The following is a 121,896-nucleotide window of genomic DNA, read 5'->3' on the forward strand; positions in this document are numbered from 1 at the left end:
TCCTGTATATTTTTTTTCCATTACCTTTCAGTAATCTTAGACTCCAGCCTTACTAATCAAACCTCTAATGTCCTGAAGTTAGGCTTTATGGCTCTATGTAAGATTTGTTCTTTATATAACCTCCTATATTTCTCTATTTTGCGCACACTCACTCATGGTCTTTTAATTTCATAGATAGACTACTACAATTTGGTATATTTATTTAATTTGTTTTCTATACCATTTTCCCCCCAAACTCAGAATGGGTTACAGGTTAAACATACATAATATACAGTTAACAGGTTAAGATTTGCATTGGATTTGCCATAATTTCAGAACAAGTTTACAATACAAGTTTTTATCTTAACTTGACACATACTAGGGGGTCCCACCATCAGCTTCTCTTGTGGCAGAAGCTCCAGTCCAGGGTTTCTGTACCATATGTGAGAGAACCCTGCATATTCACAAAAACGACACACATAAACCACTTTAGAAGGTGCAACAAAATGTTTTATTGAGACATCTACCTGAGCCTATTCCCTCATAGGCTCAGGAAAGGCAAAGATATACTTTTAACTTTTATATCTCATGGCCAATGCATGTACACTTTAGGCAGTTAGCCAAATCACATTCAATCCAGCAACCTCAGCTTTTGGGTCAATTTCCACAGTTCTCTCAGGTTTAAAGCACCATAAGTCTGGTTCCTACTAGAGAGCTGCACGGGAACGGGGACGACGGGAATCTTCGGGTCACGTGGGGACATCCCCTAGGGTTGCGGGGATCCCGTGGGGACGCCCCCTTGGGTCGCGGGGTTCCTGCGGGGTTGGATGCACTCGAGCCGCGAGGCCCGTCTTCTTTTCCCTACCTGCCCTGCCGCAGCACACAACTGACCAGAAGTCTTCCACGATGTCAGTGCTGACGTCGGAGGGAGGGCTTAAGCAAGACTAACAAGACTTAACAAGACTAACAATATTATAATGCCTCCATATAGCTCCATGGTGCAATCTCACCTTGAGTATTGTGTCCATTTCTGGTCTCCTTATCTCAAGAAAGATGTAGAGGAACTAGAAAAGTTCAAAGAAGAACGACTAAGATGATAAATGGGATGGAACAGGAACTCCACTCATATGAGGAAAGACTATAAAGTTAGGGCTCTTTGGCTTGGAAAAGAGACATCTGAGGGAAGATATGATTGAAGACTACAAAATCCTGAGTGCTGTATAATGGATACCAGTGGATCAATTTTGTACTCTGTCAAAAATTACAATGACTAGGGGACACTCAATTAATTTATAGGAAAATACTTTTAAAACCAATAGGGGGAGATATTTTTTCACTCAGAGAATAGTTAAGCTCTGGAACATACTGCCAAAGGTTGTGGTAAGATTGGTTAACATAGCTGGCTTTAAGAAAGGTTTGGACAATTTCCTGGAGGAAAGTCCATAGTCTGTTATTGAGAAAAACATGGGGGAAGCTACTGCTTGCCCTAGATCAGTAGCATGGAATGTTGATACTATTCTGGTTTTTGCCAGGTACTAGTATCCTGGATTGTTCACCGTAAGGTAGGGAAAGGGATTGGAACTTGTATACTGCCTTTTTGTAGTTTTATAACCACATTCAAAGTGCTTTACATATAGGTACTTCAGGCATTTCCCCTTTCTGTTCCGGTGGGCTCACAGTCTGTTTAATGTTCCTGGAGCAGTGGAGGATTAAGTGGCTTGCCCAGGGTGACAGGGAGCAGTGAAGGGTTTGAACCCACAAACTCAGGGGTACCACACTCTCCATGTGGGCTATTGAGCTAGATGGACCATAGGTCTGACCCAGTAAGGCTATTCTTATGTTCTTATTCTAATTCTAAAAGTGACACTATTAAGTTAATTATTTTAATTGGCTACAAATGGCATGGTAATTGACTGTGCTGTTAAAAAACAAATTAGAAAAAAAAGTAAGTGCCATGAGGCATCTATAAAACACAATGCCAGAATCGAGTCTATGCAGATGTTTAGCTGCATCGAACATCAAAAGAGACATGGTTATAGGTGGGGTTGATGTTCGATGCCCCTAAGCATGATTCTGTGTCAAATTATAGTGCGTAAATTTAGGCTTGTAACACCTTGGCCTATATTTCCGATGCCTACCTTCAATGCAGGCCACAATTCTGAAAATGGCACCATAATCTGAGTAACATGTGACCAGCGCCATTTTTTCAGGTGCCTGCCAATTATGGTGCCGCTTTCAGAATCCGGACCGTACTGCCCCAGGAACAAAAATCCTGTTGCATAGTGAAATCGATCAGGGTCTAACACACCTCTAGTCCTATTTTCTTTTGTCTTCTGCAATCCTGATCCTAGCACTTCAGCTGTGAACACAGACCAGAAATATTTGTTAAGCAATTCAGCCTTATCTTTATTAGCTTCTACATATTCCTCCCTTTCATCTTTGAGTCTCACAGTGCCTCTTTTGCACTTCCTCCTATCACTAATATATCTAACAAATGTCTTGTCCCTCTGTTTTACCATGTTTGCTATTTTTTCTTCCATTTGCATCTTTGCTTTCCTGACTATATGACTAGCCTCTCTTAACTTTTCCAGATATTTTTGCCTGTCTTTCTCTTTCTGCGATTTTTTTGTAGTTTATGAAAACTAACCTATTTTTACCTTCTCAACTACTACTTTTGAGAACTGAAGTGGTTTTCTTTTCCTTCTTTTATTTACTTTCATTACAAAATTGTTTGTTGCCCTTACAATAGTGCCTTTTAGTTTTGCCCATTGCTTTCCTACTTCTTCCAGATGTTCCCATCCAGACAATTCCTTGACATAATCCCACATCTGAACAAAGTTAGTTTTTTTTTTAAAGTCTAGAACCTTCACTTTGAACAAGCCTTCTCTACAACTTTCTTAATATTAAACCACACCACATGGTGGTCATTGGATGCCCAATGATCATCTACTTTAACATCAGAAACATGATTATTGCAGAAAAATGTCCAAATGCCCTAGTCCAGGGATCTCAAAGTCCCTCCTTGAGGGCCGCAATCCAGTCAGGTTTTCAGGATTTCCCCAATGAATATGCATTGAAAGCAGTGCATGCACATAGATCTCATGCATATTCATTGCGGAAATCCTGAAAACCCAACTAGATTGCGGCCCTGAAGGAGGGACTTTGAGACCCCTACCCTAGTCCTACCCAAACCATGCCTCTAACAAGCCCCCCTGAGATTTAGATGCACTGTGAACAACCACTATAAAAATCCATTTACAAAATGGGTTTCAAAAATAGTGAATTTGAAAGGTTTGACGAGAAAAACATCCATCTGGTCTTTTATGCCACGTTTTGGACTTTATTCTTTTTTGAAAATGAGCTTCATATTTGTTATTAGGGCATGTATATTTGAGCTTTCATGAATGTTTTTATGTAAACTGTTTTGTTCAATCATTAATTTGTATTGTATAGCAGTATATAAGAATCTTATTAAATATAAAGTTAACTATAAGATAAAAGATGCACTCGTTTAGATTTTCCTCGGAACTTGTGATTAAGACTAGCCATTGTCAAGGACAGGATGCTGGGCTTGATTGACCTTGGTTGGACTCAGCTTGGCTTTTCCTAAATTCTTTTGATCTTTTGGGTGCATTTAGTCCAGGGAGTAAAATGTATTTATTTATTTATTTTTCTACATTGTTCTCAGAATGATTTATGTGCATTTATTCAGGCATTCAAGTATTTTTCCCCTGTGTGTCCTGGTGGGCTCACAATCTATCTAGTGTGCATAGGGGATTGGGTGATTTGCCTAGGGTCACATGAAGCAATGTGGGTTTGAGCCCACAACCTCAGGGTGCTGAGGCTGTAGCTTTGACTACTGTGCCACACTGTCCTCCCAGATGAAATATAGAAACATAGAAACATAGAAGATGACGGCAGAAAAGGGCTACAGCCCATCAAGTCTGCCCACTCTGCTTACCCACCCCCTGTCTATGCCCTAATGACCCAATTTCCTTATCTTGACCCTCGTAGGGATCCCACATGGGTATCCCATTTATTCTTAAAGTCTGGCACGCTGTCTGCCTCGATCACCTGCAATGGAAGCTTGTTCCAATGATCAACCACTCTCTCTGTGAAGAAATACTTTCTGGTGTTGCCATGAAATTTTCCGCCCCTGAGTTTGAGCGGGTGCCCTCTTATGGCCGAGGGTCCCTTGAGAAACAAAATATCATCTTCCACTTCGACACGTCCCTTGAGGTACTTAAATGTTTCGATCATGTCTCCCCTCTCCCTACGTTCCTCAAGAGTGTAGAGCTGCAATTTGTTCAGTCTCTCTTCGTACGAGAGACCCTTGAGCCCCGAGATCATCCTGGTGGCCGTCCATTGAACCGATTCAATTCTGCGCACATCTTTACTGTAATGTGGCCTCCAGAATTGCACACAGTACTCCAGATGAGGTCTCACCATGGCCCTGTACAACGGCATTATGACTTCAGGCTTTTGGCTGACGAAACTTCTATTGATACAACCCAATATCTGCCTTGCCTTAGATGAAGCCTTCTCCACTTGATTGGCAGTTTTCATGTCTGCACTGATGATTACTCCTAAATCTCGTTCTGCTGAAGTCCTAGTTAAAGTTTCTCCGTTCAAGAAGTACGTCCTGCATGGATTTCCGCTTCCGAGGTGCATGACCTTACATTTCTTAGCATTGAAGCCTAGCTGCCAGGTTGAGGACCAACTTTCCAATGTAAGCAGGTCCTGCGCCATATAATTCTGTAAACTGCATTCACTTACTATATTACATAGTTTGGCGTCATCGGCGAATAGTGTTATTTTACCTTGAAGCCCTTGAGTCAGATCCCCTATGAATATGTTGAAAAGGAGTGGACCCAGGACCGAGCCCTGCGGCACTCCACTGGTCACCTCCGATGTTTTAGAGAGGGTACCATTAACCACCACCCTCTGAAGTCTGCCACTTAGCCAATCATTGACCCATGCAGTTAGTGTCTCTCCTAACCCCATCGATTCCATCTTGCTTAGCAGCCTGCGGTGTGGGACACTGTCAAAAGCTTTACTGAAGTCCAGGTACACGACGTCCAAAGACTCTCCCAAATCCAACTTTCTTGTTACCCAGTCAAAGCTGATGAGATTGGATTGGCAGGACCTACCCTTGGTGAATCCATGTTGACTGGGATCCCGAAGATTCCCTTCATTCAAGATCGTGTCCAATTTGCTTTTAATTAGTGTTTCCATGAGTTTGCACACTATTGATGTGAGACTCACCGGTCTATAATTCGCAGCCTCTGCCCTGCAACCCTTTTTATGCAGAGGAACGACATTAGCTAATGTAAAAAAAAAAAAAAAAAATACCAGCATAAACATTCTTAAAGGGAAAGAATACCTGTACTTTCCCTTAGAAATTTGGTGCAAAGCTAGTTAAGTATATAAAGGCCAGTTTTCCTGAAAATTTTCCTCCTTAGAGCTGTTAAAAATTGTGTGCAAGGTTTTTAATAAATGTTTAAGTTAAGGGAAGATAAAATAGTTGGTGTCTTCTATAATGCACATTTTCATCCTTTCCCCAGTCTGCATGCAGAAATAGCTGGTGCAAAGCCCACAGTGAGTTTTAACATAAGTGTTATGTGTTTGTAAATTTTCAAAGATGAAGGATACCCATTACAATGCATTGAGAATAGCAACCAAGAAGACTAATGGGATCATTGCATTTTGTTGTTACCTGCCATATAAATAATACGAGTCTCCTTTGTTGTGGTCTGGGATTAGAGTTGAAAACAACTAATATTTTTCTAACAATGTGCAAACTTGTAGCTAATTTCAGCATTATTGTGAAGTTTTATGCAAAGCAATTGTGCAACAGCATAATTTATCTTCTGCCGCTTGTAATTTAATTGTTTTGCCATATTATTAAAGATCTGACTGGTTGTCCGGGAGTTTCTGTCTGATTGATCTTCTGATCTTTCACAGTTGATGATTACATAATCTACTTTACATCCACTTTTGCTGCTTTGTTGTGCCTTTGATGAGATATTTTAGCTTATCAGTTCTATTTGAGCTTCTGCTCAGCACTGATATTTCTTTTTTTTCTGTGACCTTTCTGGAACCTGCAATGTTTTCTGATTTGAAAGCTGGTGTGCTGTCTGGAGTTGCCTTGAAAAGGAATTGCCGTCTCATCCCAATTTAAAATGTCCTCGGGCTAATATTCTGACAGGATAGGCAAGACATTCTTTACCTACATCTTTGCTGAAGCTTTGTCATTATCATTTTTTTCATTGTGATACTGCAGAAAAAAAACCAGATGTTCTTTTTTTTTAATCTGCAGTAGCCCCCATTTATATGTTCATAGAAATTCTTTGCCTACAATTATGTCTAATGCTTTTGTTTTACTCATTTGGTTCAGTGGTAAAGGCATCTACTTTTAGTACTGCAGTGAAACCATCTTTCCAGGGTGGATGTTTTAACCTAGCTATTTCCCAATTATTTTAGTTTGACATACGAGGGGGTGCTGAGAAGTCCTCAGCCCCACCAAGAAGAGAATGACATGGATATGGTTCAATCAATGATCTGAAATAATGTCAAAACACAGAATTTTGTTTCTGCATATTAGCACTTAATGAAATAAGATAACACTCTTTCCAGCTACACCGGCAAAATCACACTCAGAATTTAGGAAGCTGGTTGGTTGGGCTGAGAACTTTTCAGTACCCCCTTGTATGGAAGAGAAGATGATAGCATTTTTCCACATATGGGCGGGGGGGAGGGGGAGGATTCTATAAATGGCACACAAAATTCAGTGCTGGAAAACATCTTCACACTAAGCTCAATTCTATAAAGGCCACACCTTTTATAGAATCATACTTAGTGTCAATTCCCTTGCCTAATTTAGTGTCAATTCCCTTGCCAGCGTTTACGCCTGGTATAAATGCTGGCACCCAGGTTAGGTGCACTAAGGCTATGTTCTATAACTATGCAAATGTTTTGGAATGCCCCTGATGTGCCCTTTTGAGTTATATGCTAGTAGAGTTAGGCACCATGACTTATAGAATAGCATGCAGCCAGATGCATGAGCAGATCTTAATGAGTACCAATTAACATTAATAATTGGTTATTAGCACCCAATTATTGATCATTAAAGCTTCATTATTCAATTAATATGTGTACACATCTTGGGCACACGCTCAGATTTAGGCGTGCAGATCTGGAGGTCATATGTGGAGGGGCATTTTCCATATGACATCCAAATCCAAGTTTGAACATTATATGGAAAATGCACAAAAATCCAGTAGTGAACATGTCCATTTTGAATCAGCAAAATGACTTTTTGTTTCGAAAAATTATCATTTCTCAGATGTGCTTTGTCTTCAGTGGCCTGGATCGAGCAGAAGCAACTCCATTTGGAGATCGTACAGGACTTGCTGGAGACTGTGAACCGTGAGCCCAACTTCCTCAGCACAGTGATCGCTGGTGATGAGTCCTGGGTTTATTAGTATGACCCTGAAAGGGACCAGATTTCAGTCAAGAGAAGACATCATGCAGAATCCAACGGACCATTTGCGAGCAATCTCAAAATAGGCTGCATACGACAGTGGAAAAATTCTTGGAAGAAGTGTGTGGCAGTCCAAGGGGACTACACTTCTCCTCAGCAATCACGGTTTTGATTATTTGCGGGTTTTAGCTTGCTGGCTCCTCCCCCCAAATTACATCAGCTTGCATAGAGAAATCGCTGATTCCAAGCGTTTACAGAAAAAATCACTGATTCCCAGCACTTTCTTCACCATGTTTTGCCTCTTCTTCAGGAACAGGCTAGGCCTCCCACCATGTTATTCACAGTTTCACCATATTCACGATGGTTTTTAATAGAAAACAGCGAATAACACATGAAAAAGTTATTCGCGGTTTTTCTGTATTCGTGGACCTCTTAATCCCCTATTACAGCGAATACGGAGGGAAAAGTGTATTTTGAAGGAGATTAGTATAAGATTGTTGTATCTGAATACGAGTATTTTTTTATGAATAAAGGTCTGATACTTTTTGTACAGCCCTCATATTATGCATCATCTCCAGGCAAGCGAGCTGGGATTACCATACTTATTTGTAAGGGGTTGCCCTGTGAGGTCCAAATACAAGGTCAAGACCCACCCCCCCAAGGGAGATTTCTGTTGGCCATGGTAGCAGTACAGGGGAAGGCTTTTTGGTTCCTGGTGATTTATGACCCTGACACCTACTCTCACACCTATTTTCAGAATCTGGTCAATATGTACATCTTGGCCCATCTTGGCCCAAATCTTGATAGATCTAATCCTAGTGGGGTAACACTGCTGATGCAGACCAAGGGTATCCCATATTTATGCCACTCCTTAGGATTGGTGGACCCTTGGTGGCTTTTACACCCAACAGATCATGATTACACTCACATCGGACATTTTTGAGAATTGACTATATTTTAACTTTGGAATCCTTGTTTCCACATGTAGAGGAGGCACAAATTGGACCTTTAGAGGTGTCAGACCATAACATGATTTGGCGGGATCTTAGGGTGGGTGAGCGATCGGGCATAGGGTCTAAATGGAGATTTCCTGCATATCTACATGGAGACACACACTTTTCTAAATACTTACAGGCTAAGTGGGAATAATACCTGCAATTTAATTCACCACATCTTACAGACCCTGCCTTATTTTGGGAGGCAGTGAAAGCTGTTATCTGAGGTGATATTATAATGTATGTCTCTGTCTGAGTGAAGCGTATAGCACAGGGCATTGTACGCCTTGAGCAGCAGTGTGCCCGATTAAAAGGTGAATTTTTACAGCATCCTACCAGTCCCAATCAGGAAGCATACTTGGTGGCGCAGACAGCCCTTAATGCCTTAATACACGAACGTATGAAAAAGTCCCTGTTTTATCGTAAATTTCATTATTATAAATACGGTAATAAGGCGGGGATATTGCTCACTTCTATTATAAAAATTGGCAAGGGTCGCGATATCGTATCTTGGCTTTGCGAGATTCAGGAGGCCAGACTAGGACTAGACCTATAGATATTGCTGATTGTTTTTACCAATATTTTCAAAATTTTAATGCGGTCCCATCTCCTTACACTGGTCCTGATATAGCGAACTATTTGGAAGATGCTGGTATGCCTACCTTAACGGCTGCTCAGATTGCTCTTTTGAATAGTCCTCTACGATTGCTAAAGGCAATAAAATCTCAGAAGCCTTGCACTGCGCCTGTGCCCGATGGATACTCACCTGAGTTTTATAAAATACTGTCTCTTTCCATCGGAGGCCCACTTTTGGCGTACTATGAGAGCATACAGACAAAGGGCACCTTACCGCGATATGCTAATGAAGCCTTAATAACCCTAATCCCAAAACCGACTAAGCTGAAAAATGAACTAGAGTCCTACCATCCAATATTGCTCCTAAATGTAGACATGGCAATCTTTGTTCGAGTATTGGCGGATCGCTTGGCCCCTATTTTGCCCACAATAGTGACTCCAAAACAGGTGGGCTTTGTGAGGACGTGTCACTCAGTCCTTAATGTCCCTAGAGTGCTCATGGCTTATTCCCGGGCTCAGAAGAGTAGACAACCTGATGGACTTAATGCCGCTAAAGCCTTCCAATTGCTGAACTATTTAGGGTTTCATGGGTGGTATTACAATTCCTTATGGGCTCTATACATGGTACCTATGGCCTCGGTATTAATCAATGGGGTGCCTACGGCTAAATTTCCCATTGGGCAGGGGCACAAGACAAGGGTGCCTGTTGTCACCGTTGTTGTTCATACTGTACCTGTATCCACTTCTTCGCACGTTAATGCGGGATGATGAGCATGAGAGCTCACTGGAGGGAAATTCCCAACTTCGTTTATTGGCCTTTGCTGACGATCTTCTTCTCACACTGGGGAGCCCTCAGCGCTCATTATTCAGGGCATTGGAAATCCTTGATGAATTTCACATTTATTCTGTTCTGACTTTGAATATGCAGAAATCTTTGGTGCTTCCCACAGACCCCCTCCATTCGGGATGGGTGGGTGGTGACATTTCCATTACAGTGGGCAACTCATCATCTGGTCTGTTTAGGGGTTAAAATACCACAGGATATGATACAACTGTATCAGCTGAATATACTTCCATTACTGGATAGGACAACCGCTAAGTTGCAGGCTTGGCGGGATTACCCGCTTTCTTTATTGGGACATATAGCTTTATATAATATGATGGTGGTGCCTCAGTGGCTATATTTATTACAGATGCTTCCCCTAATGCTGACTGCGTGCCATGTTGCACAACATGTAACTTCCCTGTCTTCATTCTTGTGGAAGGGTAAGCATGCTCGAATACCAATGTCTATCTTGATGTTACCTAAAGATCAGGGAGGTTTGGGTTTACTGAATATATCTAGGTTTAATGGAGCTTGTCAAATAAGACACATAAATGACTGGTTTTGTAATACTGTAGATTTTTCTGTGCCTGCGGTAGAATGTGTTCCCTACAGCCCTTATCATTTCAGCTATTTACTACATGCTAAGAAATTGTTGGACTTGCCTCAACTGCAGAATGACTTGTTCTTACCTGCTATGCGGTTGGCTTGGAGGAGGCTGTGCAAGCTTTTACATGTATCATCGTATGTCACTCCTTGTTTGCCTATAGTGGGAAATGGCAAATTTTGTCCCAGCTTACTTCAACCGACCTTTGCTACCTGGGCATGACATGGACTTCTTTATGTATCGCAAATGGTGTCCTCTGAGGGAGTCCCGCTTGGTTTTGAGAAGTTGCAGATGACCTATCAGATACTAGCTACTGATTGGTATGCTTACCGACAGCTACAGCATTACCTGATGGAATTATCACCTGCGGGTTTGAATGAAGAGATATAGGAGAAGATGTTGAAGGTGTTGTGTCTCATGGCTCAAGTTCCTATCCCGCTGAAATTTCACCATAAGTATTTACAGGAAATGGTGGGCAAATTGGATTATGCAGAACTTGCTCGGAAGTGGACATTAGATCTTCATGTCCCTACCACATCTGAAATGATTAAACAAGGCATTTGATTAGGTATTAAATATATTTTTCAAACCACAGGGAAGGAACGGAACTACAAATTTTTGTTGAGGGCTTACTGTGCACCGAACAGGGCTTACAAGATGAAAATTTGTGCCAGTGATCACTGCATTAAATGTCTCCAGGCTCATGCCACCCATAGACATATGTTTTGGACCTGTCCTTATGTTTCTCAGTTCTGGACGCAACTTTGATTTATGTAGAAGGCCTCTGAGATTGTGCTTGGTGCTTGCATCCTAGTTATCTATTTACAATGAATTTCGCGCTTACATCCCATAAGACCAGGCTGCAAAGCTTTCCTTCGAAAGACCATTATGCTGGGCCGGAAGAGCATCCTGGCTTGTTGGCTTTCCTCACATCCGCCTATGAAACCTCAATGGAGATCTTTAAAGATACAACAAGTATTATTAGAACGCCAAGATATTCCTAATTTAGACACTCGAGCAGGCAACCTTTTTGTACAATGCTGGACTCCCTTTTGTGTTACTTTGACGCCTTATATTAGAGGGAAAATTTGGTATTGATTTGCTTATGTTCTTGCTTTTTTGATTGTTAGTGATCTTGTTAGTACCTGATGCTGCTGTTCCCAGGGTGGGAGGAGAGGGGGAAGGGGGGATTTGGTGGGATGGAAGGGTTGGTTGATGCTATTTAACTGGAATTTTTTGCATATGTAAGATGTTTGTATGAGTTTATACTTTTTGTATTGTTGGAAAATCTCAATAAAAATGATTTAAATATAAAAATGTGCATCATGATTGGCTGGTTAGACATCTGTAGGACGCCTACAGCTGCCTACAATCGGGACACAGTTTACAGAATCTGGGCCTTGGTGTACAATAGATAGCACCTTATATTGTATCCTTTGCTATAATGGAAGCCAGTGTAACTGCTTTAAAAAACAGGTGTAATATGGACCATTCTTGAAGTACCAGTAATTAACCTGGATACTGAATTCATCAATTACTGCAGCACCTTATATTTTTTCTTAGCCAAACCAAGGTAAAGTATGTTGCAGGAATCCAATCTAGGCAGTATTAGTGCTTGAACAACTGATCTAAAATCGTAAGATGAAAGCATTGGTTTCAATCTGTAAAGAATATGCAATTGAGCATACCCTCCCCAGTCTTCAGAATTTGTTTTCCTATCGAAAGAGCAGAATCCAAACAAATTCCCAAGATCGTCATCTCTTTCCTAACCTTTAGTTTTATCTCCAACACATTGAAACTCACAGGATATTTCTCATGGTCTATACCACCCACAATCATGGTATCTGTTTTACTGACATTTAATTGCAACCCATGATCAGATATCCAAATATTCACCTCACTCATGTAATCATTGAAATCTGCCTCAACTCCTTGATACAGTTTCTTTATTGGACTCCCCCTCCAAATATCTGCATATGGTTGGTACTCAACCACTAAAGTTTGAAAAATCCTTCCCAATGTCACCATATAGATATTAAATAGCAACACAGAAAGCGCAGATCATTGAGGAGCACCTTTTTTTCACAAACCTTCTTTCAGATACCATGTGACCCTTTCATACACTGAAGGATTGTCCCAACAAATAAGAAGAAAATCAAGTTAACACCTCTCCACTGACACCTAGATTTGCTAACTTCAAAAGCAGTAATTCCAGGTTAATTGTTTCAAATGCTCCAGACACATCTAAAAAAATCATGCAATAAGATAGGTTACTGTCTAGTCCAGGGGTGCCCACACTATTTGGGCTTGCGAGCTACTTTTAAAATGACCAAGTCAAAATGATCTTCCAACAATAAAATTTAAAAAAAACACAACGCACACTGTACGCATAGAAAATGTTAATTATCATTCCTATTCCAGGGTTTTTCAAAGAGGTCAAAGCAGATGACTCTATGCACTATCACCTCAGTAACAACCATACAAAAATAGACAAATATACCCCCCTCCCTTTTTACTAAACCACGATAGCAGTTTTTAGAGCGCAGGGAGCTGCGCTGAATGCCCAGCGCTGCTCTCAACGCTCATAGGCTCCCTGCGCTAAAAAACTCTATTGCAGTTTAGTAAAAGGGGACCTTAGTGTAAAATATAGACAGCAGATATAAATTCAGACACATTTTGATCACTAAATTTAAAATAAAATAATTTTTCCTCCCTTGTCTGGTGATTTCATGAGTCTCTGGTTGCACTTTCTTCTTCTGACTGTGCATCCAATCTTTCTTCCCTTCTTTTAGCCTGTATGCTTCCTCTCCTCCAGACCTCGTTCCCTCCCCCAACTTTTCCTTCCTCTCTCCCTGCCCTTTCTTTCTCTCTGCCTCCCTTTCTTTTTTGCTGTTTCTCTTCTTTCCTTCTGTCTCCCTGCCTGCCCTTTTTCTTTCTTTCTCCCTGCCCTCCCCCAAGCCACTGCCACTGCCATTGCCATCGGGGACCAGGACCCAAACCGCCACCAATAACAGGCCCGAAAGCCGACCCGCCCCAAGCTCTCTCTGCTTCGGCCGACCAGCATTCCTCTCCCCGACATCAATTCTGCCGTCGGGGAGAGGAAGGCTGATTGGCCCAAGATCGCGATCGACCTATTGGGGGAAATGCTGCCGGGTCCTGCCTTCACGGAAACAGAAAGTAGGCAAGACCCGGCAGCAATAAGAGCAAATGCTTCACTAACCTGTCTCCCGCCTTAGCCCATAGCGAATGCTTGCTTCAGGGCTCTCAACATGTGCGTGCCGGCTTCCCTTCTCCCTCCCCCTCCCCCCAGACATAACTTCCGGTTTCGGAGGGAAGAGAAGGGAAGCCGGCACGCACATGTTAGAGCCACGGAGCATAAGTTCGCTACGGGCTGAAATCTCCAAGCCGGTTTTTTTTGTTTTTTTTTAATGTTCAGCAGCGGCGGCAGCAGCAGATGACAGCTGGGCGGACCGCCCTGCTAAAAGGCCCTAGAGAGAACACTGGAAAGGAAGGCTGATCAGCCCGGTAGATCAGGACGGCAACACGAGTCTATCACGGAGTCCGGGATGGGCTCCGCGATCGACTCGCGTTGCCTTCCTGACCTACTGGTCGATCGCGATCGACGTGTTGGGCACCCCTGGTCTAGTCTCTCCCTTAGGGTATCAACAACAGTATAGTATATCTTGTAGGAACTAAGAAAAACATCCTAAGAATGTGAATTATTCAGAACACAGCAATTAAACTTATATATAATCAAAGAAAGTATGGCCATGTAACTCCACTGTATCGAGAACTGCATTGGCGCGTATAAAGTCACTACTGGTCAAGCTCCACAATATTTGACCAATTCATTTGTCTTTTCAACTCAGAAAAATCCAAGAGAAACTCACGCTTTATTTGGTTTCTCTTCAGTTAGTGGATGCAATTACAAAAAATTTCATGAGCGACAACTTTCTTTTTAAGTTGTATTACATGATAGTGACTTTAAGAATCTGTTCCTAACCTCTTTCTCTTATCTTCAATTTAGAAAGTAGTTGAAAACTCATCTTTCCAAAAAATTCATATTTAACTATTTCATCCTGTACGTATTACTAATCTTTTGTAAACCACATTGAACTACCTGGTTATACGATCTAGAAATTAATTTATTGTATTGTATTAATGAATCTGGGAGAAGAAAAGTAGTAACTTCACATCAAAAATTCCCACCGACATATGATAAACATTCACAATAATATAAATGTAAATCATAATGCTTATCTTCATGTGCTCATAGATCAATTATTCACAGGGCAACCTTGCAGTAAACTTTTTTTTTTTTTTTTTTAAATCAATGGTGCACTTATTTGTTCTAATCACAGGATATTAGCTTCAAATACCTTGCTTGGTAATAGCACAAAAAAAACCCAGTCTTATATCTATATGCTCTAATTTGAAATCTGTGATTCCAAACATTTACCTTTTTCCAGATGACAAAAAATATTGACCCCAGCCTCGACATGAGCCATATTTTGCATACTATGACATGACATGAGTCGTGTTTTGCCCTGTGAACAATTGATTTATGAGCACACGAAGATAAGCATTCAAACAATATTATGATTTACATTTATATTATTGTGAATGTTGATCATATGTTGATGGGGATTTTTGATGTGACCCCTGAGGCAGGCAGCACCTCTGCTGAAACACAGCCCCTTGTCAGGTCTTTTTAAAGTTTGTGTTTCATTAATAAATTGTGTTTAAATGAGTTCCCAGTATCGCTTTGGAGGGACAAAATACACTGGTGGATTAAAGAGGCAACCTTCCCTAACCCCTTACACAGCTCCAACACCTTTATATAACCTACATGGGTGAAGGAGCAGGTGTACATCATACTGTTTATCTTGGGAGACATTCCCTTTCTGAAATGGGGAGCCTATGTATATTTTAGCTCTACCCTAGTCCCATTCAAAACACACCACCCAGAGTCATCCTCCTGCTATATACATTTATTTGTAACTTGGATGTGTATATCTCAGCTTTCTAATATTAGGACTGAGATTTGAGATGTGTATGCAACATATACAGTACATCTAAATGCTGATTAAATACATGAATAGCACTTCCAAAATAACCACCAAAATCTCTCTGACCTATTTGGAGTTTTTGGATTAACCTTTATAAAATAGATATAAAATAAGGCCAATTTGGGCTTTTGACATAGGAGCCTCCAAGAATGTATTTTTACAAGTTACTTGTGTGTACAACAGCACATCACCTACTTTTGTGGTATATAAGAGCATAAGAGTTGCCATACTGGGACAGATTGAAGGTCCATCAAGCCCAGCATCCTCTTCCCAACAATGGCCAAAGCCAGGTCACAAGTACCTGGCAAGATCTCAAAGAGTAAAACAGATTTTATGCTGCTTATCCTGGGAATTAGCAATTAATTTTCCCAAGCCCATTTTAATAATCTTTTAGGAAATTATCCAAGCCTTTTTTGAACACTGCTAAGGCAACTTCTTTCACTACATTCTCTGACAATGAATCACAGAGTTTAATTAAATGTTAAGTGAATAAATATTTTCTCCGGTTTGTTTTAGATCTACTACTTAGTAGCTTCATTGCATGCCCCCTAGTCCTAGTATTTTTGGAAAGAATAAGCAAGTGATTCACCTCTGCCATTCCTCTCCACTCAGTATTTTATACACCTCTGTCATATCTTCCCTGAGCCATCTCCTCTTCAGGCTGAAGAAACCTAACCGCATTAGCATTTCTTCATAGGGAATTCATCCCATCACCTTTATCATTTTTATTGCCCTTCTTTGTACCTTCTCTAATTCAGCTATACGAGATATCATTTTTGAAATGAAGCTACCAGAATTGCACACAGTATTCAATGAGCAGCTTCACCATGGAGTGAGACAAAAGCATTATAACAGTCTCATCTTTGTTTTTTTATTCCTTTCCTGATAACTCCTAACATTCAATTTGCTTTCATAGCTGCTGCTGCACACTGAGCTGAGAGTTTCCATGTATGAACAATGACACTTAGGGCTCCTTTTACTAAGGTGTGTTAGAGCATTAACGCGAGGAATAGCGTGAGCTGAATTGCCACGCACGCTAGACCTTAATGCCAGCGTTGAGCTGGCATTAGTTCTAGCCACGTAGCGCACAGTAATATCCTGCGTGCGCTAAAAACATTAGCACACCTTAGTAAAAGGAGCCCTTAGATCCTTTGCCTGAGCAGTGACTCCTAATGTGAAGTCCTGCATCACAAAGCTATAGTTTGGGTCCCTCTATCCTACATGCATCACTTTACACTTGCAAACATTAAACGCTATCTGCCATTTTGATGCCCAATCTCTCACTCTCGCAAGGTCCTCTTGCAATTTTTCACAATCCTCTTGCGATTTATCAACTTTGAACAACTTTGTGTCATTAGCAAATTTAATTAACTCACTAGTTATTCCTGTCTCTAGATATTGTTAAAAAGCAGGGGTTACAGCACCGACCCCTGGGGAACTCCACTATCTATAATACTACTCTCTGTTTTCTATCTTTTTAACCAGTCATTAGCCCATATAGGGCATTATGTCCTATCCCGTGACTTTCTAATTTCTTCAAAAGTCTTTCATGAGGTACAATACTTTGTCAAATGCCTTTTGAAAATCCAGATACATAATATTGACTGTTGCATCTGTGGTGCAGTGGTTAAAGTTACAGCCTCAGCACCCTGGTGTTGTAGGTTCAAACCCACACTGCTCCTTGTGACCCTGGGCAAGTCACTTAATCCCCCCACTGCCCCAGGTACATTAGACAGAATGTGAGCCTGCTGGGACAGACAGGGAAAAATGCTTAAGTACCTGAATAAATTCATGTAAACTGCTCTGCGCTCTCCTGGAACAACGGTATAGAAAAATGAATAAATACATTTTAAAAAATAAAATATTTATTCACCCTTTTGAAGAAATGTAGTAGATTGGTGAGGCAAGATTTCACTTGTCTAAATCCTTGTTGGCTTTGTCTCTTTACTCCATGCTTATGTATGTACTCTATAATTTTGTTTATTATAATAGTAATAGTCTCTACCATTTTGTCTGGCACCAACATTAGACTCACTGGTCTATAATTTCCTGGATCACCTCTAGAATGTTTTTTATTAATTGGTGCTACATTGGCCACCCTCCAGTCTTTCGTACTATGCTGGATTTTAAAAATAAATTACTAATTATTAACAATAGCTAAGCAAGTTCATTTATCAATTCTATTGGTACTCTGGGATGTATACTGTCTGGTCCAGATGATTTGCTACTCTTCAATTTGTCAAACTGCCCTATTACATATTTTAGATTTACAGAGATTTGTTTCACTTTCTCTGACTCATCAGCATAGAATAGTTTTTCTGGCACTGGTATCTCATCCACTTATTCCTTGGTGAAGACTGAACCAAAAAAATTCATTTCATTTCTCCACGAAGGCTTTGTCTTTCCTGAGTGCCCCTTTTACTCCTCGGTCATCTAGCGTTCCAACTTATTCCTTTACCAGCTTCTACTTCTAATATACCTAAAAAAAGATTTTACTTTGTGTTTTTGCCTCCAACACAATCTTCTTTTCAAGGTGGGGTAGAGTTTGTACATATGTAGAATAGTGTTGCAGCTTACATATGTACTTTATAAAAGAAATGCAGAGTTACATAAAAAGGTCAGCACAGCTGTAAATGCTTATGCCTACCTTCATGAGAGGAATTTTATAAAGGTGTACAGGTGCATATATCCCTAGATTCTATATATGTTACCCAGATTTATGTACCCCAATTTGTGCATGCACCCAAGATGCACATGCAAATTAATTGCTTAATGAATTCAATAGCTTCAATAACTGGATTCTAACAACCAATTGTTGATTTTAATTGGCACTCATTAATATATGTGGGTGTGCATCTGGTTGTATGCTATTCTATATAGCAATATACCTAACTCCCGTAGCACATATCTTGAAATAGAGTACAGCCATGGGAGGAGCATGGGTATGTCAGGGGCATTTCAAAAATTTGCACACATAGTTATAGAATTCCGGATCAGTGCACTTAACTTGGATGCCAGGGTTTACACCAGGTTTCAGCAGGCATAAGTCTGGCATTTAAAGTTACTCATAAGAGCAAGATCCTTAATTAAGCACTATAATATAAAGGGCACTTGTCCTATACAGAATAGTGCTTAGCAACAATTTTTCTGGCACCAAATATAGAATTCAGTCCATGGTACCTTTATAAAATCAGTGCAACATATATGCCTTTGTGTCTTCACAGCTTGACTTCCCTGTATTTAAATTACTCTCTGAGCTATGATAGTTATCAAAATATTTGAGATGTGCAAACATTCTGCAAGGATTTTTTAACTCTTATATTTTGTTCTTTATAAGACCTTCTATTCAATTGTCACCATTCTCTCTGCATCTTGTTTATGACTTTAATGATGTTGGAGATTGATGGATGAGGACTGCAGCCTTTCCAATGCAAGCCAGGAGTCTGCTTTGATTGATTCCACCACTCTGTGACCTGGCCTTAGGAAAGGACCTAGGGTTATATCATAAAGGGTAGTGTAGCAAGCAAAAGACACAGAAGCTTACTTTATGAGAAGCAATATTTTATCTCTAAGTGCAAACTATGATATAAAGAATATGAGAATGACATAAAGAGATGCCAAGAGTTGTTCATTGTTAGTTATACCTAGCACTAACTAAAGGAGTTAGTCAAGAGAGTTAATGAAGAGAACAGTAAAAAGATAATTAATATGGACACTGATTCTCTTACACAGAGTTAGCATTGGTTTACAATGCTCGCTTTACAAGTGAGACAAAAATTAAATGGTATGGTTCAGGAAGCTGAAACAGACAAGCAGCATGCAAATGAATTTTCTTATATTCAAATAACCAAAAGCAACACTATTAATTTGATGAAAAATAAATTTGTGGTTATGAAGGTCATATGAGCTTGGTGTTAGATTCTCACTTTATTTGTTTTTGTACCATGCAACATTAGAAGGGTAGATTGCTTTCAAAGCCATTTTTGTACAGTGTTTTACCTGTGCAAATAGGCCTTTACAAAACTGCCCAGGGTTTTACTGGAAGTTAGTTGCCTTTTTGGCGAGTATGACAATTTTTTTTTTCTGGCAATTTTGCTGGAATTATTGTGGCAATTTGTTGGGAAATGATTTGTGTGGGGTGGGGGGGGGGGTTACTATGAATTGATTTTTTAATTGATAAAGTTTTATTTATGGCTGTCTTTCCTTTGGGTGGTTTTGGGAAGGGGCTCTTCTAGGGATCTGAAATAAAATGTAAGTTATAAGAGGCCCTATGATCTATCATAAATATTATGATATATAAAATGTAAGTTATAAGAGGCCCTATGATCTATCATAAATATTATGATATATGGTACCTACCTTGTAGAGTTTATGTTATTTAGTGAGGTTTTAGGAATTAATTGAAATTCATATAAAAAAGTGATTCATAAATATTGCTTGCAAGTTCTTATGAGTGTTTTTTTATTTTGTCACGTTGAGTGACTTTTAATACAGTTAGACAGCTTGAACATACTATAATCTGCCCTTGTTGATATATTGAATTGCCTGCTAAAATAGTCAGTGGCACTCTAGTTAGCACTATCATGTTTGAAGTAGTATCTATGTAGATTCTTGACTTAAGCATTTGACCTGTCTCTCCAACATAGCATCCTTCCTCAAATTTTTTCCATTGAATAATATATAATATGCAATTAGAAGAAGAAAAAAGCTAATACATGTACTCACACACCATTAATAGTTTATTCAATCTATCTCACTTTTTACCATAAATATAATAAATATACCACCCCCTATCATTTATCACACACACCTTTTTAAAAAGACAACCCAGGCAAATGCCCTTGTTGCCCCAAAAACCTGGATGATCAGTTCCCCATAGTCCAATGTTTTTAAATTGTCCTTGCCGAACTTATGCTTCATGGACTAAACTCCTGAATTCTTGATAAAATTTTGTTTACTCTTGATAACAACTGATAAATGTTCTTCAGCCAGCCCAACACAATCTTGCGTTTCGCCACATGAAGCCGCTTCAGGTTTTCACTATTTTTATCTCTACAAAATAAACATCATTCCACTATCATACTGAACTTAATTTATACGTCAGATACCCTCACATACTTTTCAAAATTATATCAATATTGCACATACCTATAATCTTATTTGTTAATCATACAGCAACTGCAGCATAGGTTCAAAAACCACATCTCCCTTCCGGAAGGAATAAACCAAACTGAGAGGTAGGACTACCTACCCTGCCCTTATACTCCTTAATCCCTCCCCCCAATTCCTTATTAATCCAATCAACAATCTCACAGAGAGTGCCATATGGTACATTTGACTACTCCACAGAAAAAGCTAATTTTCTAGACACCACAGTCTCTATCGACAACAAACATCTATACACAAAAAGCAGCTGACAGATGCAGCTACCTCCTAACACACAGCCAAACCACAGCTCTGACCCAAGAGACAAAGATAAACACCTTAAAATCTTGACTGGATCCTTCAAACTACAAGGATACAACCCCTAAATAATCTCCAAGGAAAAAAAATGCCTCTTCCCTCAAAAACATCCAGGGAAAACCTATTGAAGATCAAAGAAAAGAAAGCCACAGAAAGAGTGACATTCAATCCAGAGCTGGAAAAACTGAGAAGAATCATAAAAGATCTAGAATCCTAAAAGATTTACAATCACTACTCCAGAAGGATAAATTATTAAAAGATATTCCTAGCTCCACTTATGTTGGTCTTCCAACAATCACCTAATTTGAAACAAAAATGAGTAAAAAGTGAGCGCTCAGGAGATACTGAAAAAGAGAATATCATATGTCCTTGCAATATACCAAGCTGCAAACTGTGCTAACACATATCACAGGACCTCACAATCACACACATGGTCTGATGCATAGAATTTGCTACTGCTGAGTGTTCAAAATAAAGTGAGTTTAAAAAATATATCCATGAAGTATTATAGAATCAAATAGTGTTTAAGCCCATTATATTAATGGGTGCTTTTAGCACAATGGGGCACTGAGGCCATTCTTTATTTCTTTGCTTCCTGCTCCCCCTGTCCAGCAGTACCCTTCTCCCTTCCTTTTACCTCCCCCCTGTGCAGCAGCACCACTTCCCTGCTCCCCCTATCCAGCAGTACCCTTCTCCCTTCCTTTTACCTCCCCCCTGTGCAGCAGCACCACTTCCCTGCTCCCCCTGTCCAGCAGTAGCCCTTTTCCCTTCCTTTTACCTCCCCCTTGTGCAGCAGCACCCCTTCCCTGCTTCCTCTGTCCAGCGCTGGCCCTTCTCCCTTCCTTTTATCTCCTCCCTGTCCAGCGGTAGCCCTTCTCCCTTCCTTTTACCTCCCCCCTGTGCAACAGCAGAATATCTCTTCCACCTCCCTCTTCCCTGGTCTTCCTTCTCCCTCTTTCACTCTGTCTCCCCAAAAGGGTGCTGCATTAGAATTCGCCCCACGGTCTCACACAGCCATCGGCAGCACAGCATTCACAACTCACTGCTCCTACTTGCTTCGGGCCTTCGTCACTGCTGGGTCCCACCTACTTTCTGTTTCCGCGAAGGCAGGACCCGGCAGCGAAGAAGGCCCAAAGCAAACAGGAGCAGCGAGTTGAAGCCTCCCTCCCTGCCCTATCTTCCACCAATGCTGCCCTAGCCAGGAAGCGACTTCGCCCATGCTCCGGGGGCTCTAACACTATGCTTGCCGGCTTCGCTTCTCTTCCCTCCTCTCTCTCCGGTTTCGGTGGAACAGGGTCGGGAAGCCGGCAAGCATAGCGTAGTCTGAAGTCAGCCGGCATCAGAGATCAGGAAATTAGCTGAGGCAGGCACTGCACACATGTGAGCACAGCACCACGGATCACAGACCCATCAAGTTTTAAGTGCGCATGCGCACTAAGGATTTTATTATTATTGATATTAATTTTTAATACCTACTGAACATGCAGGTCCAAGGCAGTTTCCAAAATTAGTGGTATGTATAAGTTTGAAATCTTTTGGTGGCCCTCAGAGCTTTCTGGTATTCACACTGTGGCCCTTTACATGAAAAAAGTTGAAGACTACTGGCATAAGGGGATCCTACATATGCTAATCTTCAAATGTAATATATATTATTCGATGCAAAAAATGTCAATGTAAACCAGTGTAACAGATTATTTAGTTTGGTTTCTACGAGGGGCCACTGAAAAGTTCTCAGTCCAACCAAGAAGAGAATGATGTAGAGCCATGAATAGGGTTACCATATGGCTCCAGAAGAAAGAGGATGGATTGAGACATCCCAGTTTTACTTCCATTGATAGCAATGGAAGTAACGAGGATAGACTAAGATGCCCAGGTTTTACTTCTATTGAAAGCAATGAAAGTTAAATCCAGCTGACTCAATTTGGATGTCCTCTTTTTTCTGGAATCGCTTGAAAAGTATTGCCCAGTTGTTAGTGTAAATATTTTCAGCATATATATGCAACACTAACTATTTCCTGTAATCTTCTCAAATCACTGTTCTTGTAAAGCAATACAATGTCCGCTCACATACCTGAAGAAGGATATAACACTACTGGAGAGGGTGCAGAGGAGAGCGACGAAGCTAGTAAAAGGTATGGAGAACTTGAGCTACAAAGATCGCCTCAGAAAACTGGGACTATTTACCCTTGAGAAGAGAAGACTGAGAGGGGATCTGATAGAGACTTTTAAATTGCTAAAAGGGATTGACATAATGGAGCAAGCTCACTCACCAGCAGGGGGAAAGGATGGTGAGCAAGAAACAGCGTTATTCACATTGGCAAATGTAACCCAGTCTCGGACCAGAGGTCATGGCCTGAAGCTGAGAGGGGACACGGCCAAGACAAACGTCAGAAAGTTCTGCTTCACACAGCGAGTGGTGAACGCCTGGAACTCTCTCCCGAAAGAGCTGGTGGAGGAAACCACCATTCTAGGATTTAAGGGAAAATTGGACGCACATCTTCTTGCAGAAGACATTGAGGGATACGAGTGACATTGTATTCGCCAGGGTGTGCCTGGCTGAGCCTCCGCGTGTGCGGAACGCCGGACTAGATGGACCCCAGGTCTGATCCGGTGCAGGCATTTCTTATGTTCTTATGTTCTTATATTACGGCATCATATACACAGATAAGAGAATACTTCTGTAAATCTAATCACAGACATTTTCTATTATGTATACGTTTGTGTATATACATTTTTCTTTGTTTCTTCTTTTCTTTTGTATGGACCTTCAGATAATAACTGGACCATAGATTGTGCCCAGCTATCTTATGTCTTCGTCAGTCCACTTTCTTGTTTATTTCTATCAAAACCATAAAATCCGCCTTTAGCTTCAGTAATTCATACTAATGTTACTTTCAATAGTTCCTACTAATATTGCTTTTTAAACTTCATATTTATTATCTTACTCTTCACTTATATTCAATTTATTTACATGTTTTTCTCCATATTTAATTAGCTACTTAGCTTTGAGGTTAGCTCTCAAAATTCATCAATGCTGTCAAAATGTGGAATGCCCTGGTAGGCTAATTGCGACTGTGTGTAATCTGGTTTCAATTTAAGAAGCAGTTGAAAACTCAGCTCTTTGTTACTGCATTTTTGTGATTTATTAGTTGACAATTGACGAGAAGAAATTGTTTTATTATGTAGATTTTATGATATGGCTTGTTTTTATGTTATGTATGTTTTAATTCAGTGGTCCCCAACCCTGTCCTGGAAGACCACCAGGCCAATTGGGTTTTCAGGCTAGCTCTAATGAATATGCATGAGAGAGATTTGCATATAATGGAAGTGACAGGCATGCAAATCTGCTCCATGCATATTCATTAGGGCTATCCAGAAAACCCGATTGGCCTGGTGGTCCTCCAGGACAGGGTTGGGGATCACTGTTTTAATTGATGTAAACTATTTAGTTTTTTGTAAGCAGTATAAAAAAGTTTTAAATATATGAATAAACGGAAATAAAAAATGTCAAGAAAAGTGTGGAATAACTTGTAAGTTGCATGGCGCCACATCATTCCCTTCTTGGTTGGGCTGTATTACCTCTCTGTTTTGTTCAGCATTAAAGAGCACAGTTATCAATGTATGCTACCATTAAATTGGGTTATTTTGCCACTGACTCATGCTATTTTAGTACAGGCCCCATTTCATGCATTGAGACCTAGTTACTAATAACTGGGGGGGGGGGGGTTTAACAGTAAAATTAGTCTAGAAAGAACCTTTGAGGTTGCACTCTTTGAATTATGATCTACGGGTCTATGCATTAGGGAGCATTGCTTCAGATTGGCCCCAGTTGATTTTTATAGCTTGCAATACTAAAAAAAATATTTCAGTGGTACTCAATAATTCTTTTGTTGAGGGCATTGGATTAGATCTAAATAGTAATAGATCATCTGTGGAAACTGCTACTTTGATTTCAAAACCTGACACTGAAATTCCACTAATGGAATTTTGTTATAGAGCTGTCAGCAAGGGTTCTTACTCTAAGTTAAATAAAAAGAGGGATATGGGACAGCCTGGCCGGCTCCTCTGTGCAGAAAAAAACCCAAAATCTGAAAATCCAAACCATTTGCAGGAGTGGTATATAATCTCTTAGCCATGTTGATAAAATCATGCTCACAGCCATCCTGTTCTAAAATTTTAAACAAGAAACCCCGTTCCACATAATCAAAAGGCTTCTTTGCATCTGAGACACAGCCAAACAGGCTCTGCCCTGTTTCTAGTAACCTGAGTCAAATTTAAAAGCAAACCAACCAGACGTCTGTTATCAGTATTATATCACCACTTAAGAAAGCCCACTTGGTCATGATGATTCAATTTCCCTATGAGTGTATCAAATCTGTACCATGTTAAGTAATGAGATTGACAATAATTTTGAACTAATAATAGAATCATTTGCTGGTTTTTATATTACAGTTGTGATAGATTTTGTAAAACTAGTGGTGGATTTCTTGGTATGAATGAAATTATTATGTAAGTGTTTTAGCTAAGGAGTCAAGATTGTAAAAAAAAAAAAAAATCCTTATAAAAGTCAGCTGTAAACCCATCAGGTCTTGGAGATTTAGACGTTTGGACAGGTTTAATGTGTATTTATTCAGTAGGAGCTCTCAGTATAAGGTAATATAGGATGCTGTAATGAAGTGAGAAAGTCATCAGTTGTAGAATCATCACTATTGAATTCTGAAAAATACAATTAAAGTTTGTAAATTGTTCATGAATTTGTGTATCTTGAAAAACCATGAGATTATCTCATGTTTTTTAATCATTGAAATTCCTGTTCTGTGTTTCAAGCCTTGAGGTAATTGGCTCATAATTTACCTGTCTTATTATTATCAGCATAATATCTAGCTTTTTGCCTGCCTATAGGCTTAGCAATTTATTATATTGGTACATTGATATTTAAAGCTGCTGCAATAAAGAATTATGCTTATGCTGAATGTGTCTCTTTTCTAGCTGCTCTCTCTCTGATCCTAATCTTATCATCTTTGTACTCCTTTTTAATTTTGTAAATATGTAACTGATGCTTTTTCTCCTAATGATAGCTTTAAGTGCTTCCCATTGGTGGTCTGATGAACATTAATTTTAAAATATTCTTCAACTTTAACTTTAATGTGGTCTAAATAGTCACTGTCTTGCAGTAACATAGACTTATATCTCCTTATTTTTTATTTATTTATTTTTTTTTAGAACACTGGAGCCCTTAATTTCTAGTGATATGGATACATTCTCTGGAATGGAGAGAATTATAGAAGCAAATTTGGAGGGCATGAATATATAGATTAGAAAATAGTCTATTCAAGAATAAGATTGATAGGGGAATGGATAGAAGTTGCTGTCTTTCCCTTCACGCCTGCCACCCTGTCTGCTTTTCAGCCACTTCTGCTATTGGGCCCACAAGAAATCTGAAAGCAACAGCAAGTTTAAAGTTCCTTTGATGCCATTGGCTGAACTGTCTGAAAGGCGGGCAATGGCAGAACTGAAGAACAAGCTCCCACTGCTCACAGAGGAAGAGTTACCAGGGATAGATCAGTGTATCGCAAACTGTGTGCCGACCGAGATTCCAGGTGTGTCGCGAGATGCCAGGGAAGAGGAGAGACGCTGGCTGTCTGCCTACAGGATGTGCCTCTGACAGTGAGAGGATATCCTGTAGGCAGTTAGTCAGCACCAGCACCTCTTCCCTTCCAGCACCCTACACTGGTGGCTCAGGGTCCCGTCTGGAGGGTCTTCACACATACGCAGATGTCAACATGATGACATCACACATGCGCATGATGTCACATCGATGTCCGCTTACTTCTGGATGCCTCAAGCCATGGCCACCACGTTTAGTGTGCTGTGGCTTCGCAAAGTTTGTGAGACACTGGGATATATAGTAGAATGAGGTTGAGGACTGGGGGCTGAAAGAATAGTCTGAAAAGGGGGATGATACAGGGGCTAGGAACGGGAGACGAGAGCTGACACTGGTAGATGTTTGTCTGGGGGAGTTCAAAGAAGTGTGGGATGAACACAGAGGATCTAGAATCAGAAAATAATAGTAAATATTGAAGAACTAAGGCCAGCACTGGGCAGACTTGCATGGTATGTGTCTGTATATGGCCTTTTGGTTGAGGATAGGATAGGAAACAGAGGGTAGGAGTGAAGGGCCACTACTCGGACTGGATGAGGGTCACGAGTGGTGTTCCGCAGGGCTCGGTGCTCGGGCCTCTGCTATTTAATATATTCATAAATGATCTAGAAACAGGGACGAAATGTGAGATAATAAAATTTGCGGACGATACAAAAATATTTAGTGGAGCTGGAACTAAAGAGGAATGCGAAGAATTGCAAAGGGACTTGAACAAACTGGGGGAATGGGCGGCGAGATGGCAGATGAAGTTCAACGTTGAGAAATGTAAAGTACTGCATGTGGGAAGCAGAAACCCAAGGTACAACTATACGATGGGAGGGATGTTATTGAATGAGAGTACCCAAGAAAGGGACTTGGGGGTAATGGTGGACATGACAATGAAGCCGACGGCACAGTGCGCAGCAGCCGCTAAGAAAGCAAATAGAATGCTAGGTATAATCAAGAAGGGTATTACAACCAGGACAAAGAAGTTATCCTGCCGTTGTATCGGGCGATGGTGCGCCCGCATCTGGAATACTGCGTCCAATATTGGTCGCCGTACCTTAAGAAGGATATGGCGTTACTCGAGAGGGTTCAGAGGAGAGCGACACGTCTGATAAAAGGGATGGAAAACCTTTCATACGCTGAGAGATTGGAGAAACTGGGTCTCTTTTCCCTGGAGAAGAGGAGACTTAGAGGGGATATGATAGAGACTTATAAGATCATGAAGGGCATAGAGAGAGTAGAGAGGGACAGATTCTTCAAACTTTCTAAAAATAAAAGAACAAGAGGGCACTCGGAAAAGTTGAAAGGGGACAGATTCAAAACGAATGCTAGGAAGTTCTTCTTTACCCAATGAGTGGTGGACTACTGGAATGCGCTTCCAGAGGGCGTAATAGGGCAGAGTACAGTACTGGGGTTTAAGAAAGGATTGGACAATTTCCTGCTGGAAAAGGGGATAGAAGGGTATAAATAGAGGATTACTGCACAGGTCCTGGACCTGTTGTGCCGCCGCGTGAGCGGACTTCTGGGCATGATGGACCTCAGGTCTGACCCAGGAGAGGCATTGCTTATGTTCTTATGTTCTTATAATAGGCTGGGGAGAGCTTCAATGGCTGGGAGGGTGTGGATGGGCTGGAGTGAGCTTTGATGGAGACTTCAGGAGTTGTAGCTCAAGCACAGTACCGGGTAGAGCTTTGGATTCTTGCCCAGAAATAGCTAAGAAGAAAAAAATTTAAATTGAATCAGATTGGGCAGACTGGATGGATCATTCGGGTCTTTATCTGCTGTCATCTACTATGTTATCTTACAGGACATATAATTAGACAATTTTCGAAAGTAAAAAAAAGTTGGACGTATCTTTCGAAAATGTGTCTTAGGCTCTTTTAACTTTGGATGACTTGCGAGATGGACGTAAACGGACTTAGACATCCCTTTCGATTATGCCCCTCCACATGTTCTGAAGCTGCTCCAATGTTCATTGAATTGCTATGAGCATCGGAGCAGCATCAGAGCAATTAGTGCTCCGGGCCATGGGAGAAACCTCTACCTCAACTTAGTGAAAGAGAGCCTTAATATTACGGCACATTAGGGATAGTACTGACATTCATATTGCTCTTTGTGTTTAAAGGCTGCCCTTGTCTAAAACATGCACCAAGGTGGTTTTTTTTTAATTTATTTATTTAATTTATTTATTTATCATTTTAATGCATCCTATACAAAATGTTTAAGAAATACAGAAATATATTGTTCTCTTAGTCATATTACATACCAAGAATTGAAATTTAAACATCCATATAAATCATATAATACAGTCCACAACTTGAGGAGAAGAGACAAGATGAAAGTAACACCCCTCGGGAAAGGGGAAATATACAAAGGAAACTGAAAACTTTAAGAAATGGAGCAGTCAGATCTTACCTATCCAAAATAAAATTAACCGCATTATTATTAACCTGTATCATTCGGACTGTATAGAGATACCTTTACCTTCAAGGAAAAAACCTAATTGGGCAGGTTCAAAGAAATTATATTTACTCCCCTGATAGGAGATAAAGCATTTACAAGGAAATCGCAACTGAAAACTTGCCCCCAAAGCAATCACCTTTGATCTATATAACAGAAATTCTTTCCTTCTGGATTGCATCCACCTCAAAACATCAGGAAATATATATACCCTTTCCCCCAAATAGGAAATCTGCTTTAAATTGAAATATAATTTCAGCAACATCTCTTTATCCTGAAGAAATACCAACGAGACCAATAAAGTTGCTCTTCCCTGAATTTCAATATCAGAAGACTGCAGAATAGCAGAAACATCTAATTGAACATTTTCATCCGCTGTAGCTTTTTCTTTCTGCACTTGTTTTATATAGTAAATTCTTTGTATCGGGGGAAGACTTACTTCAGGTACATTTAAAACATTCAACATAAAGTTCTTAAAGAGTTCTTGAGGAGACATAAACTTGGCAACCGGAAAATTAAGAATCCTCAAATTTAAGTTTTTCTGCTGATTTTCCAGGTTTTCAATCTTCCTCAAAATCATCATTTTTTCTGTTGTTTGTTTGGTAATCAAATTCTTAGTCTCTGTTGTTACTTTATCTAAATTTTTTAATTCCACTTGGTGTTGCTGGGTAATAGTCTCTAAGGAGCTTATCCTGGAGGTAGAATTCTGAGTCATAGTAACAAAGTTAGAACATACCAGGTGAAGATTCTCAATTGCAGACCAAATGGAGTCCAGGGTAATAGCCTGTGGTTTCACCAACGGTCCAAGGAGGGGGACATCAGCCGACCCAAGCACGGCTCCTGCTCCAGCGATGGAAATCTGGGCTCCTGCAACCTCCCCACCGCTGGTCACCAATGGCTCCTCTCCCCCAGAACGCTGCCTCTCCAACGTCGGGATCAGCGTGTCTGCTGCGTGTTCCACTTCCGGGTCAACTACGGAGAGAGAGCAAGCCTCACCCCACACTCCGGGGGAGCCCTCCCGCCAGCTCCGCTGCAACGAAGATTCTCCGGGAATGGGAGGGGTGTGCGGTCCTCGCGGGCTCAGCGAGAGCGACATCTCGCCGTCCAAGCTGTGGATTTCCCATTCCACAGCAGCGGAGATGCCCGATGTAGAGGTGGGGACTGTGTATGCTGTTATCACAGTCTGCCTTGGCGTCGAGAAGCCCGGGGTAGGTGGAGGGATACCCCTCGGTTTCCCTCTTCTTTTAGGCATAGAAATATCGTTATTAAAAAGTAAAATGAAGAAATTTTTTCCTTCAGGACCGGAGTGCTTCTCTCAGCGTCCTGCTCCTGACGCCATCTTGCCTCCGCACCAAGGTGGTTTATTCAGCTTTTGTGAGCTATCCAAATGATTTTGAGATTGTGGTTTATTTGTTTGAATTGAATAATTATTATTCAAATCCTAAGGGGCAGGAAACAAACTTATTGCCAGCAAATCTTTAAAGCGGCCGTTTGTGTCGTGATTTTTCAGCATTGTGGTCTGAGAAGTCTAGAAGTTTCTACACCCATTTACAGATAATGTAGTTCAGTTTTTGGCATGTTATATAGATTAAAACTGAATATATAAAGGCTCAATAAGATTGTCCGGTGGCATTTATTTATTTGAGAGACAAATAGAAAATACATTTGTATTATAGCCTCAGTCAGTAATATTTAGTTGCTCTTGCTAAGGAAAATTCTTATTAATAACAAGGAAAGAAACCCCAGCTTAACATAAACTGGTAGTAATGATAAATAAACAGTAGTATAAGCTAAACATCATAAGGAAGCAGATGGAAAACTTCCCTCCAGAGATCACTGCAGCCAGTGGTAGAGAATGAGTTTCTGGACGAGTACAGGGTGAACAGTTCAAGCCTGAATTACAATGAGTGCTGTCATGTTTTTTCATTAGAAATGCAGGGATTTCATGCCTTCCGTTTGGACAAAAAATACTGCCACTGCTGTTATGGCATTCATTTAGAAGGTAAAAACCTTGGTCTGCTGAAAGCAACGCTGCACTGCACAGATCAAACAGGTATGATAATATTTCATCTTGCTTGACTTTCACAGTGACACTAGAATGCCATCATCTGTCCAGAGTGGGAAGCATTGATCTGTGAATCGAAACAACAGGATCAAGTCAATTATGCAGCTTTATTAGTGCTTTCACAAAAAACGTTCATCAAAAAGATGGTCATTTTATACTCCTGCTTCTAGTGAATTTTGTGTGAATTGTATGTTTATAATTTTATCCTTCTTGTTTAAAAATCCAATCTTTTTTTTTTTCACGTCTCTGCTTCTAAGAATTAGCAGAAAAAGCAGTGTTGACTCAGAATTCAGGTTAAAATTTGGCAATCTGTTCATGATCATGTCTCAGATTTTTAATGCTTTGGAGACATGTGTCTCTTTATATGTTAGCAAAAATGAGTCCTTATTCACTTAGGGGCCCAATTAGTAAACCGCAGTAAGGCCAAAATAGGCCTTATCATTAAGATATCATTACCTTTCTGCCCTCTAAATTTAAGTGCCTGTTATGAAGCTATACTATGATGTTATAAAACAAGCAGGTCACTTAGATAGGCAGGTCAGATACGTGCCTATTTTGGTACTGTTTTATAAAAACAACATAGGTATCTTTGTGCCTTTACAGAATTGTTTCACAAAGCTTGCAGAAATCATGGCTAAAATGCAGTGACGAGGAGCAAGAAAACTGGTGATGATCAATGGGAAGAATGGCAGGCGAGTCTGAATTCTGAAGTCCCCCCAAGATGCAAAGATTTTATTGTGACATACAAACGTCTTTATTGTTTCCGCACAATCCACCTGTGTCAAAGGTCTACAACTTTGATCTGTCAAAATCTATACATTGATTGTGATTCTTGGATACTTCTAATGTTCCACCTTTTTCAGAAGAAATTTGTGTGGTGCTAGCAAAAGCTATTATCATATGATAGTTTGATAAATGGTACCATATATGTACATATGCTCAGAAGTAGGTATAAATTATGCTGGTTAAGAGTCATGCCCCCAAGAATGCCTATATTGTATGGGGGATGCATAAAAGTGCATGCCTTCTTCATACCACATCTACATGTTCATCTATCTTGGTGTAATTTTATAAAAGCTCTCTTTAGTGGATTAAAGCAGGATTTATTAAATTACCCTCTTAAAAATTCTTTAAAATTACAATTTTAAAAATTCAGAGGAAAAAGGATTTCATTTATTTATTATTTTTTTTGTAAATCATTTTTATTAAGGAGTCAACAAGGGAAACAAGTGAAATACATGGGTAAAATAACATAGCATCCATCGAGAATAATACAAGGTGCATAAACAAAAACACTAAGCGTAACAATAAAACACAGAGATATCCAAGAGCAAGAACAAGCTGTCTCCCAGAGTTCATTTATTTTGACAGAAGATCCACCACAGCTTTAATATATTTTTTTCCTCTCCTAAGTTCTCTCCACCTTGTCTTAACGGGAAATGCAGAGAGAGGCCCAAAGATGTGTCCAGATGTGCATTTTTCATTTTGTTCCTTTTCTTTTATACAATTGCTCAGTGGCCCTCTGGTGGTTTGTTGATAAATTGCAGAGAAAACTTACACTGGAACACAATGGAATCTGTGTCATAGTCCAGTAGATTTCTTTTATTTTAAAGGAACAATTTCTAAAAGGATTACAACAGATATAGCGGTCTATACCAGAAGCAAAGTATCATTTAAAAAGTGCCATTTCCCTCTATGCAGAGAATAGTCTGAGCCCTGACTTGTAGTACAGTGCAATGCCCATTACTAAAGTTACCTATTTCAAGAGCTGATTTCATTAAATTGAGGACTCATGCACTAGATCTTTATCATAACATAACCTTCCACATTAATTATTAAATGTCCCAAAGCCAAAGGTGAGGATATCTAATGGCAAGCATATGGTAATTATTTGTTAATGTCCACTGTCAAAGGCATTATCCCTATTCACATGCAGAATTAATTTTTTTAAAGTAACAAACACAGGTTCTAAGGTTTTAAATTAAGTTTTAAGCAGCTGCATTAAAAGCAGGATTAAGCAGCTTTCCATGATGTATCGAGGCCTACCGAATTTTTTCACTGACTGGTTATTGTTAACAGAAAACAGTATACACTGGCAAAAAGTGCAAATCTAGCAGTTCTGAGACTCTCATCATAACTGAGATTGGATATATATTTTTCATTTAGTGAAACTGGCTAAAGATTTTCATCTTTCCCCTGGGATTTGATGCAGACTGAGCTCTTAGCAATCAGAAGAACAGATCTGATGAACTTCCAGTCTTTTTTCATCCTAACCAGCTATGTATCTTTATTATAATTAAGATATCATTACTCCAACAATGCTTGAGTTTGAAAGAATCTTCTAAAGTTCTGTTGCATTTTCACTATGCAATAATTCAACAGTGCTTATTTTAGGAGTGCTATTTACATTTTAGGCATACACAAATTGGCATGTAGACATTAATATCAAATCTCTATGGGGAGCTTTTACTAAGCCACAGTAGAGGTTTCTACTGTGGCACAGAGCACTAAATACTCCAACGTTCAAAGAATTCCTAAGTGTGTCAGAGCATTTAGTGCTCTGGACCGTGATAGAAGCCTCTACCATGGGCCAAAGATGAAGTCAGCACTAACACATATTTACTACAGCATAAAAATGTCGTAGCACGGTGTGTGTTGAAATTGGGGGATGCTGATAACTGATAGAAATCCCTAGCTGACAACTCTCTGTTGACATTTACTGATTTTACCTTCTTTTTTTTTTATTACTGTTTATCTATGGTCTTAAGATTAAGTTTTGTTAACCGGTTCAAGTCCCTTTGAGAATGACCTGGTATATCAGACTAAAAGATTAGATTAGATTAGATTAGATTAGATAGGTGCGTGCTACCCACTTGATAAAAAATAAAATTTATTTTTCAATGCAGAAGACATTTGGGGCAGAGTAGGCATGTTCTGTGCTAATCAGTTCAGCAACATTGCTGAGCACTAGCCAATTAGTGCATGCTTAATGTTTAAGCCCTTACCACCTACATAATCCACATAAGGACACATTGGGCCTAATTTGCACCGATCAGCGTGCTTGTCAATCAACTGCTGGGCACCACTTATAGAATCACACTTAGCGGTACCTAGGCATGCCTATGTATCACTAGGCATCCTAGTGGTAGGTGCCGGTATATTAGGCCTAGCAACATCTAAGTCAACCACGCCTGTTCTCTGCTCCTAACTGCACCCAGGTTGGAGTTGCTGCTTGCACCAGCAAAGAGAAAGAGGTATGGTGGTGGGGGGGGGGATTGAAGGCACTTGCGCGGCGGGGGGAGAAGTGGGAAGGAGTGGAGGGGCAGAGGAGGGGTGTTGGTGCCCTCACCAAGATGATGCTCGGGACAGACTGCCCCCCCCCCCTTTCTACACCACTGCTTCGGACTCTGATGTTTCTTTAAAGCAGACAGCAAATCTTTTGGTTTTAGGGCAGGTAATTTTGTAGCAGATTGTGAGGAATACTGAACTTTTGTTTCTAAGCAAACAAAGGATTTTTTTTTCCAGCAAACTACGGGGCTAATTGTCTTTTGTTTCTGAAGAATTGTTTTGTGTTTAAAGTGGACAACAGACCATGAACTTTTGTTTTTAAGGTAGCTAACGTACCTGTGCATTTTTAGTTTGGATTTTAATTCTGTGCATTTAGAGATAACAGAGGGATATTTTTATGACAGTTTTTTATATGATTTGCAGTGGTGTACCTAGCATATGTGACACCCGGGGCCCATCATTTTTGGCACCCCCCCATCTATACGAAAAACATGATTTTTAGTAACAAGCCACACATGAGTACCTAGGAAAAGGCAGCATCTTACATACTGCAGTGAGTAGTACATCAATACACCCATTATAAAACTAAACAAGCCAAACTAGTACAGATCAATCCTACACCGTCAATCCTAACAGAAAACCATGTCTTTTGAACACACAGAACACAGAAAACACCTTCGCCTAGTATGAAATGTCATCACTAACTAACCCCTCCCCCTTTTACAAAACTGAAGTGTGGATTTTAGCCACGGTAGAAACAGCTCTGACGCTCATGGAATTCTGAGCATCAGAGCTGCTACCACTACAGCTGGCGTTAAAAAACGCTCCATAGTTTTGTAAAAGGGGGGATAAAATAGAAATACATAGACAAAGGTTAAATTGAACCAGCAAGAAGCTGGACTCTGCATACAATTCAACACCACAGAAACAGTGACACATGTCTCCTAAAGCAATAAATAAATAGAAAATTTTTGTTCTACCTTTGTCTTCTCTGGTTTCTGCTTTCCTCATCTTCTTGTTACTCTCTTCCTTCCATCCACTGTCTGTCATCTCTCTGCCCCTATATGGCATCTTCTCTCCTTCTATGCCCCTTCCAGAAACTGTATGCCTCCCCCTTCCATCTCTCCTTTCACCCCCATTGGTCTGGCATCTCTCTCCTCTCCTTCCCTCTCCCACACCTCTCTTCTGCAATCCCTTTCTTCCCTCATTTTCCTTTTCAATTTATTTTCTGCATCCATCTAGATTACGTTCTTACTACCCTCTCATCAATTTCCTTTTTTGCTGTCTACCTACAGCTCGCCACCTCTTTCCCTCAACCCTTCCAGTATCTAACTCTATCCTCTTCCCTCAATCCAGCATGTGCCCTTTTTTCTTTCTCCTCCCCACTTCCTTCCAGCGTATGCTCCCCCTCTCCCTCCACTTCCATTCAGTCTGCCCCCCTCTCCCACACACTTTCATTCAGTGTCTATCCCTCCTCTCACCCCATGTCCATTCAGTGTTTTTTTCTCCTCTCCTCCACACTTCCATTCAGCATCTGTCCCTCCTATCCCCCACACTTCCATTCAGCATCTGTCCCTCCTCTCCCCCACACTTCCATTCAGTGTCTGTCCCCCTCTCTCTACCCCTGCCATCTACTGTTCACCCTCTGTCTCGCCCCTTCCATTCTCTGCCCTTTCTGCCCTTTCCATCCAGTGTCCCTGCCCACTCTCTCTTCCATATGGTATCTTCCCTCTTTCTATGCTCCTTCCATAAACTGTCTCCTTTATACATGATTCATTTCAGCCTCACCCCCTCTCCATTTTTCTGTCTCCCTATGCTCTGGAATCTCTCTCTTCTCCTTTCCTTCCTTCCTACTCTACCCCATGGTCTGGTATCTCTTTCTCTCCATGCTCTGGCACCTCTTCTCCCTCTGGTCTGGCATTTGTTTCCTGACTCTCCCCCATGCCCTGGCATATTTCTCCTCTCCTTCCAACTCCCCCTCCCCCTCCATTATCTGGCATCTCTTCTCCTTCCTTTCTCTCCCTCCCTCCTTCCTTCCTTTCCCATGGTCTGGCATCTGTCTCCTTCCCCCCCTCCCATGCCCTGGCATCTCCCCCTCCCCCTCCATGGTCTGGTATTTCCTTTCCTTTCCTTCCCTCCCATGGACGGCATCTCTTGTTCCTCTCCCTTTTCCTTCTCCCTCCTTCTGTGTCAGCATGCCCCCTATCTACCTACTACTCCAATATCCAGAACCTCCTTTTTCTTCTTATTGCATCCACCCCGTGTCCAGCATCTTCCACCTGTCTTTCTACTCATATCATGTCTGGTTTTTTTCCCTTCACCCTACAACCTCATTGTCCAGCATCTTCCTGTGTTCCTTTTTTTCTTCCTTATCTGATTTAGCAGCTTTCTTCCCTTTCCTGAGCCAGCCAACCCACCATCTTCCCTCATCCCATTTCAGTCCTCCCCTCTTTTCCCCAACTTAATAGACCTGAATGGTATAGAAGTCCCTCAGAGTGTTCCAGTGCTGCTGCAAGACTTGAGGCGATTCTTAGTTGCCATCAGCCCTGCCTTCAGCTCCGCCAGTAACCGGCATTGGCTTCCCCTCCCGCGCTAAAGCCTGCCTCCCTCCTTCCCTCCCTAAAGCACCGAAATGGTCAAGGGGGCCGTCAGGTCCAGAATCACCCTCCCTATTCTCAGGGCCAGCATTAGGAGATGGCAAGGGGGCCCCGCGATCCAGGCAGCTCGCTCTGAGCTGCCATCAGCCCTACCTTCGGCTGCGCCGGTAAAGCAAAACTGGACGGTAAAAGCAAAGAGAGAAGCCGCAGAACTTTTTCACTTGCCTGCATTGCTCGAAGTTCTGCTGCTCTCGATCCCGCCCCCTCTGAAGTGACTTCCTGTTTTTGAGGGGTGGGATCGAGAGCGGCAGAACTTCGAGCAATGCAGGCAAGTGGAAAAGTCCCGCGGCTTCTCTCTTTGCTTTTACCGTCCAGTTTTGCTTTACCAGCACAGCTGAAGGCAGGGCTGATGGCAGCTAAGAGAGCTGCCTGGATCACAGGGCCCCCTTGCCATCCCCTAATGCCAGCCCTGAGAATAGGGAGGGTGATTCCGGACCTGATGGCCCCCCCCCCCCAACCATTGCAGCGCTGTAGGGAGGGAAGGAGGGAGGCAGGCTTTAGCAAGGGAGGGGAAACGATTGCCGATCCCTTGTTCCCTCGCACAGCTTCGGGATGCTGTCCCTGAAAATGGGACATTTCGGCATCCCAAAGTGGTGGGTCAGGACAACGGGTCGGTCGGTCACCTTAAGTAAGAAAGCGGCAGTAAGGAGGGAGGGAGCGCGATAGGGACTGGGCCGGCTGTGCACCCCCCCTAAGGCTGCACCCGGGGCAGCCTCCCCCGCCCCCCCTTGGTACGCCACTGATGATTTGCTCTCTTCTTAATTTATGTGGAAAGATATGTTTCTTGGCTGATGTAGTGCTTGTTTTTATTTTCAGGTGTTTTTTTAAGGATCTATACCAATGAGCTATTCTATGCTTTACGATTGTTCAGATACCTTTGTTTTTTCTATTTTTATTGATTTTTAGATATTTTTCATTAATTTATTGGTACTAGAAGGTGATTAAGGTTTGCAATTTTTTATAAAGTTGTGCATAATATATATTTTTTAATGCATACATTTTATGGGACACACCATACCTGAGAGCTTTTTAAATGTAGTCTTGTTGAATAAACACATTGAATACATAGAATGCACAATGTCATATTTGTTTTATGCTTGATTATCTATGGATTTTTAAAAAATTATTTATGGCATGATCCCTGACAGACAACACTCATATACCCAAATTTCTAATCTCATTTTATATTTGAGTCAATTTTTTTCCCTCCTTTTCGGGGGGAAATGGTTACTTCTGTTTATATTCGGATCGGTTAATAATTGAGTATATATGGTAATCGTAATTGCCCAGGAAGTGTATTCTAGAGTTTTACTCCAGCAACAGAAATCATTGAAGCCTTGATAGCAGCATAATGCAATCTTACCCCTCTGTTCATTGATATCAACATTCCATATTTTGATCTTCATGGCTGATACACCACCAATAACTGTTGAAAATATACTGGAGCAGTATGGCATACAGTCTGATAAATTTAAAAAATTAATTAATGTGCATATTTGGCACATACATTTGTGCCAAATATAGAATTGCTCCCTTAGTCGGCCTCACCCCCAAAATGTTCCTATGACAGCCGTTTTTCTGCATGATAAAACTGTATGTGCACCAGAGTGCATGCATGTTTATATGTGCACTGCAGTTGAAAATCCAGCACTTAGACATCCAGCACAGCACCATACATCTAAGTGCTGTTTGAAATTGATCTCAGTCTAACACAGAGAAGAAACATATTATATGTAGATATATAAATCACTATAGCTTTAATCTTCTTAGCTAAGGACCACTTTCAGACCACAGAGTTTGGGAAAGTAGGACTGTATCATTGTAGTGAATAGTTTATTGATGCTCTTTTATTGGAGAACTAATATTGTACATATGTTTCTTTTCCTCAAAAAATTAAACTCTAACAGCAAATCAAAAAAGATTTTTGTCACATTGCTAATTTTTACTGCAATAAAGCCATTAGCTATCTCTGAAAGGATTTACAAGAACTGGACATCTTTCCAACCTCTCAATAAATAGGTGGAGTGCATTGACAAAGGACTCATTAATGAACAGATGATTGAGATGGCGTATTCTGACTCATCCCATGATTCATTCAGGCTCTTACAGTGGGCTATATGATCTCTTTCAGAGTAGTTAAATTAGAGGTGAATAACATATGGGTAAGTACACATTTTCATTTCACTGCCTTCAGGTGCTCAGAGCTTTTGCCAATATACTAATATGCACAGTCTACTATTTTGACTAGTCATTTCCATTTTATTCATTCAATTTTCTATACCATTCTCCCAGGAGAGCTCAGAACGGTTTACATGAGTTTATTCAGGTACTCAAGCATGTTTCCCTGTCTGTCCCGGTGGGCTCACAATCTATCTATGTACCTGGGGCAATGGGGGGATTAAGTGACTTGCCCATGGTCACAAAGAGCAGCATGGGCTAGAACCCACAACCCCAGGGTTCTGAGGCTGTAGTTTTAATCACTGCGCCCCACTCTCCCCACTGCGCCCCACTCTCCTCACTGTGCCCCACTCTCCCCACTGCGCCACACTCCCGCCATTTAAGCGTCTTCATTGCCTTTTGTGAGTAAGAACCTGGTTTTTCTTCCTGCACATATCTACTTTCTTTCCTCTCCAATGGGTGATTATGGATATCCTCTCAAGACCAGATAATGGTGTCTTATGTCTTATCCTCAAATTCCTGCAATAGAACGAAATTATGCTCAATCATCAGACCAGTAATTTGCATAAGATAAAGGAGCACACCTAGAATTCTGCTCTATATTGCACATTTGCTTTTACAGGTCCAAGATTTTTATTCCCTCTCTCCTTCTCCTGGTATGTTCTCTCCATAGCATTCCATCATAGCACTTCATTCAAATGGGGCCTACGCTGGCACCAAGCTGTCACCTGAGGACTTTTCAATATTCCAATTCCATTCCAGGGGAAAGCATGCAAAAGATTTGTTCTACAAGAAATTAATGTTGATTTGGTAGAGGAGCTGATTGAAGGCACCTGGACTGTGCTCACTGAATCACCAAGGGCCCCCTGAAAGTTAGTACAGCAATATAGTTTCACTTTATTCCTTACTGGAAGTTGCTGATAACCTGTAACTAATACAAGATGCCATCATTTGAATGGATTTATTTTCCCCCTCATGCATAACTCCATTCGTTCCTGAACTCCTTCTGGATATTCCTTATCTCTACCTTTAAAGACTGTCTTATTCATTTTTTTTCACTGTATTAATGGAAGGGTGACTGGTCATGAAAGAATTCTGGGGTTTTTGGGAACCATTCTCATAGCTAGCCATCTTGCATCTCCAATATGCTGTTTTCTTCTCTCCAGACATCAGGGCATGCCCCTTCCCTAGCCTTTTGGAACCCATAAAATTAGCACCAACAAGAACTGCACTTAGTATGATTTTATAAAGGTATGTGCACCTTATAGAATCACGCTAAGCGACAGTGTATTTCATAGCTTTTAGGATCAAGTTTCAAATTTAATCAGTTCTTAACATACCACTTATCAAGTATCTAAGTGATTAACAATAAAAGCAAAAATAGAATAAAATTAAAATATATGCTGTACAGTATAAAGGGATAACAAAAGCAAATTGGCATGATAGATAAGGAAAGTGAGGAAGAAATACAATATATATTTTTTTAAGAGAATACAAAGGTACACCTTAAGGGGAGGGGAAAAAGTATAGTTAAAATTTCAAGTAATAAAGGAAATCTCTTAAAATTATAAATTATAGGCGTCTCGAAATAGGAATGTTTTGAGGTTGGATTTGAATTTGGCTATTGAAGATTCTTTTTTTTTAATTTATCGCTTCAAATAATTACATACACAATTGTACAGGAAATACTGAATACATCTCTTCAATTCATCAAATGATAAATGAACATGAAACATAAAAAGAAGAAAAATCTTTTAACATACTTTACCGGTGGAGGGAGAAAAAGCATCAAGAAACCACCTTGTGGGAATCAAGGTTTTAACTAAATATAATAAAGAGGAGAAATTACTCAAGCATACATCATTCCTAACATTCCATGATCACATAATTCTTTGCAAAGATGTAAAGACATAGCATTTCATAATGTGGGTGCTATTACTGAAAAATGGATTTTCATGTGTCATAGACAATATGCCACCCATTTAGGCCAAGAAAATCAGGCCTAAATACCTGCGCCTAACTTGTGCAAAGTTTGGGTATATTCTAGAACATTGTGTCCAGCTTTTAGGAGTAACCATGATCCACCCATGCTACTCCCCGGCCAAGCCCCCTTTTCAGATTCATGCACTAGAACTAACGCTTTATAGAAAGTGCCTACCAAGTTGTGTGTTTAACTTTTAATCTGTGTCAATTAGCATTGGTTATGAGGTGTTAATCACCAATTATCCGTGCCAATTAGGCCTGATAAACAATTACACTGGCTGTGCGCATCAATTTGTACGCATAACAAGATGTCATACATATACTTTTCTCTCTGTTAGGTGACCCACCAGTTTCTTATTACAACACATTTTTCATGGTTTAGTTAGGAAGGTATTTCATGTAAAACATGATTCACATCCTTAGCCTTTTAGGGAACAGCCTTCCCACATCAATAAGGACACGGACAAGCTAATTCACCTTCATTGAAAGGCTGAAAACATTCTTGTTTGGTAAACTCCTTACTACTCAGTAACTCAGCCTCCCTCCAATGCTAAGAGTTGTCAGCAATTGTCGCCTCATTTGACTCAATGTCTCCACTCCCTATATTCCATTTGTAAACCCGTAATTGCCTTCCCCTCCTTCTGTATGGTGTTATCTTTCCCACCTGCAGCAATGCATCCTTTCTCATCAATGTGATGCAACCACTATGCCCCATGCTTCTTTATGGGCCTCTTAACTTGTAAATCACCTTGAACTTGAACTGGATAAGTGCGATACGGATATTCAAATTAGATTAGATTAGATTTTACCAACCATATCCAGTTATTTCGTTGTGCTGCTTCACTATGACAGAAATATTCTTGTTGAGATTTAATCAAGGCATAAACTTGATTGGTGAGCTTAGTCAGCTATGGTAACATGAAATTTCATCCATAAGCCATTAACTAGATATTACAGCATTTACAGTCCAATCCATAATGTGATATTTCATGCTGGAATAAAAAAAATATATATCACTAAAACCAAAGGCAGAAACCATAAATTAGGATACTTTGTAAACTGGCAATGTTAGAAAACAGATCATATATTTTGCTGTCTAAACTATTGAATGGCATGCATTTTCCCTGTGAGCTATGTGAGCTCAAAGTATATCCCACTGCAATACTTTTGGCTCCCCAAAAATAGATACACAGTATTTTAATTTCATACGGAAAGTGATATTTGGTTATTGAATAGATTGTGACACAGTATGATCAAGGAATGTGAATGTTGTACTTTACTCATCACTTACTTCCTCATTACAGGATTTATCTGCTCAGTGTGAGTGTTTATCTTAGATCCAAGAGAGAAACAAGATGACTAATGTACGAGGGGCCACTGAAAAGTTCTCAGATCAACCAATGACATGGATCCATGAAACTTACAAGTTATTCCACACTTTTCTTGACACTTTTTATTTCAATGATATGAAATGAAACAAAAAGGTTTCCATGAAAAGTGTGGCATAACTTATAAGTTCTATGACTCCATATCATTCTCTTCTCGGTTGGGCTGAGAACTTTTCAGCGGCCCTTCATAGCCGAACCTGAAAATTTTGAGCTTAATCTGCTTCCCTCTATCCTACCTGGAAAGGGAAAAATGGCAAATAAAACCTCATCCTCTACAAACCTCAGTCAGAAATTGCACCACAAAATGTGAAACAAAACTATTAACTAACACCAAGCTTTTTATCCGAAATAGCCATTAGTTCCACTCCAGGTTTTTACTGTGCTGCCCACCTACATCCACTAGTGTAAATCCCAGTCTGAAGGAGTAAGGCCCTCATCCTACTAGAGCTGTCAGAAACACCTGAGAAGGCAAGTCTCTATATATACTCTGAAATGACAAATAGAAAGAGATATGGCTGTGGAGAAATGAGTTCTAATGGTGTTAACATTCTTTTAATATTAGTCAAACAATGAACTGAGGATGTGAAGTCAGTGAATTTATAGTAATGTAATGTAATTTATTTCTTATATACCGCTACATCCGTTAGGTTCTAAGCGGTTTACAGAAAATATACATTAAGATTAGAAATAAGAAAGGTACTTGAAAAATTCCCTTACTGTCCCGAAGGCTCACAATCTAACTAAAGTACCTGGAGGGTAATAGAGAAGTGAAAAGTAGAGTTAGAGGAAAAATAAAAATAAAATAAACATTTTAACAAGACAGCATTGATCTAAATACTTTGGAAGGTAGAAGAGAGGAGAGAAAGGAATAGAAGCAGAAGGGGGAGCCGTTGAACAGTAGAATTCTGGAGAAATTTAAATGATAGAAATAGAACAAAACAAAGACAAAAGGCAAAACAATAGATAAGATTAAAGATAAATCATAAGCTGGAAAGAAAAATAAAATAAAACTTTGTCTTCAATCCACGGTTTCAGCGTCAGTGATGAAGTGGAGCAAGTAAGTTTAGGAGGAGCGATTGACGTTTCCAGAAAGGGCTTCTTCAGGGAAGAGACTTGGCAGACAGTCCCAGGATGCCTATGTCTCCTCCCCTGCGATGTTCTCCCATCCATGCATTCCCTCCCAGACACACTGCCCGTGCCCCAGCCGCTCCAAGGAGGCTGCCCCAGATGAGGCCCACGGTGAATGCAGGATTCTCTCCTCTGCGGGAAAGCCGCCCGGAGCCGACAGTCGATCTTATAGTGTGACGTAAATCATATTTCTAATACAAAAATAGCACATAACTGAAACATATTACTGTATTTCATTTTCTCCATTGGCCGCCCTTTAGAAAAATACCCTATGTTGGCCAAGGTTTGGCTTTGATGGTTTTAATATGCATGTCTGTATTTCTATGGTTCTATTTCTCTATTATTAATGTAGGCAATGTCAGGATCCCCTTAGATTCCTTCATCTCACAATGAATGTAATAGAGTTGACTGGTAAAGAATCTCATTAGGTTCCACCTGATCAAACCTCATATTTTGCAGATCTGTAACAGGGCACAAATTGTATCACAAAGATAGGGTGGATCAAATTGGGGCAGGCGAATGGCATTACCGTATTTTCTCGCATATAACGCGCGCGTTATATGTGGTTTTTACAAACCGCGCATACCCTTGCGCGTTATACGCGTGAGCGCGTTGTACAAAATTTTTTTACATAGTTTCCCCCCCCCGACGCCCGATTCATCACCCGGAAGGAGCACTCGCACTCCCACCCCGAAGGACCGCTCGCACCCCCACCCGAAGAACCGCTCGCACCCCCACAGCCTCCCCCTCCCCCATGGAGAAGCTGTCTACCTTGTTTCCGGATGCCAGCCCAGCTGCTTCCTCTGCCGGCAGTCCTGCCCCTTCTCAGAGCCCTGTGCTGCGCTGCTTCCTCTTCAAGCGGTCCCGCCCTTTCTCTGATGTCAGAGAAAGGGCGGGACCGCCGGAAGAAAAAGCAGCACAGCAGGGCTCAGAGAAGGGGCGGGACCGCCGGCAGAGGAAACAGCTGGGCTCGCTGGCATCCAGAAACAAGGTAGACAGCTTCTCCAAGGGGGAGGGGGGAGGCTGTGGGGGTGCGAGCGGTTCTTCGGGTGGGGGTGCGAGCGGTCCTTCGGGGTGGGAGTGCGAACGCTCCTTCAGGGTGGGGGTGCGAGCGCTCCTTCAGGGTGGGGGTGCGGGTGCGTGCGAGCGGTCCTTCGGGGTGGGGGTGCGAGCGGTCCTGCAGGGGGGTGAATCGGACGTCGGGGGGGGCATCAGGCTTTCAGGGTAGGGACAGGACTTCAAGGAGGAAAGGAGAGTCGGGGCGGGCGAAAACAGAGTCAGGGTCTCCAGAGGAGAGTCGGGGCGGGCGAAAGGAGAGTCGGGCAGCATGCGCGGTATACGGGTGTGCACGGTATATAAAAATTTATGTACATAAATATGTGTTTTTTGCGCGCTATACCCATGTGCACGTTTTACACGGGTGCGCGTTATCTATGTGAAAATACGGTATATGTTAAAGAGGGAATTGGGTCAAACAGAATAAAAATTCTACAGAAAACAGATTGTAATGTGAAATCCTTGTGGATAGAAATTCCATGTGTGCAGGAAATGAATAGTGGTAGGATTATATTACCATCTGCCTGGCCAGAATGAACAGACAGATGATGAAATCTTAGCAGAAATTAAGAAAGCTAACAAATTTGGCAACATTATAACAATGGGTGATTTCAATTACCCACCGCAGACAGACAAAAACAGCTAACTCGTACTGTTAGTAAACCTCAATTTAAATGCCAAATGATGAAACAGGCTTGGGAACTGAAACCTCATAACCCCCTAAAAACCAAGCAACTTGTGTTTTATACTCCTTCCCAAAATTCATAAGCGACTTATTGATCCTCCAGGATACCTGATTGTGCCAGTATGAAACTTCCCTCCTGGAAAGGGTATGTACATGTGTTTTTTACAATCTTTGTTATTGATTATTCCCTGCTATTTGAAAAACATGACACATTTTTTGATGATTTTGGAAACACTGACTTTTGATAATCAATCTTTGTTATTGACTCCATTGGGTGTATAATCTTTGTATACTAGTATCCCCCAGTTGGAAGCCTTATCGGTAAGCAAAACTTTTCCTGCCTGGCCGTAATGCTGTACTACCTCGCCTTCCCTCGACGCTACTCTTACTACTTCCTCTCCCCGCCTTCCTCCAGATGCCTAATCCCTCTGCCTCCTCCCTGATTGGCCTACCCTTCCTGCCCTAGCTTTCTCCTGCCCCTTTCTCCCACTAGCTCCCCCTCCCCTTCTACCCTCCCCCCAACTCCTTTTGCTTTCGGTCCTCGGCCCATTTGTCACCGCTTCCCCCTTAATCATGTTTGCCCTTTGTTAATCTAAACAATGTACTAATGTTGGAATTTTGTACCACCTCTAAAGCTTGCACTATGGTAGAGGGTAACGTCAAGCAAGATTCATGCAGTATTACTGAATACCAGGGATCTGCACCTAAATTATGCACTAGGATTTAAACCAGGTTTCAACTAATTTAAATCCTGCTTGGAGGATAAGGACGTTGTTAGTGGAGTGCCGTAGGGATCTGTCCTTGGGCCAGCTCTATTTAACATCTTTGTGAGTAATATTGAAGAAGGCCTGTCTGGCAAAGTTTGTCTTTTTGCGGATGATACCAAGCTCTGTAATAGGGTAGTCACTCCAGAGGGTGTGGATAACATGAGGCAGGATCTGGTGAAACTTGAAGAATGGTCTGGTAATTGGCAACTAAGATTTAATGCTAAAAAGTGCATGGTCGTGCACTTAGGCTGCAAAAATCCAGAAGCACAGTATAGTATAGGAGGTGAAGTACTTCCATGTGCGGAAGAAGAGCAGGACTCAAGGTGATTGTGTCTGATGATCTCAGGGTGGCAAAACAGGTCGAAAAGGCAACGGTCAAAGCCAGGAGGATGTTTGGATGCCTAAGGAAAGGAATGGCCAGTTGGAACAGGGAGGTGATAATGCTGTTGAATAAGTCTCTGATAAGGCCCCAATTGGAATATTGTGTGCAATTTTGGAGACTGTACCTTCAAAAAGATATAAAGAGGATGGAGTCGGTCCAAAATTGGTTAGTGGTCTTTGTCATAAACGGTATAGGAACTGACTTAGAGATCTTAATATGTATACTCTGGAGGAAAGACGGGTGAGAGGGGATATGATAGAGACGTTTAAATATCTCCAAGGCGTTACTGTATAGGAGGTGAGTCTTTTTCAAATGAAGGAAAACTCTGGAAGGAGAGGGCATAGGATGAAGTTAAGAGATGATAGGCTCAGAAGTAATGTAAGAAAATACTTCTATATCAGGGGTGTTGAACTCAATCAGAGAAGGGGCCAAAATCTAAAATCCAGCCTAAATCGCGGGCCGAATGGTTTACTGAACAGTCATAAACTGACAATGTTAACCAGAAATGTGAATTTAAAATGAGTGGAACAATCTTTTCCTTAACATTGCTGTTAACCAACTCACATGCTATCAAGCAAAACAGTAATATTGGTATCAAGCAAAACAGTAATATTGGAATGTACCTAAAATGCTCATTGTTTTGTTTTCTGGCTAGATGTCTGACACCGTTTTCCCCGTATCAATGAGTCAATGTTCGGCTTTATTTCTTGGGCTGTAGCAACCCGCAAAACAGCATGGAGGTTGTCATCGGTAATGCGTGATCTGTGCTTGTTTTTGTTCAGATTCATTATTGAAAACATCTGTTCACAAAGATAGGTGCTCCCGAACATGGATAGAATACGGGCAGCATGAAGTCGGAGCTCTGGCATTGAGTCAGGGGGCAGTAGAGGGTAGAAGTCCTCAATTTCAACATCCTGAAACCTTGATTTCAGGCCACTGTCAGACTGAAGCTCGATTATCTCCATCTGAAGGTGATGGGGCACATTGTTGACATCAACTGTAAAAGGATTGGCAAAGATGTCAAAGCCTGAGTGCTGTGTTCTAAAGTCAGAGAAGCGCCGCTCAAATTCACTTAGTAAACGGCTAACTTTGGTAGCCAGCCGACTGCAAGGAAAAGTACCAGAAATAGTGGTTGAGATACTCAAACAAACGGGAAAGTGGGCAAGATTGTCCTGTTCCAGTTGGGACTTCCATAGTTGAAGTTTACGCTGGAATGCTGTGATCATGTCAGACATCTTCGTGATGACTTGTTTGCGTCTCTGCAGCTTCAGATTCAGTTGGGCGAGATGCTCGCATATGTCACACATCATAGCAAAATCACATAGCCAGGCGGGATCCGACAGTTCAGGCAAGGGCTTTCCTTTACTTTCCATGAAAAGAGCAATTTGTTCTCTGAGCTCAAAAAATCTTTTGAGGACTGCGCTCTTGCTCAGCCATCTTACTTCTGTGTGGTATGGCACGTCTCCATGCTCTGCACCCATCTCCTGTAAAAACTGCTGGAACTGGCGATGATTCAGGCCACGTGCCCTTATAAAGTTAATAGTTTTAATGACTGTGGTCATTATGTCATTCATGTCCAGAACTTTTCCACACATAGCCTCTTGGTGGATAATGAAATGATAAGTAATCAAGGGTGTGTGGCAGTGACTTTTTTTGCATTCTTTCCTTCATTAGTCCAACCAAGCCTTTCTTTTCTCCGCATATTGAAGGTGCGCCATCGGTAGTTAGCCCCACCAACTTTTCCCAGGGTAATTTAAAATTATTTATAGATTTCTCCACAGCCTCAAATATATCTCTACCAGTCGTCGTCCCATGCATGGCAGCTACATCCAAAAGTTCCTCAGTGACAGAGAGGTCGGTCTTCGTAGCATGTATAAAGATGGACAGCTGTGCTGTATCAGTGTTGTCTGTGCTTTCATCGATAGCAAGTGAAAAAGCGAGATAACTGCATGCCTGTTCGGCCAGCTGTGATGATAGATTTCCTGAGAGTTCTTGAACTCTGTCTGCAATGGTGTTTCTTGACAAACTGACAGTTTGAAAACTCTGTATCTGGTCTGGGCATACTTTCTCACACACTTTTAGCATGCATTGCTTCAAAAAGGCACCCTCTGAAAAACACCTTGAAGTACGGGCAATTTCTTCAGCCACTATAAAGCTTGCTTTCACTGCAGCATCATTTTTCGCTGTAGCCTTTGTAAACATTTGCTGCTGTGATTGTAGTTTGCCTTTTAGTTCTTTAACAATTTTATGCTTTTCTTCCAAAGTATATTTGCCATACTTAACATTATGTTTGGTGTCAAAATGACGATGTATATTGTACTCTTTCATCACCGACACTGTCTCATAACACAATATACACACTGGTTTGCCCTCACTAAGCACAAACATGTATTCATTTTCCCATTTGTCATTAAATTGTCTGCCTTCACCGTCAACTTTTCTTTTCCTGGACATTTTGGGATCAATATTGGCAGTAAAAGATGTAGTTTATTGGAAATCTGCGTTAGAATGAAAAAGTCAGTCAATAAATGCCTGGCTGGGTACAGATAGCAGATTCTGTTGCGATTTTTATGCCTACACTTTATGCCAGGAACTGGCAGCTTCTGCTGTGTATTTTTTTTACATAGTTCCCCCCCCCCCCCCGACATCCGATTCACCCCAAGCAGGACCGCTCGCATGCACCTGCACCCCCACCTCGAAGGACTGCCGACTTCCCGACTCCCAACACGATCGGGGCAAGAGGGAGCTCAAGCCCTCTTGCCCCCCTGACTCCCCGACATGATCGGGGCAAAAAGGAGCCCAAGCCCTCTTGCCCCGCCGATTCCCCAACTCCATATCGGGCCAGGAGGGAGCCCAAGTCCTCCTGGCCCTGGCGACTCCCCCCCCCCCCCCCCCGCTAGTTGTTCGGGCCAGGAGGGAGCCCAAACCCTCCTGACCACGGCAACCCCCTACCCCCACCCCGCACTACATTACGGGCAGGAGGGATCCCATGCCCTCCTGCCCTCAACGCAAACCCCCCTCCCCCCATCGACCGCCCCCCCCAAGAACCTCCGACCCCCCTGGCCGACCCCCATGACACCCCCACCCCCCTTCCCCATACCTTTCTGTAGTTGGCCGGACAGACCGGAGCCAAACCCGCCTGTCCGGCAGGCAGCCAATGACGGAATGAGGCCGGATTGGCCCATCCGTCTCAAAGCTCCGCCTACTGGTGGGACCTAAGGCTCCCGGGTCTATTCTGATTGGCCCAGGCGCCTTAGGCCCCACCAGTAGGCGGAGCTTTGAGACGGATGGGCCAATCCGGCCTCATTCCGTCGTTGGCTGCCTGCCGGACAGGCGGGTTTGGCTCCCGTCTGTCCGGCCAACTACAGAAAGGTACGGGGAAGGGGGGTGGGGGTGTCGTGGGGATCGGCCAGGGGGGTCGCGGGTCGGCTGGGGGGGCGGTCGAAGGTTCTTGGGGGGGGCGGTCGATGGGGGGAGATAGATAGCAAGTACGGCCGGCGAGATCACAAGCCTCCTATGTTACCGTGCGTCATTGTGATGGAACGCAGCGGCGTGCAGTGATGACAGCGCGGTGCGGGCCTTGTGTTTGACACATGTGTTCTATATAGAAAGGGTGGTAGATGCGGGGAATAGTCTCCCAGAGGAGATGGTAGAAATTAAGACCGTATCGGAATTCAAGATAGCATGGGACAGGCACAGTGGCGTACCAAGGGGGGGGCGGGGGGGGCGGTCCGCCCCGAGTACCAAGCCCTGAGGGGGTGCTCCCGGTCCGGTTACCCCCCCCTGCGCCGGGTGTCGCGTCTGGAAATAGCCTGCAGCAAGATCACGATGCCAGAGATCTTTGCCTGCTTCGACTGTTTCCTCCGCCACGGTCCTGCCCCTCCTCTGATGTCAGAGGAGGGGCGGGACCGCGGCGGAGGAAACAGCCGAAGCAGGCAAAGATCTCTGGCATCGCGCGATCTTGTTGCAGGCTGTTTCCCCAGGGCAGTAGCGTACCAAGGGGGGCGAGGGGGAGGTCCATCCCGGGTGCCGCCTTAGGGGGGGGGGGTGCACAGCTGGCCCGGTCCCTATCGCGCTCCTACCCTCCCAGCGAAAGCAGCATCGGCGCCATTATCGAAAAAGGTAATGGCGCCAGGCCTTGGAACACCAAGGCAGACCGCTTCTCCCCCCTCCCAGCCGAAACCCCGCTGACCCTCCTATCTCTCCCCCCCCCCCCCAAGTGAACCTTTCCGACTCTCCCAGCGAAAGCAGCAAACCTCCCTCCAGTAGCGTCGGCTTTATCCTCCCTCTGCCGCATCACTGATGACGTCATCAGTAACGCGGCAGAGGGAGGAGAAAGCCGCGAAGGAGGTTTGCTGCTCTCGCTGGGAAGGTCGGAAAGGTTCACGGGGGGGGGGAGATAGGAGGGTCAGCGGGGGTTCGGCTGGGAGGGGGGAGAAGCGGACTGCCTCGGTGCTCCATTACCTTCTTCGGGCAGCAGCAGCGTTTACAATTCGCTGCTGTTGCCGGCTTCAGGCCTTGTTCTCTGCCGGGTCCTGCCTACTTCCAGTTTTCATGAAGACAGGACCCGACAGAGAGGAAGGCCTGAAGCGGGCAACAGCAGTGAATTGTGAATGCTGCTGCTGCCCGATGAAGTTCAGGACATCGGGGAAGGAGCAGGGAGAAATCGGCTGCTGGCTTGGGGGTGAGGGTAGGGAAAGAATCGTGGAAGTGGAGAAATCGGCACGATGGCTTTGTGCAGGCTAGGGGGAGAGAGAAAGAAAGGCAGAAAGAAAGAGGGGGACCAAGGGGAGAGAAAGAAAGGCAGAAATAAAGAGGGGGTCAAGGGGGAGAGAAAGAAAGGCAGAAAGAAAGAGGAGGGCCAGGGGGAGAGAGAAAGAAAGGCAGAAAGAAAGAGGGGGACCAAGGGGAGAGAAAGAAAGGCAGAAATAAAGAGGGGGGTCAAGGGGGAGAGAAAGAAAGGCAGAAAGAAAGGGGGGGGCCAGGAGGAGAGAGAAAGAAAGGCAGAAATAAAGAGGGGAGCCAGGGGGAGAGAGAAAGAAGAAGGATCAGAAGAAGGACCAGAGACTCATGAAATCACCAGACAAAAAAGTAGGAAAAATGATTTTATTTTCAACTTAGTGATCAAAATGTGTCCGTTTTGAAAATTTATATCTGCTGTCTATATTTTGCACTATGGCCCCCTTTTACTAAACCGCAATAGAGTTTTTTAGCGCAGGGAGCCTATGAGCGTCGAGAGCAGCGTGGGGCATTCAGCGCAGCTCCCTACGCTAAAAACCGCTATCGCAGTTTAGTAAAAAGGGAGGGGGAATATTTGTCTATTTTTGTATAGTTGTTACTGAGGTGACATTGCATAAAGTCATCTGCCTTGACCTCTTTGAAAACCCGCGGAATATAAATGATAATTAACATTTTCTCTGCGTACAGCGTGCTTTGTGTTTTTAAAATTTTATTGTTGGTAGATCATTTTGACTTGGCCACAAAGGTAAGGGGGAGGGAGGGAGGGGAACTGCTGAAAGACATCTAATAATCCTTGCAGGCTTGACTGCAGGGAATTATTTTTGTAAAATCATGTTTTGTTATGTGACTGGCATTATCTAGACTTTAATTTCTATGAATGAATAGAATGAAAATGATATAAAATTACTTGCTTGTTTTTATGTGCGTGCGCTGAAGGAAAGTGGAGAGAGAGTGGGCTGAGGATGCTGAAGGGAAATGGGGAAGAGAGTGGGGAGAAGACGCTGATTTATAAATTGACAATTGTACAGAATATTGTTTCTTTTTATACTTTAATATAAACAATTCAAGGCTTGTGTGGATGGAATCAGGTGGTTTGCGGGGATGGGGACCGAGCTTACGGGGATTAGTCCAATAAAATTGTATTTTTTTATATCTCTATTTGTTTTATTTTTATTTGTTAATTTATAAAGTGGTGATTGTTATGTATCAGTTTTTTCAAATTTACATCTACTGTCTTTATATTTTGCACTGTATTAGAGGACATGTGTTACTGTTTTTTGTGGTGTTGCATAGTATCCAGGGTCTGGTTTCTTGGCGGATCAGTTTAACTTTTGTCTACATATTTCTATTTTTAGTTTGTGATTATTCCATTTTGGGCGAGGGTGTATCTCTGTTCTGTGTGTATGAAAAAGACATAGTTTTCAGTTGGCATTGACTACAGGACCAATTGACTGTGCGGGATCTGGCTTGTTTAGTTTTACAATGTATGTGTTGGTGTTCTAGTGCTCACTGCAGTGTTTAAGATGCAGCCTTTTCCTAGGTACACTCTTGTGGTGCGATATGTAGATTGGTACTAAAAATCATATTTTTCATATAGATGGGGGGGGGTGTCAAAAAATGATGGGCCCCGGGTGCCACATACCCTAGGTACGCCACTGGACAGGCATTTGGGATCTCTTAGGGAGAGGAGGAGATAGTGGATGTTGTGGATGGGCAGATTGGATGGGGCATTTGGCTTTTATCTGTTTCTATGTTTCTTTATCTGCTCTAAATGTTATTCTCTAAATGGTGCTCAACTCAGATTGCTGTATATTGAAAAGCCCTCTGCGATAATATTTTTCAGCACTTTTTTTTAGCACCATTTACTGAATCTAGTCCTTTTTGTAATAATGAACTGCTATGTACACATGCTTTGGGCTCAATTTTTTTAATGTTCTGTTCTATTAACTGCAATAAATGCATGTTATTGCTATAATGTAAACAGAGCTCAAACCTCTGACAACTGCCTGTGTCTGGGGAACAATTATCAACAGACTGACATGAATTAATGCACACGGGTCCAGGGTTCACTTCTGAGAATACTTGTGCTCTGCTTCTTGGTCCAACATTTGGTTGAAGCTAAGAAACACAAAATAAACACAAGCACTTCAGATATGAACCTGAGGCTCACATTGCAAGAGCGCTCGTATTTGCAAACTGCATCGAAGTTCATATCACTTCCCTCTGTAGGTGGTGGATTTTGTTTTGGGGGAGGGGTGGTAAGAGCTGGTTAAATGTGTTTTATTGCCTTTGTGTTGTATGCTATTTATTATTTAATTACTTTACACTGGTGTGATTATTATCTGAGTTTCTGAATGCACTGGAACAGAAGTGAAACTTGCTAATTGCAGACTGCCTCTGCGAAAAACAAATGTGGGTCATCCTCCAGATTTACTGTATCTGGCAGACCAAACAATGATCCTGGATCAATGTTAATTATATGTAGAAACATTCTAACTGAATATAATACTTAATTTGATTTGGTCTTCTGTTTTTAATTCTGGTAATGGCCGCTTCATTGAGATACCTCTATGACAACTCTCCAGAACTGATATATTTAGAAATTTTTAATACAAAGGAAAAATTGGACTCTGCCATTTCAAACCATTGCTTCAGTTATTTGAAAAATGCAGTTATTAGGAGGATGCATTTATGTATTTATCCATTGGAGAGAGGCAACAACTGAATTAGAAGCAGAAAAAAAGTCAAACGGTGGTAATAATATTCTTTTTCAAGCAAAGAATCAGGCAGCAGGCTATAGCAATGAACTGTGATTCTGTGAGGTTGACACAGTAACTTAAGATCCCATCAAAGTTACATGACCAGCACTGCAATGAATCCATCAGCCTCCATGATTTGTTAGTATAAGACATTTCCACTTTCCTTATCTTTAACCTGTGTGAACATAGCACATGTCTATACCATGGAAGCAAAAATCAATTCAGCCCTAAATGGTGAAAATCCATGGGTACTTTCATGGACCCCTAATTAAAGCAATGAAAATAAGGGGGGGGGGGGACACAGCCATATAGACTCCTATATTAAAGCAACATCTGCACAGACTTAGGCTTTGATTGCTCTCAGCAAAATTACATGTGAGTGTTTGCATATGCCTTTTCCATACATAATTTTGTCATTATGGTTTCTGCCCTCACTCCACCCCCAAACGAGAGAGAGAGAGAGATTTTAAAAGCATATATCTCACTTACAAGGGGGTGCTGAAAAGTTCTCAGCCCAACCAACCAACTGCCTAAATTCTCAGCATTATTTAGCCACAGTAGCTAAAAAGAGTGTTATCTTATTTCATTAAGCGCCAATTTGCAGAAACGAAATTCTATGTTTTGACATGGTTTCAGATCATTGATTGAACCATATCCACGTCATTCTTTTCTTGATTGGGCTGATAATTTTTCAGCATCCCCTCGTATACCTAGATGGATTACAAAAAACAAACAAACAAAAGATAAGATAAAATCACCAATAAACATTATAAAGCATAATAAAATGAGACAATATATAGATAAACATATCTATTATTCACTTCATTCCTTCAGTCACTGCTTCTTAACCACTTAAAAGGCTTCTATAAAAAGAGATGTTTTTAATAATTTTTTAAAACTCTGAATGTTATTATTCATTCTCAATTGTCCAATCAGATTGTTCCAAAGTTCAACCCTGCCACTGAAATAGCCAAGATTAGTTTTCTAAAATTTAAGGGGAAGGATACGGCGAGCCACTGTTCCTCCACCAAAACTGGGGTTACTCTATCATGTTTCTTTGCCCCATAAATTAATTTTACTTCTTTATTTTAAATTAATTGTAATCTCTTGATCTGAATCTGAAGAATTACAATAGTCTAAGGCAGGGATAGGGAACTCCGGTCCTCGAGAGCCATATTCCAGTCGGGTTTTCAGGATTTACCCAATGAATATGCATTGAAAGCAGTCCATGCAAATAGATCTCATGCGTATTCATTGGGGAAATCCTGAAAACCCGACGGGAATACGGCTCTCGAGGACCGGAGTTCCCTACCCCTGGTCTAAGGGCTCCTTTTACAAAGGTGCACTAGTGTTTAGCGCATGCACCAAATTAGTGCAGGCTATAGCGCGTGCTAAATGAAAAATTACCGCCTGCTCAAGAGGAGGCGGTAGCAGCTAGCGCACGTGGCATTTTAGTGCACGCTATTCCACACGTTAAGGCCCTAACGCACTTTTGTAAAAGGAGCCCTAAATGTTATATTATTAGGGCAAATGTAAACTTTTTGACATTACTGGCCAATGTACTTGAAATGATGAGTCTTGCAGACAATTTACATGTGTATCAGTGCACCCTACCCATACTCTACTCATTTATAGTCCCACCTTCAACATTTAGAAACCATGTTAGAGAATAGTGCATAGCTAGAATATTAGCATTTGCACAGGTATGTGCACACATTCAAGTATATATGCTGGTATTCTGGTCATTTGTGCGCGTTCTTAGCACCTAAGAATTGGCACTCTCTTTACAAGGGGATGCTGAAAAGTTATCAACTCAACCAAACATGGATATGGTTCAATCAATGATCTGAAACAATGTCAAAACATAGAATTTCATTTCTGTAAATTGGCACTTAAGATAACGCTTTTTTCCAGCTACAATGGCAAAATAACAGAATTTAGGAAGTTGGTTGGTTGGACTGAGAACCTTTCAACACTCCCTTGTTATAGGCTGAGGAACTAATATTCTGACCACGGGAGACAGTCTGGCTACCTTCCATAGTCAGCAAGAAACAACGACAAAGGTGACCAACTGGTGCTCAATCTTCTTTATTGTATTAAACTCAAACTCGACACAATCTTGTTTCAGCCCAAGAAGGGCCTGCCTCAGGAGTCTATGGTAAACATATATAATATCGGCATTTTACATAATATATACATAAAAAAGAACAAATAATATACCTTACATAAAAAAATTCATAGTGAAATATATAAACATAGAGACAATTAAACACTACAATTTGCCCTAAAACATATCAAATTAAACTTAAAAAAATGTTTTATTTGTACTCAAAAAATATTCATATATGCTGGAAATGGAGAGCTGTATATAAAAAAATAAACATAATAATAATAAGGAAATCAAACGTGTTTTTAAAAAACATGTTTAAAAACACCAATAAACATAGAACTGACTATTTACTATTTTCTGATGTAACTAAAAACATTCGAAGACAAATATAAAATATTCAAGAAAAATTTAAAACATAAAATTTTGTACTTATAAACATGAAATGAGTACAAAGTATCATCCAAGTAAATATACCTTGTTGTTGAAACATGATGGATAAGGTGTACAAGTTCACATACTCATTTAGAAACATAGATAGATGACGGCAGAAAAGGGCTACAGCCCACCAAATCTGCCCACTCTACTGTCCCACCCCATAAAGTCTGAGTGCCTTACTAGGCCTCTGTAGGGATCCTACGTAGATGTCCCATTTGTTCTTAAAGTCAAGCACACTGGTGGCCTTGGCCACCTGCTCTGGAAGCTTGTTCCAGTGACCCACCACTCTTTCCGTGAAGAAATACTTCGTGGTGTCACCCTTAAATTTCCCTCCTCTGAGTTTGAGCGGATGCCCTCTCGTGGCCGAAGGTCCCTTGAGTAGGAAGATGTCATCTTCTACCTCGACACGACCTGTGATGTATTTAAATGTCTCAATCATGTCCCCTCTCTCCCTGCGTTCCTCCAGAGTGTAGAGCTGCAATTTGTTCAGTCTCTCTTCGTACGAGAGGCCCTTAAGCCCCGAGATATTCCTAGTGGCCATCCGCTGAACCGACTCAACTCTAAGCACATCTTTGCGGTAATGTGGCCTCCAGAACTGCCCACAGTACTCCAGATGAGGTCTCACCATGGTTCTGTACAGTGGCATTATGACCTCAGGTTTCCTGCTGACGAAACTTCTATTAATGCATCAAGTTTCAAGTTTATTAGAATTTTAATATACCGACTATCAAGCAAATATCTAGCCGGTTTACATAAAGTTTAAAAAAAAAGTTTTTTCTAAAAGAAATGGTACAAATAATTAAAAAAATAAAAAAAGTTAAAATACGTGGTGAACATTAATGACTTTAACATGACAAACTGGATAGTGAGGGCAAAAAGGGGGAGGGTGGGTAAAGTTACATAGTAGAGAGAAAATGGAAATAGAAGGGTTGGGTTATAACAAATAGGGTGGGGGAATTGTATGTGATATAGAATAGTATGTAATTATGTGATAGTGAGGAGAAATTTAAACAGAAGAAAATGCATCAAGAAATAGGAAAGTTTTTAGGCATCCCATCATTTGTCTTGCCTTGGATGATGCTTTCTCTACCTGTTTTGCAGCCTTCATGTCTGCACTGATGATCACTCCCAAGTCTCGTTCTACTGTCGTCCTAGCTAATGTTTCTCCATTTAAGGTGTAAGTTTTGCACGGATTTCTGCTACCGAGGTGCATGACCTTACATTTCTTAGCGTTGAAGCCCAGCTGCCATGTCGAGGACCAGCTCTCCAACGCAAGCAGGTCCTGCGTCATACAATCCTGCAAATTACTTTCCCTTACTATATTGCATATTTTGGCGTCATCGGCAAATAATGTTAGTTTACCCTGAAGCCCTCATGTCAAGTCCCTTATGAATATGTTAAAAAGCAGAGGACCCAGGACTGAGCCCTGTGGCACTCCGCTGGTCACTTCCGATGTTTCGGAGAAGGTGCCGTTGACCACCACTCTTTGAAGTCTACCACTCAGCCAATCATTGACCCATGTAGTTAGTGTCTCACCTAACCCAATTGATTTCATCTTGTGTAGAAGCCTGCGGTGTGGGACACTGTCAAAAGCTTTACTAAAATCCAAGTACACCATGTCCAGAGACTCCCCGGAGTCCAACTTCCTTGTTACCCAATCAAAGAAGCCGATGAGATTGGATTGGCATGACCTACCCCTAGTGAATCCATGTTGATTGGGATCCCTCAGATTCTCCTCCTCCAAGATCATGTCTAACTTACGTTTAAGTAGTGTTTCCATGAGTTTACACACTATCGATGTGAGACTTACCGGTCTGTAATTTGCAGCCTCTGCTCTGCAATCCTTTTTGTGCAGAGGAACGACGTTAGCTGTTTTCCAGTCCAGGGGGACTCTCCCCGTACGTAGGGAGAGATTGAAGAGCATGGCTAGTGGTTCCGCCAGGACACCGCACAGCTCTCTGAGCACTCTTGGGTGCAATTTGTCTGGTCCCATGGCTTTGCTCACCTTGAGTCTTGCCAGTTCGCTGTAAACGTCAGTTGGTGTGAACTCAAAATTCTGAAATGGGTCTTCCGCGTTTGGGTTTGCTTCCAGCTGAGGTCCGTGTCCAGGTGCCTCGCAGGTAAAGACTGAGCAGAAGTTTTCATTCAGTAGTTTGGCTTTGTCGGAGTCTGCTTCTACAAAATTCCCATCCGGTGTTCTAAGGCGTACTATTCCGCTGGTGTTCTTTTTCCTATCACTAATATACCTGAAGAAGGATTTGTCCCCTTTCTTAATGTTCTTTGCTAGATTTTCTTCCACTCGGAGTTTGGCCTCCCTAACTGCTGTTTTGACCGCTGCAGACCTGGTCCTGTATTCAATGTCAGCTTCTCCTTCCCCGGTGCATTTGTATGAAAGAAATGCTCTTTTTTCTCCTTGACAAGGTACGAGATTTCATCCGTGAACCATTGAGGTTTCTTGTTTCTTTGTTGTTTATTAACCGATTTTATGTAATGGATAGTTGCCTCCTGTAGGGTCAGTTTCAGAGTTGACCACATAGCTTCCGCATTATCAGTTTCCTCCTGATCTTGTAGCGTCTGTTGGACGAAATCTCCCATGCGTGCGAAGTCCGTGCCTCGGAAATTGAGTACCCTCGTTTTTGTTTGTGATCTAGGGAAGCTCTTCCTAAGGTTGAACCATACCATGTTATGGTCACTGGAGGCTAGCGTTTCTCCCACCGAGACCTCCGAGACGCTTTCCCCGTTCGTAAGTACCAGATCTAGGATGGCCTGGGCCCTAGTGGGCTCATGTACCATTTGTTTAAGCCGTACTCCCTTCATGGACGTTAATATCCTCCTGCTCCCACAAGTTGTCGCTGAGAGTGTATTCCAGTCTACATCAGGCATGTTGAAGTCCCCTAACAGAACAGCGTCCCCCCGTAAAGTGATATTCTCAATGTCTTCAATTAATTCTGCATCCTTGTCCTCCGATTGTCTTGGAGGTCTGTATACCACACCAAGGTATAGGCATTTTTCTCCACCTCTGGCCAGATTTACCCAGATGGATTCTCCGGTGTACTTGACATCAGTGATCCTGGTTGTTTTGATGTTTTCTTTGATGTAAAGTGCTACCCCCCTCCTAACTTACCCTCTCTGTCTTGGCGGAGCAGGTTGTACCCTGGTATAGTTATATCCCACCCATGAGAGTCTGTGAACCATGTTTCGGATATTGCCACCACCATATAGTTGATTAGCACACGCAAAATCAGTTAGCATGCACTAAATCGGCTGCCGTACCTTAGTAAAAGGACCCGTAAGTAATCACTTTTATTTTTTTGATGTTTTTGTTTGTGTGACCAGTTTTTAAGATACACTTATGCACCAGGCTTTTCAACAGATGTCAGAATCACTCATCCATTTTAAAGTTATAGCTACATTATAGCGGGTGACTCTTGCGCAGTAATGAGTGTATATGGATTTAAGAATTGCATATTTTTACCATGGTTTCATTTTTTCGGTGCAGTTAACAACATATGCAAATTGTAGTGTTTAATTGTCTCTATGGGCTCCTTTTACTAAGCTGCGATAGCGGTTTTAGTACACGCTTAGCGTGCGCTAAAATGCCACGTGCACTAGACCTTAATGCCAGCATTGAGCTGGCATTAGTTCTAGCAGTGTAGTGTGGGTTTAGCACGCACTAAAATCCTGCGTGCGCTAAAAACGCTATCGCAGCTCAGTAAAAGGAGCCCTATGTTTACATATTTCACTATGAATGTTTTTTATGTAAGGTATATTATTTTTTGTTCTTTTTTTATATATGTATTATGTAAAATACCGATATTATAAATGTTGTTTACCATAGACTTGAGGCAGGCCCTTCTTGGGGGTGGGAGGGTTCTGGCAGGGGGGACTGGGCATCCCTTCTGCCATGCAATGTTCGGGGGAGGGTTCACTGGTGCCGGGCAGGAGGGACTGGGCACCCTTTCTGCCGCATGATGTTCAGGGGAGGTTTTGCGGGTGCTGGGCAGGAGGAATCGGGCTTCCCTCCTGCCAGTTGTCTTTGCAGGGGGTGGGGATGGGTTGCCACTAAACTTATTGCGGCAGGAAGATCCCTTGCCATGATAAGCTCAGCGGCAACCCGTTTCTCTAACTGACACCTGTGACATCGATTATGGTAGAGAATCGGGTTCTTAGGCAGGCTTTGGCACGATTCTCTATAGGATGCCCATGTGCGATTCTCAAAAGCCGTTTAGGAGTGAGGATTTACACCAGGTTTCAGTTGGTATAAATCCTAATGCCAAAAATAGGGTATGGATCCCAGCTCCAAGACCTGTTCTATAAATGGTGCCTAACTCAGAATACTGTTCATAGAAAAGAGCTTAGCGCTCACTTTTCTGACATCCAAATTTGTGCGCTATTTACAGAATCTAATACCAATTTTAAGCACCAGCCCTTAGAACAGCTACCATGCCAGTTAAAAATCCAGTCCTGTGTGCCTTTCTTCCACACATCAAGACAGAGCATCTCTGTAAACAATGATGGTTTCTCATTTCTATTTTTCTTTCTACTTATTTTATTATAGCAATCATGCAATATTAACTAGAGCCATCAATGCAATGCATCCCACTCCATTATGGCTGGCAGACACAAATGCCTTTTTGGTGGGGAGAAGAGGCTGCTGTCATCTATGTTAAAAAATCCTTTTTATCATGTTCTGCTGTATATTAGGAAGAATGGAGAGAGCTGAGCAAGCACAGCAGATTCTTTCTCCGGTACAGCCACAGCTGCTCCCTAGAGACAGTGTGGCTCCGGTAAAGTAGCTTCTGTACCTGAGAATCTGCTTAGCATTCACATTGGCAGCCCCAGTACACAGGTAAATAAAGGTCTTTCCACTTTCACTGAAGGCTATGTACTTCCGTATTGCACAACAAGCATTTTTAGTAGTTTCTCTGAGAGTCCCTTTTATCCCTCGGTCATCTAACAGTCCAATTCATTTTCTTACTGGCTTCTTGCTTTTAATATACCTAAGAAAGTTTTTACTGTGTGTTTTTGCTTCCAGATCAATCTTCTTTTATAAGAACATAAGAATTGCCATACTGGGACAGACCGAAGGTCCATCAAGCCCAGTATCCTGTTTCCAACATTGGCCAACCCAGGTCCCACGTACCTAGCTAGAACCCAAGTAATAAAATATATTTTATGCTGTTTATCCTAAGAATAAGCAAGTGGATTTCCCCAAGCCTATGGACTTCTCTTTTAGGAAATTATCCAAACCATTTTTAAACCCCCACTAAGCTAATTGATTTTACTACATTCTTCGTCAACGAATCCTAGAGTTTAATTGCACGTTGTGTGAAGAAATATTTTTTCTAGTTTATTTTAAATCTACGTACTACTTGGTAGCTTCAGCGTTTGCCCCCTAATCCTAATATTTTTGGAAAGAGTAAACAAGCAATTCACATAAGAACATAAGAACATAAGCAATGCCTCTGCTGGGTCAGACCTGAGGTCCATCATGCCCAGCAGTCCGCTCACGCGGTGGCCCAACAGGTCCAGGACCTGTGCAGAAATCCTCTATTTATAGCCTTCTATCCTCTTTTCCAGCAGGAAACTGTCCAATCCTTTCTTAAATCCCAGTACCGTACTCTGCCCTATTACATTCTCTGGAAGCGCATTCCAGGTGTCCACCACACGTTGGGTAAAGAAGAACTTCCTAGCATTTGTTTTGAATCTGTCCCCTTTCAACTTTTCCAGATGCCCTCTTGTTCTTTTATTTTTTGAAAGTGTGAAGAATCTGTCCCTCTCTACTCTCTCTATGCCCTTCATGATCTTATAAGTCTCTATCATATCCCCTCTAAGTCTCCTCTTCTCCAGGGAAAAGAGACCCAGTTTCTCCAATCTCTCAGCATATGGAAGGTTTTCCATCCCTTTTATCAGACGTGTCGCTCTCCTCTGAACCCTCTCGAGTATCGCCATATCCTTCTTAAGGTACGGCGACCAATATTGGACGCAGTATTCCAGATGCGGGCGCACCATCGCCCGATACAACGGTAGGATAACTTCTTTCGTCCTGGTTGTAATACCCTTCTTGATTATACCTAGCATTCTATTCGCTCTCTTAGCGGCCACTGCGCACTGTGCCGTCGGCTTCATTGTCATGTCCACCATTACCCCTAAGTCCCTTTCCTGGGTACTCTCATTCAATAACATCCCTCCCATCGTATAGTTGTACCTCAGGTTTCTGCTTCCCACATGCAGTACTTTACATTTCTCAACGTTGAACTTCATCTGCCATCTCGTCGCCCATTCCCCTAGTTTATTCAGGTCCCTTTGCAATTCTTCGCAGTCCTCTTTAGTCCGAGCTCCACTGAATAGTTTGGTGTCGTCTGCAAATTTTATTATCTCACACGTCGTCCCTATTTCTAGATCATTTATGAATATATTAAATAGTAGTGGCCCGAGCACCGAGCCCTGCGGAACACCACTTGTGACCCTCTTCCAGTCCGAGTAGTGGCCCTTCACCCCTACCCTCTGTTTCCTACCCGCCAACCAGTTTCTGATCCATCTATGCACATCTCCGTCCACCCCATGGTTCTTCAGTTTCCGGAGTAGACGCTCGTGAGGCACCTTGTCAAAGGCTTTTTGGAAATCTAGGTATACGATGTCTATGGGGTCTCCTTTGTCCGTCCGTTTGTTGATTCCTTCGAAGAAGTGCAATAAGTTAGTTAAGCAGGATCTCCCCCTGCAGAAACCATGTTGGCTTGGTATCAGAAGTTCGTTTCTTTCCAAATGTTCATCGATGTTTTCTTTTATCAGCGCTTCTGCCATTTTCCCCGGAACCAAGGTCAGACTCACAGGTTTGTAGTTTCCCGAGTCACCTCTTGATCCCTTTTTGAAGATGGGCGTGACGTTGGCTATCTTCCAATCCTCTGGTATCACACCTGTTTTCAGGGATAGGTTGCAAACTTGCTGCAGTAGTTCCGCTATCTCCTCCTTTAATTCCTTCAGAACCCTTGGATGAATTCCGTCTGGACCCGGGGATTTGTCAGTTTTTAGTTTTTCTATCTGCCTGCGCATATCTTCAAGGCTCACTTCCATGGATGTTAATTTTTCTGCTTGATTTCCATTGAAGAATTGCTCAGGTTCCGGTAAGTTGGTTGTGTCTTCGTTCGTAAATACAGACGAAAAGAACATGTTAAGTCTTTCTGCGACTTCTTTCTCCTCCTTCACTACCCCCTTCCTGTCTCCATCATCCAGCGGTCCCACCTCCTCCCTAGCTGGCTGTTTCCCTTTAACATATCTGAAGAATGGTTTGAAATTTCGTGCCTCCCTGGCTAGCCTCTCTTCATACTCTCTTTTGGCTTTTCGAACCACTCGGTGACATTCTTTTTGATACTTCCTGTGCTCCTTCCAGTTCCCCTCAGTTTTGTCCTTTTTCCATTTCCTGAATGAATTTTTCTTATTGCCTATCGCTTCCTTCACTATTTTAGTCAGCCATACCGGGTCTTTTGTTCGACTCTTTTTGCTCCCCTTTCTGAATCTGGGTATGTACAAATTTTGCGCCTCGCTCACCGTGTCCCTGAAAAAAAGCCAGGCATGTTCTACCGTTTGCCATTTCTTGGAAGTGTTCCTAAGTTTCTTCCTTACCATTTCCCTCATTGCTTCATAGTTTCCTTTCCTGAAGTTGAAAGTTGTTGCTATGGTTCTCTTTCCTTTCGGTATTCCTACTTCAACTTTGAACTTGATCATATTATAATCGCTGTTTCCCAACGGTCCCACTACTTCCACTTCCTTTGCAGGGCCCATTAACCCATTTAGGATTAGATCCAGAGTGGCATTTCCTCTCGTCGGTTCTCTAACAAGCTGCTCCATGAAGCAATCTTGTGTAGCCTCCAGAAATTCTGTCTCTCTAGCGCATCTGGAGCTTCCAAGTTTCCAGTCTATCCCGGGGTAGTTGAAGTCTCCCATAATAACTGTGTAACCACTTTTTCATTCTCACTTCATCTCGGTTTCCATTTCTCTGTCGATTTACCCTTTCCACTCCACTCAGTATTTTATAAATCTCTACCCTGAGCCATTTCTTCTCCAAGCTGAAGAGCTCTAGCTCTAGCTTTAGCCTTTCCTCATAGGGAAGTCATCACATCCCTTGTATCATTTGTGTTGTCCTTCTCGGTACCTTTTCGAATTCCACTATATCCTTTTTGAAATATGATGACCAGAATTGCACACAGTATTTGAGGTGCAGCCATACCATAGAGCGATATAAGGGCATTATAACATTTTCATCTTTGTTTTCCATTCCTTTCCTGATAATTCCTAACATTCTATTTGCTTTCTTAGTTGCCACTGCACATTGAGCTGAGGGTTTTAACATATCCTCAACAATAACTCCTAGATTCTTTTCCTTAGTAGTGAGTCTTAACATAGAACCTTGCATCATATTGCTATAGTTTGGGTTCCTTTTTCCCACATGCATCACTTTGCACTTGCTCACATTAAGTGTCATCTGTGATTGTGATGCCCAGTATCCCAAGGTTCTCTTGCAATTTTTCATAATCCTCTTGCAGTTTAACAATTTAACCCTCTTTATCAGTGTTTTGCATTTGACTTGCCATTCTTTATGCTGTTTCCTTGGATCCTCCTTCCACTTTCTAAAGGATTTTCTTTAAACTCTAATAACTTCCTTCCTCTCACTTATTAACCATGCTAACTGTCATTTGGTCTTCCTTCCTTCTGTTTTTTTAATAGAAGGAATATATCTAGTCTGATCTTCTAAGATGGTATTTTTGACCTATGCAGCTGCTTTTTTACATTTCTTTTTTTATATATATATATATATATATATATATATATATATATTCTCCTCATGTTATCATAATCTCCTTTGTTTAAAGTTAAATACTTTTATATTGGATTTACCATGTGTACTTATTCCATAGATTTTGTCAAATCTGATCATGTTATGGTCACTGTTATCAAGTGGTCCCAGCACCATTACCTCCTATGCCAAATCACACACTCCACTAAGGACTAGGTCTAGAATCGCTTCGCCTGTCAGTTCCTGAAGCAGCTGCTCTATAAAGCAGTCCTTGATTTTATCAAGGAATTTTATCTCCCTAGCATGTCCTAGCAAGCTGTGTGAGACTGCAGGGAACCTGCCTGTCTCTAACCATTGAACACATAATATTGAAGTGCCAAGCCCCTACTTGCAGCAATGCAGTTGGAGGATTCCCACTCAGCTTAGAGGTAAAAGTGTACCTAACGCCTTTTAAAATGCAGTCCATACTTTGGAAAATCAAAAAGCTTGTGCAGAGGTCCAAACGCCACCCCAACCTGTTGCAAGTACTAAGCAGAAAATGGCAATTTTATAACAAGTCACTGTCGATCATAAATCTCTGTTTTATGTGCATAAATAGCTTTTAAAATTACCCCTTTCTATCTTTTGCCAACTGCTGAGCTTTGCACACTCCTCCTTTCCCATATCAGCAGTACAGTTACTAATTTACCGGTTCACAGCTTTAACAGGAAGAACAATTTCCTGGCATTAAAAATGTGTGGCTCTTTCAAAGCAGTAGTTCAACTGTTACAATTACTTTCAGCTGAAGGAAGCGCCTAATCTGTTTCATTATTCAAAAGAGATTAAATGGATTTCAGTGATTTAGGAGAATGCCAGTCGCTTCTACAGAATAGGATCTTAAAAGCCTAGGAAACAATCAATTTTATTTTATTTTATTTTTTTTGCTCCTCGTGCCCACCTGGCTGAAATACCAGCTGTTGTGTTAAATTCATAATCAAAGATTCAGCTTCTGGTGCCAAGGATAATGTTTTTGAGTGATGCATTGTCTTAGAGCTCAGAAACAACGGCTGCTTGCTCAAAGACATGTGCTAAAGGAACTGGAACAAATTATGGATCATTTTTTAAAACATCACATTAGAGAACATTGGAATTTATGTTATTGTTTTAAAGGTTTAAGAGAGCCACAGCTTTATAAATATTCATTGATCCATTGGGTCTGTTAGAGGAGCAGTTCTGTGCACTCTGATTTATCATTATAATTTATAATGTATATGTGTATATGAAACTTGTTTTTGTGGGGCATTTCCAGGGTCCATGTGTAGGAAGTTGTGGAAGGAAAAAAAAATATCCTCTCCTTACCTCTCTATAGTGGGTCCTGAGGAATGAGCTGAGGTGTGGGGGGGGGGGGGGAGAGAACATAAGAACATAAGAAGTTGCCTCCGCTGGGGCAGACCAGAGGTCCATCCTGCCCAGCGGTCCGCTCTCGCGGCGGCCCATCAGGCCTAATTGCCTGAACAGTGTCCCTGACTAATTTTGTAACTGCCTCTAATCCTCTAATCCTATCCCTAATACCTACCTCTACTCCTATCTGTACCCCTCAATCCCTTTGTCCTCCAGGTACCTGTCGAGACCCTCTTTGAAGCCCTGTAACGTGCTCCTGCTTATCACATCCTCCGGTAGCGCGTTCCATGTATCCACCACCCTCTGAGTGAAAAAGAACTTCCTGGCGTTTGTTCTAAACCTTTCCACTTTCAATTTCTCTGAGTGCCCCCTTGTACTTGTGGTTCCCCGTAATTTGAAAAATCTGTCCCTGTCTACTCTTTCTATGCCCTTCATGATCTTGAAGGTTTCTATCATGTCTCCTCTAAGTCTCCACTTTTCCAGGGAGAAAAGCCCCAGCTTCTTCAGTCTGTCATTATATGAGAGGTCTTCCATACCCTTTATTAGCTTAGTTGCTCTTCTCTGGACTCTCTCAAGTACCGCCATGTCTTTCTTGAGGTACGGCGACCAGTACTGGACACAGTACTCCAGGTGCGGGCGCACCATTGCACGATACAGTGGCAGGATGACTTCCTTCGTCCTGGTCGTGATACCCTTCTTAATGATGCCCAACATTCTGTTTGCCTTCCTTGAGGCTGTGACGCACTGCGCAGACGCCTTCAATGATGTGTCTACCATCACTCCCAGGTCTCTTTCAAGGTTACTCACCCCTAGCGGTGATCCCCCCATTTTGTAAGTGAACATCAGGTTCTTTTTCCCTACATGCATGACCTTGCATTTCCCTATGTTGAAGCTCATTTGCCACTTTTTGGCCCACTCTTCCAGCGCTGTCAGATCTTTTTGGAGATTTTTGGAGTCCTCCTTGCTTTCAACCCTGCTGTATAATTTGGTGTCATCCGCAAATTTAATAACCTCACATTTTGTTCCTGCTTCCAGGTCGTTAATAAATATATTGAACAGGAGCGGTCCCAGCACCGACCCCTGTGGAACTCCGCTCGTGACCCATTTCCAGTCTGAGTAATGGCCCTTTATTCCAACCCTCTGTTTCCTGTCCGCCAGCCAGTTTTTGATCCATCGGTGGACCTCCCCTTGCACCCCGTGGTTCCATAGCTTCCTTAGCAGTCTTTCATGTGGTACCTTGTTGAAGGCTTTTTGGAAGTCAAGGTAAATGATGTCTATAGATTCCCCTTTATCCACCTGGCTGTTTACCCCCTCAAAGAAGTATAATAAGTTAGTGGGGCATGACCTGCCCTTGCAGAAGCCATGCTGGCTCGGCTTTAGCTGCCCAGTGTTTTCGATGTGTTCCCAGATGCAGTCTTTAATCAGCGCTTCCATCATCTTTCCCGGGACCAAGGTCAAGCTCACCGGCCTGTAGTTTCCTGGGTCTCCCCTTGAGCCTTTCTTGAAGATGGGCGTGACATTTGCTATTTTCCAGTCTTCCGGAATCTCTCCAGTTTTTAAGGATAGGTTGCATATTTGTCTAAGTGGCTCAGCTATTTCGTTCCTTAGTTCCTTGAGTACCCTTGGGTGAATGCCGTCTGGACCTGACAATTTGTCACTCTTTAGCCTGTCTATCTGCCTGAGGACATCCACTTTGCTTACCTCTAGTTGGACCAGATTTTCATCCTGATCTCCTTTTACGATCTTCTCGGGTTCCGGAATGTTGGTTGTGTCCTCCCTCGTGAAGACTGAAGTGATGAACTCATTTAGCCTGTCAGCTATCTCCTTCTCCTCTTTTACCGCTCCCTTTCTGTCTCCATCATCCAAGTGTCCCACTTCCTCCCTTGCTGGTTGCTTCCCCTTGACGTACCTGAAAAATGATTTGAAGTTTGTTGCTTCCCCCGCCAGTCTCTCTTCATATTCTCTTTTTGCTTTCCTAACCACTCGGTGACACTCCTTTTGGTGTTTTTTGTGCTCCTTTTGGTTGTCCTCTGATTTGTCCTTTTTCCATTTTTTGAATGATGCCTTCTTGTCCCTTATCGCCCCTTTCACTGCATTTGTTATCCACACTGGGATTTTTGTTCTATTTTTTTTGCACCCTTTCCTGAACTTGGGGACACACAGGTTTTGTGCTTCGTGCACCGTGCCCTTGAGTAAGGTCCAGGCTTTTTCTAAGGACTCCATCTTCCTTGCGGTGTCGTTGAGTTTCTTTCCCACCATTTTCCTCATGGCATCATAATTCCCTTTTTTGAAGTTCAGTGCTGTTGTTGTAGTTCTTTTCACCTTTGATGATCCAATTTCTAGCCTGTACTGGATCGTGTTGTGATCGCTGTTTCCTAGTGGGGCTAGTACCACCACCTCTTTAGCGGGTCCCCCCATGTCCGGAGAAGATTAGGTCAAGAGTGGCATCTCCCCGTGTTGGTTCCGTGACCAGTTGTTCCATGAAACAGTCCCTCGTGACCTCCAGGAATTTGGTCTCCCTCATGCAGTTTGAGTGCCCTATACTCCAGTCTATTCCTGGATAGTTGAAGTCCCCCATCACCACCACACTTCCGCTTTTGCATACCTGCCCCAGTTCAGCCTCCAGATCCCGGTCAATTTCTTCCGTTTGTCCCAGTGGGCGATAGTACAGACCCAATTTTATGTCTGCTCCAGTTCCTCCGGATAGCTTAACCCATAGTGATTCCAAGTCATCCGCCCTTGCTGTTGTTTCCATCCTGGTTGAATGTATGGGGGCAGGGGAAGACCTCTCTCCAAGGCTATAATACTTTGAGCATATAGTCCACTCTTCAAAGGTCCTTCACTCCTTTTCTTAAGTTTTTATTAAGAAAATGAAAGCAATACAAAACACCAAAAATTACAGCAATCAATATAACATAATCCCTACCACCTCCTCAAATTCTACTGTCTATAACCCAGGCTGTGAATAAACAAAAAAAAAATCATATATTTCTTGGTTGTTAAAGAATAATGTCCAATATGTTACTTCACAGATTTGAAGTAGAATTATGAAAATATTTTTAAAAGTGAGAAACACAGCTAGGCTTTTTTTTCCCCAAACTCCTCCTTTCCACCTTCACTTTCCTCAAGATGTGATTCCACCAACTTTACGTAAACACTTCATTACTATATTCAGCCCATACATTCATAATATGGTAGCTAACAACTATTTATCATTTATATAACACAGAAAGGCGTACGCAACGCTGTACATTTTGATATTTAGTAGACAGTCCTTTCTCAGAAGAGCTTACAATCCATCTTGGACAGACAGGCATGACATATAGGATTGGGGATGCAGAACCCAAGATGAGAGGAGTTGAAAGCACTCTCAAACAGGTGGGCATTTAACTTGGTCTTGAACACTTCAGCGACAGAGCACGCCGTAGGGATTTGGGCAGTTTGTTCCAGGAATACAGCGCAGCAAGATAGAAGGGACAGAGTCTAGGCAGAGGTGGAGAAGAGCATACTTAGGAGCAGAGGTCATGGAGGGGAACATGAGGGAGATAAGTGAAGAGAGACAGTGAAGGACAGCCGAGTGAATACATTTGTAGGTCAGTAAGAGGAGTTTGAATTGTATTTGGAAACGAATGGGAAGCCAATGAAGTGACTTTAGGAGAGGGATAACGTAAGTATATTGGCTCTCATGGAATCTGAGTCATGCAGCCAAATTCTGGACAGACTGAAGGGGAGAAAGATGGCCTATACATTCATAGTATGGTAGCAAACAGCTTATCCACAGGTTCTATGCCAACACTATGGAAGCAAGCTTCTATCCAACCCAAGCTTAAAAATCAAAACATCTCTCAATCAGACTGTTCCAACTATAAACCTATAGTTAATCTTTCTTTTGTTGGGAAAATTATAGAAAACAAGTTTTTCTCATCTATCAGAATTTTTAGAACTGGCCTCCTTACAACTATCCAATACTATCCGGATTATAGAAATTCAGTTCTTTTTATTTCACTCTTTTGATACATTCACAGCTTTTGATACATTCAATCATTCCCTTCTATTACACAGACTAACAACAGCTGGTATCTCTGGAACACTTTTAGAATGGTTCAAGTCTTATTTCTCAAATCATACCTATCAAGTAGTATCACCAAACTCAATTTCAAGCCTTTTCAGCTTACCTTTCAGCGTACCACAAGGTTCCATTTTATCTCCAATTCTTTTTAATCTTTTTCTTGCTGCCCTCTTTACTCTAGCATAGTCTGTTGGATTCACAGTATTTGCATATGCCAACAACATCCAATTAATACTATATATTCTTTAGATCCACGGAATCCTCACAATATTCTGAAGATCAATTAGAATTTAGAGTAGATTTGCTCATGGCTACACAATAATAAACTTGCTTTAAATACTCAAAGGTCTAGAGCTCTTTTGTTTGCCTGTAATGAAAATGAAGACTTGATAACACCAATATATCGCAGAGATACCCCCATTTCTGATGGTCAGTAACATTAAGGTACTTGGAGTTATTCTCAATACTAAATTAACCTTCCATCAACAATAGGTTCTGTTGTGAAAAAATGTTTTCACAAATTACGAATGATTAGATCAGTATCACTATTATTGGAATCTTCATTCCTTAATTTCCTGGTTCATTCTTTTATCACCTCTCATCTAGACTATTGTAATGCATTAAATCAGAGGATAACTCAAAAGGAGTTATGAAGACTACAGATTATACAAATCACTGCAGAAAAACGCCTCACCAAGGCCAAACAATATGATCACATCACTCCTTTATTATATAAGGCACGCTGGCTACCAATCAAACATAGAGTGACTTTTAAAATCTTACTTCTTACATTTAAAGTGAGGTAAAATAATTCTCCAGGATTTATAGATCGATTACTCATCCCATACATTCCAACGAGGACACTCTGCTCCAGTCAACAAAATCTTCTAACTATTCCATCTTCTAACTATTCCATCTTCAAGGCATATATAGGGCAGGATTAACCAATAGGCCAAGTAGGCATGTGCCTAGGGCCCAAAATGGTCAGGGGGGCCCGAAGAAGGAGAGCATCAACATTGTTTTTTCCAAATGGCGATTGGCCTCTCCAGCATCGATCGGCAATGCAGCCCCCCCCCCCCTGATCGGCAACGCGGACCCCACCATCGATGGAAAGTAAGACAAGCAAGCAACACAGGTAAGAAAGGCAACGGGAACTGTAATTGTGCAAGCGGTGCTGCTTGCCCAAAGCTTCCCTCTGACACAGCTTCCTGTTTCCGCCTGGGTGCATGGTGGGGTGGGGCGGGGCAGGGGGCCCAGTGTACTTGGGTGCCTAGGGGCCCTTGACGAATTAATCCTGCCCTGAGCATATAACATATGATATCACACGAAACACCATTTTCTCAGTATCTGCTCCCACTCTCTGGAATGCTCTTCCATCATACCTCCGTCATGAATCTTCATTAACTAAATTTAAATCCAATCTTAAAACTTTTCTATTCAATGATGCTTATGATATGATATATTGAAGCATAACAAAATTAAATATATAATTTCAACTTCATCTAGGATCTATTTATAAAATTCACTTACCCTATTCCCTCTTGTAACTTTTCCTTACTATCTTTCCTATCAACAGATTATAGTTCCTCCCTCACCCCTTTTACTTTTTTAATCTAATGTATCATATGTTTATTACTATTATGTGTATCCCTCCTAATAATGTAATCTTTTCTTCTCCCCATTTTTATTGTAAACCGCTCAGATTTATGAGCGGTATATCAAAACTTAAATAAACTTGAAACTTAGGTAGTATTGATTCCCTCATGGATCCTAAAAACAGGCTTTCTGCGTCCACCACTCTTCAGACCTCAACTTTCCTTTACTTTATTTTTATGTGACTATTTATTGAATTTAGCTGTTATTGTGCTTACTTGTTTGTGTGATCTTGAAATGCTGTGTGCTTTGTTTTTCAGATTCCAATGTTGGTCTTACTTGTTGAGGCCTGCAACCATGGAAGTTCAAGTCCCACCTCTAGAACTGACATATACCTATTCCCCTGATATTTTTTGGAGCTACGCTGCACACTGAAAGAGCGCATATAAAGAGCAGGTCGTGCCCCTTCATTTGCAACTTTTAATGCTGTTTATGTTGCTTATTTTCTTTGGTTTATTCATTGATTTATATGTAGTTGCGTACATAGCATATGTGACACCCGGGGCACATCATTTTTTGGCACCACCCCCTCCCATCTGTACGAAAAACATAAGAACATAAAAAGTTGCCTCCGCTGGGTCAGACCAGAGGTCCATCGCGCCCAGTAGTCCGCTCCCGCGGCGGCCCATCAGGTCCATGACCTGTAAGGTGATCCTTGTCTAAATCCTTTAATCCCCCTTTTCCTTATATCTATACTCTTTCAAGCCACACGTCACACATGAGTACCAAGTAAAAGGCAGCATCTTACATATTGCAGTGAGCAGTACATCAATACACCCATTGTAAAACTAAACAAGCCAGACCAGTACAGATCAATCCTACACCATCAATCCTAACAGAAAACCATGTCTTTTGAACACACAGAACACAGAAAACACCTTCGCCTAGTATGGAATATGTCATCACAAATGAACCCCTCCCCCTTTTACAAAACTGTAGTGTGGATTTTAGCCACGGTGGTAATAGCTCTGACGCTCATAGTATTCTGAGCATCAGAGCTGCTACCACCACGGCTGGCGCTAAAAAACGCTCCACAGTTTTGTAAAAGGGGGGATAAAATAGAAATGCATAGACAAAGGTTAAATTGAACCAGCAAGAAGCTGGACTCTGCATAAAATGCAACACCACAGAAACAGTGACATATGTCTCCTAAAGCAATAAATAAATAGAAAATTTTTGTTCTACCTTTGTCTTCTCTGGTTTCTGCTTTCCTCATCTTCTTGTTACTCTCTTCCTTCCATCCACAGTCTGCCATCTCTCTGCCCTCCCTATATGGCATCTTCTCTCCTTCTATGCCCCTTCCAGAAACAGTATGCCTCCCCCTTCCATCTCTCCTCTAGACCCCTCCCCCCTTTGATCTGGTATCTCATCTTCCCTCTATTCCCTCATGGTCTGGCATCTTTCTCTTTTCATCTCTCTTTCCCTCCCCCCTGTGTTTTTTAGCATCTCTCTCTTCTCATTTTCTCCGCTCAGATCTGATATCTCTGTCTCCTTCCCCGTTTTCTGGCATCTCTCTCTCCTCTCTCTCTTCCCTTTCCTTCTCTGGTCTTCCTTCTTTATTTTCTGCCTCCGTTTAAATTAAATTCTTTCTTACTATGCAGTCCTCAGTTTCCCTCTTTTCACTATGTCTACCCACAGCATGCCACCCCTTTCCTTCACTCCTCCACTATCTCACTAACTCTATCTTCTTCCTCCATCCAGCATATGTCCTTTTTCTTTATCCCTCCTTCCATCCAGTATGTGTTCTCTTTCTCTACTTCCATTCAGCATTTGCTCTCCCTTCTGCCCACTTCCATCATCCGACCTCATCTCGCTCCCCTTTCTACCCACTTCTATCATCTGCCCCCCTTCTCTCAATCTCTCCATCCACCACAGGCCCGTCTTTCTCCCTTCCTCACCTTTCTGATTTTGGCAACAAGATCTGCAACGCCGCCCCCCCTTCCCCGGACAACAGGCCCGGTCCGACAAACCTTCCTGTCCTGTGGCCGGCGATGTCTAAACTGCCTTCTTACAGCAGCCAGAGCGTTGTAGTTGCAAATGGCTGCCGTAAAGGTCATCTCTGATGCAACTTCCGGTTGTGTCAGAGATGACCTTTACAGCAGCCACACGCAGCTTCAACGCTCTAGCTCAGGGGTGCCCACACTTTTTGGACTTGCGAGCTACTTTTAAAATGACCAAGTCAAAATGATCTACCAACAATAAAATAAAAAAAAAATAAAAAAATACAAAGCACACTGTACGCTGAGAAAATGTTAATTATCATTCCTATTCTGTTTTTTTTTTTAAAGAGGTCAAGGCAGATGACTCTATGCACTGTCACCTCAGTAACAACCATATAAAAATAGACAAATATACCCCCTCCCTTTTTACTAAACTACAATAGCAGTTTTTAGCGCAGGGAGCTACGCTGAATGCCCAGGGCTGCTCTCGAAGCTCATAGGCTCCCTGAGCTAAAAACCGCTATTGCGGTTTAGTAAAAGGGGGCCATAGTGCAAAAAATAGCAGATATAAATTCTCAAAACGGACACATTTTGATCACTAAATTGAAAATAAAATCATTTTTCCTACCTTTGTTGTCTGGTGATTTCATGAGTCTCTGGTTGCACTTTCTTCTTCTGACTGTGCATCCAATATTTCTTCCCTTCTTTCAGCCTGTATGTTTCCTCTCCTCCAGACCTCATTCCCTCCCCCAACTTTTTCTTCCTCTCTCCCTGCCCTTTCTTTCTCCCTGCCTCCCTTTCTTTTTTCTCTCTTCATGCCCCCTTTCTTTTTTTCTGTTTCCCTTCTGTCTCCCTGCCTGCCCCCTTTCTTTCTTTCTCCCTGCCCTCCACCAAGCCACTGCTACCACCATCGGGGAACAAGCCCCAAAGCCGCCACCACCGCTACCCCAAGCTCTCTCTGCTTCCCAGCGTCGGGCTAACCAGCATTCCTCTCCCCGACGTCAATTCTGCCATCAGAGAGGAAGTTCCGCCCAGCCAGGTAGCGATTGGCTGGCCCGAACTTCCTCTCTGACGGCAGCCTTAGGGGGGTCCACAGCCGGCCAGGTCCAGAAAATGGTCGATCGCCAAGGCAGAGTGAGTCTATCACGGAGCCCGGGATGGGCTCTGCGATTGACTCACTTTGCCTTGGCGATTGACCATTTTCCGGACCTGGCCGGCTGTGCAACCCCCCTAAGGCTGCACCTGGGGTGGACTGCCCCCACCCCGCCCCTCCCTGGGTACGCCACTGTTTGTATGTCTTTGACTTTACTTTCATCAATGATGCTGTCTTCTTCTGTGTCTGACATTTAGCCTATCCCAGATCACTGGTCTCATCAGTACTCCACTATCTTCCAGAATATATTCCCTCAGCAGAGAACGCTGTACGTTGTACCACTTTGCACATATGTTATTGGTAGTGAGAGTATTGGGCTTCACTGGGGTATTCTAAGGGCCTGATTCTGTATAGGACGTCTGGTCTCAGCAACCACCTAAGTGGCTTTTCAGAATCACACACGGGCATCCTATATAGAATCACATCTATCTGTTATAGAATTGCAATCCTGTCTAACCACCCCAATTCTCTAACCAGCATCTGTCACAGGTGCCGGTTAGAGAATCACTTGCTGCTGAGCTGATCACGGCAAGGGAATCTCCCTGCTGCAATCAGCTCAGCAGCAACCACAGTGGCAAGGCACCCGAAACCCCTCTCCCCCCCCCCCCCCCCGTTAAGTTGGGCAGCAGGAGGGATGTTCACTCCCTCCTGCCACCCCACTTCCCAAAGCATCCGCCGGCAGGAGGAGTGCCCAATCCCTCTTGCCAGAACCGCCAAAAGGGAATCCCCCCATGGGAGAGGCCTTAGGCATCTGAGCCAATCAGGGCCTTAGGCTCCTCCCCAGTGCATCCCAGAATGCACCGGGAAGGGGAAGGCACGCCACTTTCTAGTGGCGGGCCTGCCTGCCAGAAGGTGTATGCTTCTCTCCGGCCGGACCTTCTGTTTACAAGGTAAGGGGGAGTTGGGGGGGTGGTATCCCCTTTAGGAGGATCGCAGGGTGGGTAGGGGGGTCAGCAGGTGGAGGGATGGTTTCTGGGTGGGTGGAGGGTCGGTTGGTTGTCGGGTGAGGAGGTGTTCTGCCTGGAGGGAGTGGGCATCCCTCCTGCCTATTGCAGTTGGAGGGAACGGCTGTGTCGATTTGAAATGTAGACCAGCTTTTTGTTGGCCTACATTTCAGATGCCTATTGCGGCCCTAGGGAGACGCATAGGACCACCTAAGGTAGACCACTGCTCAGGCAATGGGCCTGATGGGCCGCCGCGGGAGCGGACCGCTGGGCGAGATGGATCTATGGTCTGCCTCAGCGGAGGCAATTTCTTATGTTCTTATGTTCTTAAGCTCGCCCAGGGCTACTTCCGGGCAAAACCACGCCTAGCCCTAAGAGAGCTTAAGCATCCCTACGCATCTCCCTCAACCACGACAGACTTTTTTTTTTAACGTGCGTCCCAACTGGCTGATTAGACAGCAGTAGGACACCTACCATTGCCTAAAATCGGGACGCCGTTTATAGAATATGCCCCTAAATGTTCACTGTCTTAAAGGTAAACAATATTTGCTTAAGGATCTTATTGACTTATATAGGCTGGATTTTCTGTGTTTGACAGAAACCTGGATTTCTGATTTGGATACAGAAAGGAACTAGAAGAGGATAAGGTCTTGCTGTTATATGCTGTACTTTGAACATTTATATTCTTTCTACAATACAAACCTAACAGCTTTACAAGTATTCTTTTCTTAATCAATGAATTTTCTTCTTGTCTATTTTCTCCCTCCTTTTAGTACTCTTTCGTTTGATACTTTAGAAACGTATATTAGTTCTCATTGTTTATTACCTACAGATCCTATCATTTTGGGTGATTTTAATATTCATTGAGAGGATAGTTTGTCTCCTTTTACTGCTGATGTTCAATTATTAATTCAGAGACTTGGCCTTACCTAGGTGGTAGCCAGTCTGACATATGACCAAAAATGCACTCTTAATCCCATAGTTCAAGGTTTCAATTGACAGTATTCCCCTCCTGTTTTACTTCCATGGTCAGATCATTGGTTTCTTACGTTTCAATTAGTCAAATTGAGTACATCTTCTCTGAGATGGATTTCTTATGTATTGCATAAAAAAATCTTCAGAAATGACACAGGATAACTTTTGGAAGGTTTATTTCCTTATCAGATAAATCAAGTTTCAAGTTTATTCAGATTTTGATATACTGCACATCAAATGTCTGAGCAGAATACATAAAAATAAGTAGAAAGAAATTAAAATGCAAATGCTGGGAATTCCAAAAAGTCAATTGACAAGATACAATATTTTAATAGAAAAGAATACAAAGGTAAAATATAAAGGGAGAGGGAATGTATTTAAAATTGTCCAATCTTTGTCCAAGTTTAAGTTAAAATAGTCCTGTCTTATTTGGTAAAAAAGAAAGTATAGAATGGCAAAGGAAGCGACTTATTCTCATATGTTGTATGCATTTTTAAATTGGAAAGTGTTATGGTTAGAAACTTAATGGCAGATAAAGGCCAAGTGGCCCATCCAGTCTGCCCATCTGCAGTAACCATTATCACTTCCTCTCTCTAAGAGATCCCACGTGCCTATCCCACGCTTTCTTGAATTCAGACTCTGTCTCCACCACCTCTTCCGGGAGACTGTTGCACACATCTACCACCCTTTCTGTAAAAAAGTATTTTCCTTAGATTACTCCTGAGCCTATCACCTCTTAAATTCATCCTATGCCCTCTCATTCCAGATCTTCCTTTCAAATGAAAGAGACTCAACTCATGAGCATTTATGTCATGTAGATATTTAAGCGTCTCTATCATAGCTCCCCTGAATTAATAGGGAAGATCATTAATTTGGACTTTTCCACATTAAGAGCCAACATATTTGATTTTCTCCAGTTTCTGGTTTATGAGTGTTACTTTATCTGGATTATTAAGATTAATTGGGTCTGGTGAAAATGTGTAAATCTACATTACTGCTGTATCTACTTCTTTTGTTTAAAGCAGGGGTGTCCACCCTGGGGCCCAAGGGCCGCATGCGGCCCCGTGAAGTATTTTGTGCGGCCCTGGTCGAGGGCGATGCAGTGTTTTCCTCTGCTGCCCCCGGGTGTTTACCGTCTTGCCGGCTCCCTCCTCTGTCTTGCTGCAGCGTTTGTGCATTTGTGTGGCCCTAGAAAAAATTTTTTCGGCTAATGCAGCCCAGGGAAGCCAAAAGGTTGGACACCCCTAGTTTAAAAAATAGTCCCCACTCATTGGAAATTGGTTTATGTTCTTCCAAAAATCAAAGATCAGAAAAAAAAAAAAAAAACATTGAGTAGGTGTCTAATTATTTTCCCATTGCACATTGCCATTTTCGAAAAGGACACCTAGATCCAATTTGGACATTTCCCGCTAAGGCCCGGATTCTCTAAACAGTACTGGTTTTCCAAGCTCAGTGAAAAACAGGAGAGGGGATAATGGGCGCCTCCATAATTTTGCCCTGGATCCCAGCATGTCTAAAACCGGCCCTGCCTAAACAATGGTGTCTAGATAGCATGTAGCCTTCAGAGGCTATCTAGACAGCAGCAGTTCAAGATGCCCTATCCAAATATTAACTGCTGCTTGGTATCTGGATAGTTGTACTGAATATACTTGATTTATGTAAATGCTGCAGCCAGCATATTAAAAACACACCAATCAGAGTTTAAATGTTAACTGATTTCTTTCCTCCAATAAGCACTGATCAGAACTGGATCATTTTATTGGCAAAGTGTTGCCAAAGTAATACATTTTAAGCTCCTTAATCCTTTTGGTATATGGTTTTAATTGCAGGCTTTGTGCTGTATCACTAGTCCTTCTGGGAATTGTTTTCATTCTTTCAATGTCTTCATGAACACAGAGAGGGGCATAATCAAAAAAGACGTCTAAGTCCCCTTTTGGCCTAAGGCCTTAAACGTTGAAAGTAGTAGCAGGGAAAATGTCCATTATCAAAAAAACGTCCAAAAGGAGGGTTTTTAAAAAAAATAATGGCCTGTCTCTACGTTCAGCCGTTTAAACGCCCAGACCACCACTACGTCTACACTAAAAACATATAATCAACCTAAAAAAAGCCTAACTCACAAACGTCCAAAACAAGAGCTTTTAGGCGAAGGAGGAGCCAGTACTTCACCTAAAAGCTGGATTTTGTAACCAGTGTCTATCAAAAACAACACCAGTTACAGAATCCATCCCCCTCCCCCTACAACGATCGGGCCAGGAGAGAGCCCAAGCCCTCCTGGCCCCGCCAACAATGATCGGGGCAAGAGGGAGCCCAGGCCCTCTTGCCCCAGTGACAGCCCGATGTTCCCTGACTGGATCGGGGCAAGAGGAAGCCCAAGCCCTCTTGCCCCGGCGAGCCCAACCTTCCCCACGATGTTCCCCCACCCTCCCACCGATGTTCCCCACGATGTTCCCCCACCTTCCCACCGATGTTCCCTGACTGGATCGGGGCAAGAGGAAGCCCAAGCCCTCTTGTCCCACGGCACTCCAACTTCATCGGGGCAAGAGGGAGCCCAAGCCATCTTGCCCCATGGCACCCCCTCTGCCGATTACGATTGGGCAGGAGGGAACACAAGTCCTCCTGACCAGGCGACTGCCCAACCCTCAACTAAGATCGGGGCAAGAGGGAGCCCAAGCCCTCTTGCCCCGTGACACCCCAAACCCCCCCAGCCTCCCAGCCACCCCATCCTCCCGCTGATTACAATTGGGCAGGAGGAAGCCCAAGCCCTCCTGCCCAGGCGAACCCTCTACCCCCCACCTCCACTAAGATATGGGCAGGAGGGATCCCAGGCCCTCCTGCCCTCTACGCACCCCTCTCCCATGAACGCCCCTCCCGAACCCCCGATCGGCCCCCTCCCGCCGACCTGTGAGACCCCTCCAACCCCTCAACCTCCCCACCCCCAATACCCCTCCCCGTACCTGAAATTCATTGGCCAGATGAACTTTTGCCAAGCTCGTCCGTCCGGCAGGCCAGCCATCCATTGAATGGCTGGTCTTAGGGCCTGATTAGCCCAGGCGGCTCAAACCGCGCCCACAGGTGGGCCCTGAGGCACCTGGGCCAACCGGAACAGGCCAAGTAGCCTTACGCCCCTCCTGTGGGTGCGTTGAGGGCAGGAGGGCCTGGGATCCCTCCTGCCCGTATCCTAGTGGGGGTGGGGGGTAGAGGGTTCACCTGGGCAGGAGGGCTTGGGCTCCCTCCTGCCCAATTGTAATTGTCGGGGGGTTCGGGGTGCCGCGGGGTAAGAGGGCTTGGGCTCCCTCTTGCCCCGATCTTAGTCGGGGGTTGGGCAGTTGCTGGGCCAGGAGGTCTTAGACTCCCTCCTGCCCTGATCGTTGTCGGGCGGGGGGAGAGGTGGATCGCTGCAGGAGAGATGGCTCATCTCTCCTGCAAGCGATAGCGATAGCCAAGTGCCGCGTTTAGCGGAACTTGGTGGTATCACTATTGCGGCAGGGGAGATGAGCCATCTCTCCTGCCGCGATCATTGCTGTAGGAGGTAGGCAGGTTGCAGGGGCCGATGAGCTGATCGCAGCAGCCGTGATCAGCTCAGCAGCCCCTTTTCAGCACTTATACCTGTTTTGACTTGGTCTAAGTCAAAATGTATAAGTGCCAACTAGACAACCTGCCTAAAATTTTGGTTATACCTGCTGCATGCCTAGATCTAGGTCAGCCCACCTCCCACCCTTTCCCCTCCTCTAAAAACGCCTCTTTCCGCTCTATGCATTTAGAGGCAGGGGAAAGGCCTAAGCTGGTTTTAGATACATCTAAAACCAGCTTTGGTTATGGGTACTTGGACGATCAGGCTTTTTGATCGTCCAAGTACCCATTTAGGCCACTTTTTAGACGTTTTTTTTTTTTTTGATTATGAACCCCAGAGGCTCCAGAACTAAACTGAGGTGTGATCTTTATAGTGACTGGTATTTTTTGTTTGGATTTATCAGTAAAAAGACAATACCACCTCTTCTGTCCTATTTCTTCCTTTATTCATAGCTAAGCATATTATTCATAGCATATTATTCATAGCTAAGAGGACAGTGACATCTTGTGGGAGCTTGATAGGTGGTGTAGTATTTTATGAACGCAGCCATCAATTTTCTTGTCCGCTCATACCACACCTCAGATATCTACAAACAATCCAGATATATAGAGCAAACAGCAATTACTAAAGCTATAATTCTTGACAAGTTATCAAGGAAAGTTGTTTGCAATTAAGGAGCAAAGCATTTTAAAGGCAATTCTAGAATCTAGGCACCAATATTTTCATATACATTTTGGGCTATATTCTGTATACTATGGCCATAGTTGCACATGCAAATCTGTATGCATTGCTTATTTGTGCAATTTGTTTCCAATCAGTGCCAATATACAAGCCATTATTGGCACTATGTATATTCTATATAGTGGTGCGTGTAAATTCTAATGCATGGATTAGAGAATGACAAGGTGACCCTTTTCCGTGGCTAACCATGGGTGACCACAGTAAAACCGCAGGATCGGGTAAAATTGATATCTCTTCACCACCGGCATTGGGACAAACCTTTTCACCACTCTGGAGTGGTAAAAAGCTTTGTTCTCACAGGGAACCCCACCCACCACAGCTCTTCGATATCCCACCATCCCGGGTCCGGCGGCTCCAGGCCCTCCCTTCATGGTCCGGTGGTGCCAGCCCACCCATCCCCTGTTCGTGGGTCCAGTGGCTCCAGCCCACCCCTCTTGCTCATGGGTCCGGTGGCTCCAGTAGGCTTCCCTCCCTCCCTTCCACTGGCACACACCTTGCAGAGCAAGCTGATCTTTACACAGGGCTGCTGGATGGTACTCACAGCCTTCCCTCTGCCGGGCTCATGATGCAACTTCTTTTTTTTTTTCTTATAGAAAGGAAGTTGTGTCATAAGGAGGAACCCAACAGAGGGAGGACCACGAGCATTGTCAAGCAAGCCTGTGTTTGATGGCTCGCTCTGCAAGGTGTGTGCCAGTGGCAGGGAGGGAGGGCAGCTGTCTGGACCCTCCGGACCCACGAGCTAGTGTTGCCCGATTTGCTTCCTGGTCTCACTTTAAAAACTAATTACGGCCTGTGGAGGATTACTAGTGCACTTTCCCTCTGCCGTGATCCCGCACATCCTCTGATCTAATGTCCTGTTTTAGTCCGAGGCAGAGGGAAAGTGCACTGATGATCCTCTGCAGACTGTAATTAGTTTTTAAAGTAAGACCTGGCCTCGCTTAGGCGTAAAACAGTAGCAGTAGGAAAGCTTTACTCATGCTGTCAGTGGCCCAAAGAGCACAAGAGTACTTACTGCCTTATGGAATCCCATAGAGAGGAACGCAGGGGGGTCACTGAAAGATTGCGAGGGGGGGAATGGCTATTAGATAAATGCTGGACTGTGGGGATGGAGATGAAAAAAGGGAATGATGCCAGACCTCTGGGGAAGGGAAAGGTAAGGGGAGGACAGAGATGGAAGATGGATGGTGAGCACGAAGAAAGAAGAAAATGTCAATTGGGCAGGAGACCCTGGCAAGCGAGTTATCAGAAGACAAACAGAAACCAGAGCCTGGGACGAACATGATTTGAATAATAACCAAACAACAAAAGGTAGAAAAATAATTTTATTTTCTATTTTGTGATTAGAATATATAAGAACTGAAATATTTATCCTGCAGGTGCTGGTGTTAGACATGGGTAGGGCCCAGGGCAGAAATTTGGGAGGGGATCCCAAAGCACTCTACTAGCCCATGCCATCTTCAGCTTCCAGCATGCTTAGGACTTTCTCTAGCCAGGGGGCAATTGCTCTAATTGTACTCCTCGGCCTAATACCATTCCTGGCATGTGTCATAGGAGAAAATGAATCATTTTATTTCTTTGGTGTTGTACTATATGGAAGGTCTGGTTTCTTGGGATTTTGGTTTAATGCTTATCATTTTTGGTCAGTTATTATGTATTTGGCATTTGTGTTCTTTGTGTATGACCAAGGAATTCTATTAGGATGAATTTTCTATGTAGCATTCAGTTTTCCTGATAGTGAAGGGGATATTTTGAGGGGAGATGGGTTTTGTTGATCCTTTTTCTGTATTTCTGATTTATAAAATGACAGTTGTACAGCATATTGTTCCTTTTTATACCTTAATAAAACGATTTAAATATAAAATAGCTATTCAAGACTTGTGTGGATGGAATCAGACAGAGTCCAAGGGGACGGGGCAGGGGCGGAGACAGAGTCTGCGGGGACGGGGAGGGGATGGGAAGAGAGTCTGCGGGGATGGGGCAGGGACAATTTGTCTGGCTTTCCTCTGCCTAACTCCTCTTAAGGTGGCGAGTATCTCCCTTTCCCTCTCTAATTCCTTTCTTCCAAGATAGACAACATCTTTCTTTCCCCTCTGCCCCCTACTGCAGTCGGTCAGCATCTCATCTCATCTCACCTCCCTTCCCCTTCCCTTCCATATCCCCATCCCATATCTAGCATCTTTCCCCTTCCTTCCCTACTGCTGCTGACCCCAAGTAGACCTGCACTGCCATGTGCACACTTTTTCAATAGTGCATACTCCTCACAACTCCTACACACATTTTTGCACATAATGTGCACTCTCTGTGAAGTGTGACTTGTGAAAAGTAGGCACTATTTCTTTATCTATCTGGATGCATTTACCATGGTCTACTGCTTTAAAGGAAAAAAATAAAACAGAAAACAATTCTCCTAACAAGATTCCTAACCTCCCCACCCTGCACTGAGCAGTTTCTTATTTAATAGATTGACCCTTAGCTAGAACAATGCATGATTACTGTTAGGGGGTCAGCTTTTTGAACCTGGGCCGGCAACAGGCAGCAACATATGGGGATCACTAATTTTCTAGAGACACACCCAGCAGATGCTATGGAGGGCTGGGAGCATAGGGGATTGATTCATGATGCTATTTTGGGGGGTGGAGGGTAGTTCACAATGCTGCCTAATCTTGGGAAGGAGTTGAGGATGATGATCAGGGTGTATCTTTTTTAAGCAATAGTAACTGCAGTAACAAAACACGGTACCATTAACGTGGAAAAAATCCATTATTCGTCCTATAATAAAAGATAAAAATGCTAGTTTTGAAGACTTATCCAATTACAGACCAATAGCCAATATCCCTTTCCTAGCAAAACTAACAGAAAAAAATAGTCTATAATCAAATCTCAGATTTTGTCGAAAAAACCAATGCGCTGCATCCTAATCAGACGGGATTTAGACATCACCATAGCACAGAACTTTCACTGATTGGTATGACTACTTCCATTCAATACTTTCTAGATCATCACCAATCAACTCTATTAATTTATATTGATCTTTCTGCAGCTTTCGACACGATCGATCATCAGCTTCTCCTTGGCAGACTTCACTCTATCGGCATTTCTGACCAAGTTCTTTCCTGGTTTACATCTTATTTATCAGATCGTACTTCTGTTGTTTTCTTTAAAGACTCAACCTCAAATTTTTCTTTAACTACTCACGGTGTTCCTCAAGGATCCATTCTTTCTCCTTTATTATTCAATATCTTTCTTGCTCCGTTAATTACTTTGTGTCAATCCGTGGGTTTTCAAGTTTATGCATATGCAGACGATATCCAGCTTCTGCATTCAATTGATACCAATAAAATGTCTGATATCCAAGAGATCAACGAAAAACTTGACCCAGTTTATCACTGGTTAAATGTAAACAAATTGGCTCTCAATATCAAAAAATCCAATATTATGTTATTCCCATGGAAAGAAAGTTCCACTCTCATTGCTCCTATTACTATAAAAAATATCCCATTGCAATTAGTAAACAATATAAAAATTTTAGGGGTTACTTTTGACACCAAACTTAATTTTCATGATCACATCAGTACTATTATTAAAACTACCTTTTACAGACTTTGTAAGATTCGAGCAATTTCAAAATTTCTATGCCCCAAATCTTTAAATATTCTTATTCACTCGTTGGTAATCGCGAAATTGGACTACTGCAATGCACTCTTTAAAGGGATAGCATTAAATGAGATCAAACGTCTCCAAATTATTCAAAACGTCTCTATTAAACTTATAACTAACTCTAGAAAGTTTGATCATGTTACTCCTCTTTTAATAAAAGCACATTGGCTCCCAGTCACTCATCGAATAACTTATAAACTCTGTCTACTCACCTTCAAGGCTTTACTCAATAAAACTCCAGCTTTTATCTATAAATTATTAATCCCATACAATCCAACTAGAACATTAAGGTCCAATGAGCAAAATTTACTAACCATTCCTTCACTCAAGATCATTAATACAAGACGGCAATTCATTTTTTCAGTAACTGCGCCACAGATTTGGAATGTCCTCCCAATCTATCTACGAAATGAGCATGATCTGGGAAAATTTAAAAGTAATTTAAAAACATTTCTTTTTAAAGATGCATTTGGCATTTGATTTATTAATTTTTAAACTGTTGTTTTAAATCTTAAATTTTACTGTTACATACCTTCCCAATGTTTTTTTCCTTTGTTTGTTCTACTTTTCTATCATGAATTGTATTTCACTTCCCCTTTTTACCTTTTGTTACGAATATGTTGAACTATTTCTAATATTATGTTATTATTCAAGTTTGATTTGTATTATATGTTTAATCTTTTTTAAAGTTTGTATTGTTTTGTTTCCCTCTAAATGTATTTTAAATTGTACATCGCTTTGAATTATGATTAAGCGATTAATCAAAAAATCATTAAACTTGAAACTTAACTACCTGCCAATAGTGCAGATTCACTTAGGCCCATATTCTATAAATTGCACCTTAAGTTAGGTGCCTAACTTAAGTCGAAACAGCATGTAAAAACGATTAAAATTGTTGTTTTTGATTTTTTTAATGTAGGCACCTACCAGCACCTTCATCGTGGCTACAGAGGCACTTTACGATGCCTAATGCTACTGTAAGCATGGCCAATGCCTAGAGTGGCATTAGGTGTCATAAAGTGCCTCCATAGCCATGATTCACATGAATGGTAGGTGCCAGATGTGTAGGCCTTTAAAGCCTACATTTTTGGCGCCTACCTTTCATGAAGCTACGATTCCATAAACAGTACCATTGCATGATTGACGCAATTAGTGGCCGTTTTATAGTTGGCCTTCAATGATGGCACCATTTATAGAATCTGGATCAATGCTTCCTTATGAGGAAGCACAGAAACAGAGAAACATGACGACAGATAAAAGCAAAATGGCCCATCCAGTCTGTCCATCCACTATATCCACTAAGAGTCCCATGTACCTATCCCACACTTTCTTGAATTCAGATACAGTCCTTGTCTCCATTACCTCTACTGGGAGACTATTCCAGACATCTACCACCCTTTCTGTAAAAACCTATTTCCTTAGATTGCTCCTGAGCCTATCACCTCTTAACTTCATCCCATTCCCTCTCACTCTGGAGTTTCTTTTCAATTGAAAGAGTCTTGCCTCATGCGTATTTATGCCATGTAGGTATTTAAACATCTCTATCATTTCTCCCCTCTCCCGCCTTTCCTCCAAGTAAGTGAATGCACTTACTATCTGCAATGGTGACAGCACACTGGAACTTACCAAATACTAACTACAAGCACTGCCTGTGGCCACAACCCACCCATTCTCCATCCTTTCCCCACTTCTGGCTACAGCAAACGATGTAAGGAGAAAGAAACGGGTAGGATTTCACAGATTCTAAGTCTTTCCAAAGTAGTATGGGGCAGAGCCACGTGTTCTTTTTTCGACATAGAAATCTGGTAACTCTGTGCATACCAGAGCAGGAGTCTGCATTTGTGCACTAAACAAAGCTAAATAAATCTTTCTTTTTTACTTCATATTGCACTATGCATACGTGATTTATTTAGTTAGTTAGTCACTTTCATTTATGCTTATTTCTTCCACTCATTTTCTTAAAGCATTTAACTAATGCAGGGTGATTGCTGTGGACATGCATTAATAATAATAATAATAATAATTTATTTCTTGTATACCGCTATACCAAAAGTTCAAAGCGGTTCATAACAAAGGATACATACAGCCAATATTTAAAATACAGAATAAACAATTGGTATCTAATACAGAATAAAACAATCAGTAAAAAGGATGCATCAGATAAAATCTGTAAAAGTTAATTGCTACCACAAGCTAATTCACATGGAAAATGCTTATAGTACTTAAGCATGCAGGCCCCTAAATGTAATAAGAAGAAATAGATTTGCAAACAGATGCAAACTACCATTGCATTTTTAGAAAACTATTGAATGACATGGATCATTAACCGACAACTTTTTTCTTTTCCCTAATTTAATTGGCTAATTAATATTCTATTAGAAGCACTGTAGTAAGAAGTGGGCATCCGTAAATGACTACTATGAAAATGAGTGCTCACACCAAAGCACAGGAAAACAGGCACCACAAGTCAGTGGTGTAGTAAAGGTGGGAAGGGGGGAGGGGAACCGTTTGGTAGAGGCGCCGGCACCTCTCCACCCCTTCTCCACCCCCCATGCCAGGCTCGAGCCCTCTCCCTCCCGTACCTCTTACATCTTCACCAGCATGAGCAATTTCCCTGGTCCGTTCCTGCCTATGGACTTCTCTTTTGGGAAATTATCCAAACCTTTTCTAAACCCTTCTAAGATAACTGATTTTCACCATATTCTGTGGCAACAAATTCCAGAGTTTAATTACATGTTGCGTGAAGAAATATTTTTGTGGGTTTGTTTTAAATCTACTATATAGTAGCTTCATCTCATACCCCCTGGTCCTGGTATTTTTGGAAAGAGTAAACAAGTGATTCACATCTACCCTTTCCACTCAGCATTGTATAGACCTCTATCATATCACCCTTGAGCTGTCCCTTCTCCAAGATGAAGAGCCCTAGCCATTTCAGCCTTTCTTCACAGGGAAGTCGTTCCATTCCTTTTATCATTTTCGTCACCCTTCTCTGTAACGTTTCTAATTCCGCTATATCTTTTTTGAGATAGGTGACCAGAATTGCACACATTTTTATTGAAGCAATAGGTCTGTAAACACAGGACTTCTAAGTATTCTTTCGTATCAGTGGCTGAAAGTTGACCCTCCACCCTAATGTTAAATAAAAGGCCTGGTGGAGTAGCGAACCCTCAGTCCCCAACCCCCATGTTACAAAAAAGGCTTGGTGGTCTAGTGGATTCTTGGCCCTCCCCTAAGGTCCAAGAAAACTTCTAGAGGTCCACTGGGAACCCAACCTAAGGCTTCCTGTCTTCTCTGGCTCCCATACCTGGAAGGGGGCAGGAGTGATGCTCACACACTCTTGCCTCTAGACACAGTTATCTTCAAAATGGTGGCACCCCAATCCTACCCAGTGCATCCTGGGATGCACTAGGCAGGCCCCTTATATTGTAGATAGACACCATTCAGTGCATCACTGTTTTGAAGATGACTACACCCAGAAGGAGCAAGTGGGAATTGCGGTAATGTGGCCGTGCTGATACCCCAAGACATGCCCCCTCCATGAAAAAATTAAACCCTCTTTTACAAAGACACGCTAGTGGCTGCCACTGCGGTTACTGCCCCGAATCCCAAAGGGATTTAAAGTGCTTTGGGGCTTTTGCCGCGCAGCAGCTGCTATTGCGGCTTTGTAAAAGAGGAAATATGTAATTAGCATGTGGTTGGTTTGTTTGGAGGTGTGTTTTCAGCAGGACTTGGGTAGGCTTATAATCTGGATGTTTTTCAGCAATAATGAAACAAAGATCCTGGAGAAAAAAGAAGTATGTTTTAATCTAGATCTGTCTCAGTCACAAAAAGATGTCTATGGCCAGCTGATCACTGGAGTGATTAAGGCATTACACTTTCTTAATCCCCCAGTGGTCACTGATCCTTTTCCACCCCCTCAAAGATGTGGCAATGCCAGTAGATACCAGGCTCTATGACAGCAGCGCTTTTAATGTGCAGACTCAGCGTGCTGATGATTCAGGCACCGTTATTAAATGGGTATTTGCTTTAAGCTGCAACTGGCGTGATCTTCAGTGAATGAGTATAAAGAGGAAGATAGTGTTTTGTTATTTGAGTAACCTGCATTAATATATATTTTCATTTTATCAAATAGTTGCAGCCTATATAACTCTGACCCCTGATGAAGCTGGTTTTGCCAGTGAAATGGGCTGTGAACAGTGGATCAGATAAGTGCTTGATTTCTTTGGATCATTTTTTGATATTCATGAGGATTTTGAATGTGAATTTTGAAATGAATTTGAATTGAAATATTGTTAAAATTGCGCACGTTGTGATAATTTGCACATTAGATTATATGAGAGGTTTTTCAGGGTTGATGATCGAAATCTGTAACCAGTAAGTCTCAGACTTTTTTTAAATTCAGCTGGTCTTGAGCAGGTTTCTGAGACCCTTTTCCTCTCAAAAATGATTGATCGCTTGCTGCAATTTTAACTGGGTCTTTATGCAATATGATTTAGAATTTGAATGACTCCAACTCCATCTTTTTGCTAAAGTCATGTTGTGACATGTCTCAAGGTTACTCATGCACAGTTGTGTGGCTCAGTGCAAATCTAACATTCCAAGAAGCAGGATGTCAGAAGAGTCCTCGTGCAAATCAAATAAGAAACTGCTAAATTTGAAGCACCATTCAGTGATAAAATTTTTCACAAACAGTGGCATAGTAAGGAGGTGGTCTGCCCTAGGCACCATGTTGGTGGGAGCACCAGCATCCCTCCTCCTCTCCATCCACACCTCTTCCCATTCCTCTTCTCCACACATGTGCCCCCTTCCCTTTCCACATACCTCTACTTGAACTTGTTCATGGCAGTCAACATGCCCTTCAAGACCCCGTCAGCTCTCCCACTGATGTCACTTCCAGGAGCCACACATAGGAAGTGATGTCAGAGAGAGAGCCGATAGGGTCGCGAGGAGCAGTTTGTTGACCGTCATGAGCAACTTCAACTAGAGTTACAAGGAAAGGGAAGAAGGCCCGCAGGGCAAGCAGGAATGGGGAAGGAGCGGGATGGAGATGAGAGCGGGGAAAGGGCACCACCACCCCGGGCGCCTCTCACCCTCACTACGCCATTGCTCAGAAAGAAGGAAAAAAGCCAAAGGAGATCCAAGAAAACATTTAACTGCAGTTTATGGTGAAGATGACCCTCACACTGGATGGCCTGTGGACACAACTTCCACAGAAATGTGCAAGATAATCGAGGATTTAATTTTGTCAGACAGATGAATTAAGGTTTCCCAAACAGCTGAAGAAATAGGCATCTCAACAGATACAGTTTGGAAAATAATTCATGAAAGGTTAGGCATGTCCAAGGTTAGTGCAAGAATGCTGACGTGAGGTCAGAAAGTCACAAGGTTCCAGTGCTATCAGGAGAACTTTGAGATGCTCCATGAAGACCACATGAATCGTTTGGTGACTGGAGATGAGTCTTGGATCTATCACAGAGATCCTAAGTCCAAAATGGAGTCAATGGAGTGGAAACACAAGTCATCCCCCACCGCACAAAAGTTCAAGACAGAAAAATCTGCAAAGTCATGGTAGCTGTCTTTTGAGCTGATGAAGGACTTTTGCTTCTGGAGTTCATGCCACACAAGACAACCATAACCAGGAAGAGTTACAGCAACATAGTGACTGCTTTGTGGAAGTCAGTCAAGGAGAAAAGACAAGGAAAACTCACAGCAGGCATGCTGCTTCTTCATAAAAATGTGACAGTGAACATCTCATGACAATCACAGGCTGCCATCTGAGAATGTGGGTTTCAGCAGCTAAACTATTCACCCTACAGTCCTAATTTGGCTCCCTCAGATTATTTCCTGTTCTGAGTTTTGAAGAAATATCTCTGTGGACAGTGGTTTTCAAGTGATGAAGGTATCAAGGAGACTGTGACATCCTGGTTTGAAGGTCAAACAGAAGAATTATTTTCAAAGGGGTTAAAGTCATTGTAGGAAAAATGGATGAAGTATGGAACTATCAGGGGACTATATTGAAAAACAAAGCAAAAATGTTTTGAAAACTCTTTTCTTTCCTACCGAGGTAGATAAATTATTGAACACCCCTCATACGAGTGATCAGTGAAATTGGTCTTTTTATTTTAGTATTGCATAAGGTATCTTGTTATCTAGTGGAGACATTATACTGCAAAGTAAACATGATCCACATCTCTGATGACCCTGAGCTGGTAACTCCCTACTTCCCATTTTTTAGTACTACAAGTGCTTTCTTGTTTCCAGAATATGAGATTTTTGATGTCATACTCAAGAAATAACAATCTGAATGACATGTTATGTCATACAACTAAATAACTCAACACAAATCGTGTTTCAGCAATACAGCCTGTCTCAGGTGTCTAGACAAATATATAAAACATAAAACTAATAAAACTTTGAAACCTCAAAAGGAGGATAAAATAGACCAAAGAGGATATCATACAATAAAAAATAGGATGCAACAGAATAAAATCTGATTATATGTAATGAATAGTTTACAGTAAACACCAAAAAGTCCAACAGGACAGAGAACCCATGGGTATAAAACAGTACAAAAGGAAGTGGGAACGGACAATGAGCACTCCACTGAAGAACACTGATGTAAAACCAACTTGTTTATTTCATAAAAGGACACAAGCAGAAGCTGTGGACCCGACACAACACTGTGTTTCGGCGTCTGAGGAATGCCTGCATCAGGGGTCACTGCGGCGTATATGTTCACAGATGACAAGTCTGGGATAAAACAAAGCTCGGTCCAACTAACATGCCAGAGTAACCAAATCACTATGGAAGCATTTTCAAAATAGTTTAAAATCATGTATATCAAATATATAAATATTTTTCAATCAAATAGAAGAAAGCAAGCCAATATAATATACACTAATCAAGCAAAACATAAAAGCACATAACCATAGGATAGGAATGGTACAGAAATTGAGTGTAAGGGATAATCTATATGTTAAAAATGCATTATACACATAGGCCAAAGATGTGTATCTTGTTACAGTGCATGGAAGAAGATGAATTACCCAGAGAGCATGCCTTAAAAGTTTGTCGTGCAAATTAACATTTATTTTGTACTTAAAGCTGCTTCATCATTAGTACACATGATGTTAGTCCTGGATCCCATGCACTTTTAATGTTTCTGTAATGCACTGAAATGTTATATTTGTTTTGTCTATTTCTCATTTACAGTGTATTGTTTTTAGTATTGTACACCTGAAGCAGCCCAAGAGGGGCGAAATGTGGACCACATCAGACGATTGTTTTAATAAAGAGAATTTGTTTTGCAGCACTTCATCTAGGATATGTTGTCTTTTGCACCACTTCTGGTGCAGATCTGTTGTTTACTAGCAGGTGGGAAGATGCATGTATGTGTGCTGTAAAGGTTTCTAGAAATAAGCTGAGCATTGTTCCCATATAGGCTCAAAGTGATGTCGCCCCACAGGTAATATGTAGAAATAAAATAAAAACACACAGAAAAAAATAATATCTTTTTTATTGGACTTACTTAATATAGTTTACGATTAGCTACATTAACCCTTCTTTTGCAAACCGCGCAAGAGGTTTCTAGCACCGGCCGGCGTGCTGAATGCTCTGCGCTGCTCTGATGCTCATAGGAACTCTATGACTGGCTAAGCAGTGCAGAGCATTCAGCACACCAGCCAGCACTAAAAACTTCTTGAGCGGTTTTATTAAGGGGGGGTAGGTTAGTCCAATAAAACTTCATTAAGGGCTCCTTTTACGAAGCCGCGTTAGCGGTTTTAGCGCACGCAGCTTTTTAGCACACGCTAAACCCGCGCTACGTGGCTAGAACCAACGCCAGCTCAATGCTGGGGTTAGCATCTAGCGCGGCCGGCAGTTTAGCCCGCGCTATTACGCGCGTTAAACCGCTAACGCGGCTTCGTAAAAGGAGCCCTAAGTTAGACTAATTTTTTAAAGTATTATTTTTTTCCTTTGAGTTTTTGTTTTATTTCTACATATTACCCACATGTGAGAAAATGCCCATCCTATTTGTCCCCAGACAAAAAGAATATTACTTATTGTCAAGTAATTGAAGCTGGTCTTCTCCCCAGCCATGAGATTCATGCCACTTTTAGAAGATGGTTCTTGCAAGTATGAAGAATTCACTGTTCACTGGATTAGTGTTATCCAGTCTTCAAGAAGGACATCGCCCATCTGTACAGATGCACCAAACGTTCTTTGAGAGAATCTGATAGGGTCATTGACTTGCTCTATTGCTTGGCCAAGTTAGAGGCAAGACATAGGATTGCCATTTATGTTGTGCTGATCAAATATTTGCTAAATGAAATGTATACACTCAGTCCAGCCCTTCACTGTGATGCTGTGCTGAGAACATATACGGTAAATATGTTAGATTTTCCTCCTAATATTAGCTGGAATTGGAAATGCAGCACTTTGTAATATTTAACTTTAATCTTCAGCTATAAGTTGGTTCGTTTGACTCCAATCTCTGTGACAAAATATATTAAGATTAGTGTTCTCACTGTAAACCCAGTGCAATGACTTTATGGAACAGTGCTTGGGATTCCAACCCAAGCACTTGTGTTCCACATGCTGTTCCCCAGACCCCATAGCCAATATCACAGTGTGGTATAGACTTATCCTTCATATCAATGTGTATATGGCTCCTGCAAATCACCAGGCTCAGCCAGATCTCACTGCCAAATTCAAACTTCCATCACCAGATATTGGCACAATGCTCCCAAGAGCCTAACAGGCCTACTTTCAAACGAAAAGATCACAGTGACCATTCTTCAAATGCCTGAACATCATACAGTGGCTGGGAAAAAAAAAAGTCCTACCATCTTGCAATTAGAATGGCCTGCAAAGCCAATACAATAAAGCATACACAACGGGTATATTTCACCATTTTTACTTATCAAAAAAAAGCACTTTTTACCAGCATTGTTTGCAGTCAAGTAGTACAAATCAGTTTATGTTGTCATTAAAAACATGCCTGTGAATTTGATATCTGTAGGAAAAACATTCATGCTGTTATACCTTTAAAATAAGATATCATAATACATTATACAGCACTAGAAAAATACAATTCAAGTCAGAAGAGCCTTAATATAATGTGCAAACAATAATGTTAGGTTTGTACATCCATGTAGAAATTTCATCAAGTATATATTACAGAGAGAGCTTACAAGTCATCTTTCTGTCTAAAAAATTAATAAATTAAAGCACACTAGAAAATATCCTCACAGTACAGTACACTAGGTATACATTCAAATTTCTTTGAGGTAATCAAGTAGCGCTGCCAAATTCTTTCCTTTGATATCCAATCAGATTTAATGATACTAATTCAGTAGCACCATTGATAAAGGATCAGATAAGTAGCTAAGATGGTGCAACCCATGATGAAACAGCATATGTACCTTCTCTTTCCTCTGCTGTGCAAAAGACCATATAATTATTTTAGCTCACTTTTCTCATTGTTTTCAGCCTATTTCAATGCACAGATGGCAATTCTATCAATTGGCACCTCATTTTACATGCCATAAAGAGATGCACTTACAGCTAATTTTAAAGTGGCATGTGGTGAGGGCTTTCAGGGGATTCAGTGAATTCCCATCTCTACAGCCCTGCTTTTTTTTTTTTTTTTTGGTATGAAGTTTGATTAGTTGAGTAGGCAGTCTGCTCAACCAATCAAACTACATCAAACAAAAAGTAAACAAACACAAAAAAAAGCAGAGCTCTTGGGCTGGGGATTCTCCGAACCCCCTGAAGGCCCTGTCAGTGCTGATCTGAATTTGATTGGCTGAGTAGTATCTGCCTGTTGCATGCTCAACTAATCAAATTCAGAGCAGTGCCCTCAGGGCCTTTAGGGGTGGGGCAAATCCCCTGAAGGCCCAGACTGCATGCCACTGCAATTTTATAATTCCGTGTTCTTCAATGCAAGACCCTGGAGGCTTCTGGGGTGGCGCTCATTATCATTCTGACTTATCTGCAAGTTCTCTTTCTACCTAAGCTCATGACAGAAAGGGGGAAGTGGATGGAAGGAAGAGCCACATGCTTGAAGGACAAGGGATTTCTCAATAGATGAAGAGAATGTATTTGGAAATGCTCACTTCCTTAAGGATACACCCAATACAAAGTTTGAAGGCGAGTTAGTAGAGGTGGTTGCCACTGATATACTTTGGTTAGCAGTGACACAACAATACAATGAAAGATATTTGGTGGCTCTCCTTCAGCTCATTTGGATTCAAAGTGGCCCTGACTTAAAAATTAGCAAAGACCACTGCTACAATGGCTTAAGGGCATGCCTAATCTGTTATAGAATAATGCAGAGCCTCACTGAAGAGCCAAAAGTTAGAAAAGTTCAATGGCTGGCATATGTGGGAGTACCTAAATGCACCATGCAGTGTGCACAACTGACAGTTGAGTGTTGCTGGGTGATATGCCCATGCGCCACCCACATGTACACTCCCTGCCAGTTGCATACTAACCCCCAGAATCTTTATATAGTGCTGAGATTTTGATGACAAAATTTACGCACAGATCATAGCTTATGAGACATTTAATTGCAATTAATTGATGTTAATTATTGCAGTTAATTAGCGACAATTGAAATTTGCCCATGCACTTCCTAGGTGTGGCCAGGGGAGTGGCAAGGATCATTTGTTAAAGCTGTGTACAGGGTTACAGAATAGCCCCATTTCCACACCAAAATGCCTGGAGTCAGGCAGCGGCATTTACACCAGGTTTCAGCTGGTGTAAATACCGAGACCCACCTTTAGGCAATGTTTACAGAATAGCACTCAGTGAAGATTTTTTCCCAGTGCCACAATCTCAGTGCTATTTATAGAATGACTTCCCATGCAATTTAGGAGCCCTGTTTACACACGTAACTGCCAATTACTGGTACCAAACATATATATAAGCACTCCTAGTCTATAAACACACTGTTGGCACCTAAATTTGGGCATCAGCTTATACAATTGCCTTTATATCTTTATCTTTATTAAAAATTTGATAAATCGCTAAATCTTGGTACACCCAAAGCTAAGCGATATGTAAAAGATATACTAGGGTGAATCAAAAATGAAAGGCAATTGTTAAATTATGTGATAACTGGAACAGAGCTAGCGAAAAGCAACATATGTACTCATACATTGCCTGTTGGAAGGTTTGTCCATGCACAGTGTAAGTGCTCGGCCTTTAGCTGTGTGGCAGCCATGAGGTTAGAAACATGGATGCTCCATTGCAACATTGCACCATCAAAGAACAATGTGAAGTAATGTGCTATCTTTGGACAGAGGATATGAAACTTGTGGAAATTCAGCATCAGATATTGACTCAGTGCGGACATACCACCATGAATCAACAAAGGGTTTACGAGTGGGTAAAAAGGTTTAAAGTGGGAATAACAGGTGTAACAGACGAAAGTTGTTCTGGTTGCCCATTGACATCGCACACACAAGAGCACATTGACAGGGCAGATGCCTTGATTAGAGAAGACCAACCGATAACGGTGTCTCAATTGGCTGCAAATTTGGATATCAGCTATGAATCTGCATTTGTCATAATGCATGATCACTTGGGATATAGGCAAGTCTGTGCATAATGGGTTCCCCAACAGCTTACTGATCTGCACAAGGTTGCGACCCAGTTCCTGAGATGGTGTGAGGAAGACCCAAGTATTTTGGAGAGAATTGTCACCGGTGATGAGACATGGGTGCATCACTGAAACCCGGAGAGCAAAAGACAAAGCATGACCAAACTTCACTGGCTCCCAATAATCTCCAGAATCCATTTCAAATGTTCCTGCCTGGCTTTCAAGATCATTCACGGAATCCTGCCTCCTCTTATCCCACTGTCTTTCAACTCCTCCAGTCCCGACTCCTCCAGAACTGCCCAAAGGCTTAAACTAGCCTTCCCCTCTCCACGCGGCATCCACTATTCAGGCAAACTGGGAAAATCCCTTCTCTTCAAAATCACAGGTCTTTGGAACGACCTCACCACCCCGCTGCGGAACCTGAGCTCCCTTCAGTTATTCCGCAAACAACTGAAAACCTGGCTTTTCAGCAAATTGTAGCTCTATCCTTCCCCCCCTTTCTCTCCCCCCTTCTACACATAAGTTCATGTAATCCTTTTTCTTCTTCTCTACCCACTATTTTAAGTTCTTGTAAACCGTGTCGAGCTCCATTCTCATGGAGATGATGCGGTATATAAACTTAAGGTTTAGATTAGATTAGATTAGATGATGAAGTAAAGAAAGTGGTGTTCACCTGGCTTCAGGAGCAGCCCAAAAACGTATTCTCTGCAGGAATGCAGAAGCTAGTTTAACGATACAACAAATGCGTCATCTTGCATGGGGACTATGTGAAAAAGTAATATGTTCAATTGCTCACAGTTACTTCTATTAAAGCCGTAAAATGTGTTTTGCCTTTACTTTTTGATTTACCCTCTTTTATAGAGATTTGAAATAGAACGCCATAATTTAAAAGTAAAGCACATACATCTCAAGATCACTCACACATATAAAACAATCTAACAAACTAAAAGCACTAAAATAAAAGCTAACAAAAAGAAATGAGCTTTTAAATTCACTATAAACTGCTTTAAAGATGTCTCTAAATGTGAGAAGGCAAGCCATTCCAAGTACTAGGAAATAGAATGCAGAATTACATGTTATCTCCCAAAGTGCCTGGGCTGGCAAAGGGAGAACTAATCTTTAATCATTCAATGATCAAAATACTCTAGAGGGGGGAGTAAAGAATTGTGCAACACAAGGTAATCTGGGGAGTCCTTCCGTAGTGCCCAAAAAGTTAATAACGACCTTAAATTTAATGTAATTGTTAAAAAAATAGGCTGCCGTATTCTTTAAAGAATGTAATCATTTCAAAGATGATATAGGTAAGCCTGTATAAATAATGTTACAGTAATCAAGACAAGATGTTTCTAAAGGATGATAAAAAGAGTGTGATGGGCTCCTACCTTACGAACTACAGCTAATCGCTGCAGGCTGGATAACCCCAGCCTGATAACTAATGAAATGTTTTCTGAAAACTTCAATTGCAAATCAATAATAACCCCTAGGTAATGAAAGTAAGGTAGTAGGGTGTGTTGAGTACCCAACAAGATTGGAGAGATCTGAGGAATAGGAATCTGCTCTGATACCCAACATACCAAAGTTTTTAATATATTCAAAATCAAATGATTCTTCTTTAACCACTGTGCCAATTTGACAAGACAATTCTGTAGAATAGATAAATCTACCTGAAAAAGATTAACATAAGTGACTAACAAAATTTAATCCGCATAAATGTAGCATGAAATTCCTAATGAGTTTATTAAGAAAGCAAGAGGATTCAGAAAACTATTAAACAAAACTGATGACCCCTGTGGAACCCCACAAGAAAGAGGATAAGAAGGCACCTTGAAACTACGGCCTCAAAAAAAAAAATGAAGACAATCTCTTTAACATTATTGAGTGATTGATCAAATTAAATGCTGAAGATAGACTGAAAGATACTAAAAGAGCAACTAAAACTCTTTCATCATTAAATTGAATTTCACTTAGTAATGATGAGAGAATTGTTTCAGTGCTGTGACCAATGTGAAATCCTGATTGATGGGAATGCAAGATGTTAAACGCTTCTATATGGGCAAGTAATTGATCAGCAATAATCTTCTCTGTGAGCATAGCCAAGAAAGGGAGAGTAGATGCTTTCTTTAAGAGTGGGCATACTATTGCAGTCTTCCATAAATTAGGAAATGACCCAGCAGTCAAACTCTGGCTTATGATTTCAAACGCTTTTGGTAATAATTTCAGATTGTCAATTTTAACCGACCCAAAAAATGCATTGGGCTAAATTCTATATATGGCGCCCAAATTATCAGCGAAGAAAAAAATGTGCTATTCTATAAGCTGTGCTTAAAGTTAGGCCTGGTTTATAGAACAGTGCTTGCACTCAGGAACCGTGACTACATTTAGGCATGGCCATTTGCACAAAGGAAAACACAGTGCAAATGCCTGCGCCTATATTTAGGCACATTTGCCTGTACTCTTTAATTATTCATGTAACTAAAAGTAATGCCCCTGATCCACCCATTACCCCTTCCATTTCCACGCCCCTTTTTGAGTCACATCTAAAATATAGGTGTGGATCCCACGCCTAAATTTACACACATAACTTGGAATTGATTTTAATTAGTACCAATAAGTACTTATTAAGAAGGCAATGATTGGCGCTAATTTAGTCGTTAGTCAATTAATTAGCATGCACAATTTGGGTGCATAAGCAAAATTGCATGCACAATTTTTAGCACTTTTTACAGAATTTGGGGGTTTACTTCTTATCTATTAGTCTATAAAATAGTGCCTAAATATGATGGCACATAGCATGAATGGGGCACACAGGGACAGTCTGAGCAGAAAATACAATTATGCATGTAAATTTTAGAATCTTCTAATTTTTACATGCATTTTTTGCACTCTAGGGCAGGGGTCCCCAAGTCCCTCCTTGAGGGCCGAATCCAGTTGGGTTTTCAGGATTTCCCCAATGAATATGCATTGAAAGCAGTGCATGCACATAGATCTCATGCATATTCATAGGGGAAATCCTGAAAACCCGACTGGATTCGGCCCTCAAGGAAGGACTTTGGGGACCCCTGCTCTAGGGGCTCCTTTTACTAAGGTGCGCTAGAGTTTTTAGCGCACGCAGGAAATTACCGTGCGCTACACTTCTGGAACTAACGCCAGCTCAATGATGGCGTTAAGGTCTAGAGCGCGCAGCAATGTAGCGTGCGCTATTCTGCGTGTTAAAGCCCTAACGTGGCTTAGTAAAAGGGGCCCTAGGTGTGAGCCCTATGGCTGGTGTAAGTGGTTACACCTAAACTATAAGCAGGTATTTGTTCTGCTACACTAGTGTTTTGTAAAGGAAAGAAGGCACCTAATTCCCTTTACAGAATAGGCTTCAAATAGGCACCTTCTTGGAAACCTATAAGTAGGCGTCCCTTTATAAAATTACCCTCCATGTGGCTATGGAAAACGCTCAGTACACACGGCACTGAGGTTGCACAGAGAATGGTATGAGGAAAAGGAAACGCCGATGCATGAGACTGTAATTTTAATTTCAAACAACAGAGATATAGAATGGCTGAGAAAGGAGGGAAGGGGAGCAAAGAACAGCAGCCACAGAATAAAGGAACCTTTTTACTAAGCTTAGCTCGCTGTGCATTCTTTCATCTATGGGCCAAGTGGCATCTACCAGGGAATTCTATCAACGGCACCTAAATAGATAGACAACTAACTTAGGGGTCCTTTTACCAAGGCGCATTAGTGCGTCTTAGCGCGTACTAAATGCTAACATGTGGCAACACGTCCATAGGCTATAATGGATGCATTTGCATTTAGTGCATGCTAATATTTAGCGTGCGCTGACGCACTAGCGCGCCTTAGTAAAAAGGACTCCTTAATTAGTAAGTTAACTTCAATAATGAGCTTTAACAAGCTCTTAGTTTATAGTTTATTTTAAATTTGTTATACCGCTATTATCTTAGGCACGATTCTACAAAAGATAGATGCCTATCAGTGTGTAACACCAAAGTATGCATTTTTAGGGGTGGAGAAAGACTTAGGTGCCTCCAGGCGTGATTGTCTAAAGGAATTAGGCGCCTATAATGTAGGCCTTTTAAAACCCTGGCCTACATTACAAGTGCCTAAGTTTTAAGTTAGGCACAATTCTGTAATGGGCGCCTATGTGTGACTGACATGTAATAAGTGCCTAACTTTAGGCACCTATCATTTTTAGACTCGAATTACAGAATCTGGCCCTTAACGCATGCTAATGTCTGGCAGCATGCTCCAAATCAACTTTGCGAGCCAGCGGCACACTAAATTGGGGGTGGCGGCTCAAGGGCATCTGGAAGTACAGGGATGTCAATGTGATGATGTCATGCACAGGTGTGATGTCATCACATCGACATCCGCGCATGCAGGGAGGCCCTCCAGACGGGGCCTTGAGATGCCAGTGGTGGTGAAAAAGAAAATATGTTAAGAGGAGAGACACCAGGGAGGAGTAGAGGCGCCGGCATCGGTTGACTTCCCACAGGAGGTGCCTCTCACCGTGAGAGGCACACCCTGTAGGCAGGCAGCCAGCGCTGGTGCCTCTCCTCCTCCCCGGAGTCTGGCGGTGCACCTGGAATCTCCCGAGGCACACTAGTATGCTGCAGCACACAGTTTGCGAAACACTGCTCTAAACTTTAATAAAAGGGCCACAAAGGCATCACACCTCAGCAGCATATATACCAGGGATACAATAAGCATTATGGCATTGTGGTATATAAAAAAATAAAGGGGACCTTTTACTAGGGTGCGGCAAAAAGCGGCCTTGGTGCACCCTTGTGTGGTTTTTCTGCATGCTAAGACCATTTTTGCTGCAGATATAAAATGGCCTATTTTCCTTTTTTGGTGTGTGTTAATGGCCATGTGTTAATGTTGCTAATAGTGTATGCAGCAAACACAACAACAAAGGTGACTGATTGGTGTTCAGTCTCTTTTTTATTGAGATGGACTCGACACGATCGTGTCTCGGCCCACAAAGGGCCTGCCTCAGGAGTCTTTTTATAATCAAATCGTACAAAATCCACAAAAATTCACCACATTTTATAGAATACTGCAGCTCAGTTAACTAGCATCTGCTGCTGCCCGCGGTTAGTGGATGTGGTAACTGATTAGCATAGGAATGCCTCTTTACATGCCCAAAACCCCCAGAAAATTAGTTAGAACATGGATTAGCACAAGCTAAAGTGTCACTTACCGCTGGACTAATTGAACCCAGCGGTACACCATTTCAAGATGCATTAGGCCTGTGTTAGTACTGAATCCAGCTTAGTAAAAGGGTCCCTCAAGCAGTAAAACTGTTTCAAATGGAGCATAAAGTTATACCTATGCAAAAAAATATCACAACTGTTTTCTCCCTGTGCATTATTGATAATAGGAACACAAAATTACTATAATTATCTCACCAATCCCCCCAAAAATGGATTTCAATAAATAAAGGGCACTATATCCCTACCATTTTTGCCATTTGAACAATATAAAAGGACGCCTTCAGCAACTATGGCTCAAACATACCAGAATGTTCTATTAATATAACGTGCAGCATAAGTCAGGGACTCGGTGTGCAATAAACAGTGGTTTCTAAAATCTATTTTTGGAATAGAGGCTCCCCCCAGGCTGTCCATCTCCCTAGAAGGGGACATTAGGTCCCTAAAGATCCTCCCTAAAGGTCAGATCATGCAAGGCCATAGCAAATCTATCTAGACTTTCAGACTGATCACTTCCCCCCATACTGAATCATCATCATACAGAAAGACAGCTTGCAGGATGTCACCAAATACTAAGCAATAGGTATGAGAGTGTGACAACCTGTCATTTAGGGATAGCAGGAAAAGGTGGTCTTTGCTTGTGAACTCAGCCAGAGGACTGTTCCTTCACCTTTGTCACAGGTTCAAATCCTGAGATCTCTACCCCCCCAAAATAAATATCTGTGATACAGGAAAAACTTGAATCTCCATGTGCAATATGAGCCATGGAATGTTCCACTGTTCTTGCATTAAATACAACAATATGAGGAGTAAGGATGAGTCAATTAATATTATGGCCTACCATGTTCATGAAAGAGTGGTCTAATGGTTACTGCAGCAACCTGTCTACCAGGGGAACTGGGTTCAAGTCTCACTACAGCTCATTGTGACTCTGGGCAAATCACTTATCTCTCCATTGACCCAGATACAAAAATAAGTACCTGTATACAAAGGGGTGCTGACAAATTCTCAGCCCAACCAAAAAGAGAATGACACGGATATGGTTTAATGATCTGAAACAATGTCAAAACAGAGAATTTTGTATCTGCAAACTGGCACTTGATGAAATATGGTAACACTCTTTTCAGCTATAGTGGCAAATAACACTCAGATTTAGGAAGTTGGTTGGTTAGGTTGAGAACTTTTCAGCACCCACTCGATTAATATGTAAAAGAAAGCACATTGATTTTAACCACAGAAAGATGGTATATCAAATACCATCTCTATCTCCTAATAAATGTATATTATGGAGGGAAACAGATAGGTGCATATACTGTAACAAAACCGGTAACAGCAGAATCAGGGTCATTGGATCCCATCACAGTACTGTAGAGATGTGCAAACATTTTGTTCATTAAAAAAAAAACCCCAAAAACCCAGAAAAGCTTCTTCAAGTAAGGTTCTTTGAGTTATTCAAACATGTTAGCAATAATTCTCTGAATAAATACCAGATCACACTGTTCAACAGCAGCTTAAAAAAATAGACTGTATTAGTGAATGCATTCACATTTTTTTGAATTCAGCTAGACGTAAAATATGCATAAAACCCTTCAATTTGCCATTTTTATCAGATTCATTTTGATCTATGGTAATTACTTCAAGGTGATATAAAACCTTTACTTTAAATTTGTATACATTGCAACACACGTCAGTTTGAAAACAGCCTGGAGGAGCAGAAGCTGAGAACTAGAGAAATCCGGGTTCAGATTCTGCTCCCAGGGATGCTTCTTAAGACCTTGTGCAAGTCACTTAATCCTACTTTGCCTGAGCTACAACGGTTAAAGGGCAATTCTAAAACTGTGTGTATTAAGGCCCTGATTCAAGGAATGCGGCACATGGTGCATAATGCATGTCACTCTTAAGCTAGGCACCTTTAATGGAATCGCACCTAGAGTTGTCTAAATTGGACTTAGGTGTCAAAAGCTTAGGCACCACCTATTTCTGCCATATTTTCTTGGTCTAAATACTGGCACCTAAGATGGTGCCTACTTGAGCCTAAGTCCAGTTTAGGTGCCTACATGAAAAACACACCCAATATCTGCCCATAACCTGCCCCAACCACACCCAATTTTTGGTAGGCGGCTTGGACTAGGCGCCTACCTGAAAGTCGTAGGCACCTACCAAGTTAGGTACTACCACCCAATTAATTTTAATTTTGACAATTATAAGCTGCTTAACAATGCTAATTAAGCTTTTTAAATAATTACATCAGACACCTAGATTGGCTAGGTACACTGATCTAGGCACCTAAATTTAAGCGTCTTTTATAAAATCTGGGACTAAGTACTGAAATAACTGGCACTTATAGGACCCATATATGTTCTACGAAGGGGTGTTGAAAAGTTCTCAGCCCAACCAAGAAGAGGGGAAAGGAATTGGGACTTGTATATCACCTTTTTGTAGTTATACAACCACACTCAAAGCGGTTTACAGTACATACAGGTACTTCAAGCATTTTCCTTATCTGTCCTGGTGGGTTCACACTCCGTTTAATGTACCAGGAGCAATGGAGGATTAAGTGACTTGCCCAGGGTCACAGGGAGCAGCATTAGGTTTGAACCCAAAATTTCAAGGTGCTGAGGCTGTAGTTCTAACCATTACACCATACTCAATGATCTGAAACAATGTCAAAAACATAGAATTTTGTTTCTGTAAATTGGCACTTAAAATAACGCTCTTTTCGAAATAGCACTCAGAATTTAGGAAGCTGGTTGGTTAGGCTAAGAACTTTTCAGCAACCCCTAATACACACTGTTCTATAAAGTAGTGTGCAAGCACATTAGAACATAATTGCACGGGGTGGGGGATACACATGGGGCAGAGCACGGGTGGGACATGGATGTCTCCCATTCAAATGCATAATCTATGGGATATTATGTGGTGACATGCAGCATATAGGTACTCCCAGTTACTCTTGCCATTCACTTGGCATAAGCGAGCACGCTTAACTTTGTGTGCACATAAGCCAGATAGTGCATGTGTTCTCTAATGGCATCTGTGCACACCCGGCACGCAGCATGCACCATCGGGATGCCTAAGACATGGCGAACAGTAGAGAATGACACGGTGACAAATTATTCCCTGTCCCCGTGGGAGCTCATTTTCCCGCCCCGTCCCCGTGAGTTCTTTTCCTGTCCCTGCCCCATTCCTGCAAGCTCCATCCTCATCTGCACAAGCCTCAAACACTTTAAAATCACAAGCGTTCGAGGCTTGTGCGGTTAAGGTAGAACTTACAGGAATGGGGCAAGGACAGGGACAGTGCCAAAACTCGCAGGGACGGGATGGGATGGGGAAATTGAGTTCCTGCAGGGACAGGGACAAATTTGTCCCTGTGTCATTCTCTAGTGAACAGTTATGGAATTGCCCCCTTAGATTATAAACCGTCCAGGAACATTTACTGTAAATATGTACTGCACCTTTAGCTCAAATTTGTTAAAGCAAATATTCAAATCTAATATCCAACGCTGCCCCGCTGTTAGATGAAAATATTTGACAAATTTATTCCAGTTTCTCATGAGCAAAGACTATGATGTTGTGACACATTATTTATCTCTGCTCACAATCATTTAAATGCATTTTTATGACCAGTTTCCAAGGGGGTGGTTACAATATTCTGTAGCAATTCACTGCTTGTACCGGTGATATAGCGGGTGAGCAAGGGCCCACCTGCTTTGAGGTCAGGCCTACCCAGTTGCAGTGAACTCTTACTGCAGCTGGTAAGCCCCACTAGCAACAAACCTCCTTGAATACAACCAGGACTCTCTTCAATGCAAATCTACAGTTGATGACTGCTCTACTTAGCTGCCCAACACTGGCACTTCACACATGCTCAGTTTTTGTACATGCTCAAAAAAACTGGATATGCATCAGATGCTGGTTTCAGGTGTCTACAAAGAGCTGCCACTGACTGTAGAGGTACACTGAAGAAAGACATGGTTGCATTCAAGGAGGTTAGCAGCTGGAGGGGCTTTGGGATCCCCACCAGCTCAGGTATTTAATGTTTTCAGTTGGAGGGAGGCACAGGATGCAGAGACTACATGTCCCCACCCAGTTTGCCCAGTGACCCACACAGAATTTGACATCTGGTTATGTTTCTGGCTTGCACAAAAATAATTCCCCATTTTCTGCACTAGAATCATTACTAGAGGGCCAAGAATGTACTGTGGAGAAGGCTGGACTAGAACAGTTTCTGCTGTAACATTCTTCTATTGATTTTTTTCTTCTTTGCTGATATGATGTAACTTATTTTTCCTTTTAAATTTACAGTTTATTAACATAGGACCCCTTTTGCTAAATGGCACTAAGCCCTAACATGCATTTAGTGTGTGAAATGCAGGTTACCACAAAATGCTTTAATGAGTTTTGCGAAACTTTGCCTGTTAGTGCGCACTAACTCGCATGTTAGCTATTTTTTAAAAATATATGTTTTGGAGAGGGTGAGTCATGGGTGGAAAATGGGCGTGAAGCATTAATCAGGTACCATGGTCACATTAGCATAAACTAACTGGCTAATATTACATTAATGTAGGAGCACTTAGTGTCTCCTAAGTAGGAGGCATTAATGTCCTGATTCTATAAAAGATGCCTACAGGTAAGCGCCTAGATCAGGCCGATCTAGGAGCCTAATTTAATATTTTTAATTGGCTTAATTGGTGCTAATAATTGAAAGTGCCATTAATAAAACAATTATAAAATGATTTTTAAAAATTAATTAGCCGGTAGACCCATAACATGATAGGCGCGTACACCTTCGATGTAGATGTCTACACTGAGGCACCTACCAATGCCTTACCAGCAAGTAGGTAGTTAGGGGTGGATTTGAGGTGGCATCTGGGTGTGGATTGAGGTAGGTGCTGGTATTTTAGGCCAAGATAACCCTGGCTTAATATGCCAGCATCTAAGATATTCAAGCCTATGTTTATGTCGATATAGGTGCCACTAAGTATGATTCTACAAGAGGTGCCTAACTTTGATTGGCAAAACAAATAAAAATCCAACAAATCTACAGTGAATAGGTAGAACAAAACAGATAGAACAAAACGAAACTGCGTCCAACACTGGAGTACTGTGTCCAGCACATAAACGCTCCTGGATAGCTGACGCTCAGTGTGAACACTGGTTGCGAAAGTGAAAGTGTTCCCACTGAGTGTCAGCTATCCAGGAGCGTTTACGGATTTCACTCAACATTGTTGCAATCCATATGATTCTCAACTAGTGAAGCATAGGACAACTTGGACCCCTGAGGAAGGAGTGTTTCTTCGAAACACGGACCATGTTAGGTCCAGTCCCCATACACACGAGACCCATCCTTTGGATAATATTTTATTCATTTTTTAATAAAGTTCCTGCAACTTGTACATTTTCCTCTGCAGTTTCTTTTTGTTTTTGTTCTAACTTTGATTGGCATGCAGTAGATGCTATTTTTGTAGGTGTCTACCACGTTTATAGAATCTGGCCCGATTAAAGAATCTGGCCCTAAATGCTCCTGTCTTAACTTTACAGATAAGGCGTGCTAGGACAAACATTAGTGCATGACCTGAAAAACATTTATTCAAAATTCCTTAAATTGTACCACACGAAACCTAGGCTTAATGCACGGGAAAGCCCTGCATCAAGAGACGCTATGTCTACATTCTAATGCCCTTTAGTAAAAGGGCCCCTTTGTAATTTTATTTAAACTGCTTAGATGGCATATCAAGTTATATTAGTCTGTAAACTATAATCTCCTCTGGACGGAATACATTCTTGACTAACAAGATTTTTTTGAGACTCTGTGGAGTTAAATATTATTGAAATGATTGTTTTTTGAATTATTTGTGTATTTAAAGTGCATTTTGTGAAGTGTTTATGTTTAAATTCATTGTATTGCACTGTTAATATTTGAAAAGTAATAAAGATTTAAAATAATAATAATAATAAGGAACTGCCTACAATTAGGCTGAATTTATGCACATAAATGCTGGTATTCTAGTCATTTACAAGGGGCCGCTGAAAAGTTCTCAGCCCAACCAAGAAGAGAATGATGTGGAGCCAGGGTAGGATTAACCAATAAGCCAAGTAGGCACATGCTTAGGGCCCGAAATGGTCAGGGGGGGCCCAATGAAGGAGGGCATCAACATTGTTTTTTTTCCAAACGGCGATGGGCCCCTCCAGCATCGATCGGTAACGCGGGCCCCACCTTGATCAGCAACGCAGCCCCCGCCCCCGCCCCCAAGACAAGCAAGCAACGCAGGTAAGAAAGGCAACGGGAACTGTAATTGTGTAAGCGGTGCTGCTTGCCCAAAGTTTCCCTCTGACACAGCTTCCTGTTTCCACCTGGGCACATGGTAGGGTGCGGCGGGGCAGGGGGCCCAGTGTACTTGTGTGCCTAGGGGCCCTTGACAAATTAATCCTGCCCTGTGTGGAGCCATGAAACTTACAAGTTATTCTACACTTTTCGTTTCATATCATTAAAACAAAAATGTTGTGGAATAACTTGTAAGTTTCATGGCTCCCTGTTATTCTTCATAGTTGGGCTGAGAACTTTTCAGCGGCCCCTCGTATGCATATATGTGACAACAATCCAGCTATTCTCTAAGAATGTCCATATCTTCGATACCTGCACTTTTCCAGTGAGCAATCACATGTGCGGAGCTTGGATTGGCACATATCTGCATGCATAATTTATAGACTATTATAAGTTATGCGCACCTCTCCTGAATTAGGTACAGGCATTTACACCAGCTCTATGGTTCACACCTAAACATGCACAGGTGTACGTCTGATTACACTAGTCTATAAAGGTATGTAGAGCCTACTTTTCTTTATAGAAAAGGCTCCAATGAGATGTCTTTTTCTACATTTGCCCTCCAACCCCCTCTTTTGCGCTAGCGGCTGCTGCACAGCAAATGCCCCAAAGCCCTTTTAATCCCTATGGGCTTTGGGGCTGTTACCGCAGCGGCAGCCACTAGCATGGCCTTGTAAAAGGAGGGAGGGGCATATGTTTAAAAGCCTTTTACTAGAAAATACCATGTGACATAGTAGTTGAACTGTTGAGCTGAAAGCCAGAGGTCCAGTGCACTCAACCTTCTTCCATGATTTGGCAGTATAGACAAACTTTAAAAGGGATTTCTAAATGCCAGTGTGGTTGCCACATTAATTGAAATTAAAAGTCGCCTTTGTATTGGAGTCACTTCACAGATCTGCTGAAGAAATCAATGCTCTTGCAAGCCAGCCACAGATGTACTGAGTTAGCTCAGTAAAACAGTATCTTCTTCAACTTGTTTGTTCCCCCCTATTTCTCAGTCATGCAAAAAAACATGTCTATCGAAACAAAATAAGCCCTAGAAAAGGACAGTTACCATCTGTTCAAGCTGTCATCTGTGCAAAATGTGCCTTTCTCCAACTCACATAAATTTGTTTAATGCTTGCAACAGGGAGACGAGGTGACCCACTGTTTGGCAGGACAATTTTAACCAAACCTGGGTGTTGACATTTGATCACAATGCATTGTGGCGTTTGCACGCTTGGTTCTTCCACTTTGCAATCATCCTCATATAGCACACGAAAGGAGGCGGGAGTGAGAAGGAGAGGGGGGAGTGATGCCAGAGGTCTCTTGGGTCACATCATACCCCTACCCGAATACATAATGCTGCTAATACAAAGAAATTTGGTGTATGTTATTATGTAGAGACCAAGGGCAACAGGAAGTTAGGAGATGGCCTCAAAGCCCACCAACAAACTATACCTCCAACTTCAAGGCCGCCTGTGACATGGAGGCCCAGGGCACTTACCCTGCTTGAATCTTCCTAATGCCAACCCCTGCAAAGAAAGTCAGTTTGTTACTACTATCACTTATTACATCTCACCTCATTATAACCTTACTGACATATCAGCATTTCACTTACCTCCTCGCCTGATGCATATCTGTGATACACAGTACAAGAAAAATGAAGTCTTAGGCCTATTAAACAGGATGCCCCTCCCCCAACACCAATTAGCTAAACTATATAATCAGTCCTAAACAAAATCTTGAAAATAAAACCTGTTGTTTGACTAGGTAATTATACACCTATTGTCTTCCACAGCACCCATATTGAGTCTTAAGATGGGGGTGGGTGGGCATTCTTCTTTAAGCAGCCAGGTTAATGCCCTACTGTATGCCCAGAGCCAGTAGCTATTTACTCCCCGCAAAAAAGACCTTAAAAAAAATGTTTTGAACTGAAAGTTTGTGGCCTTTCCAACACTAGCGAAAAGCACAGGTGATGGTGTGTTATGACAGCCTCCAGTGACAGAAACTACTGTGTGTCCAAGCTCGGGTTTCATCATGTGTCCCAGGTTTAAGGGACATCAATATTAGGACTGGGATACTGAGGTTTAACATTTCTTGCACTAAAATAGCTGCCACGCCAGGTGCAACTCTCTCTGGGCCCGGCCGTTTCACTTCAGTTGCAAAACACCCCCCACCAGAAGGTAAAATAAAGTGCATGACAGTGTCCGGCTTTACTTTTAGGGACTTTTTTCTTTTTGCGACTAAAACGTAGCTGGTTCACCGTACAGCAGCGGTCCCAATGTAAACATAAGAGCGCAAGGAGATTATTTTTAGAGCAGTTCTATATTCACGAAAGAGTTGCGCATGCTTCTCTTCTGAGTGAACGTCCATACAGACTTTAAATAGCCAAATGCTTCTCTCCTTCTCTGTGCTGTAAAAGGGGACAGAAAATACACGTTAGTTGTCATCCTACCGCCTTTAAATAAAGATCCAGCATGTGACACCTCGTCCTGCAATACGCAGAATTGTATTAAATGTTTTCTCTTTCATAAAACCTAATTTGAAAGATTAGGGGAAGTCCCACGAGATGAGCATGAATCACGATCTGTATCCTTCCCCCCTCCCTCCCAAATCTGGGAGCAAATCGGTTTCCCAAGGCGCCACCCCCGTGCGCTTACCAGCTTCCTTTGGTTGCTGAGGCAGAAGGTGCAGATGGGCCGGGGAGCTGCGCCGCCCGAGTGGTACTGCAGGCAGGGCTGCTCCTCGCCGCACTCCTCGCCCAGCAGGAGGATGTTGGCCAGATGAGCGATGTAGCTGGACGCCAGCCGGAGGGTCTCGATCTTGGAGAGCTTGCGATCGGCGGGCTCGGTGGGGATCAGCGTGCGCAGCGCCGTGAAGGCGGTGTTCACGCTGTGGGTCCGGTCCCTCTCCCTGGCGTTGGCCGCCTGCCGCTGCTTGCTGATGCCGGGCGGGCGCCGGCTCCTGGCCGGGCGCTTGCAAGCCGGGCTGCCCGCTTTCTCGGAGCTCTCGCTGCCGCTCTCCGGCGGCTCCTCGGCGTCTGAGGCGTAGCTGCTGCTGCTGCTGCTGCTGCCGCCGCCGCCGCTTGTCAGCGCGCGTGCGCCGCAGCAGTCCGTCGCCTTCATGGCGCTGGCGCGAGGAGACCGTCCCTGGGAGGGCGCGCGAGCGCCCAGGCACTTTTATGGCCCGCCAGCACCTGTCGGCGGCGGGCGGCTCGGCTTGATGCACGCTGACACCTCGGCAGGCCTTGTCTGCAGGGTGGCTGCTTTTAGACCGAGCATGTGGCTCGCCCCGTAAGGCGAGGAAGGTGGGGGCTGGACCGCCCTGGCCCCCCAGCGCACCTGTTGCTGTTGTCAGGGGGTGGAGAGGGGACAGGCAGCTTCGGTCTGAGGAGCATAACCAACTTTCCAAAACCGATTGGGAGCGACAACCTGGCACAAATCAGTCCCTCTCCCCCCCCCCTTCCTTATTAGACTTCTACCTTCTTTGGAGGCCCTATTTTCAAAGAGTGCGGTGGAAACGGCTGTGTTGCAGCAAAAATCCAGAAGGTACGATGTTTGAAACTGGTCTGTGATTCTGTCTTGGTAATTCAGTTTGGGGACTCTCCTACTAGAAGAAAACAGTTTTTCATTTTACATCAAACTGTATGCAGAAATACAGTCCAACAATAAAGCAGCTGTTAAACATAACACAAGAATAAAGTATGGTCCTAGATTAAAAGCCTCATTATATAAAATATGTCCCAAACCTTCAATATGGGAAAGAAAGAATACCCTTCCCCTGAAGTAGTTAGGAAAACAATAATAGTGCCTGTCAGAAATGGAATCCAAAAATAAAATGCCAAAGAACCACATTTTGAATGTTGGGTATCTGCTGTTCTGATGAAAGTACAATTTTCCTTCTAATAAGAAATGGGATAGCTGCATATAAGAGCTAATAAGCGGATCAATAATCAATATGTCCTTCTAGGTCCTGGGGATACAACCCTGATGGAAGAATGTGCAGTTCCCCTAGATTCTGGGCATGGCTTCTCTATTACTTTGCAAAGACTCTTTTTTACTGAATGCTGTTACGGAATAAATTATCATAACAGATATATAGGATTGGATGCTGTACTGCCCATTGCCCAACTTCCTTTAACATTCAGGATCCTTATATCAATTTTCCATAAATTCTGTATATGTCCCAGCTTCCTTTATATTTTAATTAGAATTTACTCTGTAATTTATTATTTTCTTTGTATTTTTACTTTCCTATCGATTATGGAGTTCTTTTCTTTTTTTGTTTAGCACTATGTGAACCACTATGATGATATATCGAATAGCAGTCTATAAATATTAATAAGCATAAACATATGTGCTAAGCTCCATGCAGAGCTCTACTTACCACCCTATCCACCTCTCAAAGGGAAAGAAGTTTCATCCACTCTCCCCAAACTGAATTTGGCCAAGCCACAAAACTCTTCCCAAAGTTTCCAACTTGTACACAAAAGGGAATACACGTAGAAGTCCTTACAGTAACAATATACATTACACTGTGTAGCATAATAAAGTACATCCAAAGGCTACATGAAACAGAAATGCAATTTGTGCGGTTCAGAATTCTTCCATTTCCAGCTCAGTGTTAAGTCAATTATGGCAAGTGCTTCTGAGCATAGATTAATAAACTGAATGCAGACATGCCTTCCGGCATTCTGAGCGCACTTGCTATACACAAACACAGCTGATGTACATACATGGTATCTTGGCTGCCTCTGTTCATGTCCAGCTGTTACAATGACCTTCCACCTGCACAGGAACAGTGTGTATGTCTTGTGCCACTGGCCACTTGCCAAAGAAATAATAACATTACACGGACCTTGCACAGCCTTCTATCTGCTCACAAAATTGATCTCAAAAATAATAGTTTCATAATAGGTTGAGCAACAGGTAGCCCCCTTCTTCTGTCCTCGTTGAGGAGAAGGAGTTAGGTTGAGGGGCTGCCTCTTTTTTTATGTTTGATGTGGAATGGCTTTCTGATAGAGGTGATGGAGATAATGAGCATTCCTGAATTCAAGAAAGCTTGGAGCAAGTATAAAGGATCTCTTAAAGTAGAGGAAGGGAAAGTACCATAGATGGCATGGATAGACAGTACAGTCTTTATCTGTCTTCATTTTTCTGTTTCCTTGAAGGGGGGTATCTGTTTTTCTAATTTTTTACAGCTTCCCTTGACTGAGGGGAAGATTCTCAAAACTTAACGTTGCCTTTAGCGTGCATGTATTTTAGCAGCGGATCATCAAAATGGCTTACCATGGTCTTTTCCAAGCTTCCTAGCAGTCTCCGATTCAGCCATGCAAATGGGCTCATCAATATTTAATCGAACACTCTGGGCGCTTCTTCAACATTGCTGAGTGATTCTCCAAGTGTAGCGTTGGCTTTTGGCGACAAAAATCAGCAACTGGTCTGGGGTTGCCGGTACTGTGCCAGTAATGTGAAAAGTGCATCTCTGATGTGTGTTTTGACTGTGGCTCATGAAAATGACTGGCTCATGAAAAAAAAAAATTACAAGATTCACATAAATTATAGTAGTTGGATTTTTTTGGGGGGAGGGAAACAAAAGCATGCTCTTGAGTGCGTATATTACAGGTGTTTTCTTAACATAAGGTGATGTTGTAAGTCACCCTAATTACCTTATACCCACATAGTTTTCACACTCTCAGCCCTCAGAGATGCCACCAGGGGATCAAAAGATCATATCCTCTGGCTTTATGCACCTAATCGTCATAGGGTTGATACTATACTTTTAGGTATGTTTATAATTTTGTTATATTTTTTTCTTTTTCTCTATATATATTTTTAACTCTTATGATAATTTTAAAACAATAAATATTACTAAAGAGTATTGGTACTTAGCTTTATACGGAGTGGTTGCTGGAAAGGGATAAACAAGCCAACATGTTTCACCCGTGAAGGGGGTTTCCTCAGGGCTACTACCCCTTTTTTATATTCGTTATTCACGACGTGACCACCCGATCTAAGTTTTAAGTTGGTCACGTCGTGAATAACGAATATAAAAAAGGGGTAGTAGCCCTGAGGAAACCCCCTTCACGGGTGAAACATGTTGGCTTGTTTATCCCTTTCCAGCAACCACTCCGTATAAAGCTAAGTACCAATACTCTTTAGTAATATTTATTGTTTTAAAATTATCATAAGAGTTAAAAATATATATAGAGAAAAAGAAAAAAATATAACAAAATTATAAACATACCTAAAAGTATAGTATCAACCCTATGACGATTAGGTGCATAAAGCCAGAGGATATGATCTTTTGATCCCCTGGTGGCATCTCTGAGGGCTGAGAGTGTGAAAACAGTGTGGGTATAAGGTAATTAGGGTGACTTACAACATCACCTTATGTTAAGAAAATTCTTGTGACTTCACCTTATACAGAATTTCAAGTGTTCAAGCCTATCTTTCAATATATTACAGGTGTGTCATATGTGCCCACTCTCTCCCGCTGCCAAGCAACCTCCCTAGCAGCAGGAGGGATGCCCACTCCCTCCTGCCACCCCATCACCCCCTCCCCCAGCAGCAGGAGGGATGCCCACTCCTTCATGCTGTCATGACCCTGGCAACCCCCGCATCCCCCTAGCTTGTTCACGAAGACTGGCTGAAGGGATGCCTACTCCTGGCCAACAGGCCCACCTCTTCAAAATGGCAGGTCTTCCCCTCCCCAGTGCATCCTGGGATTCGCTGGGGAGGAGTCTAAGGCTCTGATTAGCCCAGGTTGCTTAAGGCTCCTTCTATGAGTGGGAGGGGAGGGAAGTTGTAGCGAAGCAGATCCTCTGATTTAGGACCCTCACCCCCTTTCATAAAAGCTAGCTCTGTGGGTGCTGTAGATGCTTGACCAACCCCAACATTGAACAAACTCTTTGACTTTGTCCAGGAAGAGGTAATTTCCCCAATAATTTTGAAAAGTTGGCTCCTATGCACCCTCTCAGTAATTGGGGTGTGGTGTTCAAACAGAAGTAAAACGTTAACAATCAATAGCTTCAGTGGCAATGATTGAATACAGTTCATACCTTTCTCATTAGTTCAAGGGGGAGTGGAGGGCTACCTTCAGACACAGTAGATATTTTAATGTCCCTAGAGAGCTTTCAATTTAAGTTTATAGAGGTTAGATGACTTCCTGAAAATCGTAGGGAGTGGCCATGGAATTTCAACTAGGCTTTGCTGGTTTATATCCCACTGCTCTAACTATTGGACATAAAGTATTCTTCAGAAATGAAGCACTGTATTCCATGCGGAGCCCCATACTCTCAGGATCTCTCGTATGTGCTGTTAAGAACTCTTTCTAGAACGGGCTCTACCTGTTCCCTTAAGGGCACATCTTAGTACCTGGTATCCCAAAATCTAAACTGGGTCCAATTTGAGACACTTTTCCTGTCACGTGTGTATGTTTATTTGTATTTATATATCGCTCTTCGATTATAACATCAGTTCGGTGTACGCAAAAGAACGCCAAATAATCATGATACAAAGATAAAAAGGAAATAAATTTTAAAAAATCATTTACCCCCTCTTGTACTAAGGAGTACTAGTCGATTTAGCGCACGCTAAATGCTGTGTCCATAGAATATAATGGATGTGTTAGCATTTAGCGTGCACTAAATCGGCTTGCGCGCCTTAGCCAAAAGAACCCTTAGTTTTTGTATTAAGAGATACCTAATTGAAAATTAAAACCAAATCATAAAAAAATATTAAAACATACTTAAACAAAGAGGGAAATGCCAATCCAAATAACTAACCCCCTATTTTACCAAGGCACACTAGCCGATTTAGCGTGCGCTGAATGTTTGCATGCACTAAACGCTAACGCAGGGGTGTCCAATGTCGGTCCTCGAGGGCCGCAATCCAGTCGGGTTTTCAGGATTTCCCCAATGAATATGCATGAGATCTATTAGCATACAATGAAAGCAGTGCATGCAAATAGACCTCATGTATATTCATTGGGGAAATCCTGAAAATCTGACTGGACTGCGGCCCTCGAGGACCGACATTGGACACCCCTGCGCTAACGCATCCATAGAATATAATGAGTGCGTTAGCATTTAGCGCATACTAAATCGGCTAGTGCGCCTTAGTAAAAGAAGCCCCAAGTTTTAAACTTGGTTCTAAATGTAATATAAGTAAGTTCACCGCGAAGTTCATTAGGCAGTGAGTTCCACGAGAAAATGTGGAATTTTGAGTTGACTTAAGTTTTACTAGGTGAATTGGTGACACTGTCAGTCTATTTAGATTCGATGATCTTAGTGATCGCGAAGGTTTATACAGAATGAGAAGTTTTGCAAGATAGTCAGGTTGCCCACTATTTAACACTTTAAAGGTCAAGGTCAATGTTTTAGGTTCAAACAATTTTAAGGAAGAGAGAAGAAAAAAAGGAAATAGAGGAAAAAGAAAAACATAAGGGGGGAAGAGAAGAAAAGAATAAAGAAGGAAAAGGGGAGAATATAAAAAACAGAAAAGAGAAAAAAAAACCAAAAGAGTAAAACATCAGCCTGAATTTTATTGATAGCCCATGATATTCTTTAAACAATGGGGTTACATGATCGTATCTACAAGCGTTTGTAATAACTCTAATCACAGTGTTTTGAACTGTTTGCAATTTTTTTAATAGAAGCTTGAGGGAGACCTTTATACGTGGTATTACAGTAATCTAGTTTCAATGTAACCAACGCATATATGAGAAATTCACAATGATATATGATCGTATTGAATGTATCCTACACAAAGAGTAGAAGCAAGATCTAACTACCGAGACTAACTGTGGATGAAAGGTCAAGCTCATATCCAAATGGACTCCTAAATATTTTATAGATTTTTGAAGTTCTATAGTATAGGATCTCAAGAGTGGAGACTCAACCGAGGATTCCAAAGAACCAGTAATCCATATACCGTTTTTTGTGGATTTAGTATTAATTTGTTTTGTAAAGTCCATTCATATCTAAATATCTCAAGTCAGGTGGGTTTTTTTGGATCCTGAGTAGATACCAACAAGATATCATCAGCATAGATATAGCATTTAATTTGGTGTTCCTGTATTCTTAGAGCAAAAGGGCTTAGAAAAATGTTAAACAACATAAGTGATAATATAGACCCTTGTGGAACACCACATGAGAGACTACAAAGTGAAGAACAAGAGACACCAGAAGAGACTTTAAAAGTCTTATAACTTAGAAAGGATTTAAACCAACCAAGTACCGTTCCTGTAATACCCATAGATTCAAGGCGATATATCAACAGGGAATGCCTAACCAAATCAAACACTGCAGAAAGATCCAATGAAATTAAAAATATTGCTTTTCCACGATCAATTGCAGTATAGCGATCATTAAGAAGTGAGACAAGAATTGTCTCAATTGAGTGAGACTTCCTAAATCCTGATTAAGAAGGATGAATCATATGAGACAACTCAGAATGTTGAGAAAGCTGCTGAAAAACAATACGTTCCAAAACTTTAGATACTAAACTAAACCTTAAGTTTGTATACCGCATCATCTCCATAAAGATAGAGCTCAGCATGGTTTACAGGTAAATTCAATAAATGAGGGAAGGACATAATAAGAAATTAGAGGTTATGAAGAGGATAGCTAGCTTTACATATATACAAAATATTTGAAATTGGACAAAAGCTAGATGCATGAGATGTATCTAAAGCATGATTCTTCAAGATTGGATAGACAATAGTATTCTTCCAATTCAAAGGGACTTTACCTAAATAATAAACTATTGTTAATCATGTTAAGAAATAGAGGTGATAGACCAGAGGTGCCCACACTTTATTGGCTTGCGAGCTACTTTTAAATGACCAAGTCAAAATGATCTACTAGCAATAAAATTTTAAAAAACACAAAACACACTGTACGCAGAGAAATAGTTAATTATCATTTATATTCGGGGGTTTTCAAAGAGGTCAAGGCAGATGACTTTAAAATATGTAATGTCACCTTAGTAACAACTATACAAAAATAGACAAATATACCCCCTCCCCTTTTACTAATCTGTGATAGTGTTTTTTAACACAGGGAGCTGCGCTGAATGCCTCACGCTGCTCCTGACGCTCATAGGCTCCCTGTGCTAAAAGCCGCTATTGCGGTTTAGTATAAGGGGGCCATAGTGCAAAATATAGACAGCAGATATAAATTCGGACATATTTTGATCACTAAATTGAAAATAAAATCATTTTTCCTACCTTTGGTGATTTCATGAGTCTCTGGTTGCACTTCCTTCTGACTGTGCATCCAATATTTCTTCTCTTCTTTCTGCCTCCTGCATGCTTCCTCTCCTCCAAACCTCATTCCATTCCCCAACAAACATCTCTCGCTGTCCCTCCATGAGTCCAACTTTTTCTTCCTCTCTCCCTGCCCCCTCCCCTTTCTTCTTTCTCTCTCTCTCTCCCTGCCCCCTTTCTTTCTTTCTTTCTTTCTTTCTCCCTGTCCCCTTTTCTGTCTTTCTTTCTCCCTGCCCCCCTTTCTTTCTCTTTCTCTCTCCCTGCCCCCTCCCTTTCTTTCTGTCTATTTCTTTCTCTTTCCTTGCCTCCCCACCCCCTACCCCTGTCTCCCCACCCACCCCCAGCGCCGCGGATTTCTCCCTGCTTCACCAACGCCAGGCCCGGCACGTACAAGCACCAGGCCAAAAAGCCTTCCCCCTGACATCAATTTTGACGTCGGAGATGAAGTTCCAGGCCAGCCAGGCAGCAATTGGCTGGCCCGGTACTTCCTCTCCAATGTCAGAATTGACGTCGGGGGGGGAGGGGAAGGCTTTGGGCCCAGTGCTTGTACCTGGCTTGGAGTCTGGGAAGCAGGGAGAACAGAATGCAAAGGCAACGCGAGTCTATCGCGATCGACTCGCGTTGCCTTTGTTATCTACTGGTAGATTGTGATTGACCTTTTGGGCACCCCTGTGATAGACCATGTCTATTATCAAAAATAGAGAATGACACGGGGGACAAATTTGTCCCCATAGGAAGTCAATTTCCTCATCCTGTCCCTGTGAGTTTTGTCACTGTCTCTCTCCTTGCCCCATTCCTGTAATCCCCGCCTTAACCGCACAAGCCTTGAACACTTATGATTTTAAAGTGTTTGAGGCTTGTGCTGCTGAGGACGGAACTTGCAAGAATGGGGCAGGGGCAGGAAAAGAACTCGCAGGGACGGGAAAATGAGTTCCCACGAGGACAGGGAAAAATTTGTCCTTGTGTCATTCTCTAATCAATAATCCAAGTTGATGGCATTGGATCTAATAGGCAAGTAGTTTTTTTTCATAGAATTTATAGTTTTTTTTAAAGTAAGTAAAGAAAGTAAATTGAAAGCCAACCATGATGATGAAATTGTTCCAGTAATATTTTCTTTCAGTGGTAAACTATCAACCTCACAGAGATTACCCAAAGTAGGTTTGAGATGGTATAGGTTTAATAGTAGTAAGATTTTATAAAATGGCAAATAATTGGGCTTAATACTATATTTATTTAGTTAGTATGGATCTAATAGGAAGAGATTCATCCAGAGTGGTGCTTTCTATTGTTTTACCTGCTTTTAATAACAGATTCACCTACAGACACCGGCTGCCCAACCTAGTATAACCTTTTCATGTCTTCATCCAAAATATGCAGCAGGTTGACAGAACACTTTATGAAGAATCTGAATGCCAACCCTCTCCCCTTTAAAAAGCAGAATTTTTGACCCTCCTGGGGCTGGTGCAAGGATATTGAGCATCCTAGGTGAATCTGAAAATGTGGGCACCTCTCCCCATCCCTTCTCTTTTCCCTCTCCCTACCAAGCCCCAAGAACATTCTCCATTCCCTTCGTTTTCCCTCCTGAGCTCCTGGAGCATTTTTCTCCCCTGTTCTGTCCTCATAACATGTTCACATGTATTATTAGACTCTGTCTTTCTTGAATTTCAACAGTTTATGGCACAAATAAGTGCCTGGGGCTAAGGCAGAGTGCATGTCACTAAGGGCACTGAAGCAAGCACTTGCTTGTTCTCTAGTGATTGGGTCACATCAGAGGTTGACCTATGAAAGCACAGGAAACATGCTGGATCTAAATATTTTTAAAAAGCCAAATGTGATATGCACACACAGCTATGGGAGAAAAACATCTTCCCAGCCACAACACATGGAATTTCTACCACCACCACCACCTAAAAAACATTGCATATACCATTTCTACTTGCATAATTTGTATTGTGTCACCTCAGGCTAGCTCTTTCAGTTATGCATTTAGGGCTAGATGCACAAAACACAATTGCTAAGACCATGCGGGTCGCTGTGGGCCAATATTTTGGCCAATTCTGAAACAGTGATCAATGTTGTAACAAGTCTGCATGCAAAGGATTTGTGCAGAGGTTTGCCGTAATCCTGTGCAATTGGTCACTGTGAGATCGACTTTGACACATGCGCAGAGCCGGCTTGGGGAAGCCCGAACAACTGAGCAGCAGGGGAAGCTCCAAAGCAGCCTCCTGCCACTCAGCTGTTGGAGCTTTTTCCTTTTTTTTTTTTTTTTTTTAATAGCACAGATGCTATGCGTGTGTTACATATATACAATATCTGCCCCATTAAATAAAAAATGAGCTCCCCCTCCCCCAATGATGATCCCTCTCCCCCAATGACCATGCCGACCCCCAGAACCAAAATAAAGGCAGGAGGGATGCCCACTCCCTCCTGCCGCGGTGAAAACCTGCCATGCCAGCTGAACCGCCCCCCCTACTTCAATAAAAAGTAGCAGAAGGGATGCCCACTCCCTCCTGTCACTGTACACCCCCCACCCACACACACTCCACCAGGACTCCCTGAAATGACCCCTTCCCTCCCCTGGGAAGGGCCTTAAGCCTCTGAGCCAATCACGACCTTAGACCCCTCCCCGTACATCCCAGGATGCACCGTGAAAAAAAAGGACCACCATTTTGGAGTGACAGGCCTGCGAGCAGGAGGGACTGGGCATCCCTCCTGCTGTTATCCTACTTTAGAAGTATGGGGAGGTTCGGGGGCATCCGGTGGAAGGAGTGAGAAGGCATCCCTCCAGCCGATTTTTGGTAAAGTGGGTAAGGGGGAGGAGTCAATTCAGGGGACTTCTGGTGGGCAGCTTGACTTTTTTTATGGGCCAGATATTGTTTGTTGGTTTTTTGGGGGTTGG

At 42.1% G+C, this 121,896-nt stretch overlaps 1 protein-coding gene across 3 annotated transcripts; it reads right to left on the reverse strand.

Moving 5' to 3' along the window:
* Positions 1-39,664: 39,664 nt before the first annotated feature.
* LOC117362218 (transcription factor 15-like) lies at positions 39,665-111,951 on the reverse strand. 3 transcript variants are annotated; one of them, XR_004539832.1, is made up of 4 exons: positions 111,389-111,951; positions 110,233-111,141; positions 42,087-42,265; positions 39,665-39,809 (listed from the first exon to the last, which is right to left on the reverse strand). XR_004539832.1 is itself a non-coding variant. In XM_033948244.1 (2 exons), the coding sequence occupies exons 1-2, from the start codon at positions 111,851-111,853 to the stop codon at positions 111,109-111,111; spliced, it is 498 nt and encodes a 165-aa protein (XP_033804135.1). In that variant the 5' UTR covers positions 111,854-111,951; the 3' UTR covers positions 108,954-111,108. The 3 variants fall into 3 exon arrangements, 1 of the variants encoding a protein (XP_033804135.1); XR_004539831.1 differs by lacking the exons at positions 39,665-39,809; positions 42,087-42,265 and having other exon boundaries at positions 108,954-110,260; positions 110,347-111,141; XM_033948244.1 differs by lacking the exons at positions 39,665-39,809; positions 42,087-42,265 and having other exon boundaries at positions 108,954-111,141.
* Positions 111,952-121,896: the final 9,945 nt, after the last annotated feature.

Source organism: Geotrypetes seraphini, chromosome 6 (genome assembly GCF_902459505.1).
Source record: "Geotrypetes seraphini chromosome 6, aGeoSer1.1, whole genome shotgun sequence".
NCBI classification, from domain to species: Eukaryota; Metazoa; Chordata; class Amphibia; order Gymnophiona; family Dermophiidae; genus Geotrypetes; species Geotrypetes seraphini.

Coding starts and splice junctions, on each gene's coding strand:
- LOC117362218 (XM_033948244.1), bottom strand. CDS start 111,853: ATGAAGGCGACGGACTGCTGCGGCGCACGCGCGCTGACAAGCGGCGGC. Junction 111,142..111,388: donor TCAGCAACCAAAGGAAGCTG/GTAAGCGCACGG, acceptor CCCCTTTTACAG/CACAGAGAAGGAGAGAAGCA.